Genomic DNA, 144179 nt, shown 5'->3' on the forward strand with positions numbered 1-144179 from the left:
TGGTGTGTATTGTTGGGAAGAATAAGGAGGCCACTCACTACTTGGACAAGGGGGTGAAATTGGGTTGCTTTGTGCCTCCCGCGATATTCAGCGGGAGGTTAGTGGCGGTGGTAGCCGCTAGCGCCCCGCGGAACTGCACCGCCGGCAATGACCTCATCACCACGCGCAGCACCCCGGCAACCGCTGACCTATCGCTGGCCGATATGTCCGACAGGGTCAGGGGTCGTTTCTACAGCTGCGGCGACGCCACTTAAAGTGCTGGTGTCGGGTGGCAACTTTTTATTTTGGCTGACTGCCAGCACCTGCCCCCTTCCCCTTTCTTCTTCGGGGTGTCGGCCGCGATCGCACAGCCCGGCGCTCTTCTTGATCTGACACCTCGCTCCCTGGTGGTCCAGCAGGGCCCCAGTGTGCACAGTGCTAGGCTCCTCCCCGTTAATCAGGGAGGGAGGTCTGCTATGACGCGGTGCTATGTGCCGACGGGCGTGGCGCTGTTACACGAAGTGTCGTGAAATTCACTGGTAGCGCCTCAAGAGGGAGGGGAGCGCTTCCAGTAGCCTCCGGTGCTACCACTGAATTTAATGCACAGGGGCGCTAACATTTTCGGGGGGCTAAAATTAGCCCCGGTGACGTTAGTGACCCAAAGGGGGTGCCACCGAATTTCCCCCGAAGAGTCTAAATGGGCTGGAGGAGCAGAGGGATCCAGGGATACAGATACACAAATCACTAAAAGTAGCGACACATGTTAATAAGGCCATTAAAAAAAGCACTGGGGTACATTCCTAAAGGAGCCTTCTGTTCCGTGCCTAGGAGCTCTGAACCATGGCAGAGAGTGGCTGGGACACATTTCTCACACACCTCGAGATTAACCCTCATGGGGACTTTGCTGTCAGTGAAGAAAGAGAAGAAAGACCAAAGCGCCGTTTGCCCCTCTCAGTGTGGCCCTGAAGGACTGTGTCCAGGCTGGAGTTCTGTTCCCGTCATATGATCCTCCCCCAGATTGTACTTTGAGCTCCAGCCAGGTGATGCTAAACACTCAGGTGGGAAAGACAAAAATCTACAACAATGTGTTTAAAAGAAAGTTGATTTATTGAACATAATATCCAGAATATTAAACTCCAGCCCAGTTCCCAGAGTTATTATCAGCAGAAACAATCCCCAATGTCAGAATGAACATGGTTCAGTCCTGGATGTAATTAACAGCAGCAACAGCAGAATCCACCCCCTGCAGTCACTTGTGAACTCGCTGGTGTTTCAGCAGGTTGGATGACTGAGTGAATGCCTTCCCACACACGGAGCAGGTGAATGGCCTCTCCCCAGTGTGAGTGCGCTGGTGTACAAGGAGGTCAGATGATCGCCTGAACCCAGTCCCACAGTGAGAGCACCTGAAAGGTCTCTCGTCAGTGTGAACTCGCTGGTGTCTCAGCAGGTGGGATGACTCAGTGAATCCCTTCCCACACTCAGAGCAGGTGAATGGCCTCTCCCCAGTGTGAACGCGCTGGTGTCTCAGCAGGTTGGATGACTGAGTGAATCCCTTCCCACACACGGAGCAGGTGAACGGCCTCTCCCCAGTGTGAGTGCGCTGGTGTATAGTGAGCTCAGATGACTGCCTGAACCCAGTCCCGCAGTGAGAGCACCTGAGCGGTCTCTCGTCAGTGTGAACACGTTGATGGCATGTCAGTTCCCAGGAACTTTTATAGCACTTCCCACAGTCCGAGCATTTAAAAGGTCTCTCGTCAGTGTGAACCCGTTGGTGTGTCAGCAGGTTGGATGACTGAGTGAATCCCTTCCCACACACGGAGCAGGTGAATGGCCTCTCCCCAGTGTGAACTCGCTGGTGTCTCAGTAGGGTGGCTGACTGAGTGAATCCCTTCCCACACACAGGGCAGGTGAACGGTCTCTCCCCAGTGTGAGTGTGCTGGTGTGTCTGAAGGTCAGATGACCGAGTGAATTCCTTCCCACACTCAGAGCAGGTGAACGGTCTCTTGCCAGTGTGAACTCGCTGGTGTCTCAGTAGGGTGGCTGACTGAGTGAATCCCTTCCCACACACAGCGCAGGTGAACGGCCTCTCCCCGGTGTGAACTCGCTGGTGTCCCAGTAGGGTGCCTGACTGAGTGAATCCCTTCCCACACTCAGCAGGTGAATGGCCTCTCCCCGGTGTGAATGCGCTTGTGTCTCGATAGGCCAGAGGGTTGGCTGAAGCCTCGTCCACACACAGAACACGTGTACGGTTTCTCCCCGCTGTGAACGGTGCTTTTTGCTTCCATGTTCAGAGGCCGTTGATATTCAGATCTGATGAGTCGAGTGACTCTGTCATATCTTGAAGTGATGTTTGGTTTGAGTTTCCAGTCTGCAAATCGTCCCCTTCCAGTGCCCTGTAAAATTAATTTAAAACAGGGAGCGTGAGAGACAACCCACAAGAAAACAAAGGCAGGTTGTGAAATTGAGCTCAATGAATCTGGTCAATTGTGAGGCTGGCACTAAAAAAAAGTGACCATGAAAGCTGCCGGATTGTCATAAAAACCCAACTGGTTCACTAATGTCCTTCAGGGAAGGGAATCTGCCACCTGGTCTGGGCCTACACACAACTCTGGCCTCTATGGGAGGAGAGAGAGAGAGAGAAGTGGGAGGGGGCGAAGGAAAGGCGCTTTATACATCTGCAATTCGACCAGAACTTTGACAGAACCTCCCAAACCCGCAACCTCCACCACCTAGAAGGACAAGGGCAGAAGGTGCATGGGAGCACCATCACCTCCAAGTTCCCCTCCAAGTCACACATCATCCTGACTTAGACATATTCATCATTACTGGGTCAAAATCCTGGAACTCCTTACCAAACAACATTGTGGGAGTACCTTCACCACACGGACTGCAGCGGTTCAAGGCGGCGACTCACCACCCCCTTCTCAATCGGCAACTGGGGATGGCAATATTTGCTGCTCTTGCGAGCGACACCCACATTGCAAGAATGAATTAAAACAAATCTGTATATGTAAAATGGATTAAAAGCCTGTACAGAAATACTTCTTCCTAAAACAATACTCTTTTACATTGTGCGGACAGTGTCTGTGTAACAACCTAATCTCCCCCAAAATCCAGCTCCCTTGACAGTCTCACATTGGAAATTGTTGGGTCCTCCTGGGCTCAGAAGTACTGGGGGTTAAACCCAGCAGCTTCTCCACAATCACCACTCCAGCTCAAACTGAAGCAACAAAAAGACCTACACAGGCGGCCAGGGACCTACCTTCCATCAGCCTGCAATAAATCTCTTCCCGACAGCTGCTGACTAATGGTGGCCGCAGCACCCACAATTCCCTGCGCCCCAGAAACCACTCTATCCAACGCACTGATTTACCCGCTGAGAGTGCGCATGCTCCCCGGGGCCGCGGGCCATTCTGGGAGCCTGGCTCCTGTTCTTTTTCCTGAGTCGGACTCAGTGGAACCGGCTGAAGAAACCGGGAAGCGGCGGCTCGGATGGGGGAGGCGCTGCACCCTGGGTTTCCTGGTGCCGGGGCCCTGGCTGCACGTCCGCCAGGCCCGGCTGCTCTGATTCTGATTGAGTTTTTTGATGAGGTAACAGAGAGGGTTGATTGATGAGGGGAATGCGGTTGACCTGGTGTACATGGATTTCCAAAAGGCGTTCGACAAGTGCCACATAATAGGCTTGCCAGCAAAGTTGAAGGCCATGGAATAAAAGGGACAGTGGCAGCATGGATACGAAATTGGCAAAGTGACAGAAAACAGAGAGTAGTGGTGAACGGTTGTTTTTCAGACTGGAGGAAGGTATACAGTGGTGTTCCCCAGGGGTCGGTACTAGGACCACTGCTTTTCTTGATATATATTAGTGATTTAGACTTGGGTGTACAGGGCAGTTTCAAAATATGCAGATGACACAAAACTTGGAAGTATAGTGAACAGTGAGGAGGATAGTGATAGACTTCAAGAGGACATAGACAGGCTGGTGGAATGGGCGGACACATGGGAGATGAAATTTAACACAGAAAAGTGCGAAGTGATACATTTTGGTAGGAAGAATGAGGAGAGGCAATATAAACTAAAGGGTATAAGTCTAAAGTGGGTGCATGAGCAGAGAGACCTGGGGGTATGTGTGCACAAATCATTGAAGGTGGCAGGGCAGGTTGAGCAAGTGGTTAAAAAAGCATACGGGATCCTGAGCTTAATAAATAGAGGCATAGAGTCCAAAAGCAAGGAGGTTATGATGAACCTTTATAAAACACTGGTTCGGCCTCAACTGGAGTTTTGTTTCCAATTCTGGGCCCCGCACTTTATGAAGGATGTGAAGGCCTCAGAGAGGGTGCAGAAAAGATTTACAAGAATGGTTCCAGGGATGAGGGACTTCAGTTACGTGGATAGACTGGAGCAGCTGAGGTTGTTCTCCTTAGAGCAGAGAAGGTAGAGAGGAGATTTGATAGAGGTGTTCAAAATCACGAGGGGTCAGGAGAGAGTAGATAGAGAGAAACTGTTTGGTGGAAGGGTCGAGAACCGGAGGACACAGATTTAAGGTGATTGGCAGAAGAACCAAAGGCGACACGAGGAAAAACTTTTTTACGCAGCGAGTGGTTAGGATCTGGAATGCACTGCCTGAGAGGGAGGTGGAGGCAGATTCAATCACCGCTTTCAAAAGGGAATTGGATAAGTGCCCGAAGTAAAGAAATTTGCAGGGTTACGGGGAAAGGGCGGGGAGTGGGACTAGCTGAAGTGATCTTGCAGAGAGCCGGCACGGGCTCGACGGGCCGAATGGCCTCCTTCTGTGCTGTAACCATTCTATGATTCTATAAAATATTAGAAAGTTTGTTCCACAGAAGCACGAGGTTTATCTGCTTTTATTGATGAATCTAAAAAGTCTCCATTAAAACCTGAGCCAGTGTGTTGTGGGCCAAAGAGCCTTGTGTCCAATGAGGGGAATAAAGGCCCACAGCCTCCCCTGGCCCCGGGCCCTGAACAAGGGACTGGAGAAACTCGCTGCCCTGCGGATCAGACAATCAGCTGGCGCTAGTCCCGCCCCTCGGGCTCCTCGATTGGTTGGAGGACCCGCCCCGCTCGCTCCCTATTGGTCGGAAGCTCCCGTCAATCAGGCCCTGGGCTGGGTCACGTGTCCCCGATATCACGTGCTCCGTCCAACTGACGCCGCTCAGTCCGGGACCTCGCGGACTCTCAGGTTTTCCATTTCTCTTTATTCTCTCCCGATCCACCCCTCCCCCCCCACCCCGCGCGATTCTCCACCCAATCGGAGCGGAGAAAGCTCACTTTGCGTCACCGATCGCGACTCTGGACCCGACACCAAGGCCTTTCCCCGGAATGGCCCACGCCGACTCCATCCGGCAGGATCTGAGTGCGCAGACGCAGCTCCAAGTGTGGGAGGGTGTTTGGTGTCCTCTGGGCATGCGCGGTTGTTGCCCTTGGTGACCGGGAGGGGTCGCTGTGCCCGACTCTGTCCAAACCGTCGCTCCCTGTGCGCATGCGCGGACCATCGTCTGTCAATCAACCATCAGCCAGAAGAGGTCGCTGGAGAGACCAGTGAAGAAAGACTTGCATTTCTATAGCGCCTTTCACCACCACCGAACATCCCAAAGTGCTTTACAGCCAATGAAGTACTTTTGAAGTGTAGTCACTGTTGTAATGTAGGAAATGCGGCAGTCAAATAGCGCACAGCAAGCTCCCACAAACAGCAATGTGATAATGACCAGGTAACCTATCTTTTTGTTAACTCTGTTTCTCTCTCTACGGATGCTGCCTGGCCTGCTGAGTGTTTCCGGCATTTCCTGTTGTTATTTCAGATTTCCAGCATCCGCAGTATTTTGCTATTATCCTTTTGTTACATTGATTGAGGGATAAACATTGGCTAGGACACCGGGGATATTTCCCCTGCTCTTTCCCACATTACAACAGTGACTACACCTCAAAAGTACTTCATTGGCTGTAAAGCACTTCAAGACGTCTGCTGGTCATGAAAGCACTATATAAATGCAAGTCTTTCTTTCTCAAAATAGTGTCATGGGATCTTTTACATCCACCTGAGAGAGCAGACAGGGCCTCAGTTTAATGTCTCATCCGAAAGACGCCACCTCTGACAGTGCCTCAGTACTGCACTGGAGTGTCAGACTGAATTTTTGTGCTCAAGTCTCTGGAGTGGGACTTGAACCCACAACCTTATGCCTCAGAGGCAAGAGTGCTACCATAGAGTCATAGATTTATACAGCACAGAAAGGGGCCCTTCGGCCCATCGTGTCCGCGCCGGCCATCAAGCCCTGTCTATTCTAATCCCATTTTCCAGCACTTGGTCCGTAGCCTTGTATGCTATGGCGTTTCAAGTGCTCATCTAAATGCTTCTTGAATGTTGTGAGGATTTAATGCCTCTACCACCCTTTCAGGCAGTGAGTTCCAGATTCCAACCACCCTCTGGGTGAAAAAGCTTTTCCTCAAATCCCCTCTAAACCTCCTGCCCCTTACCTTGAAACTATGCCCCCTGGTTATTGACCCCTCTACTAAGGGGAGAAGTTCCTTTCTATCTACCCTATCTATGCCCCTCATAATTTGTACACCTCAATCAGGTCCCCCCTCAGCCTTTTCTGCTCTAAGGAAAACAACCCCAGCCTGTCCAGTCTCTCTTCATAGCTGAAGCGCTCCAGCCCAGGTAACACCCTGGTGAATCTCCTCTGCACCCTCTCCAATGCAATCACATCCTTCCTATAGTGTGGCAACCAGAACTGCACACAGTATTCCAGCTGTGGCCTAACTAGCGTTTTGTACAGCTCCATCATAACCTTCCTGCTCTTGCCTTCATTAGCCAAGGCATAGAATATAAGTATCCCATATGCCTTCTTAACCACCTTATCCAGCTGTCCTGCTGCCCTCAGGGATCTATGTACATGCACACCAAGGTCCCTCTGATCCTCTGTCCTTCCTAGGGTTCTACCATTCATTGTGTATTCCCTTGTTAGTCCTCCCAAAATGCATCACCTCACACTTTTCAGGGATAAATTCCATTTGCCACTGTGCTGCCCATCTAACCAACCCGTCTATATTCTCCTGTAGCCTGAGGCTTCCCTCCTCGCTATTTACCACTCCACCAATTTTCGTGTCATCTGCGAACTTACTGATCATACCTCCTACATTCATATCTAAATCATTAATGTACACTACAAACAGCAAAGGACCCAGACCCTGTGGTACACCACTGGACACAGGCTTCCAGTCACAAAAACAACCTTCGACCATCACCCTCTGCCTCCTGCCACGAAGCCAATTTAGGATCCAATGTGCCAAATTGCCCTGGATCCCATGGGCTCTTACCTGCTTGACCAGTCTCCCATGTGGGACTTTGTCAAAAGCCTTACTGAAGTCCATGAAGACAACATCAACTGGACTGCCCTCATCCACACACCTAGTCACCCCCATCGAAAAATTCAATCAAATTGGTTAGACATGATCTCCCCCTGACAAAGCCATGCTGACTATCCTTGATTAATCCTTGCCTCTCCAAGTGGAGACTAATTCTGTACCTCAGAATTTTTTCCAATAATTTCCCTACCACTGATGTTTGGCTCACTGGCCTGTAATTCCCTGGTTGATCCCTACTACTACCCTTCTTGAATAATGGTGCTACATTAGCTATTCTCCAGTCCTCTGGTACCTCCCCTGTGGCCAGAGAGGTTCTGAAAATTTGTGTCAGAGCCCCTGCAATCTCCTCCCTTGCCTCACACAGCAGGCTGGGATACATCTCGTCTGGGCCTGGGAGTTTATCCACTTTTAAGCCCGCTAAAACCACTAGTACCTCCTCCCTCTCAATACTAATTTGTTCAAGTATATCACAATCCCCCTGCCTGATTTATATGCCTGCATCGTCCTTCTCCATAGTGAACACAGTTGCAAAATATTAATTTAAAACCTCACCTACATCTTCTGGCTCTACACACAGATTGCCACTTTGGTCCCTAATGGGCTCTACTCTTTCCCTGGTTATCCTCTTGCCCTTAATATACAAATAAAACACCTTGGGATTTTCCTTTATTTTGCCCGCCAGTGTTTTTTCATGACCCTTCTTCGTTCTCCTAATTTCTTTTTTAAGAACCCCCCTGCACTTTCTATACTCCTCTAGGGCTTCCACTATTTTTAGTCCTTTGTATCTGCCAAAAGCCTTCCTTTTTTTCCTAATCCATTTTTGTATGTCCCTTGACATCCAGGGTTCCCTGGGCTTGTTTGTCCCACCCTTGACCTTTACGGGAACATGTTGGCATTGTACTCTCTCTATTTCCTTTCTGAAAGACTCCGACTGCTCTGATGTGGATTTTCCTACAAGTAGCTGATCCCAGTCCACTTTGGCCAGATCCTGCCTTATCATATTAAAATCGGCCTTACCCAATTTAGAACCTTTATTTCTGGTCCATCTTTGTCCTTTTCCATAACTACCTTAAATCTCACCGAATTATGGTCACTGTCACCAAAATGCTCTCCTACTAACGCTTCTACCACTTGCCCTGCTACATTCCCTCGAATTAGGTCCAGTACCGCCCCCTCTCTTGTAGGACTTTCCACATGTTGGCTGAAAAAGCTCTCCTGGATGCACTTTAAGAATTCCACACCCTCTAAGCCTTTCACACTCTGACTATCCCAGTTAATATTGGGGAAGTTGAAATCCCCAACAATTATTACCCTATTATTTCTACACTTCTGAGATTTGCCTACATATCTGTTCCTCTATCTCCCCGTTACTGTTTGGGGGCTTATAGTACAATCCCAGCAAAGTGCTTGCCCCCTTTTTGGTTTTAAGTTCTACCCATATGGCCTCATTAGAGGAACCTGCTAAGGTATCATCCCTCCTTACAGCAATAATTGACTCTTTGATTAATATTACTAACATGATTTTTGGTCAACTCTTGGAGTATTCCCATTTAATAATTCTCCGGGAGAAGGAGTCGCTTCACTTGCACTGGTTCCTGTGGCCTGATCACCTTCCCCAGGAGCAGGGCCTTGACCCTGACTTTGTTCGCTTGAACCGGTTCCTGCGGCCTGAGCACCTTCCCCAAGAGCAGGGCCTTGATTCTGGGGGTGTTTTAATGCAACGCTTGGTTTACTTGAGAAGAGCCCCATCAGGGCGAGCGTGGGAGGGTCGGGGGGCGAGCACGGGAGGGTCGGGGGGGAGCGCGGGAGGGTCGGGGGGAGAGCGCGGGAGGGTCGGGGGGCGAGCGCGGGAGGGTCGGGGGGCGAGCGCGGGAGGGTCGGGGGGCGAGCGCGGGAGGGTCGGGGGGCGAGCGCGGGAGGGTCGGGGGGCGAGCGCGGGAGGGTCGGGGGGCGAGCGCGGGAGGGTCGGGGGGCGAGCGCGGGAGGGTCGGGGGGGAGCGCGGGAGGGTCGGGGGGCGAGCGCGGGAGGGTCGGGGGGGGAGCGAGAGAGGGTCGGGGGGCGAGCGCGGGAGGGTCGGGGGGAGAGCGCGGGAGGGTCGGGGGGAGAGCGCGGGAGGGTCGGGGGGCGAGCGCGGGAGGGTCGGGGGGCGAGCGCGGGAGGGTCGGGGGGAGCGCGGGAGGGTCGGGGGGCGAGCGCGGGAGGGTCGGGGGAGAGCGCGGGAGGGTCGGGGGGCGAGCGCGGGAGGGTCGGGGGGCGAGCGCGGGAGGGTCGGGGGGCGAGCGCGGGAGGGTCGGGGGGCGAGCGCGGGAGGGTCGGGGGGCGAGCGCGGGAGGGTCGGGGGGCGAGCGCGGGAGGGTCGGGGGGCGAGCGCGGGAGGGTCGGGGGGCGAGCGCGGGAGGGTCGGGGGGCGAGCGCGGGAGGGTCGGGGGGCGAGCGCGGGAGGGTCGGGGGGCGAGCGCGGGAGGGTCGGGGGGCGAGCGCGGGAGGGTCGGGGGGCGAGCGCGGGAGGGTCGGGGGGCGAGCGCGGGAGGGTCGGGGGGCGAGCGCGGGAGGGTCGGGGGGCGAGCGCGGGAGGGTCGGGGGGCGAGCGCGGGAGGGTCGGGGGGCGAGCGCGGGAGGGTCGGGGGGCGAGCGCGGGAGGGTCGGGGGGCGAGCGCGGGAGGGCCGGGGGAGAGCGCGGGAGGGTCAGGGGGAGAGCGCGGGAGGGTCAGGGGGAGAGCGCGGGAGGGTCAGGGGGAGAGCGCGGGAGGGTCGGGGGCGAGCGCGGGAGGGTCGGGGGGGCGAGCGCGGGAGGGTCGGGGGGCGAGCGCGGGAGCGTCCATCTCCAGGACCAGTGTCTATCTGAATCAATGAGACTCTCTCAGAACATTTTCCCCAGTCCATCTCCAGGACCAGTGTGTATCTGAGTCAATGGGAATCTCTGACCTTTCTCCCCAGTCCATCTCCAGGACCAGTGTGTATCGGAGTCAATGGGGCTCTCTCTGACCTTTCTCCCCAGTGCATCTCCATGACCAGTGTGTATCTGAGTCAATGGGACTCTCTCTGACCTTTCTCCCCAGTCCATCTCCAGGACCAGTGTCTATCTGGGTCAATGGGACTCTCTCTGACCTTTCTCCCCAGTCCATCTCCAGGACCAGTGTGTATCTGAGTCAATGGAACTTTCTGTTACCTTGCTCCTCAGTCGATCTCTGGAAGCTCTTTGAATCGGAAGGGTTCTCTCGGGTTGGTGCTCACAATCCTGTGCTGGTTCACCTGCTGTCGTTCCTCAGTCTACAATCCCTGTTTACTTCGAGCTGAGCACCTTCCTCAATCACACCATCATTCACCGGGAGATCTAATTGTGGCAAAGCAGAAAATAAGAACAATATTGAGAGCCTGAAATAATGTAATGTAGATTTTAATCTGCTTACTAATAATTCAATTTCAAGGCCGAGTATTTGTTTGATTTTGTCCCTTTCCTCAGATCCCCAGTTCGAGGGCTGTGTGCTTAGTTTGGAGATTTTCCTCACTGTAAATTTCCGGCCTCCTGAGACTCCCCCATTTTCACTGCTCTGGGCGAAAATGCGCCATTTTCTGTGCGGAGTTACTTACCGGAGCGGTGACCCTGTGACCCTCCCTCGCTGAGATCTAAACTCGGGGCTGAGCAGCCGCTGGTGGGCCGGGTGCTGAATGGAGCCGAGTTCTCTCAGTCAGAGAGCGGGCCCTGTAACCCGGGCAACCAGCCCGTTTTTGACCCTCACTCACCGATCAACCCGCGCCGCCCGGCACTGCAGCGGAGCGGCACTGCGCCTGCGCGTGAGAGAGAGAGAGAGAGAGAAAGGGAGCAGCACTGCGCCTGCGCGGGAGAGAAAAGGGAGCTGCACGGCGCCTGCGCAGTAGAGGGAGCGCACGGGAGCGGCACTGCGCCTGCGCGGAACTGAGTAAGGGAGCCACACTGCGCCTGCGCGGGAGTGCAAGGAGCGGCATTGCGCCTGCGCGGGAGACAAAGGGAGCGGCTTTGCGCCTGCGCGGGAGAGAGCAAGGAAGCGGCACTGCGCCTGCGCGGAAGAGCGACGTCGCAGAAATGCATCAGTATCGCTCCCAGTGGTGGGAGGACTACATCGGATATTAATATGTTCCGATGCAGTCCTCCCAGCACTGGGAGCGATACTGATGCGTTCCTGCGACATCGCTCTTCCGCGCAGGCGCAGTGCCGCTTCCTTTCTCTATCCCGCGCAGGCGCCGTGCCGCACCACTTCGCTCCCGCGCAGGCGCAGTGTCGCTCCTTACTCTCCCGCGCAGGCGCAGTGCCGCTCCGCTCCCTTGTACCGCGCAAGCGCAGTGCCGGGCGGCGCGGGTTGATCGGAGTGAGGGTCAGAAACAGGCTGGTTGCCCGGGTTACAGGGCCCGCTCTGTGCCTGTGGGAACTCGGATCCATTCAGCACCCGGCCCGACAGCGGCTGCTCAGCCCCGAGTTTTGATCACAGCGAGGGAGGGTCACAGGGTCACCGCTCCGGTTAGTAAATCCGCACAGAAAATGGCGCATTTCCGCCCAGATCAGTGGAAATGGGGGAGTCTCAGAAGGCCGGAAATTTACAGTGAGGAAAATCTCCGAACTAAGCACACAGCCCTCGAACTGGGGATCTGCGGAAAGGGACAAAATCAAACAAATACTCGGCCTTGAAATTGAATTGTTAGTAAGCAGATTAAAAGTCTACATTACATTATTTCACGCTTTCAATATTGTTCTTATTTTCTGCTCTGTCACAATTAGATGTCCCGGTGAATGATGGTGTGATTGAGGAAGGTGCTCAGCTCGAAGTAAACAGGGATTGTAGACTGAGGAACAACAGCAGGTGAACCAGCACAGGATTGTGAGCACCAACCGGAGAGAACCCTTCCGATTCAAAGAGCTTCCAGAGATCGACTGGGGAAAAAGGTAAGAGAGAGTCCCATTGACTTAGATACACACCAGTCCTGGAGATAGACTGGGGAGAAAGGCCAGAGAAAGTCCCGTTGACTCAGATAAACATTGGTCCTGGAGATGGACTGGGGAGAAAGGTCAGAGAGAGTCCCATTGACTCAGATACACACTGGTCCTGGAGATAGACTGGGGAGAAAGGTCAGAGAGGGTCCCATTGACTCAGATACACACTGGTCCTGGAGATGGACTGGGGAGAAAGATCAGAGAGGGTCCCATTGACTCAGATACACACTGGTCATGGAGATGGACTGGGGAGAAAGGTCAGAGATGGTCCCATTGACTCAGATACACACTGGTCCTGGAGATGGACTGGGGAGAAAGGTCAGAGAGAGTCCCATTGACTCAGATACACACTGGTCCTAGAGATGGACTGGGGAGAAAGATCAGAGAGAGTCCCATTGACTCAGATACACACTGGTCCTGGAGATGGACTGGGGAGAAAGGTCAGAGAGAGTCCCATTGACACAGATACACACTGGTCCTGGAGATGGACTGGGGAGAAAGGTCTGAGTCCCATTGACTCAGCTACACACTGGTCCTGGAGATAGACTGGTGAGAAAGGTCAGAGAGAGTCCCATTGACTCAGATACACACTGGTCCTGGTGATGGACTGGGGAGAAAGGTCAGAGAGAATCCCATTGACTCAGATACACACTGGTCCTGGAGATGGACTGGGGAGAAAGGTTAGAGAGAGTCCCATTGACTCAGATACACACTGGTCCTGGAGATGGACTGGGGAGAAAGGTCAGTGAGAGTCCCATTGACTCATATACACAATGGTCCTAGAGATGGACCCTCCCGCACTCGCCCCGTGACCCTCCCGCACTCGCCCCCTGACCCTCCCGCACTCGCCCTGATGGGGCCCTTCTCAAGTAAACCAAGCGGTGCAATAAAACTCCCCCAGAATCAAGGCCCTGCTCCTGGCGAAGGTGATCAGGCCCCAAGAAGCAGTACAAGTGAGCAAAGTCAGGGTCAAGGCCCTGCTCCTGGGGAAGGTGATCAGGCCCCAGGAATCAGTACAAGTGAAGCGACTCCTTCTCCCGGAGATTTATTAAACGTGAATACTCAAGAGTTGACTGAAAATCAGGTCAGTAATATTAATCAAGGAGTCAATTTCTGCTGTAAGGAGGGATGATTCCTTAGCAGGTTCCTCTAATGAGGCCATATGGGTAGAACTTAAAGACAAAAATGGGGAAAGCACTTTACTGGGAGTGTACTATAGGCACCCAAACAGTAAGGGGGAGATAGAGGAACAGATATGTAGGCAAATCTCAGAGAAGTGTAGAAATAATAGGGTGATAATTGTTGGGGATTTCAACTTCCCCAATATTAACTGGGATAGTCAGAGTGTGAAAGGCTTAGAGGGTGTGGAATTCTTAAAGTGCATCCAGGAGAGCTTTTTCAGCCAACATGTAGAAAGTCCTACAAGAGAGGGGGCGGCACTGGACCTAATTCGAGGGAATGTAGCAGGGCAAGTGATAGAAGGGTTAGTAGGAGAGCATTTTGGTGACAGTGACCATAATTCGGTGAGATTTAAAGTAGTTATGGAAAAGGACAAAGATGGACCGGAAATAAAGGTTCTAAATTGGGGGAAGGTCGATTTTAATATGAAAAGGCAGGATCTGGCCAAAGTGGACTGGGATCAGTTACTTGTAGGAAAATCCACATCAGAGCAGTGGGAGTCTTTCAGAAAGGAAATAGAGAGAGTACAACGCCAACATGTTCCTGTAAAGGTCAAGGGTGGGACCAACAAGCCCAGGGAACCCTGGATGTCAAGGGACATACAAGAATGGTTTAGGAAAAAAAGCGAGGCTTTTGGCCGATACAAAGGACTAAAAACAGTGGAAGCCCTAGAGGAGTATAGAAAGTGCAGCGGGGTACTTAAAAAAAAAAAAAAAAAGAAAGAAATTAGGAGAACGAAGAGGGGTGATGAAAAAACACTGGCAGGCAAAATAAAGGAAAACCCCAAGGTGTTTTATTAGTATATTAAGGGCAAGAGGATAACCAGGGAAAGAGTAGAGCCCATTAGGGACCAAAGTGGCATTCTGTGTGTAGAGCCAGAAGATGTAGGTGAGGTTTTAAATTAATATTTTGCATCTGTGTTCACTATGGAGAAGGACGATGCAGGCATATAAATCAGGCAGGGGGATTGTGATATACTTGAACAAATTAGTATTGAGAGGGAGGAGGTACTAGTGGTTTTAGCGGGCTTAAAAGTGGATAAACTCCCAGGCCCAGACGAGATGTACCCCAGCCTGCTGTGTGAGGCAAGGGAGGAGATTGCAGGGGCTCTGACACAAATTTTCAGAACCTTTCTGGCCACAGGGGAGGTGCCAGAGGACTGGAGAACAGCTAACGTAGTACCATTATTCAAGAAGGGTAGTAGTAGGGATAAACCAGGGAATTACAGGCCAGTGAGACGAACATCAGTGGTAGGGAAATTATTGGAAAAAATTCTGAGGGACAGAATTAGTCTCCACTTGGAGAGGCAAGGATTAATCAAGGATAGTCAGCATGGCTTTGTCAGGGGGAGATCATCTCTAACCAATTTGATTGAATTTTTCGATGGGGGTGACTAGGTGTGTGGATGAGGGCAGTCCAGTTGATGTAGTCTACATGGACTTCAGTAAGGCTTTTGACAAAGTCCCACATGGGAGACTGGTCAAGAAGGTAAGAGCCCATGGAATCCAGGGCAATTTGGCACATTGGATCCAAAATTGGCTTAGTGGCAGGAGGCAGAGGGTGATGGTCAAAGGTTGTTTTTGTGACTGGAAGCCTGTGTCCAGTGGTGTACCACAGGGTCTGGGTCCTTTGCTGTTTGTAGTGTACATTAATGATTTAGATATGAATGTAGGAGGTATGATCAGTAAGTTCGCAGATGACATGAAAATTGGTGGAGTGGTAAATAGCGAGGAGGGAAGCCTCAGGCTACAGGAGAATATAGACGGGTTGGTTAGATGGGCAGCACAGTGGCAAATGTAATTTAACCCTGAAAAGTGTGAGGTGATGCATTTTGGGAGGACTAACAAGGGAATACACAATAAATGGTAGAACCCGAGGAAGGACAGAGGATCAGAGGGACCTTGGTGTGCATGTACATAGATCCCTGAGGGCAGCAGGACAGCTAGATAAGGTGGTTAAGAAGGCACATGGGATACTTGCCTTCATTAGCCAAGGCATAGAATGTAAGAGCAGGGAGGTTATGATGGAGCTGTACAAAACGCTAGTTAGGCCACAGCTGGAATACTGTGTGCAGTTCTGGTTGCCACACTATAGGAAGGATGTGATTGCTCTGGAGAGGGTGCAGAGGAGATTCACCAGGATGTTACCTGGGCTGGATCGCTTCAGCTATGAAGAGAGACTGGACAGGCTGGAGTTGTTTTCCTTAGAGCAGAGAAGGCTGAGGGGGGACCTGATTGAGGCGTACAAAATTATGAGGGGCATAGATAGTGTAGGAATCGACCGATCCCCTACTAAAGCACTGAGGTCGAGTCAGTTCGATAAATAAACTAAGTTTAATTAAAACTTGAGAACAAAACAAAGGCATGCAGGAGCAACAGTAAACAGGTCTTTTTACTTGCTGGTTTCACGAGGTCTGAAGTGGGAACCTCCCCCTCTCTGACGTCATGACGTCATCACGTTTCCCGCCGTTCAGGGCATCACGTGACCAATGTGATGACGTCATCGCGTTGATTCTGGGACTTCTCCAGACAAGCTATTTACATGCAGGCAACAACATAGGTGCTATAGCACTCTGTTAAAGACAGTTATACGTTTGTACAGGAGCCCCTTGGTGGCTTTGCCACAATAGGGTAGATAGAAAAGAACTTTTCCCCTTAGTAGAGGGGTCAGTAACCAGGGGGCATAGTTTCAAGGTAAGGGGCAGGAGGTTTAGAGGGGATTTGAGGAAAAGCTTTTTCACCCAGAGGGTGGTTGGAATCTGGAACTCACTGCCTGAAAGGGTGGTAGAGGCATTAAATCCTCACAACATTCAAGAAGCATTTAGATGAGCACTTGAAACGCCATAGCATACAAGGCTACGGACCAAGTGCTGGAAAATGGGATTAGAATAGACAGGGCTTGATGGCCGGCGCGGACACGATGGGCCGAAGGGCCACTTTCTATGCGTCTTTCGGATGAGACATTAAACTGAGACCCTGTCTGCTCTCTCAGGTGGATGTAAAAGATCCCATGACCCTATTTTGAGAAAGAAAGACTTGCATTTATATAGTGCTTTCATGACCAGCAGACGTCTTGAAGTGCTTTACAGCCAATGAAGTACTTTTGAGGTGTAGTCACTGTTGTAATGTGGGAAAGAGCAGGGGAAATATCCCTGGTGTCCTAGCCAATGTTTATCCCTCAATCAATGTAACAAAAGGATAATAGCAAAATACTGTGGATGCTGGAAATCTGAAATAACAACAGGAAATGCTGGAAACACTCAGCAGGCCAGGCAACATCCGTAGAGAGAGAAACAGAGTTAACAAAAAGATAGATTATCTGGTCATTATCACATTGCTGTTTGTGGGAGCTTGCTGTGCGCTATTTGACTGCCGCATTTCCTACATGACAACAGTGGCTACACTGCAAAGGTACTTCATTGGCTGTAAAGCACTTTGGGACGTCCGGTGGTGGTGAAAGGCGCTATAAAAATGCAAGTCTTTTTTCACTGGTCTCACCAGCGACCTCTTCTGGCTGATGGTTGATTGAGAGCCGAGAGTCCGCGCATGCGCACACGGAGCGGTGGTTTGGGCCGAGTCCGGCACAGCGACCCCTCCCGGTCACCAAGGGTAATAACTGCGCATGCCCAGAGGACACCAACCCCCTCCCCCACTCGGAGCTGCACCTGCGCACTCGGATCCTGCCGGACGGAGTCGGCGCGGGGCATTCCGGGGAAAGGCCTTGCTGTCGGTTCCAGAGTCGCGATCGGTGACGCAAAGTGAGTTTTATCCGCTCTGATTGGGTGGAGAATCACGTGGGGTGGGGGTGAGGAGTGGATCGGGAGAGAATAAAGAGAAATAGAAAAACCTGAGAGTCTGCGAGGCCCCGGACCGAGCGGCGGCAGTTGGACGGAGCACGTGATCTCCTCGGGGACACGTGACCCGGGCCCAGGTCTTGATTGACGGGAGCTTCCAACCATAAGAACATAAGAAATAGGAGCAGGAGTAGGCCAATCGGCCCCTCGAGCCTGCTCCGCCATTCAATAAGATCATGGCTGATCTGATCCTAACCGCCAATCCACTATCACAGAACCATCTCCTGAATCTAACAGAATTAGACACACGAATTAGGAGCAAGATCAGGCTACACGGCCCCTGGGCCCGCTCCGCTACCCACAGGGCCATGACCGATCTGGACCTAGACTCATGTCCAAATTCCTGCCTGCTCCCCGTAACCCTTAATTCCCTTTACTTCTAGGAAACTGTCTATTTCTGTTTTAAATTTATGTAATGATGTAGCTTCTACAGCTTTTTGGGGCAGCATATTCCATGGACCTACCACCCTCTGAGTGAAGTAGTTCCTCCTCATCTCAGTTTTGAAAGAGCAGCCCCTTATTCTAAGACTATGCCCCCTAGTTCTAGTTTCACCCATCATCGGGAACATCCTCCCCGCATCCACCCGATCCAACCCCTTCACAATCTTATATGTTTCAATAAGATCACCTCTCATTCTTCTGAACTCCAATGAGTCGAGTCCCAATCTACTCAACCTCTCCTCATATGTCCATCCCCTCATCCCCGGGATTAACCGAGTGAACCTTCTTTGTACTGACTCGAGAGCAAGTATGTCCTTTCTTAAGTATGGACACCAAAACTGTACGCAGTATTCCAGGTGCGGTCTCACCAATACCTTGTACAACTGAAGCAATACCTCCCTATTTTTATATTCTATCCCCCTAGCAATGAAAGCCAACATTCCATTGGCCTTCTTAATCACTTGCTGCACCTGCATACTAACCTTTTGAGTTTCGTGCACCAGGACCCCCAGATCCCTTTGTACTTCAGTACTTTCCAGTTTCTTGCCATTAAGATAATAACTTGCTCTACGATTTTTCCTGCCTCACACTTTCCAGTATTGTATTCCATCTGCCAAATCTCTGCCCACTTACTTAGCTTGTCTATGTCCCCTTGCAATAGGGAGCGAGCTGGCGGCGGGTCCTCCAACCAATCGGGGAGCCCGAGGGGCGGGACTAGCGCCGGCTGATTGTCTGATCCGCAGGGCAGCGAGTTTCTCCAGTCCCTTGTTCAGGGCCCGGGGCCAGGGGAGGCTGTGGGCCTTTATTCCCCTCATTGGACACAAGGCTCTTTGGCTCACAACACTCTGGCTCAGGTTTTAATAGAGACTTTTTAAATTCATCAATAAAAGCAGATAAATCCTGTGCTTCTGTGGAACAAACTTTCTAATATTTTATCGAATCAGAGAATGGTTACAGCACAGAAGGAGGCCATTCGGCCCGTCGAGCCCGTGCTGGCTCTCTGCAAGACCACTTCAGCTAGTCCCACTCCCCGCCCTTTCCCCGTAACCCTGCAAATTTCTTTACTTCAGATACTTATCCAATTCCCAATTGAAAGCGGTGATTGAATCTGCCTCCACCACCCTTTCAGGCAGTGCATTCCAGATCCTAACCACTCGCTGCGTAAAAAAGTTTTTCCTCATGTTGCCTTTTGTTCTTCTGCCAATCACCTTCAATCTGTGTCCTCTGGTACCCGACCCTTCCGCCAATTGGAACAGCTTCTCTCTATCTGCTATGTCCAGACCCCTCATGATTTTGAACTCCTCTGTCAAATCTCCTCCCAACCTTCTCTGCTCTAAGGAGAACAACCTCAGCTTCTCCAGTCTATCCACGTAACTGAAGTCCCTCATCCCTGGAACCATTCTTGTAAATCTTTTCGACACCCTCTCTGAGGCCTTCACATCCTTCCTAAAGTGCGGTGCCCAGAATTGGACACAATACTCCAGTTGAGGCCGAACCAGTGTTTTATAAAGGTTCATCATAACCTCCTTGCTTTTGGACTCTATGCCTCTATTTACTAAGCCGAGGATCCCGTATGCTTTTTTAACCATTTTCTCAACCTGCCCTGCCACCTTCAATGATTTGTGCACACATACCCCCAGGTCTCTCTGTTCATGCACACATTTTAGACTTATACCCTTTAGTTTATATTGCCTCTCCTCATTCTTCCTACCAAAATATATCAGTTTGCACTTTTCTGCGTTAAATTTCATCTCCCATGTGTCCGCCCATTCCACCAGCCTGTCTATGTCCTCTTGAAGTCTATCACTATCCTCCTCACTGTTCACTATACTTCCAAGTTTTGTGTCATCTGCATATTTTGAAACTGTGCCCTGTACACCCAAGTCCAAGTCATTAATATCTATATATATAAAACAGTATGTCTCTGTCTCTCTGTCTCTCCGTCTCTCCGTCTCTCTTTCTGTCTGTCCGGCTATACAATCAAAAGTTATAGAGCGTACCTACACATATGTTATATCAAAAGAAAGCTCATCATTAGGGGCCTCTCATGGGTGTATTTACATTTTGGTTGGACAAAAATTGTGCCGACGGTATCCAAAAAACATTCAAAATTCCGCTCATTATCCGCTCATTAGCATCGAGTGACGTGAAGGTTGACCAATCGTACAGTCGAGCGACCCGACGATCGACCAATCGCTGCGTCACGGGGGTGGGTTCATTGCGTGTGCGGGCGGGCCATCCTAGAGTCGAGTGACGTGACCATTGACCAATCCTACAGTTCAGTGACCTGATGGTTGACCAATCGGTGTGTGTGTGGGCGGGACTAATCATTCTGAGTTCAGGTGAGTGGCCGCCATCTTGATTCCAAACTCTTCATTTCTTTTTCCCGCTTTCTGCGTCTTTATTTTCAAATGTACATTTCCAGCAAAAAAATAATTGCTTTTATTAAATAGTTTTAAAAAAAAGATAATTCATTTGCAAATATTTTCTCTAACCTGATTCTTTTTCCTACCTTTGCCCGTTTTTGTAGGCCTCGAAGCCTGGGCCTCTCCTGCCCAGCCACGCCCGAGCTAGGTAATTGTCCCACGGCTTGTGGCAAGCTCCTCCCCCCCCTCACCCCCCCCAGTCTCCCCCGTCACGTTACCCGGGGCAACGGCGTCGGCTGCGAGGGACACGGGACAGGCACAGGGTGCACGCGCAGCAGGCGACACACACAAGCCCGAGGCACAGAGCGCAGGAAGCCAGCAGGTGAGATGCGGCATCTCTCTCTCTCTTCCCCGCTCGGCAGTCTTGAAGCCGGCTCGGGCGGGGGGGGGAGGGGCTCGGGAGGGGGGGAAGGGTTACCCCAGCAACCGGGCCGGGCCCTCACAGCCTCAAGCCGGCTCACGCCCGTTCCCGGGGCTTGGCTCCAGCCGCAATCGGCGGCCTTGAAGCCGGCTCGGGTGGGGGGGGGGGGAAGGGGCTCGGAAAGGGGGGGAAGGGTTACCCCGGCAACCGGGCCGGGCCCTCACAGCCTCAAGCTGTTCACGCCCATTCCCGGGGCTTGGCTCCAGCCGCAATCGGCGGTCTTGAAATGGGCTCGGGAGGGCGGGGCTCGGGAGGGCGGAGGGTGGGGCTCGGAAGGGGGGGAAGGGTTACCCCGGCAACTGGGCCCGGCCGTCTCTCACAGCCTCCAGCTGGCTCACGCCCGTTCCCGGGGCTTGGCTCTGTGGTAAACCACTGTTATACCTGTCTGTATGTGTATGTGTATTCCACTAGGTACAGGTCTGGACATGCCTCGGCTGACTCCTCCCACTATTCCAGGTATATAAGTGACTACCTCCCAGTCCCTTAGTATTCTGGACGGGTCGACCACTCGAGACAAGACCTTCATTCTTTAGTTAATAAAAGCCTGATTGTTACTCGCTCAACCTCAGTCTTTTGAGTAATTGATGGCGCATCAATTTTATTAACTAAATTTTTATAATGGAGAAGATCCTCACACCAGCATGCCTGGACCTGGACAGTCGGGAAGCGGACGCTTCCACCAAGTTTGCTCACTGGCTCATGTGCTTCGAGACATTCCTGACTGCCTCCACTGCGGTCACAACGGATGCGGACAAACTGTCTGTCCTGATCTCCAAGGTGAACCACTGAGTGTACTCAGTCATCCAGGACGCGACCTCGTACACAGATGCCCTCCAGCTCCTCAAGACCCAGTACGCGCGCCCTGTGAACGAAGTGTACGCCAGGCACCTCCTGGGGAGTCGACTGAGGAATACCTCCAAGCACTGTCCGTGCTTGGCCGGGCCTGTGGGTGTAAGGCGGTAACGCCCGCTAAGTACACGGAGGAACTGATCCGGGATGCCTTCGTAGCGGGCCACAGGTCCAACTACACCCGACAGCGTCTGCTGGAGCAGAGCGACCTCAACCTCAACAAAGCCTCCGAAATCGCACTAACGCTGGACGCAGCCTACCGGGGCATGGATGCCTACTCCTCTGCACCGTGGACGCCGCGGGGAACGACAACCTGGGACACGGTAGGACAGCCCCATAGCACTGTGCCACCCCAGCCACAGCCCAACAACGGCCCAACTACCGCAGCAGTGTCCCAAAGCCAGACAACAGTATCCCAAGGCCAGAAATGCTACTTCTGTGGCCAGGCCAAACACCCCAGAGCGCGCTGCCCGGCGAAGAATGCGACCTGCTCGGGCTGCGGGAAAAAGGGACACTACGCCAGCGTCTGCAAGGCCAAAGCCACCCCGAACGCCAGCAGCGCCGCGTGTGGGCCGGGCGAGCCGCCATCTTGGGCCCCCAACAGCGCCGCGTGTGGGCCGTGCGGGCCGCCATCTTGGGCCTCCCCAGCCATGTGCGAACCACTGCAGCAGCAGCCATCTTGGACGACTCCAGCCACATGGGAATCATGGACGCCGCCACCTTGGACACCAACCGGGACGCAGCAGACCGCCAACCCCCCCCCCCAATCTGATACCCACAGCGACACACCGACCCCTACGCTGGCCTCTGTTACGCTGGACCAAACGAGACCGCACCAACTAGCTCGGTCCAAAATGGACGTTAAGGTAAACGGCTGTGCAATAAACTGCCTTTTTGACTCTGGGAGCACAGAGAGCTTCATCCACCCCGACACGGTGCGGCGTTGCTCTCTCCCAGTCCTGCCTGCGCACCAGCGGATTTCTATGGTCTCTGAGTCCCAGTCAGCGGACATTGGCGGCTACTGCGTGGTGACACTAGTAGTAGACGGGACTGTATTCAATAATTTTAAACTCCTGGTCCTGCCCGACCTCTGCGCTGCCGTCCTACTGGGGTTGGATTTCCAGTGCCACCTCAAAAGCGTTACGATGGCGTACGGTGGCCCCCTCCCCCCACTCACAGTCCGCAGCCAGCAGCCTCCAAATTGCCCGCCGCGCACCAGATGCAACCTCTCCACACTCAGAGTCCCACCCCCCCCCCCCACTGTTTGCTAACCTCACCCCCGACTGTAAGCCCATCGCCACAAAGAGCAGGCGATACAGTGCCGGGGACAGGGTTTTCATCAAAACCGAAGTGGAGCGACTCCTGAAGGAGGGGATTATTGAGGGCAGCTCCAGGTTGTGGTCGTTAAGACCGGCGAGAAACAACGCCTGGTCATCGACTACAGCCAAACAATAAACCGCTACACCCTGCTGGACGCCTACCCACTCCCCCGCATAGCTGACATGGTCAACCAGATCGCGCAGTACCGCGTCTTTTTGACCATTGACCTGAAATCAGCGTACCACCAGCTCCCCATCCGCCCTGAAGACCGCCAGTATACTGCTTTTGAGGCAAACGGCCGCCTCTATCACTTCCTTAGGGTTCCCTTCGGCGTTACCAACGGGGTCTCCGTCTTCCAAAGGGAGATGGACCGGATGGTCGATCAAAACGCGCTGCAGGCCACTTTCCCTTACCTAGACAATGTGACCATCTGCGGCCAGGACTTGCAGGACCATGACGCAAACCTCGAGAAATTCCTCCGCACCGCCCAACTCCTAAACCTGACATATAACAAGGAGAAGTGCATATTCCGCACAGACCGCCTCGCCATCCTTGGCTGTGTTGTGGAACACGGGGTCATCGGTCCCGACCCGGACCGGATGCGTCCCCTTATGGAACTCCCACTGCCTAAAAGCCCTGAAGAGGTGCCTAGGGTTTTTTTCCTACTACGCTCAGTGAGTCCCCTACTATGCAGACAAAGCCCGTCCGCTGATCAAATCCACCTCTTTTCCCCTGATGGCAGAGGCCCGCTCGGCCTTCCACCGCATCAAGGAGGACATTGCCAAAGCCACCATGCACGCAGTGGACGAATCCATCCCCTTCCAGGTGGAAAGCGATACGTCCGACTTCGCTCTGGCTGCCACCCTTAATCAGGCGGGGAGACCTGTGGCATTCTTCTCACGAACCCTCCAGGGCCCGGAGACCAGACACTCCGCGGTCGAGAAGGAGGCCCAGGCCATTGTGGAGGCTGTGCGTCATTGGAGGCACTACCTGGCCGGAAAACGATTTACCCTGCTCACTGACCAGCGTTCAGTTGCTTTTATGTTCAACAACAAGCAGAGGGGCAAAATCAAAAATGACAAGATCTTGAGGTGGAGAATCGAACTTTCCACCTACAACTACGAGATCTTGTACCGGCCTCGGAAGCTCAATGAACCCCCAGATGCCCTATCGCGTGGCACCTGCGCCAGCGTGCAGATCGATAGGCTGAGGGCCCTCCACAATGACCTCTGCCACCCGGGGGTCACCAGGTTCTTCCACTTCATCAAGGCCCGCAACCTGCCTTACTCCATCGAGGAGGTCAGGACCATGACCAAGAACTGCCAAGTCTGCGCTGAGTGCAAACCGCACTTTTATAGACCAGACAGAGCCCACCTGATAAAAGCCACTCGCCCTTTCGAACGCCTGAGCGTCGATTTTAAAGGGCCTCTCCCCTCCTCCGACCGCAATGTGTACTTCCTCAACATCATTGACGAGTACTCCCGTTTCCCGTTCGCTATCCCCTGCTCGGACATGACCAGTGCCACGGTCATTAAATCTCTGAACAGCCTCTTCACCCTGTTCAGTTTCCCCAGCTATATCCATAGCGACCGGGGCTCATCGTTTATGAGTGACGAACTCCGCCAGTACCTGCTCGCTAGGGGTATAGCCACAAGCAGGACCACCAGTTACAACCCCCGGGGGAACGGACAGGTGGAAAGAGAGAATGCGACAGTTTGGAAGGCCGCCCTACTAGCCTTAAAGTCTAGGGGCCTTCCGACCTCCCGCTGGCAGGAGGTGCTCCCCGATGCGCCCCACTCGATTCGGTCACTGCTCTGCACTGCCACCAATGCCACCCCTCACGAGAAAATGTTTGTCTTCCCAAGGAAGTCCACATCGGGGACATCGTTACCGCCATGGCTGACGTCCCCAGGGCCGGTACTACTGAGAAGACACGTGAGGGCCAATAAAATGGACCCCCTGGTCGAGAGGGTCGACCTCCTCCACGCCAACCCCCAGTATGCTTACATTGCGTACCCGGACGGGCGGGAGGACACAGTCTCCATACGAGACCCCGCACCCTCGGGGACCGCTGTAGGGCAGGAGGACACAGTCTCCATATGGGACCTCGCACCCTCGGGGACCGCTGTAACCCACTACCCATTACCACCCACCCCACGACCCGATATGCAACCCCAGCAGCCGGCTCGCCTTGGACCGTCACCCACGAGGGCTACACTCCAGGGCCCCAGCCTACACGGGACGCGACGCCGGAAGCTCCACCACCCCTGCCGTCGCCACGTCGATCACAGCGGCAGACAGGACCTCCGGATAGACTCCAATACACGAACTTTTAAATACACTTCACCCCGCCGGACTCATTTTTAAACAAGGGGTGAATGTGGTAAACCACTGTTATACCTGTCTGTATGTGTATGTGTATTCCACTAGGTACAGGTCTGGACATGCCTCGGCTGACTCCTCCCACTAGTCCAGGTATAAAAGTGACTACCTCCCAGTCCCTTAGTATTCTGGACGGGTCGACCACTCGAGACAAGACCTTCATTCTTTAGTTAATAAAAGCCTGATTGTTACTCGCTCAACCTCAGTCTTTTGAGTAATTGATGGTGCATCAGGCTCCATTTGCGGCCGCGGGCCACTCGCCCTCCTTTCCTCTGTCTCTCTCTCCTCCCCCACTTCCCTCTCCCAACCCCCTCCCCCTCTCCCCCTTCCCTCTCCCGCTCCCTCCCCCTCCCTCTCGCTCCCTCCCCCCTCCTCTCCCCCCTCTCGCCTCTCCCCTCCCCCTCTCTCTCTTCCCCTCTCTCTCTCCCCCCTGCCTCCCTCTCTCTCTCCCCTGCCTCACCCTCTCTCTCTCCCACTCTCTCTCTGCCCCCTCCCTCCCCTCTCTCTCTCCGCCCTCCCTCCCCCTCTCCTCCCCCTCTCTCCCTCCCCCTCTCTCCCTCCCCCTCTCTCTCCCCCCTCCCTCCCCCTCTCCCCCCCTCCCACCGCCTCTCCCCCCTCCTTCCCCCTCTCTTTCCCCTCCCTCCCCCTCTTTCTCTGCCCCCTCCTTCCCCCTCTTTCTCTGCCCCCTCCCTCCCCCTCTTTCTCTGCCCCCTCCCTCCCCCTCTTTCTCTGCCCCCTCCCTCCCCCTATTTCTCTGCCACTTCCCTACCCTTCTTTCTCTGCCCCCTCCCTCCCCTTCTTTCTCTGCCCCCTCCCTCCCCCTCTTTCTCTGCCCCCTCCCTCTCTTTCTCTGCCCCCTCCCTCTTTCTTGGCCCCCTCCCTCCCCCTCTCTCCCCCTCTCTGTCTGCCCCCTCCCTCCCCCTCTCTCTGCCCCCTCCCTCTCTCTCTCTCTCTGCCCCCTCCCTCCCCCTCTCTCTCTCTGCCCCCTCCCTCACCCTCTCTCCCCAGTCTCTCTCTATCCCCCCCAGTCTCTCTCTATCCCCCCCAGCCTCTCTCTATCCCCCCCAGTCTCTCTCAATCCCCCCCAGTCTCTCTCAATCCCCCCCAGTCTCTCTCAATCCCCCCCAGTCTCTCTCAATCCCCCCCAGTCTCTCTCAATCCCCCCCAGTCTCTCTCAATCCCCCCCAGTCTCTCTCAATCCCCCCCAGTCTCTCTCAATCCCCCCCAGTCTCTCTCAATCCCCCCCAGTCTCTCTCAATCCCCCCCAGTCTCTCTCAATCCCCCCAGTCTCTCTCAATCCCCCCCAGTCTCTCTCTATCCCCCCCAGTCTCTCTCTATCCCCCCCAGTCTCTCTCTATCCCCCCCAGTCTCTCTCTATCCCCCCCAGTCTCTCTCTATCCCCCCCAGTCTCTCTCTATCCCCCCCAGTCTCTCTCTATCCCCCCCAGTCTCTCTCTATCCCCCCCAGTCTCTCTCTATCCCCCCCAGTCTCTCTCTATCCCCCCCAGTCTCTATCCCCCCCAGTCTCTCTCTATCCCCCCCAGTCTCTCTCTATCCCCCCCAGTCTCTCTCTATCCCCCCCAGTCTCTCTCTATCCCCCCCAGTCTCTCTCTATCCCCCCCAGTCTCTCTCTATCCCCCCCAGTCTCTCTCTATCCCCCCAGTCTCTCTCTATCCCCCCCAGTCTCTCTCTATCCCCCCCAGTCTCTCTCTATCCCCCCCAGTCTCTCTCTATCCCCCCCAGTCTCTCTCTATCCCCCCCAGTCTCTCTCTATCCCCCCCAGTCTCTATCCCCCCCAGTCTCTCTCTATCCCCCCCAGTCTCTCTCTATCCCCCCCAGTCTCTCTCTATCCCCCCCAGTCTCTCTCTATCCCCCCCAGTCTCTCTCTATCCCCCCCAGTCTCTCTCTATCCCCCCCAGTCTCTCTCTATCCCCCCAGTCTCTCTCTATCCCCCCCAGTCTCTCTCTATCCCCCCCAGTCTCTCTCTATCCCCCCCAGTCTCTCTCTATCCCCCCCAGTCTCTCTCTATCCCCCCCAGTCTCTCTCTATCCCCCCAGTCGCTCTCTCTCTTCCCCCCCCAGTCGCTCTCTCTCTTCCCCCCCAGTCGCGCTCTCTTCCCCCCCGGTCGCGCTCTCTCTTCCCCCCCGGTCGCGCTTTCTCTTCCCCCCCGGTCGCGCTCTCTCTTCCCCCCCGGTCGCGCTCTCTCTTCCCCCCCGGTCGCGCTCTCTCTTCCCCCCGGTCGCGCTCTCGCTTCCCCCCCGGTCGCGCTCTCTCTTCCCCCCCCGGTCGCGCTCTCTCTTCCCCCCCGGTCGCGCTCTCTCTTCCCCCCCGGTCGCGCTCTCTCTTCCCCCCCGGTCGCGCTCTCTCTTCCCCCCCGGTCGCGCTCTCTCTTCCCCCCCCCCGGTCGCGCTCTCTCTTCCCCCCCGGTCGCGCTCTCTCTTCCCCCCCGGCCGCGCTCTCTCTTCCCCCCCGGTCGCGCTCTCTCTTCCCCCCCGGTCGCGCTCTCTCTTCCACCCCCAGTCGCTCTCTCTCCCTCTTCCAACAACAACATGCCCTCAAAAGACCTTCGGCACCGCCAGGCACTTCAAGTATATATCAAGAAAAGCAGTGGTCCTAGTACCGACCCCTGGGGAACACCACTGTATACCTTCCTCCAGTCTGAAAAACAGCCGTTCACCACTACTCTCTCTTTTCTGTCACTTAGCCAATTTCATATCCATGCTGCGACTGTCCCTTTTATTCCATGGCCTTCTACTTTGCTGGCAAGCCTATTATGTGGCTTTTTGTTGAACGCCTTTTGGAAATCCATGTACACCACGTTAACCGAATTGCCCTCATCAACCCTCTCCGTTACCTCATCAAAAAACTCAATCAGAATCAGAGCAGCCGGGCCCGGTGGACGTGCGGCCAGGGCCCTGGCACCAGGAAACCCAGGGTGCAGCGCCTCCCCCATCCGAGCTGCCGCTTCCTGGTTTCTTCAGCTGGTTCCACCGAGTCCGATTCGGGACAAAGGACAAAGGCCAGGCTCCCAGAATGGCCCGCGGCCCCGGGGAGCATGCGCACTCTCAGCGGGGAAATCAACGTGTTGGATAGTGTGGATTCTGGGGCGCGGTGAACTGTGGGTGCTGCGGCCGCCATTAGTCAGCAGCTGTCGGGAAGTGTTTTATTGCAGGCTGACGGAAGGTAGGTCCCTGGCCGTCTGTGTAGGTGATTTTGTTGCTTCAGTTTGAGCTGGAGTGGAGATGGAGGAGAAGCTGCTGGGTTTAAACCCCAGTACTTCTGAGCCCAGGAGGATCCAACAATTTCCAATGTGAGACTGTCAAGGGAGGTGGATTCTGGGGGAGATTAGGTTGTTAAACAGCCACTGTCCCTACTATGTAAAAGAGTATTGTTTTAGGAATAAGCATTTCTGTAGAGGCTTTTAATCCAGTTTACGTCTGCAGATTTGTTTTAATTCATTCTTGGGATGTGGGCGTTGTAATAATAATAAATAACTTCTGGAGGAAGTTATGTGCACATCACTTCCTGTGACCTGTGAACTCTGTGCATACATCACTTCCTGTGCATACGTTACTTCCTGTGTTTTGACTAGTATAAATACTGAACTGCTCAGTATAGTAAAAGGGCTTCTCCTAGAGGCATGGTGAAGACCGCTCTTGTACATAGTATAATTATAAGTTGTTTAAAGCTTACTTTAAAGTTCCTTGATGTGTGAGACTTTTTATTACATCAATTTAAACAACTTAGTATTTACACTCACAAATACTAGACCTTCGGACAAACTCGGAGTTAAGGATCCAGGGAACCACCCATCATAGAAAACATCCTTAAACCTACTCATCTGGACTTGGACCCAAACGCACCAGCAGCTGGCAGGGTATGGAAGCATTGGTACCGTACTTTTGAGAATTTTCTTGATGAATGTAAAGCGAATGCTTCTACTAAACTGAGGATACTTATCAACTATGTGACCCCAACAGTGTTTGAATATGTTGATGAATGGGATAATTACGATGAGGTGATCCGGGCACTTAAAAAACTATATGCCAAGACCGCAAATGAGGTCTATGCTAGACATCTACTGGCCACAGCCCGACAAGGGCCAGGGGAATCGATTAACGAATTCCTTCAAGAACTTCGCAGGCTCAGCGTAGATTGTAACTTTCAGGCACCCTCGGCTGAGCTGTACCGCGAAGAAATGATTCGTGATGCTTTCATCTGCGGGATTGCCTCTCCATTTATGCGCCAGCGTCTGCTAGAAAGTAAAACACTTGAGCTACAAAAGGCTTTTGACCTGGCTTGTTCTCTGGATTTGGCAAAGAAAAATGCAGACCTCTATCAGCTGCCCAGATCTCGATCTGCTGCTGTAACTGCAACCAGACGATTCAAGTGGTCTCAGGTGAACCCTATCATGGAGGAATCTAATCCTGATGATAATTCTGATGAAGAAGAGGAGGATGATCCCACTTTAGCAGCCTCTTGGCAATCTAGGAAGGAATGCTTCTTTTGTGGAGATTCTTTTCACCCTAGGAAATTCTGCCCTGCTCGCAATGCGATCTGCAGTCATTGCGATAAAAAGGGACACTTTGCAAAAGTTTGCCAATCAAGAGCCTCTGCGAGGGCCTATCCAGCTAAGGCCTACCGAACTGCCCCAATTAGGGCCTATCAAGATGCTCCGGCTAGGACCTATCAAGCTTCCTCTCGAGCTCTCTCCCGAAGAAGCAGACCTAGAGTTTCAGCCACTCTCTGTGCAACCACACCAATTACAGCTGCTTGCCCACAGAACCTGTTTCATGCAGCTACAAAAGTTTCAGTTAATGGGCATACCTTAGATGCCTTAATTGACTCAGGAAGTACTGATAGTTTCATTAGAGAACAGATTGTTGCGAAATTGAAACTACATATCTTCCCATCGGACCAGGCAATTGCGATGGCTCAGTCATCACTTAATACCAGAATCTCCGGCTTTTGTATTATTGATATGACACTTAATGGTCGCATGTATCCCTCCACCCGACTTTCGGTGCTCAAGGACTTATGTAGTGATCTCATCTTAGGGCTGGATTTTCAAAAACAGCATAAGAAACTCACCATTGAGTTCGGCGGATCCAAACCTGGACTTACTATTTCTAATATACTGTCTAAATTACCATTTTGTGCATTATCAGCAGCTTCACTTGATGAACCCTCATTATTTGCCAGTATTCCTCCTCGATGCAAACCAATAATAACGAAATCGCGGCGCTTTAGTCAGGAAGACCAATCTTTTATTGAGGCTGAAATCTCTCGACTTTTAGCAGAGGATATCATCGAATAATGTTCGTCGCCCTATCGGGCTCAAATCGTCATCGTCAAGAACCCTCTAAAACCTCACAAACAACGACTATGCATTGATTATTCGCAAACCATCAATCAATATACTGACTTGGATGCCTACCCATTGCCACGCATTGATGATATGGTTAATAAACTGGCCGAATACAAAGTGTTCTCAACTTACGATTTGAAAAGTGCCTATCATCAGGTACCCTTGAAGGTCTCAGATAAGCAGTACACAGCCTTTGAGGCTAATGGACGGCTGTACCAATTTCGTCGCCTCCCATTCGGGGTTACTAATGGAGTGGCTGTCTTCCAACAGGCAATGGATGGCCTGGTTAAGCAGGAAAATTTAAGGGACACTTTTCCCTATCTTGATAACATTGCTATTGCAGGTCACGATCAACAGGAACACGACGCCAACCTCCAAAAATTTCGGGATGCTCTCCCTCACCGTAACTTAACTTTGAATGAATCTAAATCTGTTGAGTCTCAACCGACCATCAACATCCTTGGCTACTGCGTAGGCAATGGTATCATTAAGCCAGACCCAGAAAGACTTCGCCCGCTCCAAGAGCTCCCGTCACCTAAGAATCCGGCTTCTTTACGTCGGGCTCTCGGTCTGTTTGCATACTACGCTAAATGGATTCCTCATTTTTCAGACAAAATCCAACCCTTGCTGCATGCTAGATCATTTCCATTGGAAAGAGCGGCTGTTGCAGCCTTTAACCTTCTCAAAAAACAGTTGGAGAAAGCGGCTTTTCACTCCATCGATGAGAATCTCCCTTTCATAGTCGAATGTGATGCCTCGGAGGTGGCGATCTCGGCTACTCTAAATCAGGAAGGTCGTCCTGTAGCATTTATGTCCAGGACCTTACAAGGTGCCGAGCTACATTATCCTCTGGTTGAGAAGGAAGCCACAGCCATCATAGAGGCGGTACGGAAGTGGAACCATTTCCTAGCTCGCCAGCACTTTACATTAATCACGGACCAGCGATCAGTCGCCTTCATGCTCGATAATCGAAAACGAACCAAAATTAAGAATAATAAAATACAGCTTTGGAGGATGGAACTGGCCTCTTTTGGTTACACCATTCACTATCGACCTGGCAAGGAGAATGTGGCCCCGGATACCCTCACACGAGCATTCTGCTCCACTATGTCGTCCTCTACTCTCATAGATGTCCATAATGGATTGTGTCATCCTGGCGTTACGTGCATGCTACATTTCGTACGATCATGGAATCTCCCTTTTTCTACTGGAGATGTAAAGAAAATGTGCTCAGAATGCCGGCTTTGTGCAGAATTAAAACCTCAGTTCTTCCGCCCCTCAGATGGTATGCTCATACACGCAACCCAACCGATGCAACGACTTAGCATCGATTTTAAGGGCCCAGTGCCCTCTTCAACTCGGAACACATACTTACTCACCATGATTGATGAATATTCACATTTTCCATTTGCTTTCCCCTGCTCCAATATGCTGGCGTCCACAGTAATCTGCTGCCTTGAGCAAGTATTTTCTCTCTGTGGCATGGCGGCTTACATTCACTCGGATCGGGGTCCATCCTTTATGTCAAGGGAACTCAAGGACTACCTCTCAGAACGGGGAATTGCTACAAGCAAAACGACGCCATATCATCCCATCGGAAATGGGCAGGTAGAGAGGTATAATGGTATCATCTGGAATTCCGTACATCTTGCTTTAAGATCTCGGGGCCTACCAAACCAGCAATGGGAAGCAGTGCTTCCGGATGCATTGCACTCTATACAGTCCCTTCTTTCTACAGCCACAAATACTACACCTCATGAGCGGTTCTTTGGATTCCAGCGTCGCTCATCTTATGGGACATCCCTCCCGTCATGGCTAACTACTCCTGGACCTGTACTACTCCGAAGATACGTTCGGACGTCTAAAAATGACCCTCTCGTAGACGAGGTCGAACTAACCGATGCCAACCCCACCTATGCATACATACGATATCCCGACGGCCGAGAATCTACCGTATCATTACGGGATCTGGCTCCCTGCCCACCAGGACCTAGTGGGACATCAAGTGATGGTATTTTACCAGGAGCCTCTTGGAACCTACCGGGTACCCCTCTCCAGGATCCTGATCTGACACCAACTAGCTTGGTGCCGGTAGAACCCCATACTCAAAGTTGCGACCCTCCCAGTACCGCGCACCAAAGTACTGATCTGCCACGGACCAGCTCTGCACCTCCCTCTGAACAGAGACAGACCGACTCTGCACCTATTGGGGCTCGTACACGAAGCCATGATCTCCCCGACCCTTCACAGGGTAATCCAGGCCACACAGACTCTGACCAATGGCCAACAGCATGTAAGCGGACCAGTGACCCTCTACGATGGGAACCCAAACGGGTGCGACTTTTCCTCATTCGGCGGCTGCGGAATAAAAGGAAGACCACAGCCTTCTAATCTCGCAGGAGGGAAGAATGCAATAATAATAAATAACTGCCGGAGGAAGTTATGTGCACGTCACTTCCTGTGAACTCTGTGCATACATCACTTCCTGTGCATACGTCACTTCCTGTGTTTGGACTAGTATAAATACTGAACTGCTCAGTATAGTAAAAGGGCTTCTCCTAGAGGCACGGTGAAGACCGCTCTTGTACATAGTATAATTATAAGTTGTTTAAAGCTTACTTTAAAGTTCCTTGACGTGTGAGACTTTTTATTGCATCAGGCGTCGCTCGCAAGTCCAGAATATGTTGCCAATCCCATCTTCCCGTTGAGAAGGTGATGGTGAGCCGCCTTCTTGAACCACTGCAGTCCGTGTGGTGAAGGTACTCCCACAATGCTGTTGTGTAAGGAGTTCCAGGATTTTCACCCAGTGATGATGTAGCAATGGCGATGTATGTCCAAGTCAGGATGGTGTGTGACTGGGAGAACTTGGAGGTGATGGTGCTCCCATGCACCTTCTGCCTTTGTCCTTCTAGGTGCTGGAGGTTGTGGGTTTTGGAGGTTCTGTCAAAGTTCTGGTCGAGTTGCAGATGTATAAAGTCCATCTTCTTCGCCCCCTCCCACTCCCACCTCTCTCTCCTCCCATAGAGGCCAGAGGCCCAGACCAGGTGGCAGATTCCCTTCACTGAGGGACATTAGTGAACCAGTGGGATTTTATGACAATCCGGCAGCTTTCATAGTCACTTTTTTCTAGTGCCGGCCCCACAAATGACCAGATTCATTGAGCTCAATTTCACAACCTGCCTCTTTAGTGGGTTCTCTCTCACGCTCCCTGTTTTAAATTTATTTTACAGGGTGTTTGAAGGGGAGGATTTGCAGACGGGAAACTCAAACCACACATCACGTCAAGATCTGACAGTCACTTGATTCATCAGGAACTGAATATCATCGGCCTTTGAATATGGAAGCAAAAAGCACTGTTCACAGCGGGGAGAAACCATATATGTGTTCTGTGTGTGGACGCGGCTTCAGTCAACCCTCTGGCCTATCGAAACACAAGCGCTTTCACACCGGGGCGAGGCCATTCACCTGCTCTGAGTGTGGGAAGGGATTCACTCAGTCATCTGATCTTAAGACACATCAGCGAGTTCACACTGGGGAGAGGCCGTTCACCTGCTCTGAGTGTGGGAAGGGATTCACTAATTCATCCCACCTGCGTACACACCAGCGAGTTCACACTGGGGAGCGGCCGTTCACCTGCCCTGAGTGTGGGAAGGGATTCACTAATTCATCCCACCTGCTGACACACAAGCGAGTTCACACTGGGGAGAGGCCGTTCACCTGCTCTGAGTGTGGGAAGGGATTCACCAATTCATCCCACCTGCTGACACACCAGCGAGTTCACACTGATGAGAGACCTTTTAAATGCTCGGACTGTGGGAAGTGCTATAAAGGTTCCGGGGAACTGATACGCCATCAACGTGTTCACACTGGGGAGAGACCGTTCAGGTGCTCGCACTGCGGGACTGGGTTTAGGCAGTCATCTGACCTCACAGTACACCAGCGAGTTCACACTGGGGAGAGGCCGTTCACCTGCCCTGAGTGTGGAGAGGGATTCACTCAGTCATCCCACCTGCTGAGACACCAGCGAGTTCACACTGACGAGAGACCGTTCAGGTGCACTCACTGCGGGACTGGGTTTAGGCAGTCATCTGACCTCACTGTACACCAGCGCACTCACACTGGGGAGAGGCTGTTCACCTGCCCTGAGTGTGGGAAGGGATTCACTCAGTCATCCCACCTGCTGAGACACCAGCGAGTTCACAAGTGACAGCAGGGTTTGGATTCTGTTGTTGCTGCTGTTAATCACATCCAGGACTGAACCATGTTCATTCTGACAGGTGGGGGTTGTTTCTGCTGATGTTACTAACTCCGGGAACTGGGCTGGAGTTTCATATTCTGGATATATGTCAAATAAATCAACTTTGTTTTAAACACATTGTTGTAGATTTTAGTCTTTCCCACCTGCGTGTTTAGCATCACCTGGCTGGAGCTCAGAAAGGACAATCTGGGAGAGGATCTAACGGTGGGAACAGAACTCCATCCTGGACACAGTCCTTCAGGGCCACACTGAGAGGGGCAAACGGCACTTTGGTCTTTCTTGTCTCTCTTCACTGACAGCAAAGTTGCCGTGCGCGTTAATCTCGAGGTGTGTGAGAAATGTGTCCCAGCCGCTCTCTGCCATGTTTCAGAGCTCCAAGGCACGGAACAGAAGGCTCCTTTAGGAATGTACCCCAGTGCTTTTTTTTTAATGGCCTTATTAACCTGTGTTGCTACTTTTAGTGATTTGTGTATCTGGATCCCTCTGCTCCTCCAACCCATTTAGACTCTTAGGGGGAAATTCAGTGGCGCCCCCTTTGGGTCACTAACGTCACCGGGGCTAACTTTAGCGCCCTGAAAAAGTTAGCGCCCCTGTGCATTAAATTCATTGGTTGCGCCCCAGGCAGGAGGCAGGGTGCTACTGGAAGCGCTCCCCTCCCTCTTGAGGCGCTACCAGTGAATTTCACGGCGCTTCATGTAACAGCGCCATGCCCGTCAGCACATAGCACCATGCCATAGCAGACCTCCCTCCCTGATTAAAGTGGAGGGGCGCAGCACTGCGCACACCTGGGCCCTGCAGGACCACCGGGGAGTGGGGTGTCGGATCAAGAGGAGCGCAGGGCTGTGCGATTGCGGCCGACACCCCGAAGAAGAAAGGGGTAGGGGGCAGGTGCTGGCAGTCGGCCAAAATAAAAAGTTGCCGCCCGACACCTGCCCTTTAAGTGGCATCGCCGCGGCTGCAGAAACGACCCCTGACCCTGTCGGACATATCGTCCGCTGATAGGTCAGGGGTCGTAACCCAAGGTTGCAGCCGGGGTGCTGCGCTTGGCGATGATGTCATTGCCGGCAGTGCAGTGCCGTGGGGAGCAACCGACTACCTACGCCACTAACATCCTGCTGAATATCGCGGGAGGCACAAAGCAACCCAATTTCACCCCCTTGTCCAAATAGTGAGTGGCCTCCTTATTCTTCCCACCAAAACACACCACCTCACACTGACCTATAGTGAAATTCATTAACACACCACCTCACACTGATCTATAGTGATATTCATTAACACACCACCTCACACTGATCTATAGTGAAATTTATTAACACACCACCTCACACTGATCTATAGTGAAATTCATTAACACACCGCCTCACACTGATCCATAGTGAAATTCATTAACACCACCTCACACTGATCTATAGTGCATTCATTAACACACCACCTCACACTGATCTACAGTGACATTCATTAACACACCACCTCACACTGATCTATCATGACATTCATTAACACACCACCTTACACTGATCTACAGTGAAATTCATTAACACACCACCTCACACTGATATATCATGAAATTCATTAACACACCACCTCACACTGATCTATAGTGAAATTCATTAACACAGCACCTCACACTGATCTACAGTGAAATTCATTTGCCAATTACATGCCCATTCTGAAATTTATTAATGTCTTCTTGCATTTTGTCTTCCTCAGTATTAACTCTACCTCCCAATTTGGTGTTATCGACAAACTTTGAAATTGTTCTTCTGATTCACGCGTCCAAATCGTTTATGTAAATAGTGAACAGTAGTGATCCCAGCGCCGATCCCTGTGGAACACCACTTCCCACCTTTTGCCAGTCTGAGTAGCTATTCTTAACCCCTACTCTCTCTTTTCTGTTTTGTGACCAGCTTGCTATCCATAATAGTATGTAAGGTCGACAAGATGACCAAGGTCAGGCTGTGTGGAGTGAAGGGCCAGGCAGCAGAATGGATGGAAAGCTGGCTACAAAACAGAAATCAGAGGGTTGGAGTTAAGGGAAGTTTGTAGCGATCTTTCCATCCATTCTGCTGCCTGGCCCTTGACTCCACATGGCCTGACCGTGGTCATCTTGTAGACCATACATACTGCAGACACAGTGCACCAGTGGTGGAGGGGGTGGATATTGAGTCCTGTGGCAGGGGCGCTGATGAAGTGGATTTCTCTGTCCGTGAGTTTTGAGGCATCACTAGTTGCGTTTTTCACCTCTTTCCACCTTTAAAAAAAACCTTGCTGCCAGTTTATTAAAGCCATTAACAGCCGCTCGGGTGGGACACACCAATAAATGAGGCCTTGTTTCCCTCAGAATGACAGGCCTGAACCCGAGTTAGAAAACATTTAGTAATTAAACCAGACTGGGCGGGGCCTGAGGTGCGAGCTAGTAACAGAAAATTGGTGGCCAGGGCTGAGGATCTGGGGACTCGGGTTTCTGTGTCATTTATTGATTAATTTTGTTTATTGCCCAATCTCAATCAGACTGGCAGGTCATCTTGCTGTCTGATGGAGGCGAGTGTCCCCAATGGAGGGCTCTCTATGCGGGAGTCCTTCCCAGCACCATTGGGGATCTGGGGTGGAGACTGTTGCAGGGAGCTGTCGTGTGCAACAGTTTCTAAGATCCTTTCCAGACTCTAAGGCCAGATGTGTTTTCTGTGGCCTAGAGGAGTACACGGGCCGTGTATATATTCAGTGTGAGAGTTTGCAGCTCATGTGTAGTTACCTGAAGGGGCTGCTCCTCAACTCTTGGTTACACTTTAGCCCCACGCTCCTAATCTTTGCCTGCCCGCCCGGTGCAGAGGGGGGGTGGGTAAGTCAGAGGATCTTCTGCTGGACCTGCTCTTGGGCCTGGTGAAAACAGCAATTTGTAGGTCCAGGATGGGCGGGGCCCATGGGGTGAAGTCACTCTGGCTGCCTCCCTCTCTCCCATGGTCTTGTCCGTGCCTGGGTGGCCCTGGAGAGGGAGCAGGTGGTGTTTTGACTGGTACGCTTGATGCCTTCCGTGACCGGTGGGCGCCTCAGATTACAGAGGGTATGATTAAGAAGATTGCAGATGATACTAAAATCAGCTGTGTGGTTGATACTGAAGAAGGAAGCTGTAGACTGCAGGAAGATATTAATACATTGGTCAGGTGGGCAGAACAGTGGCAAATGGAATTCAATCCGGGGAAGCGTGAGGTTGTGGCGTTGCCACATTGGGGAAACACTGTGTATATGTAGATAAACCTGTATAATCCCCTTTTAACTGCTGTATTCCCCTCCCCCCGCAAGACAGTTGCAAGCTGAGAGGAATAAGGCATGTTCAGACTTGCCTGCTGCTGAGAGAAGGAAAACCAATCAGGTTCCAGCAGGTGACCAATCCGTGAGTCATCACAGGCTCGCGGGCTTTACGAATTCAGTACTGTATTGTGAGAGTTGGAGTAAAGACCTATTTCTTGTAGCTCGCTGTGTTGCCTATTTCTTTACGCGGGAGACTGTAGTCTCCCACATTGGTGACCCCGAATGTCGGCGGCCGAAGCCCCCGACTCACGTAGCCCTACAGAGGCCAGCAACAACCCGACGGCAACCAGCAGCAGCCCGATGTCGGCCGGTGCCGCGTCCTTGAAGCTCCCCACCTTCTGGGAACACCAAGCACCAGCTTGATTCGTGCACACGGAGGCCCAATTCACCCTTCGCAGAGTTCAAGATGATGAAGAAAGGTACCTCCACGTAGTCTCAGCACTAGCAAGCTCCACCGCCGCCGAAGTTCTCGACCTTCTGGGGAACCCACCACAGACCGGCAAGTACTCAACCATTAAGGGCCGCTTGCTGCAGGCTTACGGCCTGTCCGGGGAGGAGAGGGCCCGTAGGCTTCTTTCACTACCAGGCCTCGGCGACTCTACCCCAACCCAGTTGATGAGCTGGATGCTTGCGCTCCTGGGCTCTGAACCGCAGTGCTTCTTGTTTCGGGCCCTTTTCCTCAGCCTGCTTCCTCAGCAGGTACAGACTGCCCTCGCGGGGTCCCCGATCACGGACTGCGTACAACTGGCAGCCGCCATGGACAAAGTCTTCGCCGTCGCCCAACTCGGCTCTGCAGCCGCGAGGCTCCCCGACACCACCGAGTGCGCGCCGCCACGCCAGGCCGCACAACTATGCTACTACCACGCACGTTTCGGTCACAAGGCCCAACGCTGCAGAGCACCCTGCTCTTTCAATCAAACCAAGATGGCCGCCCGGCCCAACGCGCTAGCCCCGCACCGCCGTCTAGGCCCGCTCGACCGCACCCCCGCCGCCACGATGGCCATCGGCACCGCAGGTAAACTGCTGTACATATCCGACTCCCTTTCAGGGTGCAGATTCCTTTGGGACACCGGAGCCCAATGCAGCATAATTCCTGCCTCCCAGCTCGACATCCAGGCAGGCTGCAGCAGCCCACCCCTTGTGGCGGCAAATGGCGCAGCCATCACTACTTTTGGAAAGCGACGGGCCGAGGTTTGTTTCAACGGCCAGCGATTTACGTGGGATTTCGTGACGGCCTTGGTGGCACATCCCTTGCTGGGCGCCGATTTTCTTTGCGCCCTCGGACTCCTGGTTGACGTCCGCGACAGGCGCCTGATCGACGCAGCAACTTTCACTTCACTGACCTGCCAGCAGAGCAACAGCCCGGCCCTCGTCGGGTCCTGCTCTGTCCCGGCGGATGATGACTACACCCGCCTACTCGCAGATTTCCCGAGGCTCACACAACTGACATTCTCAGCCGCGGCAGCCAAGCATGGTGTCGAGCACCACATTGCCACTACGGGACCACCAGTGTTCGCCTGAGCCAGACGCCTGGACCCAGCCAAGATGGCGGTGGCCAAGGAAGAATTCACCACGATGGAGAAACTGGGCATCATCCGCCGCTCGAACAGCCCCTGGTCATCCCCCCTCCACATTGTGCCCAAGCCGGGCAGTGGCTGGTGCCCCTGTGGCGACTACAGATGGCTCAACGACGCCACCACGCCCGATAGATACCCCATTCCGCACATCCAAGACTTCTCGGCACACCTAGCAGGAAAGTCCGTCTTTTCCAAGGTCGACCTGATTTGCGGTTACCATCAGGTCCCCGTCCACCACGCAGATGTCCAGAAGACAGCGGTCATCACCCCCTTCGGACTGTTCGAGTTCTTGCGCATGCCCTTCGGGCTCAAGAACGCCGCACAGGCCTTCCAACGGCTCATGGATTTCGTCCTACGGGACCTGAGCTTCCTGTTTGTCTATCTGGACGATATCCTCGTGGCCAGCACCAGCAAGGCCGAGCACATTGCGCATTTGCGCTCTCTTTTCCAGCGCCTCAGCCAACATGGGCTAATCATTAACCCGGCCAAATGCCAGTTCGGAGCAGCCCAAATTGACTTTCTCGGCCACAGAATCTCGCCAAGGGGAGCCATTCCCCTACCTTCCAAGGTGTAGGCGGTGGCGGACTTTCCCCAGCCCACCTCGGTCAAGGCGCTGCAGGAATTTTTGGGGATGGTCAATTTCTATCACCGTTTCGTGCCCAAGGCCACCTCACTCATGCACCCCCTCTACGAAGCCACCAGGGGCAAAACGGGCAAAGAGCAACTCACCTGGTCCAGCGAGATGGCGACAGCCTTCCACCAGACCAAAAGCGCCTTGGCCAATGCCACACTACTGGCCCACCCCATCCCGGGCGCCATGACCGCCCTCACCATGGATGCCTCGGATTACGCCGTCGGCGCTGTCCAGCAACAGTGGGTCGAAGGCGCGTGGCAGCCACTGGCATTTTTCAGCCGACAGCTGCGCAAGAATGAGCAGGCCTACAGCACGTTCGACAGAGAGCTCCTGGCCCTGTTCCTGGCAATCCGGCACTTCCGTTTCCTCCTGGAAGGCCAGCCGTTCACCGCATTCGTGGACCACAAGCTGCTCACTTTCACCATGGCCAAAGTAACCGAACCATGGTCCACGCGCCAACAACGCCAACTCAACTTCATCTTGGAGTTCACCACGGACATCCGCCACGTCGCCGGCAAGGACAATTTGGTGGCCGACTGCCTCTCAAGACCCTCGCTCCATGCAATGCACCTGGGCATCAACTACGCCAGCATGGCGAGAGACCAGGCCGCCGACACGGAGATCCAGGCCCTCAGGACGTCAACCACCAGCCTCACTCTGGCCGACATCCACTTCCACGCAGCCGGCACAACCCTCCTGTGCGACGTCTCAGTCCCCTCGCCTAGGCCGGTCGTCCCATCCGCCTGGCACAAGCGAGTTTTCGACATCATCCACGGCCTCTCACATCCAGGGATGCGTGCGTCTCAGAAACTCATGTCCACCAAGTTCGTCTGGCCTGGACTCCACAAGGATGTGAGAGACTGGGCCAACACATGCGTGGCGTGTCAGCGCGCTAAGGTCCAACAGCACACCAAGGTGCCATTGGAGTGTTTCCCGGTGCCCGAGAGGCGTTTCGACCACGTCCACGTCAATCTGGTAGGCCCCTTGCCGCCGTCGCACGGTTTCACACACCTGCTCACGATCGTCGACCGCACCACCAGATGGCCCGAGGCATTTCCCCTCGCCTCCACGACCACGATCGACGTCGTGCGAGCATTCGTCTTGACATGGGTGGCCCGGTTCGGCGTGCCTACCGACATACCCTCGGACAGAGGCCCCCAGTTCACCTCCCACTTGTGGAATGCCATCACCGCCGGCCTCGGCACCAAGTTGCACAGGACAACAGCCTACCACCCGCAGGCCAACGGGCTTTGCGAGCGCTTTCATCGTTCCTTGAAAGCCTCCCTCCGCGACAGCCTGGCCGACACCAGCTGGATCGACAAACTACCCTGGGTCCTCCTGGGATTGCACACCGTGCCCAAAGAGGACCTCCGCACCTCTGCGGCCGAGATGGTCTACGGCCAACCGCTCAGAGTACCAGGTGACTTCCTCCCCCTGACAACGGAGCCATGGTCGGCCGCCAGACAGCTTTCCCTGCACCAGGACGTGGCCCAGCAATTCCGTCCAGTGCCCACTTTGCAACACGGCCCGCAGCCGTCCCACGTGCCTCGGGACTTACGACATGTGGACTTCATCTTCGTGCGCCAGGACGCGCACAGAGGCCCGCTGCAGGCACCATACACCGGCCCCTTCTCAGTATTGGAGACGGGGGACAAAGCTTTTCTTATCGACGTCGGTGGGAAGCCGGACCTTGTTTCAGTAGACCGCCTCAAACCGGCGCACCTGGACCTCAGCTTCCCGTTTCGTCCGGCTCTTCCCCCATGGTGGGGCAGACCTCCCGCGTTGGCGGCGGCCCCACAAGAGGACCAAGACACGCCAGAACCTTACTTCCCGGCCGCCGCCCCACCTTCGCCGGCAGCCCGTCCAGCCAGCCCACCGGCAGACCAGCCGCCAGACCAGCCGACGAACCAACCAGCCGACCTCCCAGACAGCCCTCCTCACATGCCAGATGGCTACTACAGCCGCTACGGCCGTTTGGTCAAACCTCCGCAGAGACTGACTTTTACAGTTAACGAGGATTCTGGGGGGGCGTATGTGGCGTTGCCACATTGGGGAAACACTGTGTGTATGTAGATAAACCTGTATAATCCCCTTTTAACTGCTGTATTCCCCTCCCCCCGCAAGACAGTTGCAAGCTGAGAGGAATAAGGCATGTTCAGACTTGCCTGCTGCTGAGAGAAGGAAAACCAATCAGGTTCCAGCAGGTGACCAATCCGTGAGTCATCACAGGCTCACGGGCTTTACGAATTCAGTACTGTATTGTGAGAATTGGAGTAAAGACCTATTTCTTGTAGCTTGCTGTGTTGCCTATTTCTTTACGCGGGAGACTGTAGTCTCCCACAAGGTAATGCATTTGGGGAGGACTAACAAGGAAAGGGAATAAACATTAAATGTTAGGACATTGAGTAGTGTAGAGGAACAAAGGGACCTTGGAGTGCATGTCCACAGATCCCTGAAGGCAGCAGGCCAGGTAGATAAGGTGGTTAAGAAGGTGTACGGAATGCTTGCCTTTATTAGCCGTGGCATAGAATACAAGAGCAGGGGGGTTATGCTATAACTGTATGAAACACGAGTTAGGCCTCAGCTAGAATACTGCGTGCAGTTCTGGTCACCACATTACAGGAAAGATGTGATTGCACTAGAGAGGGTACAGAGGAGATTTACAAGGATGTTGCCGGGAGTAGAGAATCTTAGCTCTGAGGAAAGACTGGATAGGCTGGGTCTGTTTTCCTTGGAACAGTGGAGGCTGAGGGGAGACCTTATTGAGGCGTATAAAATTATGAGGGACATAGATAAAGTGGATAGAAAGGATCTATTTCCCTTAGCAGAGGGGTCAAAAACCAGGGGGCACAGATTTAAAGTAATTGGGGGAAGGTTTAGAGAGGATTTGAGGGGAAATTTCTTCACCCAGAGGGTGGTGGGGGTCTGGAACTCACTGCCTGAAAGGGTGGTAGACGCAGGAACCCTAACCACATTTAAAAAGTACTTGGATGTGCACTTGGGATGCTTTACCCTGCAGGGCTACGGACCAAGAGCTGGGAAGTGAGATTAGGCTGGATCGCTCTTTGTTGGCTGGCGCGGACACGATGAGTTGAAATGGCCTCCTTCCGTGCTGTAACTTTCTATGATTCTAAGTGGCAATAATCGATCCTCACAATCACATTATGATTGAATTATTATTTGTGAGTGTCGCTGTATTGTACAGTTATTATTCATAGAATAGATTCATAGAGAGTTACAGCACAGAAGGAGGCCATTCGGCCCATCGTGCCTGTGCCGGCTCTTTGAAAGAGTCGTCGTGTTTAGTCCCACATCCTCACTTTTTGTCCGTAACCCTGTCAGTTGCTCAAGTTCCCGTCCAACTCTGCTTTACAATTATTAACGGAATCAGCTTCCACCATCTTTTCAGGTCGAGTGTTCCAGATCCCCACAACTCTGAGTGGAAACATTTCTCCTCATCTCTCCTCTAGATCTTTTGCCAATATTTTTGAATCTTTGACCTCTCGTTATTGACCCACTCACCAGAGCGAATGTTTCTTTCCCAATTTATCCTATCAAAATCGCTCACCATCTTGAAAACCTCTATTAAATCACCTCTGAACCTTCTCTGTTCCAAGGAGGACAGTCCGAACTTAGAACATAAGAAGTAGGAGCAGGAGTCGGCCATACGGCCCCTCGGGCCTGCTCTGCCATTCAACAGGATCATGGCTGATCCGAACCTAGACTCACGTCCACTTCCCTGCCCGCTCCCCGTAACCCCTAATTCCCTTATCAGCTAGGAAACTGTCTATCTCCGTTTTAAATTTATTTAATGTCGCAGCTTCCACAGCTCTCTGAGGTAGTAAATTCCATAGATTTACTACCCTCTGAGTGAAGAAGTTTCTCCTCATCTCAGTTTTGAAAGGGCAGCCCCTTATTCTAAGATTATGCCCCCTAGTTCTAGTCTCACCCATCAGTGGAAACATCCTCCCCGCATCCACCCGATCAAGCCCCCTCACAATCTAATATGTTTCGATAAGATCGCCTCTCATTCTTCTGAATTCCAATGAGTAGAGGCCCAACCTACTCAACCTTTCCTCATAAGTCAACCCCCTCATCTTCAGAATCAACCAAGTGAACCTTCTCTGAACTGCCTCGAGAGCAAGTATATCTTTTCTTAAATATGGAAACCAAAACTGTACGCAGTATTCCAGGTGTGGCCTCACCAGTCTGCCAATATGCTTCTATTATGATCTCTTGATCTGTGGCCATAAAAACCTTTAGTCTCAGCCCTTATTATAGAATAATAGATGGAGTATATTCTTTGTGGCTTACACAATACTACCTGAGCAATTTGGACTTCTGCTTAAAGCCCAAATCATAAGGCAGTAGAATGTACCAGGACAACCCTACCGGATTATTAATTTCAATTAATTTTATTACTTTTCCAACCTCTCCTCATAACTGAAGCCCCTCATCCCGGGTAACAGCCTGGTAAACCTCCTCTGGGCCCTTTCGAAGACCTTTACACCTTTCCTCAAGTGTGGGGCCCAGACTTGTCCACAACACTCCAGCTGAGGCCTAACCTGTGATTTATGAAGTTCCAGCATCATCTCTTTGCTTATATATTCTATTCCTCTGTTTATAAACCCAAGTAACCGGTTATTGGTTGTTTAATATCTGTGGGGCACTGGGGCACTTGCCTTCATGGGTTTTGCTCCCATCTGGTGTCACTGGGGCAACTCAGAGTCACCCCTACAGGTGGTGAAAAATGGTCCAATCTCAATCGGATGACAAAGATGAGGAGAAATGTTTTATCTCAGAGAGTTGTTGGGATCTGGAACGCTCAGGGAGTGGGTTAATGAACCCCGGGATCCCTGATAGCCAGCCAGGATCTTGTGCTGCTGCTGTGCCAGAAGAGAGGAGAGGAGAGGAGAGGTCTCTCTCTCTCTCTGTGTGTCCAGGAGGGGAGACCACATCTGTTGCTGCTGCAGCTACTATTGGGGTGCCAGAGGAGAGGAGAGACCAGGAGACCAGACCAGAGCTAACAACAAAGGGAAGCCATCCCATCACTGCTTCCCCAACTGGTCTCCATTACAGGAGAGGGAGAGAGGGGAGAGAAACGAACATCCTACATCTGTTCAGAAGGAGGGAGAGCCGTTGGAAAACTTCTACAGGTGGTTGTCTCATGGTGCACTCTCATAAAGACTTTGTATTTAAGTGGGGGGAGGAAAGAAGAAGGAGAAGAAAACATCTAGGGGTGTGTGTGAGTGTGTGTGGCTCTTGTAAAAACAGGGCAACACACACCACTAGCAAACACCCCTCCCTATTGCTTGACCTGGGACAGCTGGAGCTGCCCAGGCAAAGTCATCATTTAATTATCACATCGTTAAGACCTGGTGGTGGACTGAGCCTGGGCATCTCCAGCTTTATTTTCCCAGGTGAAGACATCTTCTCCCCCCACAAGACCATCAATAGAGATTATTTTTCAGAGAGTGCACCCCTGCGAGCACCCACTCACCATCTTGAGTGGAGACCCAGCCCCTGCGGCCTCTCTCCTTCCCACCCCCCCCTTTCTCTCTCTCTTTGCCTCTCTCTTTGTCTCTCTCTAAAGAGACACCTCATATCCATTAATTACCCGTTGAGCAGAGGAGAGAAGGCCCCTCTCCCAATTTAATCAACAAGGGGAGAGGTGTGCCTTCACTTTTAAAGCTCCCTCTGCTCAGGGAAAACAACCATTGAGGCCATTAACATCACCAAGCCTGTGACTTGGGGTGGGTGTAGCCCTTTATAATAAGCACCCCACGATGTTGACCACATCATCGCCGGTGACGGGGCCAGCAAGGTCATACGCAAGTGTGGCAGCCACAGCCAAGGCTGCTCCCGCTGCTTCTGCTGCCCCGTCACCTTTCCGCCTTCTCACTAAAAAACACGGGGTGAAGAGCTACACTCACCCCAACATGACTATCGAAGCATGCATGAAGGCCATGGCTGAGGTTGTCGGCCCTCAGCCATCATCGTCGCCTCGAAAATGTACGGCAAGGCTGTGTTCTTCCTGGCATCGGAGCGGGCGGTGTCCCTGGACGTAACCAAGGGGCTCACCATGGGCGGGACCTTCCTGCTGGTGGATCCTCTCAAGGCCACCGTGCAGAGGATCCTTTTATCAAACGTCCCACCCTTTGTTTCGGCTGAGCTCCTCCTCCCCCACCTATGTCAACTGGGGGAGGTGAGGTCGGGGATCACACCAATCCCACTCGGATGCAGGGAGGCCAGCCTCCGGCACGTCTTCTCCTTCCGGCGCCATCTTTTTGTTCAGCTGGTGCAGGAGGACACCGAGGGCACTTTTATTGTATGCCACGAGGGGGCTGCCTACCGCGTCTTTTGGACGTCGGACGGTGTGCGGTGCCACGCCTGTAAGGAGGTGGGGTATGTACGAAAGAACTGCGCTGCCTCCAAGGCTGCCAGAACATCTGAGGTGGCCAAGGCTGACGCCGCCACCGCTCGCCCCCCCAATTCTGTCCGCGCGTCCTCAACACCTGATGCGCGGTCGACGTCGGAGGCCAACGCCATCACAGCCTTCAGCGGGGGGGAGGGAGAGTGTCTGAGCGAAGGGAAGGTGCGGAAGAAGATGAAGCACCTTAGGGCGGGTCCCCTCGGTGAGCACGTGGATACGGACGATCTGCTGGAACTTACGCCGCATACCTTGCGCTGGTGGCGGCGGAGTCTCGGAGTTTGGGGGGCCTTGTGCCCGGGCCCGTGATCGCAACCGCTGAGGCGGAAGAAGTAAGACCTGTGACCGGGCTCGGGCTCGAGGGACCCGAGCAACCCGCGCGATGGGAGGGAGCGGAGGAGGAGGCTCCGGTAGGTATGGAGGTCTCCCAGCCTTCGTGTCCCTCCATAACAAAAAGGAGGCGCGAGTCCCTAGGAGAGGAGGAGGACCATGAGAGACAATGACCCTCCTCGTGGAGGGAATCGTCGCCCGCCATGGGTGCTGTGCACCACCCCCCCCACCGTTACTGACATCTGTATTCGGCAGGAGTTGCCTGTCCTTCGGGAGGGTACGACAGATGAGTCTGTCCCGCCTGCGCCTCCCGGGGACGGGGAAGAGACCCTGCGTGTTGGGGGAGACCGCGAATCTACCCACGGAGGAAATAACAAAAGAACCATTACATCTTGCCATGTCGGGCACCCTGGAGACTGGGGTGGGCGAGGCCAGTGAGGCTGGGATCGCCCAGGACAGTCCAGACCATTCCCAGGCGCTGCTCGACGTGGCCGAGGAATGTATTCAAGCTCCCCAGTCCGCTGGGTCGGTGGCTGATGGCAGTGAGGGGGAAGAACCCCTGACTCTGCCTCTGATGCTGTCGCCGGGGGTGTTGGGGGAAATGGGGATAGTGTTCTCCCCAGTTTCCCCATGCACCCCGGTGCCTGGGGCGGAGGGGGGCCATGAACCGCTGCCGCCTCCTGACCCGGCACCTCCGGAGGAGGAGCCCAGGGAGGAATCCTCTGCCACCGATCCTGGGGGTGGGATCGAGACAGAGGCGGGGCTGGCTGATAACGACCTCCCGGAGGAGGAAGGGGACCCGGCGGAGAGCACCAAGGATGAGTCAGACTCCGTCACCAGTGAGGCGGTGAATACCCTCATGTCCCCACCTCCGAGTCCCCCCTCATCCCCGTTGTGGAACTCCAGGACTTTCTGGCTGCGTGCTGGGGTCACCCTGGCAAAATCCGGCTGGCCCTAGACAGATGGTCAGATCTGGTGCTGCGCGTTGGCTCCGTCCGTGCCGCTGTCAAATCCATGGGCGTGGACGGGGGTGCGGGGCTGCGCGAGCAGCGTCAGATCAACAAGTTCCTTGCTGGGCTGCTGAGGGAGTGGCGGTCGACAAGCAGCCGCTCTCCCTCCTCCCATTAGGTTAAGTAGAGGTTGCGCTATGCTCCTGTCATGAAGATAACCATAGCCAGCCTCAACATCAATGGCAGCAGAGATGCACGCCGTAGATTTAATAACTTCTCAGTCCTCCGGGACGGGAGGTATGTGGTGTGCTTCCTGCAAGAAACCCACACCGTTCTGGAGGATGAGGCCACGTGGCTCCTGGAGTGGCAAGGAGGGGTCAGCATGAGTCATCTCTCCAACTATTCCAGCGGGGTGGCTATCTTGCTGGCCCCGTATTTTCAGCCGGAGATCTTGGGGGTCAAGGAGCACGTGCCGGGCCGCTTGCTCCAGGTCACTGTTCACCTGGGGGGCATGCCACTCCATCTAGTGAATGTGTACGCCCCCGCGGCCAGTGCGCAGCAAGTGCACTTCTTTGAAGAAGTGTCCGCTCTTCTGGGCTCCATCGACGTCGGCGAGTGCGTCATCCTCGGGGGGGATTTTAATTGCACCCTCGAGGCGAGGGACCGTTCAGGTCCCCCGTACGGCCTGGCAGCGATGGAGAAGTTGAGGGACCTGGTCGGGTCCTTCGACTTGGTGGACGTCTGGTGAAATCTCCATCCTGACTCCAGCGCCTTCACTTACGTGAGGTCTGGAGGAGGATGGTCCAGAATCGACCACCTTTACATTTCCCAGGCGTACGTCTCCTGCATTCCGGCGGCTTCCATGCGGCTGGTGCCATGCACGGACCACCACCTGGTGTGGCGGAGCTCGTTCCGTTACGCGCACGGGGGTGCCCGCGTACTGGCATTTTAGCAACCTGCTGCTGCAGGATGAGTGGTTCCAGGATTTGTTTCGTCGGTTCTGGGCCGACTGGAGAAGGAAGCGGAGGGGCTTCCCCTCCTTGAGGCTATGGTGGGACGTGGGCAAGGCTCACGTCCATCTCTTCTGTCAGGAGTACGCGAAGGGGTCGACCAAGAGGCGGGAGGCCCAGGTCGGGCGGTTGGAGAGGGAGGTGCTTGACCTGGAGTCCCGTCTCGGTCAAGTCGTCAATGACCTGGCCCTGCGGAAGGTGTACGAAGAGAAGAAGGGCATGCTGAAGGGCCTACAGCTCATTGGGTCCCGAGGTACGTATGTGAGGTCGCGGATCCAGATCTCCGGGACCTGGACCGCGGCTCCCCCTTCTTCTACTCGTTGGAAAAAAGACGGGGGTCTGTAAGCAGCTCTTGGGGCTGATGGCCGACGACGGATCTCTGGTCTCGGATCCGGAGGGGATCAGCGTGGAGACCCGGGCCTATTACGGGGCTCTGTTCTCTCTGGATCTGTCCAGCGACGATGTGCACAGAGTTTTGTGGGAGGTCCTGTTGATGGTCGGTCCGGAGGGCGCCGAAAAATAGGACGCTCCGCTAAGCTTGGCGGAGCTGACTGGTGCCCTCAGCCAGCTCTCGAGGGGAAAGTCCCCGGGGCTGGACGGGCTGACCGTGGAGTTCCAGAGGGCATTCTGGGACGTCCTGGTGTTGACGACACGCGGGTCCTGCGGGAAAGTCTGGCGACTGGGGAGATGCCCCTCTTGTGGCGCAGGGCGGTCATTGTCCTGCTGCCTAAGAGGGGCTATCTCTGCCTTTTAAAAAATTGATGCCCGGTCTCCCTCCTTACCACGGATTATAACATTTTTGCCAAGGCCATGTCTGCCCGTCATGGCACCGTGCTGGCCCACATAATCCACCCCGATCAGTCCTACACGGTCCCGGGCCAGACTATCCACGATAACATCCATCTGGTCCGGGACCTGGTCCACCATTCCCAGAGGGCTGGTCTGTCGGTCACCTTCCTTTCCCTGGATCAGGAGAAGGTGTTCGACAGGGTGGATCATGAGTATCTCTTCAGGACTCTGCACGCATTCGGGTTCAGGACGCATTTCGTCACCCAGATCCGACTTCTGTATGCCGCCGCGGAGTGTCTGATAAAAGTTAACGGGTCTTTGATGGCGCCCCTTTGCTTCGGGAGGGTGGTGCGTCAGGGATGCCCCATGTCCGGTCAGTTATATGCCGTCTGCGTGGAGCCTTTCCTGCGCCTCTTGCAAAAGAGGTTGACGGGACTGGCTCTGCAAGGGCAGGCGTGCAAGTTGTCCTCTTGGCTTACGCCGATGACGTGCTCCTCATGGTCACGGATCCCGCTGACTTGCGGAGGATGTGAGAATGCCAGCAGATTTACTCGGACGCATCCTCCGCCAGGATCAACTGGGAGAAATGTTCTGGACTCCTGGTGGGCCAGTGGCGGGTGGATTCGCTGCTGGAGGAGTTCAGACCCTTCACCACGCACCTGCTTTACTTGGGAGTCTACCTCAGCCCCACCGAGGATGCCTGGCCGGCGAACTGGCAAGAGCTGGAGCCCAAAGTCACCACTCGCCTAGGACGCTGGACAGGACTGCTCCGAGTGTTGTCCTACAGGGGTTGAGCGCTGGTCATAAACCAGCTGGTGGCCGCCATGTTGTGGTACCGGTTGGTCACTTTGATCCCGCCCCCTGCGTTTGTCGCCAAGATGCAGAAGAAGCTCATTGACTTCTTCTGGGACAAAGGGAAGCACTGGGTCTCTGCCGCGGTTCTGAGTCTCCCACTTAGGGAGGGCGGTCAGGCGCTGGTGTGCCTTCGCACCCGGGCGGCGACTTTCCATCTTCGGACCCTGCAGAGATGCCTGTACGTCGAGAATCCTCCTCGATGGTGTGTGCTGGCGACGTATTTCTTCCGCCAGCTGCATGGCCTCAACTATGATACGCAGCTCCTGTTTGTGGAATTGGGCCGTATGCGTGCCTACCTGCGGGAGTTGTCTGTCTTCTACCAGGAACTGCTATGGGTCTGGAACAGCATCGCCTCCAAGCAGAGTTCTCCCCCATCAGGAGTGGCGGCTCTCCTTCAGGAGCCGCTGCTCAGGAATCCGCACCTCCGTGACCGCTGGATCGGGCGGCTGGCGGAGGGCAGGGCTGTGCCTGGTAAGGTGACCAGGTTCGGGGACCTGCTCGATGGCGGAGGAGTGGGCTGGATGGTGCCGGAGGAGCTGGCACAGCGCCTGTCCTGGGCCAATGTCCGGATCGCGGCCAAAGCCATCGAGACGCTGAAAGCGGCACTGGGCCCCGACTCCAATAGGTATATCGAGGAGGCTCAGGCACGCGGGGCGATCCCATTTGAACTGACCCCTGTTCGGACGGAATTCCTCATCGGCGCGTGGCCCTGAAACCCCTCTCGGGAACCGGTGCCTCACAACTTGAGCCGTCTCGGGGAAATGCCCTCCGTGCCGTTTAGTTCTGCGCGGAGGGGTTTCCTGTATGGGCTGCTCCTGCACACTCTCCACTTTGTCATCTTCGCCTGCTGTCCGGATACGCCTTGGCGTGCCATCTTGCCATCCGGTGGAGGTGGACGTCCCCAATGGGGGGCGCTCTATGCGGGAGTCCTCCCTTTATCTATTGGGGACTTGGCCTGGAGGGTGTTGCATGGAGCAGTCCCGTGCAATAAGATTTTAGATAAGTTCACGGACTCCCAGGCCTCTTGCTATATTTGCGGCCTAGAGGAGTCCGTGTTCCATGTTTATGTGGAATGTGAGAGGTTGCAGCCCCTGTTCAATTTTGTGAAGGGGCTGCTCCTCGATTTTTGGCTGCACTTCAGTCCCACGCCCTGGATCTATGGCCACCCGGTTCGGAGGAGAGAGGGCGGGTCGGGGGACCTCCTTGTTGGACTGTTCCTGGGCCTGGCAAAGATGGCCATAAACAGATCCAGGTAGCGGTTGGTTGAGGGGGTTGTTCGGCCCAGTTGCCTGCCTCTCTTCCGCGGCTATGTTCATGCCCGGGTGGCCCTGGAGATGGAGCACGCGATGTCTGCCGGCATGCTTGAGGCCTTCCAAGACTGGTGGGTGCCACGGGGACTGGAGGGCATCATCACCCTGGCCAATGTGATTGTAATTTAATTTGATAAGTTTTTAAAAATAATCCAGTGTTTTTAAGCTTCTTTACAGTCCACTTGTTCGGTCGGGAGAGTGAGAGACTCCGCTCAGCGATGCAGAGAGCCCTGCAGATGGAGAAGAATGTCGACCAGTGTCTGCTGGATCTGCACAAACTCTCCACTGGGAGCACTGACCCTCAACTATGTGAATTCCTGGAGACCCACTATCTGGATGATCAAGTGAAGATGATCAAGAAGCTTGGAGATCACATCATTAACTTGAAGAGACGGGGACCCCTGCCTTGTAGGCATGAGGCCTTGTGACTTTGTATGTACAAAGAGCCGAGACTTGAGCTCTGTGAATGTCATTAAAAATAATAATTATATAAATAATTAAATAAACTGAGGGTAGGCTGCGCCGCAGGGTTTATTAAGTTGGAGAACGGTCTCAAGCCCGAATGAGATCCAGCGGCCGAATGTGTTCCACCGGATGGCAGCGGTGAGGCTTTTTCTCGGTGACAGGCCCGGGTTACACTCCGCCATCTTGGTGCAGGAAAGACAGACCGGTTCTACCTGCAGCAGGGCGCATGTGTGGCCATCTTGGTACAGGAACAAAGAGTGGGCAGGGCTTCAGGGTCCCAGTGACCAAGAGGGACAATCATTGACTCATTAAGTTTATTCTCACTCTGCACACAGCGTGTGGAGACCTGAAGGTTTCAGGGTCCCAGTGACCAGGACAGACAATCATTGACTCATTGATTTTATTCTCACTCTGTACACAACGGGTGTAGAACTGAACCCAACCAGAGTAGAGGGAGGGGGAAAACTGGGAGTGGAGGAAAGAAATGTTGGAGATGGTGCGATGGGTTTGGATTTCAGCACAGGGAGGAGGGAGAGTGTGTGGGACGGGGATTTACAGCTTTGGGGTTGAAATGTGTTATTTTGGTCATATTTCTAGATTTGCCATTTTCTGCCCACAGGGCAATCACAGTGCACTGACCAACACCTCAGCTTGTCAGAATAGGGCAGGTGGAACGGAGCCAGATGCAGCTCTGGGACTTCATCTTCTGAGCGTTGGGTTGGGAAAGAAGAATTCCATTGTTTATTGGGCCCTGGCGAGCACTGCCCTCCCTCCCACAATTTTAATATTTTGATGCATCTGTCTATTTATATACTAGGAATGTTTTAATTACTTTCAGAGCAAAATGCATTTATTATTAAACCTTCACAGAAACAACTGTGGTAACAATTGAATAAAACTCAGAGAGTTGTCGGGATCTGGAACGCTCGACCTGAAAAGGTCATGAGCTGATTCCATCAATGATTTTAAAAGGGAGTGGGGCGGGTACTTGAGGATGAGGATCTTACAGGGTTACGGACAACAAGCAGGGATGTGGGACTAAGCACGAGTGCTCTTTCTAAGAGACAGCACAGGCACGATGGGCTGAATGGCCTCCTTCGTGCTGTACTTTTCAATAATTCTGTGGAAACTAACAGAACCAAACAAAGAAATGATCTTCCTTGGTTATTGATCATTTCACTAAATTTCAACAGAGTTCTCTATACACCAACAACAACTTACCTTTATATAGAGCTTTTAAAACATCTCAAGGCACTTTACAGTAGGGTAATAAGACAACAATCGACACACATACTTTGTTTGTGGTCCAGTGCACTGACACAAAGTTCCTTCACAACTGTAACAATTTTATTGCAGTTGCTGTGAAGGCTGCGCTCACTCTACTCGTACACCTGGTCTCCAAAGGAGGCAAAACAGGACTAATGCTGCCGAGCTCAGCTCTTTTTGATCAGAAAATATCAACTGTTACGCCTCGCCAGGAACTGCACAAAAGAGGCAGCAGTGCTGATTGGCTGCCCAGGAAAGTTCTATTTAGATTAAACGCCTTCACCCAGAGGGTGCTGAGAATGTGGAACTTGCTGCCACAGGGAGCAGTTGAGGCAAAGAGCATGGATGTATTTAAGGGGAAGCTGGATAAACACATGGGAGAAAGGAATAGAAGGAGATGCTGATAGGGTGAGATGAAGAGAGATGGGAGGAGGCTCGTGTGGAGCATAAACACCACATGGACCACTTGGGCCGATTGGCCTGTTTCTGTGCTGTACAATCTGTGTAATTCTATGTAATAAGAGAGGAGAGAATGTTCCATAGAAACTAGAATTATCTGTTCCGAATTTTAATCCTGAACTTACAGTGATGTCTTTTGTAAACTGCTTTTACAGGGAAATATCATTGGCCTTTGCATGTGGAAGGAGAAATGTTTGCCTGTTCTGTCTGTGGGAAAAGATTTCAAAGATCGGTGTGAGTGGAAAAGCAACGAGACACAAACACCCGAGTGAGAGTGTTCCAGTGCACTGACTGTGGAAAGAGCTTTAACCAGTTACACAGTCTGAAAAAACATCGCACCGTTCACAGCGGGGAGAAACCGTACACGTGTTGTGTGTGTGGATGAGGCTTCAACCGATTGTCCTACCTGGAGAGACACAAGGACACCCGCACCACGGAGAAACTGTGGGAATGTGGGGACTGTGGGAAGGGATTTAGCTCCCCGTCCCGGCTGGAAACTCATCGATGCTGTCACACCGGGGAGAGACTGTTCACCTGCTCCAAGTGTGGGAAGGGATTTAGTCAGTCATCCCACCTTCTGACACACCAGCGACTTCACACTGAGGAGAGACCATTCAGTTGCTCTCACTGTGGGAAGAGATTCAGGCAGTCATCTCACCTCATTGATACACCAGTGCATTCACACTGGGGAGAGACCGTTCCCCTGCCCTGTGTGTGAGAAAGGATTCACTAATTCATCCACCCTGCTGATACACCAGCACATTCACACTGCAGAGAGGCCATTCACCTGCCCCGTGTGTGAGAAGGGATTCACTAATTCCTCTGACCTTCTGAGACACCAGCGCATTCACACTGGGGAGAGGCCATTCACCTGCTCCGTGTGTGGGAAGGGATTCAATCAGTCATACAACCTGCTGACACACCAGCGAGCTCACACTGGGGTGAGGCCGTTCACCTGCTCCGTGTGTGGGAAGAGAATCACTCAGTCATCCAACCTGCTGACACACCAGCGAGTTCACACCGGGGAGAGGCCGTTCACCTGCTCAGTGTGTGAGAAGGGATTCAATCAGTCAGCCAACCTGCTGAGACACCAGCAAGTTCACAAGTGACTGCAGAGGTTCGATTCTGCTGTTATTGCTGCTGTTAATCACATCCAGGACTGAACCATGTTCATTCTGACAGTTGGGGTTTGTTTCTGCTGATGTTAATAACCCCTATAACTGGGCTGGATTTTAATATTCTGGATATATAGCTGATTGAGTTGTCGGGGCTGCAGTGTCCCTTTAAGTACTGCTGTCTGATCTTTCCCCTTAATTTCTGATGAGTGTTCCTGAAATATTTTACAATAAAATTATGAACTTTTACTTCAATCATATATTAATCTTTGCTATAAAATCTACAATTCATTGTCTGAAACATTCCATTAATCCTCGCTGACAACTCTTACTGACTTGCACATTACACACAGTGGCACCTCCATTATCCACCAGAAAGAAGGGGAATGGAAATCGGTGGAGAATCGAGAGTCCCAAACTGTTGCCTCTCCCGTCTGGTACAGCAATCCCCTCAGCACGGGAATGGAGACAAGTCCAGTTATTATGACGGGATGAGTTAAAGGTATTTACTCAGACGGGCGGAAGGTGGGAAGTGGTGTTCCACGGGGATTGGTGCTGGGACCACGGTTGTTCACCATTTACATAAATGATTTGGACTTGGGAATCAGAAGTACAATTTCAAAATTTGCTGATGACACTAAATTGGGGGGTGTAGTTAATACTGAGGAAGACTGCGGTAGCATCCTTGTAGAATTATTCAGTTGTGTTCAGTAAATAACACCATTTTTTAATTTGCTTTGACTGATCACATCACTATATAGTTATGTGAAAAACAGAAATCATTAAAAGCTCCCAATTTCAGAATTGTTAGATTCAAACTCAACTTCTTCCAAGTACAATCTAACATTTCAAACATTGTAATGGATGTAGGCGAGATATTAGGACTGTTGTCTAACACAATCCAAACACAGTGACACACAGACAGATGGGCAGGTGTAGCTTCACAGCGAATCCTTTCAAGCCTCACTAAAAAGTGACAGACTGGCAATCCACTGTTCACTAATGGAGTTGTGATCTTTGTAAATTAAGAAATGGAAATGTGTCAAAGAGTTGATTAACAGAGTGAGGCATCATCTTCCTTTGATTTCTATTTCTGACACCAGGCAACAGAAAAAGGTCATTACAACACGACAGAAACAGACTCTTCAGGTGTGAGACATCAGACTTCAGAACAACACGTCTGCCAGCTCTGGCCACAAACCCCAGTACAGTCAACCTTTCAGCAGCTGCAGCCCTGATTAAATAACTAGTAGTTTAACATGTCTAGTAGAGCTTTTGTATCAAAATAGAAGAAATGTATTTGTGACACACACACAATTAATAATTAAATCACAATGTGATTGTGAGGATCGATTATCGCCTCTTCATACCTTCCGTGTCCACCGGTCGAGGAAGGTATCAAGTGAACCGGTGGACACCGCCTGCCCCCTCTCCAGGGCCACCCAGGCAGGGGCAAGACCATGGGAGAGAGGCAGGCAGCCAGAGTGACCCCCCATGGGACCCGCCCATCCTGAGTCTACAAATTGCTGTTTTCGCCAGGCCCAAGAGCAGGTCCAGGAGATTTTCCTCCCACTTACCCACCCCCCTCCGCACCGGGCGGCCAAAGATTAGGAGCGTGGGGCTAAAGTGTAACCAAGAGTTGAGGAGCAGCCCCTTCAGGGAACTACACAGGGGCTGTAACCTCTCACACTGAATATATACACGGCCCATGGGCTCCTCTAGGCCGCAAAAAACACATCTGGCCTTGGAGTCTGGAAAGGAGTTTAAACTGTTGCACACGACAGCTCCCTGCAACAGTCTCCACCCCAGATCCCCAATGGTGCTGGGAAGGACTCCCGCATAGAGAGTCCTCCATTGGGGACCCTCGCCTCCGTCAGACAGCAAGATGACCCGCCAGTCTGATTGAGATTGGGCAATAAACAAAATTAATCAATAAATGACACAGAAACCCCAGTCCCCGGATCCTCAGCCCTGGTGTGAAGTACGCTGGCCACCAATTTTCGGTTACTACCTCGCACCTCAGGCCCCGCCCAGTCTGGTTTAATTACTAAATGTTTTCTAACTCGGGTTCAGGCCTGTCATTCTGAGGGAAACAAGGCCTCATTTATTGGTGTGTCCCACCTGAGCGGCTGTTAATGGCTTTAATAAACTGGCAGCAAGGTTTTTTTTAAAGGTGGAAAGAGGTGAAAAACGTCACTAGTGATGCCTCAAAACTCACGGACTGAGAAATTCACTTCATCGGCGCCCCTGCCACAGGGCTCAATATTCATCCCCTCCACCACTGGTGCACTGTGTCTGCAGTATGTACGGTCTACAAGAGGACCACGGTCAGGCCGTGTGGAGTCAAGGGCCAGGCAGCAGAATGGATGGAAAGATCGCTACAAACATCCCTTAACTCCAACCCTCTGATTTCTGCTTCGTAGCCAGCTTTCCATCCATTCTGCTGCCTGGCCCTTCCCTCCACACAGCCTGACCTTGGTCATCTTGTCGATATTACATACTGTTATGGAGCAAGCTGGTCACAAAACAGAAAAGAGAAAGTAGGGGTTAAGAATAGCTACTCAGACTGGCAAAAGGTGGGAAGTGGTGTTCCACAGGGATCGGCGCTGGGATCACTATTGTTCACCATTTACATAAACGATTTGGATGTGTGAATCAGAAGAACAATTTCAAAGTTTGTCGATAACACCAAATTGGGAGGTAGAGTTAATACTGAGGAAGGCAAAATGCAAGAAGACATTAATAAATTTCAGAATGGGTGTGTAATTGGCAAATGAATTTCACTGTAGATCAGTGTGAGGGGCTGTGTTAATGAATTTCACTATAGATCAGTGTGAGGTGGTGTGTTAATGAATTTCACTATAGATCAGTGTGAGGTGGTGTGTTAATGAATGTCACAATAGATCAGTGTGAGGTGGTGTGTTAATGAATGTCACTGTAGATCAGTGTGAGGTGGTGTTAATGAATTTCACTATAGGTCAGTGTGAGGTTGTGTGTTTTGGTGGGAAGAATAAGGAGGCCACTCACTACTTGGACAAGGGGGTGAAATTGGGTTGCTTTGTGCCTCCCGCGATATTCAGCAGGAGGTTAGCGGCGTAGGTAGTCGGTAGCTCCCCGCGGCACTGCACCGCCGGCAATGACATAATCGCCAAGCGCAGCACCCCGGCTGCAACCTTGGGCTACGACCCCTGACCTATCACCGGGCGATATGTCCGACAGGGTCAGGGGTCGTTTCTGCAGCCGCGGCGATGCCACTTAAAGGGCAGGTGTCGTGCGGCAACTTTTTATTTTGGCTGAATGCCAGCACCTGCCCCCTTCCCCTTTCTTCTTCGGGGTGTCGGCCACAATCGCACAGCCCGGCGCTCCTCTTGATCTGACACCCCACTCCCCGGTGGTCCAGCAGGGCCCAGGTGTGCGCAGTGCTGCGCCCCTCCCCTTTAATCAGGGAGGGAGGTCTGCTATGGCATGGTGCTATGTGCTGACGGGCATGGCGCTGTGACATGAAGCGCCGTGAAATTCACTGTTAGCGCCTCAAGAGGGAGGGGAGCGCTTCCAGTAGCACCTTGCCTCCTGCCTGGGGCGCTGCCACTGAATTTAATGCACAGGGGCGCTAACCTTTTCAGGGCGCTAAAATTAGCCCGTGACGTTAGCGACCCAAAGAGGGCATCACCGAATTTCCCCCTAAGAGTCTAAATGGGCTGGAGGAACAGATGGATCCAGGGATACAGATACACAAATCACTAAAAGTAGCAACACAGGTTAATAAGGCCATTAAAATAAAAGCACTGGGGTACATTCCTAAAGGAGCATTCTGTTCCATGCCTAGGAGCTCTGAACCATGGCTGAGAGTAGCTGGGACACGTTTCTCACACGCCTCGAGATTAACCCGCACGGCAACTTTGTTGTCAGTGAAGAGAGACAAGAAAAACCAAAATGCCGTTTGCCCCTCTCAGTGTGGCCCTGAAGGACTGTGTCCAGGCTGGAGTTCTGTTCCCGCCGTACCATCCTCCCCCAGATTGTCCTTTCTGAGCTCCAGCCAGGTGATGCTAAACACTCAGGTGGGAAAGAAGAAAATCTACAATAATGTGTTTCAAACAAAACTGGTTTATTTGACATCTATCCAGAATATTAAACTCCAGCCCAGTTATAGGGGTTAATAACATCAGCAGAAACAAACCCCAACTGTCAGAATGAACATGGTTCAGTCCTGGATGTGATTAACAGCAGCAATAACAGCAGAATCCAACCCCTGCAGTCACTTGTGAACTCGCTGGTGTGTCAGCAGGTTGGATGACTGAGTGAATCCATTCCCACACTCAAAGCAGGTGAACGGCCTCTCCCCGGTGTGAACTCGCTGGTGTTTCAGTCGGTGGGATGACTGAGTGAATCCCTTCCCACACTCGGAGCAGGTGAACGGCCTCTCTCCAGTGTGAACTCGTTGGTGATTCAGCAGGCTGGATGAATTAGTGAATCCCTTCCCACACTCAAAGCAGGTGAACGGTCTCTCCCGTGTGTGAACACGCTGGTGTGTCAGAAGGTCAGATGACTGAGTGAATCCCTTCCCACACTCAGAGCAGGTGAATGGCCTCTCCCCAGTGTGAACTCGCTGGTGTGTCAGCAGGCTGGATGACTGAGTGAATCCCTTCCCACACTCAGAGCAGGTGAATGGCCTCTCCCCAGTGTGAACTCGCTGGTGTCTCAGCAGGCTGAATGACTGAGTGAATCCCTTCCCACACTCAGAGCAGGTGAATGGCCTCTCCCCAGTGTGAATACGCTTGTGTCTCGCTAGGCCAAAGGGTTGGCTGAAGCCTTGTCCACACACAGAACACGTGTACGGTTTCTCCCCGCTGTGAATGGTGCTTTTTGCTTCCATGTTCAGAGGCCGGTGAGATTCAGATCCGGCGAGTCGAGTGACTGTCAGATCTTGAAGTGATGTTTGGTTTGAGCTTACCGTCTGTAAATCCTCCCCTTCCATTGCCCTGTAAAATTAACATAAAACAGGGAGCGTGCGAGACAACCCACAGGAAAACAAAGGCAGGTTGTGAAATTCAGCTGAATGAATCTGGTCAATTGTGGGGCCGGCACTAGAAAAAAGTGACCATGAAAGCTGCCGGATTGTCATAAAAACCCAACTGGTTCACTGATGTCCTTCGGGAAGGGAATCCGCCACCTGGTCTGGGCCTACACACAACTCTGGCCTCTATGGGAGGAGAGAGAGAGAGAGAGAGAGAGAGAGGGAGAGGGAGAGGTGGGAGTGGGAAGGGGAGAGGGTGAAGGAAAGGAACTTTATACATCTGCAACTCGACCAGAACTTTGATAGAACCTCCAAAACCCGCAACCTCCACCACCTAGAATCATAGAATCATAGAGATAGGAACAGGAGTAGGCCATTCGGCAGCTGTTGTATGGGAGCACCATCACATCCAAGTTCCCCTCCAAGTCACACATCATCCTGACTCACATATATTCATCATTGCTGGGTCATAATCCTGGAACTCCTTACCGAACAACATTGTGGGAATACCTTCACCACACGGACTGCAGTAGTTCAAGAAGGCGACTCACCACCCCCTTCTCAACGGGAAACTGGGGATTGGCAATATTTGCTGCTCTTGCAAATGACGCCCACATCCAAAGAATGAATTAAAACAAATCTATAGATGTAAACTGGATTAAAAGCCTGTACAGAAATACTTGTTCCTAAAAGAATACTCTTTTACATTGTACGGACAGTGTCTGTGTAACAACCTAATCTCCCCTATAATCCACCTCCCTTGACAGTCTCACATTGGAATTTGTTGGGTCCTCCTGGGCTCAGAAGTACTGGGGGTTAAACCCAGCAGCTTCTCCTCCATCTCCACTCCAGCTCAAACTGAAACATAGAAACATTTAAACATAGAAACACAGAAGATAGGAGCAGGAGTAGGCTATTCGGCCCCTCGAGCCTGCTCCGCCATTCAATGAGATCATGGCTGATCATCCAAATTCAGTACCCGGTCCCTGCTTTCTCCCCATATCCCTTGATCCCTTTAGATTTAAGAAATATATCCAATTCCTTCTTGAATATATATTTAATGTATTGGCCTCTACTGCCTTCTGTGGTAGAGAATTCCACAAGTTCACCACTCTCTGGGTGAAGAAATTCCTCCTAATTTCTGTCCTAAATGGCTTACCCCGTATCCTTAGACTGCGACCCCTGGTTCTGGACTCCCCGACCATCAGGAACATCCTTCCTGCATCTAGTCTGTCCAGTCCTGTCAGAATTTTATCAGTTTCAATGAGATCCCCTCTCATTCTTGTAAACTCCAGTGAGTACAAGCCCAATCGTCCCAATCTCTCCTCATACGTCATTCCTGCCATCCCAGGTATCAGCCTGGTGAATCTTCGTTGAACTCTTTCCACGGCAAGAACATCCTTCCTCAGATAAGGCGACCAAAACTGCACACAATACTCAAGATGTGGTCTCACCAAGGCCCTGTACAACTGCAGCAAGCCATCCTTGTTCCTGTACTCAAACCCTCTCGCTACGAAGGCCAACATACCATTTGCCTTCTTAACCGCCTGCTGCACCTGCATGCTTACCTTCAGCGACTGGTGCACAAGGACACCCAGGTCTCATTGCACTTCCCCTTCTCCCAATCTATTGCCATTCAGATAATAATCTGCGTTCCTGTGTTTGCCACCAACGTGGATAACCTCACATTTATCCACGTTATACTGCATCTGCCATGCTTCTGCCCAATCACCCAACCTGTCCAAATCATCCTGTAGTTTCTCGGCATCCTCCTCACAGCACACACGCCCACCCAGCTTTGTGTCGTCTGCAAATCTGTAGATATTACATCTAGTTCCCTTGTCTAGATCATTAATACAGGTAGACTATCCTTTATCCGAACTTCCGAAAACCGAAAACCTCTAAAAACCAAAAGTTTTTTCGTTCAGCGTAAGTCGTGCGCACGACCCCGACCCCCACCACCGACCCCCACCCCCGACCCCCACCCCCCACCCCCGACCCCCGCTGACCACCCCGCCGACCCCCACCCCCCACCCCCCCGCCGACCCCCGACCCCCGCCCCGACAAATTTCCCAGTCTTATAAAATACCTTCTGAAATCCAAAATTTTCCGAAAACCGAAACACGGCTGGTCCCGAGGTTTTCGGATAAAGGATAGTCTACCTGTATATATTGTGAATAGCTGGGGTCCAAGGACCAATCCCTGTGGTACCCCACTAGTCACTGCCTGCCACTCGGAAAAAGACCCATTTATTCCAACTCTTTGCTTTCTGTCTGCCAACCAGTTCTCTATCCAAGTCAATACCTTGCCCCCAATCCCAGGTGCCTTAACTTTACACACTAATCTCTTATGCGGGACCTTATCGAAAGCCTTCTGAAAGTCCAAATACACAACATCCACTGGTTCTCCCTTATCTATTTTATATACTAGTTACATCCTCAACAATGAAGCAACAAAAAGACCTACACAGGCAGCCAGGGACCTACCTTCCGTCAGCCTGTAATAAAACTCTTCCCCACAGCCGCTGACTAATGGCGGCCGCAGCACCCACAATTCCCCGCGCCCCAGAAACCGCTCTATGCAACACGCCGATTTCCCCGCTGAGAGTGCGCATGCTCCCCAGGGCCGCGGGCCATTCTGGGAGCCTGGCTCCTGTCCTTTGTCCAGAGTTGGACTCGGTGGAAACAGCTGAAGAAACCGGGAAGCGGCGGCTCGGATGGGAGAGGCGCTGCACCCTGGGTTTCCTGGTGCCGGGGCCCTGGCCGCACGTCCACCAGGCCCAGCCGCCCTGATTCTGATTGAGTTTTTGATGAGGTAACAGAGAGGGTTGATGAGGGCAATGTGGTTAACGTGGTGTACATGGATTTCCAAAAGGCGTTCGACAAGTGCCACATTATAGACTTGCCAGCAAAGTTGAAGCCCATGGAATAAAAGGGACAGTGGCAGCATGGATACGAAATTGGCAAAGTGACAGAAAACAGAGAGCAGTGGTGAACGGTTGTTTTTCGGACTGGAACAAGGTATACAGTGGTATTCCCCAGGGGTCGGTACTAGGACCACTGCTTTACTTGATATATATTAATGACTTAGACTTGGATGTACAGCGCACAATTTCAAAATTTGCAGATGACACAAAACTTGGAAGTAAAGTGACCAGTGAGGAGGATAGTGATAGATTTCAAGAAGACATGGACAGGCTGGTGGAATGGGCGGACACGTGGCAGATGAAATTTAACGCAGAAAAGTGCGAAGTGACACATTTTGGTAGGAAGAACCAAGTGAGGCAATATAAACTAAAGGGTACAATTCTAAAATGTGTGCATGAACAGAGAGACCTGGGGGTATGTGTGCACAAATCGTTGAAGGTGGCAGGGCAGGTTGAGAAAGTGGCAAAAAAAGCATATGGGATCCTGGGCTTAATAAATAGAGGCATAGAGTCCAAAAGCAAGGAGGTTATGATGAACCTTTATAAAACACTGGTTCGGCCTCAACTGGAGTATTGTGTCGAATTCTGGGCCCCACACTTTATGAAGGTTGTGAAGGCCTCAGAGAGGGTGCAGAAAAGATTTACAAGAATGGTTCCAGGGATGAGGGACTTCAGTTACGTGGATAGACTGGAGAAGCTGGGGTTGTTCTCCTTAGAGCAGAGAGGTTGAGAGGAGGTTTGATAGAGGTGTTCAAAATCACGAGGGGTCAGGACAGAGTAGAGAGAGAGAAACTGTTCCCATTGGCGGAAGGGTCGAGAACCAGAGGACACAGATTTAAGGTGATTGGCAGAAGAACCAAAGGCGACATGAGGAAAAACTTTACTCATTGAGTGGTTAGGATCTGGAATGCACTGCCTGAGAGGGTGGTGGAGGCAGATTCAATCACAGCTTTCAAAAGGGAATTGGATAAGTACCTGAAGTAAAGAAATTTGCAGGGTTACGGGGAAAGGGCGGGGAGTGGGACTAGCTGAAGTGGTCTTGCAGAGAGCTGGCATGGGCTCAACGGGCTGAATGGCCTCCTTCTGTGCTGTAACCATTCTCTGATTCTATAAAATATTAGAAAGTTTGTTCCACAGAAGCACGAGGTTCATTTGCTTTCATTGATGAATTTAAAAAGTCTCTATTAAAACCTGAGCCAGTGTGTTGTGAGCCAAAGAGCCTTGTGTCCAATGAGGGGAATAAAGGCCCAGCGCCTCCCCTGGCCCCGGGCCCTGAACAAGGGACTGGAGAAACTCGCTGCCCTGTGGATCAATCAGCCGGCGCTAGTCCCGCCCCTCGGGCTCCCCGATTGGTTGGAGGATCTGCCCCGCTCGCTCCCTATTGGTCGGAAGCTCCCGTCAATCAGGCCCTGGGCCCAGGTCACGTGTCCCCGAGGAGCGCACGTGCTCCGTCCAACTGACGCCGCTTGGTCCGAGGCCTCGCGGACTCTCAGGTTTTTCTGTTTCTCTTTATTCTCTCCCGATCCACCCCTCCCCCACCACCCCGCGCGATTCTCCACCCAATCGGAGCGGAGAAAACTCACTTTGCGCCACCGATCGCGACTCTGGACCCGACACCAAGGCCTTTCCCCGGAATGGCCCGCGCCGACTCTGGCCGGCAGGATCTGAGTGCGCAGGCGCAGCTCTGAGTGGGGGAGGGGGGTTGGTCTTCTCTGGGCATGCGCGGTTGTTGCCCTTGGTGATCGGGAGAGGTCGCTGTGCCGGACTCGGTCCAAACCGCCGCTCCCTCTGCGCATGCGCGGACTATCGTCTGTCAATCAACCATCAGCCAGAAGAGGTCGCTGGTGAGACCAGTGAAGAAAGAAAGACTTGCATTTCTATAGCGCCTTTCACCACCACCGGACGTCACAAAGCGCTTTACAGCCAATGAAGTACTTTTGAAGTGTAGTCACTGTTGTCATGTAGGAAATGTGGCAGTCAAACAGCGCACAGCAAGCTCCCACAAACAGCAATGTGATGATGACCAGATAATCTATCTTTTTGTTAACTCTGTTTCTCCCTCTATGGATGTTGCCTGGCCTGCTGAGTGTTTCCAGCATTTCCTGTTGTTATTTCAGATTTCCAGCTTCCGCAGTATTGTGCTATTATCCTTTTGTTACATTGATTGAGGGATAAACATTGGCTAGGACACCTGGGATATTTCCCCTGCTCTTTCCCACATTACAACAGTGACTACACCTCAAAAGTACTTCATTGGCTGTAAAGCACTTCAAGATGTCTGCTGGTCATGAAAGCACTATATAAATGCAAGTCTTTCTTTCTCAAAATAGTGTCATGGGATCTTTTACATCCACCTGAGAGAGCAGACAGGGCCTCAGTTTAATGTCTCATCCGAAAGACGCCACCTCTGACAGTGCCTCAGTACTGCACTGGAGTGTCAGCCTGAATTTTTGTGCTCAAGTCTCTGGAGTGGGACTTGAACCCAGAACCTTATGCCTCAGAGGCAAGAGTGCTACCATAGAGTCATAGATTTATACAGCACAGAAAGCGGCCCTTCGGCCCATCGTGTCTGCGCCAGCCATCAAGCCCTGTCTATTCTAATCCCATTTTCCAGCACTTGGTCCGTAGCCTTGTATGCTAGGGCATTTCAAGTGCTCATCTAAATGCTTCCTGAATGTTGGGAGGGTTCCTGCCTCTACCACCCTTTCAGGCAGTGAGTTCCAGATTCCAACCACCCTCTGGGTGAAAAAGCTTTTCCTCAAATCCCCTCTAAACCTCCTGCCCCTTACCTTGAAACTATGCCCCCTGGTTATTAACCCCTCTACTAAAGGGAAAAGTTCCTTTCTATCTATCCTATCTATGCCCCTCATAATTTTGTACACCTCAATCAGGTCCCCCTTCAGCCTTCTCTGCTCTAAGGAAAACAACCCCAGCCTGTCCAGTCTCTCTTCATAGCTGAAGCGCTCCAGCCCAGGTAACACCCTGGTGAATCTCCTCTGCACCCTCTCCAATGCAATCACATCCTTCCTATAGTGTGGCAACCAGAACTGCACACAGTATTCCAGCTGTGGCCTAACTAGCGTTTTGTACAGCTCCATCATAACCTCCCTGCTCTTATATTCTATGCCTCGGCTAATGAAGGCAAGTATCCCATATGCCTTCTTAACCACCTTATCTAGCTGTCCTGCTGCCCTTAGTGATCTATGTACATGCACACCAAAGTCCCTCTGATCCTCTGTCCTTCCTAGGGTTCTACCATTCATTGTGTATTCCCTTGTTAGTCCTCCCAAAATGCATCACCTCACACTTTTCAGGGTTAAATTCCATTTGCCACTGTGCTGCCCATCTAACCAACCCGTCTATATTCTCCTGCAGCCTGAGGCTTCCCTCCTCGCCACTCCACCAATTTTCGTGTCATCTGCGAACTTACTGATCATACCTCCTACATTCATATCTAAATCATTGATGTACACTACAAACAGCAAAGGACCCAGACCCTGTGGTACACCACTGGACACAGGCTTCCAGTCACAAAAACAACCTTTGACCATCACCCTCTACCTCCTGCCACTAAGCCAATTTTGGATCCAATGTGCCAAATTGCCCTGGATCCCATGGGCTCTTACCTTCTTGACCAGTCTCCCATGTGGGGCTTTGTCAAAAGCCTTACTGAAGTCCATGTAGACTGCATCAACTGGACTGCCCTCATCCACACACCTAGTCATCCCCATTGAAAAATTCAATCAAATTGGTTAGACATTGCGGTGTATGTAACCTGTTCCCCCTTAAGAGAACTTAAGCCTGTTCCACCTTAAGAGATGTACTACTTTCTCTGGCTGCTGTATACGTAGTACCGGTGGTGACCACCGGTATATAAGCACTGTGTAGTAAGATTGTATTTCAGATAGTCCTGACCTCCAACCAGTAAAGGCCTGTTGAACTTTAATCTTGTACCCTGTGTGTTATTAATTACAACTAGAACACACAGACTTTACAGTGGCGACGAGTCAGATTCTTACCCTGCGGCAGTTATATCCACGGCGGCTTCATCCACAGAACGGACGTCGAAGAGAGGTTTCCACCCTCATCACCCTGCTGGAAGACACGTCGCGCGGCAGACATCGAGAAACCAGAGTGCAGAAGACATCCTGAACTCGAAGCCTCCATCAGCGGCTGTCAGCTATCTTCTTTCTACCTCGGTAGTGGGTAAGCCGGGCAGCGACGCGACCAGAAAATTGGCCGCGTTGGCTGTACAGATGGGGAGGGAAGACGGAGGAATAAGGGCGGTGAGATCGATCGCGACCGGAGATAAGGGCCGGGCCGCATTCGGGCCGAAAGGCGCAGCGCGGGGGCATCGATCGTGGCTGGTGATAAGGGCCGGGCCGCATTCGGGCTAAAAAGGCGCAGCGTCTGGGGGCAACTGAAGGTGCGAGAGCCGCGGTGAAGCGGAGACAGCGTCGGGGGAAGGGTGAAGACTGCCAAGCACGGGAAAACCACCATTTTGTAGGTGGAGGACGAAGACAAGAGCGCGGATTGAAAGGAAGGATATTAACTCAGTTAATACAGAATCTATATGGGTGGAGCTAAGAAATAGCGAGGGGCGAAAAACATTAATAGGAGTGGTATATAGGCCTCCAAATAGTAAAATAGAGGTTAGGGAGGGCATCACGAGGGAAATTAGAGAAGCGTGCAATAAGAGCACAGCTGTCATCATAGGTGACTTTAACTTACATATAGATTGGACTAGCCTAATCAGTAAAAATAATGAGGAGGAGGAATTCCTTGAGTGTTTAAGGGATGGTTATCTGGATCAATATGTCGAGGAACCAACTCGGGAACAGGCTATATTGGACTGGGTACTGTGCAATGAGAAGGGACTAATCAGTAATCTTGTTGTACGGGGACCCTTGGGTCAGAGCGATCATAACATGATCGATTTCTCACTCGAAATGGAGAGCGAAGAAATTGACTCAGAGACTAAGGTCCTGAATTTAAACAAGGGGAATTATGATGCCATGAGACGGGAACTGAGTAGGTCTGATTGGACAACGTTCCTGGGAGGACTGGAGGTAGATAAACAATGGCAAACATTTAAAGATAGAATGACAAAATTGCAAAAATTGTTTATACCAATCTGGCATAAAAGGAAATCTAAAAAGGTGACTCAACCGTGGATAACAGGGGAAATTAGAGACAGCATAAAATCCAAAGATAGGGCGTATAAAATAGCCAAAAAAAGCGCCAGAGCGGAAGATTGGGAACAGTTTAAGATAGAGCAAAGGAGGGCAAAGGGCATAATCAAGAGGGGCAAAATAGCTTACGAAAACAAGCTGGCGGAAAATATAAAAACTAACTCCAAAAGCTTTTATAAGTATATCAAAAGGAAAAGACTGGTGAAAACCAAAGTTGGTCCATTGCAGTCAGATACGGGGGAATATATAATGGGAAATAAGGAAATGGCAGATCAACTAAATGCATACTTTGGGTCAGTCTTTACGAAGGAAGACACAAAAAACCTCCCTGGGATATCGGGAAAAATAGGGACATTGGCAAAGGAGGAACTGACGCAAATCAATATCTCTAAGGATATGGTGTTAAGGAAGCTAAAGGGATTGAAGGTGGACAAATCCCCAGGGCCTGATAACATGCATCCTAGGGTACTGAAGGAGGTGGCCCTAGAGATAGCGGATGCACTAAGGATGATTTTTCAGAATTCATTAGACTCGGGAACAGTGCCCATGGATTGGAGGGTAGCTAACGTTACCCCACTATTCAAAAAGGGGGGTAGGGAAAAAGCAGGTAATTACAGACCTGTAAGCCTTACATCAGTTGTGGGCAAAATGCTGGAGTCCATCATTAAGGATGAAATAGCGGAGCACTTAGCAAATGGGGACAGGATAGGACAGAGTCAACATGGATTTACAAAGGGTAAATCGTGCTTGACTAATCTATTGGAATTTTTTGAGGGAGTAACTGGTAGAATAGATGGGGGAGAGCCAGTAGATGTGGTGTACCTGGACTTCCAAAAGGCCTTCGATAAGGTCCCACATAAAAGATTAGCATGGAAAATTGAGGCTCATGGGATAAAGGGGAAAGTATTGGCGTGGATAGGGAACTGGCTGTCAGATAGAAAACAGAGAGTTGGAATAAACGGCTCATTTTCTGAATGGCAGGCAGTAACAAGTGGGGTACCACAGGGATCTGTCCTGGGCCCCCAGCTGTTCACAATTTACATTAATGACCTGGATCAGGGAGTCGGATGCAGCATTTCCAAATTTGCAGACGACACTAAACTAGGAGGGGGGGTGGGCTCAGAGGAAGAGACCAGGAAGCTCCAGAGCGATTTGGACAGACTGGGCGATTGGGCGGATAAATGGCAGATGCACTATAATGTGGACAAGTGCGAAGTTATCCACCTTGGGTGCAGGAACGGGAGGGCAAATTATTATTTAAATGGCAATAGATTGGGAGAGGGGGAAGTACAGAGAGACCTGGGTGTTCTTGTACACCAGTCACTGAAGGCGAGCATGCAGGTGCAACAGGCGGTCAAGAAGGCAAACGGTATGCTGGCCTTCATAGCAAAAGGGTTAGAATACAGGAACAGGGATACCTTGCTGCAGCTGTACAGGGCACTGGTGAGACCACACCTCGAGTACTGTGTACAGTTTTGGTCGCCTCATCTGAGGAAGGATGTTCTTGCCATGGAGGGGGTGCAGCGGCGATTCACCAGGCTGATACCAGGAATGGCGGGAATGACCTATGAGGAGAGACTATGTAGTTTAGGGATGTACACACTGGAGTTTAGAAGATTGAGAGGGGACCTCATAGAAGTGTATAAAATTCTGACAGGTCTAGACAGACTGGATGCAGAAGGAATGTTTCCCTTGGCGGGTGAGAACAGAACTAGAGGACATAATTTAAGGATAAGGGCTAAACCATTTAGGACAGAGATGAGGGGGAATTTCTTCACTCAGAGAGTGGTGAACCTGTGGAACTCATTGCCACAGAGGGCAGTGTACGCCAGCTCATTAAATATATTTAAGAGGGAATTAGATATATTTCTACGGGCAAAAGGGGTTAAGGGTTACGGAGAGAAGGCGGGGACGGGATACTGAATTAAAGGATCAGCCATGATCTCATTGAATGGCGGAGCAGGCACGAAGGGCCGAATGGCCTACTCCTGCTCCTATCTTCTATGTATCTATGTATCTATGTATCTTGGATAAAAATAAAAATAAATTAAATTGCAATGATGCCTAAACATGGGAACATTAACACCTTTCATAGCGACATCGAAGATTGGGCTATGTATGTAGAACGCATACAAAATTATTGTAAAGCAAATAAAATCCCAGATGCAGAGAAAGCACTAACATTATTAAACTTAATGGGTGCGAAGACATGCGGGCAATTGAAACACCTTGTTCACCAGATGAACCGGCGGATAAGACGTTCGAGGAGATTGTTACTGTCCTGAAAAATCACCTAAACCCCACGCCGCTGATGCTAGCGGAACGATTTAAATTTTACAGCAGAAGGCAGCTGAAGGATGAAAGCAATGCTGAATATTTAATGGAATTGCGTAAGCTAGCAAAGTACTGTCAATTCGGAATGAGATTGACAGAGGCGCTATGAGATAAATTTGTGTGTGGTTTATTAAAAGAAGATACACAAAAGCGATTGCTCGAGGAGAATGAGCTGACGCTTGAGAAAGCGGTCACTATGGCAGCAGCACACGAAGCCGCAGCGAGAGGCACGGCAGTAATGCAGCTATGGTCACCGGAACTCAGTACAAATAAATTGGGTTTGAGTACTGTAAAATGTTATCGTTGCGGAAAGACAACGCATGATCAGAACCAGTGTTGGTTTAAAAACCAAGAATGCAGAACATGTGGCAGGCTTGGCCACATAGCTAAAGTATGCCGGTCAGGAAAGAAGACCAGCAACAAAAAGTCATCGCAAGGAAAATACATAAAGGTACACAAGGTGACAAAGAACAGTTCGACCGAACAGAAGTCAGATTCAGACGCTAGCAGTAATGAACTGGGTAGCTTAAGAGTACACAACGTTGGTAAGGATGCAGCTCTCCAGACAATTTGGGTCACCCTTCAGATAGCAGGAGTCCAAGTAAAGATGGAATTGGACACTGGATCGGCATTGACGGTCATGAATAAGAAAGATTACAAAAGGTTATTCCAACATATTCCCCTACGGGATACGGAGATTATATTGAAAACATACACGGGGCAAAGAGTGTACCCCGTCGGAAAGATAGAGGTAAAAGTGGTCCACAAGGGCGAAGAAAGCCAAGTAATGGACTTATATGTGCTACCTGAAGGAGGTCCACCACTACTGGGACGGGAGTGGATTAGGAAAATGTATATGGACTGGCACTCCTTGAAGGCACTAACGGTAGATTCCGGGGAAACAGATGTCAAACCTAAAAGATTGTCCAGAATATTGGATGATGCTAAAGAGGTGTTCCAGCAGGGACTGGGAACACTGAGAGGAATTACGGCAAACATCAAGATTGATGAACATGCACAACCAAAATGTTTTAAATCCAGACCGGTACCCTATGCAATACGACCTACTGTAGAAGCGGAACTGGAAGCGCTAGAACATTCAGGTGTACTGTCTAAGGTAGATTGGAGTGAGTGGGCTATGCTCATTGTTCCCGTTATGAAACGTCCTTCGAGCAACAAGCCAGGAGAACCAGGGAAGGTTCGCATCTGTGGAGATTTCAAAATCACCATTAATCCGGTGCTTCACACGGAGCAGTATCCGCTTCCGCGGATTGAGGATATTTTTGCTTCGTTGTCTGGCGGGAAACACTTCACCAAGATAGACCTGGTGCAGGCGTACTTGCAGATGGAGGTTGAAGAAGAGTCACGCCAATACCTCACGATCAACACGCATTGAGGTTTGTACCGGTACAATAGACTGGTTTTTGGAGTGGCATCGGCTCCAGCAATTTGGCAGAGGGCCATGGAGCAGGTATTACAGGGAATTCCAGGCACACAATGTTACCTGGACGATACTCTGATTACAGGTGATTGTGATGAAGAACACCTCGCAAACTTGGAACTGGTGCTCAACAGGCTGAAAGAGTATGGACTTAGAGTTAATCGGCAGAAATGTGAGTTCTTCCAGAAGCGGATCTCGTACTGTGGTCATGTCATTGACCGGGAGGGGCTTCATAAGTCTCCTGACAAGATAGAGGCAGTTGTAAAGGCTCCCGCTCCGGATAATGTCTCTCAGTTGAGGTCGTTTCTAGGATTGATTAACTATTACCATAAATTTCTACCAAATCTATCCACGGTACTGCACCCGCTAAACGCTCTTTTACAGAAGGGGGTACCATGGGAATGGAGCGAAAACTGTAAGAAGGCATTTCGCAAAAGCAAAGAATTGATCACCTCAGAGGAAGTGTTGGCTCACTTCAACTCGACACTGCCTATTCGGTTGGCTTGTGATGCTTCTCCATATGGTATTGGGGCAGTACTCTCACACAAGTTGCCAAATGGCACGGAAAGGCCAGTCGCGTTTGCATCCAGATCATTGACCTCCGCTGAGCGCAACTATGTGCAGATCGATAGGGAGGCTCTCAGCCTTGTATGGGGAGTGAAGAAGTTTAATCATTACCTGCAGGGCCAAAAATTCACACTTCTGACAGACCATCAGCCGTTGGTATCCATTTTTAACCCTAAGAAGGGTGTTTCAGTGATGACAGCACAGCGTCTCCAGAGATGGTCCCTTTTCCTAGGGGCACATCAATACCAAATAGAATTCAAAGGTACGAAGCAGCATGGCAATGCTGATGGGCTGTCGTGCCTGCCACTACCTGAAGAAGAAGAAACGACGAAAGTTGACCCTGTTGAGTTATTTCATTCGACCATCATCGAGTGTTTACCAGTCACCAATGCAAGTATTGAAAGAGAAACCAGGAATGACCCGACACTGTCCAGAGTCTACGAGGTGACAGTGAAAGGATGGCCAACACGTGGTGATCCTCTGTTACCGGCATTCTCGGCAAGGCGAGACCAGCTGTCCGTCTGCCATGGTACTTTGATGTATGGGACAAGAGTGATTATTCTTCCCAAGATAAGGGAAAGAGTTCTAAAAGAACTGCATGAAGGTCATCTGGGGGGAGTTAAGATGAAAAGTCTTGCTAGGGCTTATGTATGGTGGCCGGGTATTGACCAACAGATAGAGGAGTTGACGAAAAGCTGCGCTGGGTGTCAAAAAGTGCAAAATGCACCTCCGATCGCACCACTACACCCATGGGAATGGCCTTCAGCCCCATGACAACGCGTACATATTGACTTTGCTGGTCCATTCATGGACTCCATGTTCCTAATTGCGGTGGACGCACATTCCAAATGGCCAGAAGTGATCAAGATGAATACCACTACTTCAGAAAAGACAATTGCGGTGTTAAGAACAATATTCGCAAGGAGCGGATTGCCAGAACAGATCTGTTTGGACAACGGACCACAGTTCGTGTCGGAAGAATTCCAAAAATTCTTAAAGAAGAATGGGGTGAAACATTATACCTCTGCCCCATATCATCCGGCGACAAACGGGTTGGCCGAGAGATTTGTCCAAACATTCAAAAAGGCAATAAAGGCCATGAACGATGACCAGATTCCGCTACAGCACAAGGTGGACAATTTCCTAATGGCGTATCGAAACGCCGCTCATGCAGTGACTAACCAAAGTCCTGCCATGATGTTTTATAACAGGAGGTTGCGGTCCAGGTTGGACTTGTTAAAACCAAATGTGCGGAGGGAAGTGGAAAACAAACAGTTCCGGTATATTAATAACAAGTCCACTCGAAGTTTCGAAGTAGGACAACCAGTGTTGGCAAGGGGCTATGGAAACGAAAAATGGCAGCCCGGAACAATTCGGGCCAGACAAGGACCTCTGATGTACACAGTAGATATTGGTAACAATGTGATAAGGCGTCATGCGGATCAACTGGTAGAATCAAGAGCAAGGGTCGAACCCATGGTTGCGACAGAGACAACTGTGGAAGATGTTAATGAACCTGAAGCATCTACCTCGGCAAGGACTGTACCTGATGATGACGTCCAATACATAGGAAACCAACAAGCAGAGTCACCTCAGCAACAAGAATCAGAGACCACTGAAAGGCGTTATCTAGACCGAATCTGAAGGCCTCCTGAGAGACTGAACCTTTGAACTGTTTATACCTGAAGTTATATATATGTATATATGTTATGATGTTATGTTAAATGGGGATATGACTATTAAGCTACAAAGGGAGGATTGTGGTGTATGTAACCTGTTCCCCCTTAAGAGATGTACTACTTTCTCTGGCTGCTGTATACGTAGTACCGGTGGTGACCACCGGTATATAAGCACTGTGTAGTAAGATTGTATTTCAGATAGTCCTGAACTCCAACCAGTAAAGACCGGTTCAACTTTAATCTTGTACCCTGTGTGTTATTAATTACAACTAGAACACACAGACTTTACAGACATGATCTCCCCGCTGACAAAGCCATGCTGACTATCCTTGATTAATCCTTGCCTCTCCAAGTGGAGACTAATTCTGTCCCTCAGAATTTTTTCCAATAATTTCCCTACCACTGATGTTCGGCTCACTGGCCTGTAATTCCCTGGTTTATCCCTACTACTACACTTCTTGAATAATGGTACTACGTTAGCTGTTCTCCAGTCCTCTGCCACCTCCCCTGTGGCCAGAGAGGTTCTGAAAATTTGTGTCAGAGCCCCTGCAATCTCCTCCCTTGCCTCACAGAGCAGGCTGGGATACATCTCGTCTGGGCCTGGGGGTTTATCCACTTTTAAGCCCGCTAAAACCACTAGTACCTCCTCCCTCTCAATGCTAATTTGTTCAAGTATATCACAATCCCCCTGCCTGATTTCTATGCCTGCATCGTCCTTCTCCATAGTGAACACAGATGCAAAATATTAATTTAAAACCTCACCTACATCTTCTGGCTCTACACACAGATTGCCACTTTGGTCCCTAATGGGCTCTACTCTTTCCCTGGTTATCCTCTTGCCCTTAATATACTAATAAAACACCTTGGGATTTTCCTTTATTTTGCCTGCCAGTGTTTTTTCATGACCCCTCTTCGTTCTCCTAATTACTTTTGTAAGTACACCCCTGCACTTTCTATGCTCCTCTAGGGCTTCCACTGTTTTTAGTCCTTTGTATCTGCCAAAAGCCTCCCTTTTTTTCCTAAACCATTCTTGTATGTCCCTTGACATCCAGGGTTCCCTGGGCTTGTTGGTCCCACCCTTTACCTTTACGGGAACATGTTGGCATTGTACTCTCTCTATTTCCTTTCTGAAAGACTCTCACTGCTCTGATTTGGATTTTCCTACAAGTAGCTGATCCCAGTCCACTTTGGCCAGATCCTGCCTTATATTATAATCGGCCTTCCCCCAATTTAGAACCTTTATTTCCAGTCCATCTTTGTCCTTTTCCATAACTACTTTAAATCTCACTGAATTATGGTCACTGTCACCAAAATGCTCTCCTACTAACCCTTCAACCACTTGCCCTGCTACATTCCCTCGAATTAGGTCCAGAACCGCCCCCTCTCTTGTAGGACTTTCTACAAGTTGGCTGAAAAAGCTCTCCTGGATGCACTTTAAGAATTCCACACCCTCTAAGCCTTTCACACTCTGACTATCCCAGTTAATATTGGGGAAGTTGAAATCCCCAACAATTATTACCCTCTTATTTCTACACTTCTCTGAGATTTGCCTACATATCTGTTCCTCTATCTCCCCCTTACTGTTTGGGGGCCTATAGTACACTCCCAGCAAAGTGCTTTCCCCATTTTTGTCTTTAAGTTCTACCCATATGGCCTCATTAGAGGAACCTGCTAAGGAATCATCTCTCCTTACAGCAGAAATTGATTCCTTGATTAATATTACTAACCTGATTTTTGGTCAACACTTGAGTATTCACGTTTGCTAAATCTCCGGGAGAAGGAGTCGCTTCACTTGTACTGGTTCCTGGGGCCTGATCACCTTCCCCAGGAGCACGGCCTTGACCCTGACTTTGCTCACTTGTACTGGTTCCTGGGGCCTGAACACCTTCGTCAGGAGCAGGGCCTTGATTCTGGGGGTGTTTTATTGCACCGTTTGGTTTACTTGAGAAGAGCCCCATCAGGGCGAGTGCGGGAGGGTCAGGGGGCTAGTGCGGGAGGGTCAGGGGGTGAGTGCGGGAGGGTCAGGGGTGAGTGCGGGAGGGTCAGGGGGCGAGTGTGGGAGGTTCAATCTCCAGGATCAGTGTGTATCTGAGTCAATGGGACTCTCTGACCTTTCTCCCCAGTCCATCTCCAGGACCAGTGTGTATCTGAGTCAATGGGACTCTCTCTGACCTTTCTCCCCAGTCCATCTCCAGGACCGGTGTGTATCTGAGTCAATGGGACTCCCTCTGACCTTTCTCCCCAGTCCATCTCCAGGTGCAGTGTGTATCCGAGTCAATTGGACTCTCTGAGCTTTCTCCCCGGTCCATCTCCAGGACCAGTGTGTATCTGAGTCAATGGGACTCTCTCTGCCCTTTCTCCCCAGTCCATCTCCTGGACCAGTGTGTATCTGAGTCAATGGGACTCTCTCTGACCTTTCTCCCCGGTCCATCTCCAGGACCAGTGTGTATCTGAGTCAATGGGACTTTCTCTTACCTTTTTCCCCAGTCGATCTCTGGAAGCTCTTTGAATCGGAAGGGTTCTCTCCGGTTGGTGCTCACAATCCTGTGCTGGTTCACCTGCTGTTGTTCCTCAGTCTGCAATCCCTGTTTACTTCGAGCTGAGCACCTTCCTCAATCACACCATCATTCACCGGGAGATCTATTTGTGGCAGATCAGAAAATAAGAACAATATTGAAAGCGTGAAATAATGTAATGTAGACTTTTAATCTGCTTACTAATAATTGAATTTCAAGGCCGAGTATTTGTTTGATTTTGTCCCTTTCCTCAGATCCCCAGTTCGATGGCTGTCTGCTTAGTTTGGAGATTTTCCTCACTGTAAATTTCCGGCCTCCTGAGACTCCCCCATTTTCACTGCTCTGGGCGGAAATGCGCCATTTTCTGTGCGGATTTACTAACCGGAGCGGTGACCCTGTGACCCTCCCTCGCTGTGATCTAAACTCGGGGCTGAGCAGCCGCTGTCGGGCCGGGTGCTCAATGGAGCCTAGTTCCCTCAGTCACAGAGCGGGCCCTGTAACCCGGGCAACCAGCCCGTTTCTGACCCTCACTCACCGATCAACCCGCGCCGCCCGGCACTGCGCGGGACGGCAGCGGAGCGGCACTGCGCCTGCGTGGGAGAGAGAACGGGAGTAGCACTGCGCCTGCGCGGGAGAGAAAACTGGAGCTGCACTGCGCCTGCGCAGCAGAGGGAGAAAGGGAGCGGCACTGCGCCTGCGCGGGAGGGAGTAAGTGAGCGGTAGTGCGCCTGCGCGGAAGTGCAAGGAGCGGCACTGCGCCTGCGCGGGAGAGGGAGCCAAAGGATGCGGCACCACGCCTGCGCGGTAGAGAAAGGGAGCGGCACTGCGCCTGCGCGGAAGAGCAATGTCGCAGGAAGGCATCAATATCGCTCCCAGTGCTGGGAGGACTACATAGGAACATATTAACACTGATATGTTCCGATGTAGTTCTCCCACCAGTGGGAGCGATAGTGATGCGTTCGTGCGACATCGCTGTTCCGCGCAGGCGCAGTGCCGCTCTCTTTCTTTCTCCCGCGCAGGCGCAGTGCCGCTCCCTTTTTCGCACTCCCGCGCAGCCGCAGTGCTGCTCCCTTTCTCTCTCGCTCTCTCTCTTTCTCTCTCTCTCTCTCCCTCTCTCTCTCTCTCTCTCTCTCTCTCCCCCGCGCAGGCGCAGTGACGCGCCGCTGCCGTGCCGCGCAGGCGCAGTGCCGCTCCCTTGTTCCGCGCAGGCGCAGTGCCGGGTGGCGCGGGTTGATCGGTGAGTGAGGGTCAGAAACAGGCTGGTTGCCCGGGTTACAGGGCCCGCTCTCTGACTGAGGGAACTTGGCTCCATTCAGCACCCGGCCCTACAGCGGCTGCTCAGCCCCGAGTTTAGATCACAGCGAGGGAGGGTCACAGGGTCACTGCTCCGGTTAGTAACTCCGTACAGAAAATGGCGCATTTCCGCCCAGAGCAGTGAAAATGGGGGAGTCTCAGCAGGCCGGAAATTTACAGTGAGGAAAATCTCCAAACTAAGCACACAGCCCTCGAACTGGGGATCTGAGGAAAGGGACAAAATCAAACTAATACTCGGCCTTGAAATTCAATTATTAGTAAGCAGATTAAAAGTCTACATTACATTATTTCACGCTTTCAATATTGTTCTTATTTTCTGATCTGCCACAAATAGATCTCCCGGTGAATGATGCTGTGATTGAGGAAGGTGCTCAGCTCGAAGTAAACAGGGATTGTAGACTGAGGAACACCAGTAGGTGAACCACCACCGGATTGTGAGCACCAACCGGAGAGAACCCTTCCGATTCAAAGAGCTTCCAGAGATCGACTGGGGAGCAAGGTAAGAGAAAGTCCCATTGACTCAGATACACACTGGTCCTGGAGATGGACTGGGGAGAAAGGTCAGAGAGAGTCCAATTGACTCAGATACACACTGGTCCTGGAGATGGACTGGGGAGAAAGGTCAGAGAGAGTCCCATTGACTCAGATACACACTGGTCCTGGAGATGGACTGGGGAGAAAGGTCAGAGAGAGTCCCATTGACTCAGATACACACTGGTCCTGGAGATGGACTGCGGAGAATGGTCAGAGAGAGTCTCATTGACTCCGATACACACTGGTCCTGGACATGGACTGGGGAGAAAGGTCAGAGAGAGTCCCATTGATTAATACAATTGTAATGAAGGATATTAGCTCTGATGATGTGGAATCTGTATGGGTAGAATTGAGAAATACTAAGGGGAAAAAAACATTAGTGGGAGTGGTTTATAGACCTCCAAACAGTAAGGTGGAGGTTGGGGGTGGCATTAAAAGGGAAATTAGAGAAGCGTGCAATAAGGGCACAGCAGTCATCATGGGTGACTTTAATCTACATATAAATTGGGCCAACCAAATTAGTAACAATACTGTGGAGGAGGAATTCCTGGAGTGTTTACGGGATGGTTTCCTGGAACAATATGTCGAGGAACCAACCAGAGATCGGGCAATCTTAGACTGGGTATTATGTAACGAGAAGGGATTAATTAGCAATCTTGTTGTACGAGGCCCCTTGGGTCAGAGCGATCATAATATGATCGAATTCTTCATTAGGATGGAGAATGAAGTAGTTGACTCAGAGACTAGGGTCCTCAATTTAAATAAAGGAAACTACGATGGCCTGAGGAGTGAGTTGGGTAGGATTGATTGGGGGATGGCACTCAGAGGGTTGACGGTGGATAGGCAATGGTAAACATTCAAAGACCGAATGGATGAGATACAGAATTTGTTCATCCCAGTTTGGCATAAAAATAAAACAAAAAAGGTGACTCAACCATGGCTAACAAGGGAAATTAGGGATAGCATAAGATCCAAGGAGAGGACATATAAATTGGCCAGAAAAAGCAACAATCCTGAGGATTGGGAGCAGTTTAGGATTCAACAAAGGAGGACAAAGAGATTAATTAAGAAAGGGAAAATAGAATATGCGAGTAAGCTAGCACGGAACATAAAAACTGACTGTAAAAGCTTTTATAGATATGTGAAGAGAAAAAGATTGGTGAAGTCAAGCGTAGGTCCCTTGCAGTCAGAATCAGGGGAATTTATAATGGGAAACAAAGAAATGGCAGACCAACTAAATACATACTTTGGTTCTGTCTTCACAAAGGAGGACACAAATAACCTCCCAGAGCTGCCGGGGAACATAGGGTCTGATGAAAGGGAGGAACTGAAAGAGATCAGTATTTGTAGGGAAATTGTAGTGTATGTAACCTGTACCACCTTAAGAGGATACCTTAAGGTGATGGACTACTTTTTGATGGCTCCTGTACATTGTAGTACCAGTGGTCACCACACCGGTATATAAATCCTGCGGAGCAAAGTGTATCCCAATTCAGCCCTGACCCTCAATCACTAAAGACCTGTTTAATTATTTCTGTAGTCTGTGTCCTGTTATTCAGCAGAACTACATTTGAAAACACAGACTCAACAGAAATGGTGTTAGGAAAATTGATGGGACTGAAGGTCGATAAATCCCCAGGGCCTGATAATCTACATCTTAAGGAAGTGGCCCTAGAAATAGTCGATGCATTGCTGGTCATCTTCCAGAACTCGATAGACTCTGGAACAGTACCCATGGATTGGAGGGTAGCTGATGTTACCCCACTATTCAAAAAAGGTGGTAGAGAAAAAGCGGGAAATTATAGACCGGTAAGCCTGACATCGGCAGTGGGGAAAATGCTAGAGTCTATTATAAAAGATGTAATAGATGCACTTGAAAAGCAGTGACAGGATCGGACAAAGTCAACATGGATTTACTAAAGGTAAATCATGCTTGACTAATCTACTGGAATTTTTTCAGGATGTAACTGGTAAAATAGGTAAGGGAGAACCAGTGGATGTGGTGTATTTGGACTTTCAAAAGGCTTTCGATAAGGTCCCACATAAGAGATTAGCGTGCAAAATTAAGGCACATGGGATTGGGGGCAAGGTATTGACTTGGATAGAGAACTGGTTGGCGGACAGAAGGCGAAGAGTTGGAATAAACGGGTCGTTTTCCGAGTGGCAGGCAGTGACTAGTGGGGTACCGCAAGGATCGGTCCTAGGACCCCAGCTGTTCACAATATATATTAATGATCTGGATGAGGGAATTGGATGTAATATCTCCAAATTTGCAGACGACACAAAGCTGGGTGGGAGGGTAAGCTGTGAGGAGGATGTCGTGAAACTCCAGTACGATTTGGACAGGTTGGCTGATTGGGCAGAAACATGGCAAATGCACTATAATGTGGACAAATGTGAGGTTATCCACTTTGGTGGCAAAAACAGGAAGGCAGATTATTATTTGAATGGCAATAGATTGGGAGAAGGGGAAGTGCAAAGAGACCTGGGTGTTCTTGTGCACCACTCGCTGAAGGTAAGCATGCAGGTGCAGCAGGCGGTTAAGAAGGCAAATGGTATGTTGGCCTTCGTAGCAAGAGGGTTCGAGTACAGGAACAAGGATGTCTTGCTACAGTTGTACAGGGCCTTGGTGAGACCGCACCTTGAGTATTGTGTGCAGTTTTGGTCGCCTTACCTGAGGAAGGACGTTATTGCCATGGAAGGAGTGCAGCGAAGATTCACCAGGCTGATACCTGGGATGGCAGGAATGACGTATGAGGAGAGATTGTGTCGATTGGGCTTATACTCACTGGAGTTTAGAAGATTGAGAGGGGATCTCATTGAAACCTATAAAATTCTGTCAGGCCTGGACAGACTAGATGCAGGAAGGATGTTTCTGATGGCCGGGGAGTCCAGAACCAGGGGTCATAGTCTAAGGATAAGGGGTAAGCCATTTAGGACTGAAATGAGGAGGAATTTCTTCACCCAGAGAGTGGTGAACCTGTGGAATTCTCTGCCGCAGTGGGCGGTGGAGGCCAGTTCATTAAATATATTCAAGAAATAGTTGGATATATTTCTTATGGCTAAACGGATCAAGGGATATGGGGAGAAGGCAGGGACAGGGTACTGAATTTGGATGATCAGCCATGATCTCATTGAATGGCGGAGCAGGCTCGAAGGGCGGAATGGCCCACTCCTGCTCCTATCTTCTATGTTTCTATGACTCAGATGCACACTGGTCCTGGAGATGGACTAGGGAGAAAGGTCAGAGAGAGTCCCATTGACTCAGATACACACTGGTCCTGAAGATGGACTGGGGAGAAAGGTCAGAGAGAGTCCCATTGACTCAGATACACACTGGTCCTGGAGATGGACCGGGGAGAAAGGTCAGAGAGAGTCCCATTGACTCAGATACACACTGGTCCTGGAGATGGACTGGGGAGAAAGGTCAGAGAGAGTCCCATTGACTCAGATACACACTGGTCCTGGAGATGGACGCACCCGCGCTCGCCCCCTGACCCTCCCGCGCTCGCCCCCTGGCCCTCCCGCGCTCACCCCCTGACCCTCCCGCACTCGCCCCCTGACCCTCCCGCACTCGCCCCCTGACCCTCCCGCACTCGCCCCCTGACCCTCCCGCACTCGCCCCCTGACCCTCCCGCACTCGCCCCCTGACCCTCCCGCACTCGCCCTGATGGGGCTCTTCTCAAGTAAACCAAGCGGTGCAATAAAGCACCCCCAGAATCAAGGCCCTGCTCCTGGGGAAGGTGATCATGCCCCAGGAACCAGTGCAAGTGAACAATGTCAGGGTCAAGACCCTGCTCCTGGGGAAGGTGATCAGGCCCCTGGAACCAGTACTAGTGAACAAAGTCAGGGTCAAGGCCCTGCTCCTGGGGAAGGTGATCAGGCCCCAGGAACAAGTACAAGTGAAGCGACTCCTTCTCCCAGAGATTTATTAAATGTGAATACTCCAAGAGTTGACCAAAAATCAGGTTAGTAATATTAATCAAGGAGTCAATTTCTGCTGTAAGGAGGGATGATACCTTAGCAGGTTCCGCTAATGAGGTCATATGCGTAGAACTTAAAAACAAAAAGGGGGCAAGCACTTTGCTGGGAGTGTACTATAGGCCCCCAAACAGTAAGGGGGCGATAGAGGAACAGATATGTAGGCAAATCTCAGGGAAGTGTAGAAATGAGAGGGTAATAATTGTTGGGGATTTCAACTTCCCCAATATTAATTGGGATAGTCAGAGTGTGAAAGGCTTAGAGGGTGTGGAATTCTTAAAGTGCATCCAGGAGAGCTTTTTCAGCCAACATGTAGAAAGTCCTACAAGAGAGGGGGCGGTACTGGACCTAATTCGAGGGAATGTAGCAGGGCAAGTGATAGAAGGGTTAGTAGGAGAACATTTTGGTGACAGTGACCATAATTCGGTGAGATTTAAAGTAGTTATGGAAAAGGACAAAGATGGACCGGAAATAAAGGGTCTAAATTGGGGGAAGGCCGATTTTAATATGATAAGGCAGGATCTGGCCAAAGTGGACTGGGATCAGCTACTTGTAGGAAAATCCACATCAGAGCAGTGGGAATCTTTCAGAAAGGAAATAGAGAGAGTACAAAGCTAACGTGTTCCCGTAAAGGTCAAGGGTGGGACCAACAAGCCCAGGGAACCCTGGATGCCAAGGGACATACAAGAATGGTTTAGGAAAAAAAGGGAGGTTTTTGGCAGATACAAAGGACTAAAAACAGTGGAAGCCCTAGAGGAGCATAGAAAGTGCAGGGGGGTTCTTAAAAAAAGAAATTAGGAGAACGAAGAGGGGTCATGAAAAAACACTGGCAGGCAAAATAAAGGAAAATCCCAAGGTGTTTTATTAGTATATTAAGGGCAAGAGGATAACCAGGGAAAGAGTAGAGCCCATTAGGGACGAAAGTGGCAATCTGTGTGTAGAGCCAGAAGATGTAGGTGAGGTTTTAAATTAATATTTTGCATCTGTGTTCACGAAGGAGAAGGACGATGCAGGCATAGAAATCAGGCAGGGGGATTCTGATATACTTGAACAAATTAGTATTGAGAGGGAGGAGGTACTAGTGGTTTTAGTGGGCTTAAAAGTGGATAAACTCCCAGGCCCAGACGAGATGTATCCCAGCCTGCTGTGTGAGGCAAGGGAGGAGATTGCAGGGGCTCGGACACAAATTTTCAGAACCTCTCTGGCCACAGGGGAGGTGCCAGAGGACTGGAGAACAGCTACCGTAGTACCATTATTCAAGAAGGGTAGCAGTAGGGATAAACCAGGGAATTACAGGCCAGTGAGCCGAACATCAGTAGTAGGGAAATTTTTGGAAAAAATTCTGAGGGACAGAATTAGTCTCCACTTGGAGAGGCAAGGATTAATGAAGGATAGTCAGCATGGCTTTGTCAGGGGGAGATCATGTCAAACCGATTTGATTGAATTTTTCGATGGGGGTGACTAGGTGTGTGGATGAGGGCAGTCCAGTTGATGTAGTCTACATGGACTTCAGTAAGGCTTTTGACAAAGTCCCACATGGGAGACTGGTCAAGAAGGTAAGAGCCCATGGGATCCAGGGCAATTTTGCACATTGGATCCAAAATTGGCTTAGTGGCAGGAGGCAAAGGGTGATGGGCGAAGGTTGTTTTTGTGACTGGAAGCATATGTCCATTGGTGTACCACAGGGTCTGGGTCCTTTGCTGTTTGTAGTGTACATTAATGATTTAGATATGAATGTAGGAGGTATGATCAGTAAGTTCGCAGATGACACGAAAATGGGTGGAGTGGTAAATAGCGAGGAGGGATGCCTCAGGCTACAGGAGAATATAGACGATTTGCTTAGATGGGCAGCACAGTGGCAAGTGGATTTTAACCCTGAAAAGTGTGAGGTGATGCATTTTGGGAGGACTAACAAGGGAATACACAATGAATGGTAGAACCCTAGGAAGGACAGAGGATCAGAGGGACCTTGGTGTGCATGTACATAGATCCCTGAGGGCAGCAGGACAGCTAGATAAGGTGGTTAAGAAGGCATATGGGATACTTATATTCTATGCCTCGGCTAATGAAGGCAAGAGCAGGGAGGTTATGATGGAGCTGTACCAAACGCTAGTTAGGCCACAGCTGGAATACTGTGTGCAGTTCTGGTTGCCCCACTATAGGAAAGATGTGATTGCATTGGAGAGGGTGCAGAGGAGATTCACCAGGGTGTTACCTGGGCTGGAGCGCTTCAGCTATGAAGAGAGACTGGACAGGCTGGGGTTGTTTTCCTTAGAGCAGAGAAGGCTGAGGGGGGACCTGATTGAGGTGTACAAAATTATGAGGGGCATAGATAGGGTAGATAGAAAGGAACTTTTCCCCTTAGTAGCGGGGTCAGTAAGCAGGGGGCATAGTTTCAAGGTAAGGGGCAGAAGGTTTAGAGGGGATTTGAGGAAAAGCTTTTTCACCCAGAGGGTGGGTGGAACCTGGAACTCACTGCCTGAAAGGGTGGTAGAGGCATTAAATCCTCACAACATTCAAGAAGCATTTAGATGAGCACTTGAAACGCCATAGCATACAAGGCTATGGACCAAGTGCTGGAAAATGGGATTAGAATAGACAGGGCTTGATGGCCAGCGCGGACACGATGGGCCGAAGGGCCCCTTTCTGTACTGTATAAATCTATGACTCTATGGTAGCACTCTTGCCTCAGGCATAAGGTTGTGGGTTCAAGTCCCACTCCAGAGACTTGAGCACAAAAATTCAGGCTGACACTCCAGTGCAGTACTGAGGCACTGTCAGAGGTGGCGTCTTTCGGATGAGACATTAAACTGAGGCCCTGTCTGCTCTCTCAGGTGGATGTAAAAGATCCCATGACACTATTTTGAGAAAGAAAGACTTGCATTTATATAGTGCTTTCATGACCAGCAGACGTCTTGAAGTGCTTTACAGCCAATGAAGTACTTTTGAGGTGTGGTCACTGTTGTAATGTGGGAAAGAGCAGTGGAAATATCCCCGGTGTCCTAGCCAATGTTTATCCCTCAATCAATGTAACAAAAGGATAATAGCAAAATACTGTGGATGCTGGAAATCTGAAATAACAACAGGAAATGCCGGAAACACTCAGCAGGCCAGGCAACATCGGTAGAGAGAGAAACAGAGTTAACAAAAAGATAGATTATCTGGTCATTATCACATTGCTGTTTGTGGGAGCTTGCTGTGCGTTATTTGACTGCCGCATTTCCTACATTACAAAAGTGACTACACTTCAAAAGTACTTCATTGGCTGTAAAGCACTTTGGGACGTCCAGTGGTGGTGAAAGGCGCTATAGAATTGCAAGTGTTTCTTTCTTCACTGGTCTCACCAGCGACCTCTTCTGGCTGATGGTTGATTGACAGACGATAGTCCGCGCATGCCACAGGGAGCGACGGTTTGGACCGAGTCCAGCACAGAGACCCCTCCCGGTCACCAAGGGGAATAACTGCGCATGCCCAGAGGACACCAACCCCCTCCCCCACTCGGAGCTGCGCCTGCGCACTCGGATCCTGCCGGACGGAGTCGGCGCGGGGCATTCCGGGGAAAGGCCTTGGTGTCGGTTCCAGAGTCGCGATCGGTGATGCAAAGTGAGTTTCCTCTGCTCCGATTAGGTGCAGAATCGCGCGGGGTGGCGGGGGGGAGGGGTGGATCGGGAGAGAATAAAGAGAAATAGAAAAACCTGAGAGTCCGCAAGGCCCCGGACTGAGCGGCGTCAATTTGATGGAGCACGTGATCTCCTTGGGGACACGTGACCTGGGACCACGGCGTGATTGACGGGAGCGTCCGACCAATAGGGAGCGAGTGGGGTGGGGCTGGAGGAGCGAGCCGGTGGCGGGTCCTCCAACCAATCGGGGAGCCCGAGGGGCGGGACTAGCGCCGGCTGATTGTCTGATCCGCAGGGCAGCGAGTTTCTCCAGTCCCTTGTTCAGGGCCCGGGGCCAGGGGAGGCTGTGGGCCTTTATTCCCCTCATTGGACACAAGGCTCTTTGGCTCACAACACACTGGCTCAGGTTTTAATAGAGACTTTTTAAATTCATCAATAAAAGCAGATAAACCCCGTGCTTCTGTAGAACAAACTTTGTAATATTTTATAGAATCATAGAATGGTTACAGCACAGAAGGAGGCCATTCAGCCCGTCGAGCCCGTGCCGGCTCCCTGCAAGACCACTTCAGCTAGTCCCACTCCACGCCCTTTCCCCGTAACCCTACAAATTTCTTTACTTCAGGCACTTAATCCAATTCCCATTGGAAAGCCGTGATTGAATCTGCCTCCACCTCCCTCTCAGGCAGTGCATTCCACATCCTAACCACTCGCTGCGTAAAAAAGTTTTTCCTCATGTCGCCTTTGGTTCTTCTGCCAATCACCTTAAATCTGTGTCCTCTGCTTGTTGACCCTTCCGCCAGTGGGAACAGTTTCTCGCTATCTACTCTCTCCAGACCCCTCATGATTTTGAACTCCTCTATCAAATCTCCTCCCAAACTTCTCTGCTCTAAGGAGAACCACCCCAGCTTCTCGAGTCTATCCACATAACTGAAGTCCCTCATCCCTTATCCCTGGAACCATTCTTGTAAATCTTTTCTGCATCATCTGTAAGGCCTTCACATCCTTCCTAAAGTGCGGTGCCCAGAATTGGACACAATACTCCAGTTGAGGCCGAACCAGTGTTTTATAAAGGTTCATCATAACCTCCTTGCTTTTGGACTCTGTGCCTCTATTTATTAAACCCAGGATCCCGTATGCTTTTTTTGCCACTTTCTCAACCTGCCCTGCCACCTTCAACGATTTGTGCACACATACCCCCAGGTCTCTCTGTTCATGCACACATTTAAAATTGTACCCTTTAGTTTATATTGCCTCACTTGGTTCTTCCTACCAAAATGTATCACTTCGCACTTTTCTGCGTTAAATTTCATCTGCCACATGTCCGCCCATTCCACCAGCCTGTCTATGTCTTCTTGAAATCTATCACTATCCTCCTCACTGTTAACTTTACTTCCAAGTTTTCTGTCACCTGCAAATTTTGAAATTGTGCCCTGTACACCCAAGTCTAAGTCATTAATATATATCAAGTAAAGCAGTGGTCCTAGTACCAATCCCTGGGGAACACCACTGTATAACTTCCTCCATTCCGAAAAACAACCGTTCACCACGACTCTCTGTTTCCTGTCACTTTGCCAATTTCGTATCCATGCTGCCACTGTCCCTTTTATTCCATGGACTTCAACTTTGCTGGCAAGCCTATTATGTGGCACTTGTCGAACGCCTTTTGGAAATAAATGTACACCACGTTAACCGCATTGCCCTCATCAACCCCCTCTGTTACCTCATCAAAAAACTCAATCAGAATCAGAGCATCTGGGCCCGGCGGACGTGCGGCCAGAGCCCCGGCACCAGGAAACCCAGGGTGCAGCGCCTCTCCCATCCGAGCCACCGCTTCCCGGTTTCTTCAGCCGGTTCCGCCGAGTCCGAATCAGGAAAAGGACAGGAGCCAGGCTCCCAGAATGGCCCGCGGCCCTGGGGAGCATGCGCACTCTCAGCGGGGAAATCAGCGTATTGGATAGAGCGGTTTCTGGGGCGCGGGGAATTGTGGGTGCTGGGGCCGCCATTAGTCAGCGGCTGTCGGGAAGAGTTTTATTGCAGGCTGACGGAAGGTAGGTCCCTGGCCGCCTGTGTAGGTCTTTTTGTTGCTTCATTGTTGAGGATGTAACTAGTAAAATAGATAAGGGAGAACCAGTGGATGTTGTGCATTTGGACTTTCAGAAGGCTTTCGATAAGGTCCCGCATAAGAGATTAGCGTGTAAAGTTAAGGCACATGGGATTGGGGGCAAGGTATTGACATGGATAGAGAACTGGTTGGCAGACAGAAAGCAAACAGTTGGAATAAACGGGTCTCATTCTGAGTGGCAGGCAGTGACCAGTGGGGTACCACAGGGATCGGTCCTTGGACCCCAGCTATTCACAATATATATTAATGATCTAGACAAGGGAACTAGATGTAATATCTCCAAATTTGCAGACGACACATAGCTGGGTGGGCGTGTGTGCTGTGAGGAGGATGCTGAGAAACTACAGGATGATTTGGACAGGTTGGGTGATTGGGCAGAAGCATAGCAGATGCAATATAACGTGGATAAATGTGAGGTTATCCACTTTGGTGGCCAAAACATGAAGGCAGATTATTATCTGAATGGTAATAGATTGGGAGAAGGAGAAGTGCAACGAGACCTGGGTGTCCTTGTGCACCAGTCGCTGAAGGTAAGCATGCAGGTGCAGCAGGCGGTTAAGAAGGCAAATGGTATGTTGGCCTTCGTAGCGAGAGGGTTCGAGTACAGGAACAAGGATGTCTTGCTGCAGTTGTACAGGGCCTTGGTGAGACCACATCGTGAGTATTGTGTGCAGTTTTGGTCGCCTTATCGGAGGAAGGATGTTCTTGCCGTGGAAGGAGTTCAGCGAAGATTCACTAGGCTGATACCTGGGCTGGCAGGAATGACGTATGAGAAGAGGTTGGGATGATTGGGCTTGTACTCGCTGGAGTTTAGAAGAATGAGAGGGGATCTCATTGAAACTGATAAAATTCTGACAGGACTGGACAGACTAGATGCAGGAAGGATGTTCCCGATGGTCAGGGAGTCCAGAACCAGGGGTCACAGTCTAAGGATAAGGGGTAGGCCATTTAGGACAGAAATGAGGAGGAATTTCTTCACCCAGAGAGTGGTGAACCTGTGGAATTCTCTACCACAGAAGGCAGTGGAGGCCAATACATTAAATATATTCAAGAAAGAGTTGGATATATTTCTTAAGGCTAAAGAGATCAAGGGGTATGGGGAGAAAGCAGGTACCGGGTACTGAACTTGGATGATCAGCCATGATCGCATTGAATGGCGGAGCAGGCTCTAGGGGCCGAATGGCCTACTCCTGCTCCTATCTTCTATGTTTCAGTTTGAGCTGGAGTGGAGATGGAGGAGAAGCTGCTGGGTTTAACCCCCAGTACTTCTGAGCCCAGGAGGACCCAACAATTTCCAATGTGAGACTGTCAAGGGAGGTGGATTCTAGGGGAGATTAGGTTGTTACACAGACACTGTCAGCACAATGTAAAATAGTATTGTTTTAGGAACAAGTATTTCTGTGCAGGCTTTTAATCCAGTTTACATATTCAGATTTGTTTGAATTCATTCTTTGGATGTGGGCGTAGCTCGCAAGAGCAGCAAATATTGCCAAACCCCAGTTTCCCGTTGAGAAGGGGGTGGTGAGTCGCCTTCTTGAACTACTGCAGTCCGTGTGGTGAAGGTATTCCCACAATGTTGTTCGGTAAGGAGTTCCAGGATTTTGACCCACCAACGATGAATATATCTGAGTCAGGATGATGTGTGACTTGGAGGGGAACTTGGAGATGATGGTGCTCCCATACAACAGCTGCCCTTGTCCTTCTAGGTGCTTGAGGTTGCGGGTTTTGGAGGTTGTATCAAAGTTCTGGTCGAGTTGCAGATGTATAAAGTTCCTTTCCTTCGCCCCCCTCCCCCTACCACACCCACCTCTCTCTCTCTCTCTCCTCCCATAGAGGCCAGAGTCTTGTGTAGGCCCAGACCAGGTGGCGGATTCCCTTCCCTGAAGGACATCAGTGAACCAGTGGGGTTTTTATGACAATCCGGCAGCTTTCATGGTCACTTTTTTTCTAGTGCCGGCCCCACAAATGACCAGATTGATTAAGCTCAGTTTCACAACCTGCCTTTGTTTTCTTGTGGGTTGTCTCTTACGCTCCCTGTTTTAAATTAATTTTACAGGGCACTGGAAGGGGAGGATTTGCAGACAGGAAACTCAAACCAAACACCACGTCAAGATCTGACAGAGTCACTCGACTCATCGGATCTGAATATCACCGGCCTCTGAACATGGAAGCAAAAAGCACCGTTCACAGCGGGGAGAAACCGTACACGTGTTATGTGTGTGGACGAGGCTTCAGCCAATCATCTAGCCTATCGAGACACAAGCGCATTCACACCGGGGAGAGGCCGTTCACCTGTTCCGAGTGTAGGAAGGGATTCACTGATTCATCCACCCTGCTGAGACACCAGCGATTTCACACTGGGGAGAGGCCGTTCACCTGCTCCGTGTGTGGGAAGGGATTCACTGAGTCATCCAACCTGCTGAATCACCAGCGAGTTCACACTGACGAGAGACCATTTAAATGCTCGGACTGTGGGAAGTGCTATAAAACTTCCTGGGTTCTGACGTACCATCAACGTGTTCACACTGGGGAGAGACCGTTCAGGTGCTCTCACTGCGGGACTGGGTTCATGCGATCATCTGAGCTCACTGTACACCAGCGCACTCACACTGGGGAGACGCCGTTCACCTGCTCCGTGTGTGGGAAGGGATTCACTCAGTCATCCGACCTGCTGAGACACCAGCATGTTCACACTGACAAGAGGCCGTTCAGGTGCTCGCACTGCGGGACTGGGTTCAGGCGATCATCTCAGCTCACTGTACACCAGTGCACTCACACTGGCGAGAGACCGTTCACCTGCCCTGAGTGTGGGAAGAGATTCACTGAATCATCCAAACTGCTGAGGCACCAGCGAGTTCACACTGGGGAGAGGCCGTTCACCTGCTCCGTGTGTGGGAAGGGATTCAATCAGTCATCCATCCTGCTGAGACACCAGCGAGTTCACAAGTGACTGCAGGGGTTGGATTCTGTTGTTGCTGCTGTTAATCACATCCAGGACTGAACCATGTTCATTCTGACAGTTGGGGTTTGTTTCTGCTGATGTAAATAACCCCAATAACTGGGCTGGAGTTTAATATTCTGGATAGCTGTCAAATAAACCAGCTTTGTTTTAAACACATTATTGTAGATTTTTGTCTTTCCCACCTGAGTGTTTAGCATCACCTGGCTGGAGCTCAGAAAGGACAAACTGGGGGAGGATCGTACGGCGGGAACAGAACTCCAGCCTGGACACAGTCCTTCAGGGCCACACTGAGAGGGGCAAACGGCACTTTGGTCCTTCTCATCTCTCTTCACTGACAGCAAAGTTGCCGTGCGGGTTAATCTCGAGGCGTGTGAGAAACGTCTCTGCCATGGTTCAGAGCTCCTAGGCACGGAACAGAAGGCTCCTTTAGGAATGTACCCCAGTGCTTTTTTTTAATGGCCTTATTAACCTGTGTCACTACTTTTAGTGATTTGTGTATCTGTAGCCCTGGATCCCTCTGCTCCATCAGCCCATTTAGACTTTTGGGGGAAAAATTCAGTGGCGCCCCCTTTGGGTCGCTAAATTCACCAGGGCTAATTTTAGCCCCCCGAAAAAGTTAGAGCCCCTGTGCATTAAATTCAGCAGTAGCGCCCCAAGCAGGAGGCGGGGTGCTCCTGGAAGCGCTCCCCTCCCTTGAGGTGCCACCAGTGAATTTCAGGGCGCTTCGTGCAACAGCGCCACGCCCGTTGGCACATAGCTTCGCGCCATAGCAGACCTCCCTCCCTGATTAAAGGGGAGGAGCCTAGCACTGCTCACATCGGGGCCCTGCTGGACCAACGGGGAGCGGGGTGTCGGATCAAGAGGAGCGCCGGGCTGAGCGATCGCGGCCGACACCCCGAAGAAGAAAGGGGAAGGGGGCGGGAGCTGGCAGTCGGCCAAAATAAAAAGTTGCCGCCCGACACCTGCCCTTTAAGTGGCGCCGCTGCGGCTGCAGGAACGACCCCTGCCTGACCTTGTCGAGCATGTCGTCCGCCAATAGGTATGGGGTCGCAACCCAAGGTTGCAGCCGGGGTGCTGCGCATGGCGATGGCGTCATTGCCGGGAGTGCAGTGCCGCGGGGCGCTACCGCCGCCGCTAACCTCCCGCTAAATATCGCGGAAGGCACAAAGCAACCCAATTTCACCCCCTTGTCCAAGTAGTGTGTGGCCTCCTTATTATTCCCACCAAAACACACCACCTCACACTGACCTACAGTGAAATTTATTAACACACCACCTCACACTGATCTACAGTGAAATTCATTAACACACCACCTCACACTGATCTACAGTGAAATTCATTAACACACCACCTCACACTGATCTACAGTGAAATTCATTAACACACCACCTCACACTTATCTATAGTGAAATTAATTAATACACCACCTCACACTGATCTATAGAGAATTTCATTAACACACCACCTCACGTTGATCTATAGTGAAATTCATTAACACAGCACCTCACACTGATCTACAGTGAAATTCATTAACACACCGCCTCACACTGAACTATAGTGAAATTCATTAACACACCGCCTCACTCTGATCTATAATGATATTCATTAACACACCACCTCACACTGATCTATAGTGAAATTCATTAACACACCACCTCACACTGATCTATAGTGAAATTCATTAACACACCACCTCACACTGATCGTGGAAGGACAGCCAGGGAGAAGCAGGCCCCGGGATGTCGATACCACGGCGGCTGAAGATTGTTGGGCAGGAGTGCGGGAAAAGCGGAGCGAGGCGAGAGCGGACTCTATTGTGATGGCGCCGATGAAGATGGCTGCCGTCCTTGCGGGCTACTTGCGTACCAGGCAGCTAAGTGTCATTTGCTGCTTGGTGCGCTCGGCTCATTAAGAGAAAAGCATTTCACTGACTGGATTTCACTTGTTGTATTTGGTTATGTGACAAATAAAAAATAAAATTGAAATTGAATCTATCGTGAAATTCATTAACACACCACCTCACACTGATCTGCAGTGAAATTCATTAACACACCACCTCACACTGATCTGCAGTGAAATTCATTAACACATGTAGAAGTGCCTTTTTTCTTAGCTCTGGGTAATGACTCAATACACTCTTGGATTCGTCAGACGGACAGGCCTTTTATTTTGCTTGCAAGGGGAATCAGCACCTCTACTCAAGGGGTGAGGCTACTATTCCAATGATACAGCGTAAGTGTTCCATATTTATACAGTGTAACAAACAAGTTTGATTGACATTCCTTTGTTCCTCTATCAGGATACATTTTAGATTAATCATCAGGTCTTATGACATATTGACAGAAGGATCCTGGACACATAAGTCAACCGTTAATCTATAACAGGGCATGAATCGTGTAACCGGAGGTCCTCTTTAATCTTAATCATGTATTGGGAGGCTAGGTTTGCTTACGGTCGCAAGTTATCAGGTCACTGGGTAAATCAAACAGAACCCATTGTTTCACTTCTACATTCTTATTAGGTGTGCTTGGCTGTAATCCAGGTTCATGCAATAGCTCTAGTTACACATCGACTCTTTACCTGTGTCAAGTCTGAAAACTTTTACCCAGCAAGCACTTGAAATTAACCCCTTATATCATGTAGATTTCCTCATTCCCCCCTTTTGTCCTTTCTAAGGACAATCTATTTTGCTAAGTTTAAGAAATTCCACATCAAAGGTTTCACCCTTAATATCCTCATATTCAGACATCACGGGTACTGGGGGAGTTGATGTTAATGAGGAAAGGACTTTTGTACACAATAATTTTAAACAACCAATCAATAAACTAATTAAAATTATAATCATCACAATTGCAATTAAGACTTCCAAAATTTGCTTTCCTAATGCTCCTCCCCATCCTGAAATCCAATCCCACATGGACCACTGTTCAGGTTGACGTAGTTTCTTTACGGCCTCCTTTTATGTGGTTTACCAGGTTGGTGATATTTTCTGAACTATCTGGAATATAGGTGCAACATTCGGTTTTTATGATTGCACATGTGCCCCCTTCTTTTGCCAACAAATAGTCCAGAGCCATGCGGTTTTGTAAAGCAACAATGCGCAAAGCCACCATTTCTGCGTTTACATCACTAAGAGCATCAGCAGTATCATTGGCTATTTGTTCCAACACTGCTGCCATGTTTATAGATTCTCTTGCTAGCTTCTCTGTTCCATACCAGGGAAATGCTATAGCAAAGAACCTTTCAGTTTCTGTAATGGCTCGTTTTGCTCGTGTCCCAGGGTGGCTATCCAAAGATGAAATATGATGTATATAGGGCACTACATATCCCAAGTAACATGACCCAGTCAAATTTTGTGGTAACCAAGGGTATGCTCTATGCCCACAGATGAAATAGGTGTTATTATAGGCTTCAAATTTGTTCCATATCTGGTGCATCATTCCTATTCCTTGTTCTCCTTTCCAGATTTTTTTACTAGTCAAATTTTGTACTGTGGACAGGTTCCACCATCCCCAATAGGGCCATTCGGCTGCACCCGGTGGTTTAGTAGTAGTTTTAGTCAAAGTGTAGTTACATTTGCACTCACTCCATCCAACCATCAATCCTTCTCCATTGTCGTTTACCAGACACACTTCTCCTTTTGTTTTATTTACAGTTCCCATTGATGTCACTAATAGACTCTCTGGATTCCTTCGATTATCATATTGGGGATGAAACCATCCTTCAAATTTCGTTAGGTTATATCCTGCTCCCTTCCACTCATCTTCTAGTTGTTCTGGATCTGTCTTATTAAGTTTTCTTTTCTGAGTGGCTAATGTTGAAATAAAGGGCTCTGTAACTGGATTGTTACAAAACATTGGCCTGGCCATCAGGGCCAGTCCTCCCTTTGGATTACCACTACAGATAACTCCTTCATTCGCAATTCTTTCACTTGGTGACACAGTATCGGGGCATATAACCCATAGCTTATCAAGCTTCTGTCCACTATCTTCTTCTACTATCTTATTCTGCCTAATCCTAAGACTCAGGGGTTGATATGGGGGTACCTGCATAGTGTGATCCTGAAGCTGAACCTTCATAGTCTCGTTATAGCATATAATATAAAAGAAATCACTGTTTAAAAGTACACATTCTTCTATGCATGGTTTGCCCTTCAGGGGATCTGGGTAAATCAATATGGCAGTTTCAATTATCGTTAACAAAGGGAACAGTCTTATTAGAGTCCAAATCCAGTTCATCTTGGCAGTGTATCATCTTCAACTGATGCCTTCTTACAATGGGACGCATGTATCCATGTTGGTCGCTCCTTTACTTTTACAGCGGTGTTTGTGGTCAGGAGTACTTGGAAGGGTCCCTCAAATCTGGGTTGAAGGCCATTCTTTCACTTGAAGATTTTTATGTAGATGCTATCTCCTGGCTCGAAAGTATGGCACTTTCCTTCAGCGGGATCGACCTGGGCTTCCTTCACCTGTTGATGGAAACTAGAAATGCATTTGGTTAGTGCAATGCAATAACTCAACATATCTTCTTCCATTTTATGACTGTCCATTTGTTTAGCTGTTAAAGGTGCCGAAAAGGGCAATCTTTGTGGTCTTCCCATGACGATCTCGTGTGGCGACAATCCTGTAGTTCTGTTGGTAGCAGACTGCATTGTCATTAAAGCTATGGGTAACAAATCAACCCATTTAAGTGCAGTTTCTTTACACAGTTTTGCAAGCTTGTTTTTCAGCATCCCGTTATTATCTTTCCACTAGTCCAGCCGACTGTGGATGATAACTGCAATGGAGGTGCTGGTTAACCTGTAAGGCTTTGCATAGTTCCTTAATCAATGTTCCCGTAAAATGGGACCCATTGTCACTTGACAGTTTTGCTGGTATCCCAAAGCGAGGTACAGTGTCCTTCAATAAACATTTAGCAACAGTAGTGGCGTCAGTCTTTCTACAAGGAAATGCTTCAATCCATCTTGAAAACATATCAACAATAACTAATACATATTTAAAGCTCATACACACAGGTAGTTCAATAAAATCCATTTGCAAGTGTACAAAAGGGCCCATGGGGTTTGGGTGGGATGCAGGCTGTACCTTCTTTATTTTCCCTGCATTCATGGTCTGGCAGATAGTACAATTTTCACATATTTGTTTTGCCAACTTTGAGATTCCTGGTGCATACCAGGTCTTGAGGATATAGTCCGCCATCCCCCCTTTGCCCGCATGGGTGAATTTATGAACACATCGGGCAATTGGTGATAGTAATGATTTGGGTGCCACCATGCGGCCGTCATGATGAACCCATAAGCCGTCAGTGTTTTTTTAAAACAATGATTAACAACCCATTCCTTTACTTCATCAGAACTGGCCCTATCTTGATGGGTCGGCACATCATCTAAGGATGGGGGCTGCGGTATCTCTGGCTTTTCCCTAACAGGGAAGGCTGAAACTTGTCGTTCAGTACTTGATATAGCTACTGACTTAGCAGCGCTATCTGCAGCAGCGTTTCCAAGCGCAACCTTGTCCAAATGCCCCGTGTGCGCTTGGCACTTAATAATTGCAATCTGTTTACGTCTCTGAATAGCTAGTAAAAGATTTTGCACTTCTTGTGCATTTTTAATCTGGGTTCCCGAGGAAGTCAGGTAACCGCAAATTTTCCAAATTTGTCATGCTCATGTCCAATAGTGGTCTGGTTATTTCTGAATAGTTCAATATCCATTGTCTACAATAGCCAGTCATTCCTAGAAAATGCTTCATTTCTCTTTTAGTTTTTGGCAATGATGTGTTGCAAACGACCTTTATTCTATCCGGCGTTAACTCCCTGTTTTAACAATGATTCCATCACTGGCTCAATTCCTTTTTCTGCTTTCTCTGACAATGGATACTGTGACCTTTTGGGTAATGGTGCAGCTGGATTAATTGTAACTTTATAGGGCTGTGCAGTCTAATAGTTAGGAGGTATTTTAAATTTAAAAACGGCTGCTAATCTTATCCTGTTATGTCATAGCAGGCCGTGCAGTGCAATTTTGAATGCCATTTCCCTAATTTCAGGGATTCCTGGTATTGTTTTATGGAGCTTGTAACGAATCCCCATGCTCCTAACAGACTGACAAGTTTGGGACTCAAACTTGGGTCGGCAATTTCCCATGTGTAAAGAACAGGGTGTTTTATTTCTGTTACTGGGTACGCATATGCCTTATCTACTTGGATTTCTACCGTTACTCCTGATGGGGAGCAAATGATTGTAGCATTCATTTTGCACAGCAAGTCTCTTCCACATAAATTCATAGAGACATCTCCTGATAACAGAAAGGAGTGTTCTTCCTCAAATTCTTCTACTTTTACTGTGAGGGGAGTCGATTGATTCAAGCGTTGTAGTATTCCAGCCAATCCAGCTATCGGGGTCTTTTTCCCATTAATAGGCATTCCTTCAGAATATCCTTTCCCTAACACCGAAAAGGTTGCTCCTGTATCTACTAAAATGACATAGGTCTCCCAGCTATTTGCATTTTAATTTCAGGTTCGCTGCGTGAATTTAAAGAAACAACGGGCATTTGGTGGTCTGTGGCGCCTGGGGCTGCTGGTGTCAGTCAGTAATTCTGATCTCTATTTCTCCTAAATCCCTGTCCGTTTGTAGGGTAACCTCCTGACTGGTCCGAAAAAGGGTTATGGACAGTGAAATTAGGACCTTTATTGTCTAACGGAGGTCCATTATTGGAGGTTTGGTTCTGACGATTTTTCGCAGGGCATTGGTTTGCCCAATGTCCGGGTTGTCCGCAATTGTAACAATTACCAGATCGTCCATACCCTCTTACTCTACTACGTCTTCCTCTATATTCCCCTCTATTCATCCTTCTATAGTTACCTTGTTATCATACCATAATAGAGGAGAAAGGTATTTCTTCGGGGTAATCTTTTTTTTTTCTGACTCAACAAACATAGAGGCAGTCTTTTTATCTGGCTGTTCTCTATTTCTCTCTTGTCCGTTAAACATTCCTCAAGGCAAGTAATTCTTTCTATGTTAAATGAATCATCTGAGGGAAAGGGTCTAGTCTTATTTACAGTCCATTTGCACCAATTTGGTAGGTGATCAATGGATGATTGACCACAGTTCTTTAACATAAAGGCTGCTGGCGTGCCTTTCCCGGGTGGCTTACTGGTGCTAGCACCCATTTTAGCAGCTTAAATGGTTCACTTAAAACAATCTAAACTCCCGTGACAATCCGTGATCTGCGTTGTACGCCCCTACAGATCAGATTAATAAACTATACATACGTATCAAAATTACAGTCACATCCAATCTTCTTGGTCTTTACTTCAAATCAGTGTCACAAAGTCCTTGACCATTTGTCACTCCGAGTGCCTTTAGAGTTTCGGCGCCTACTTTATGGTCCCGGCCTTCACGTGGGGCATTTGCCCTCTTAATAACCGGCCTGAGGCTAGGCGACTGAAACTCAGCACTTCCCGACTGAATTTAGTCAACTGACTGCAGCAAGGTTTTTTTAAAAAATATTTACAACACATTAAGACATATCCTTATGCTTTAAAACTCGAGTGTTCTCAACCCTCGTGGAAGGTATTTCTAACTGGGGAAAATACTGAATCCACAATAGCTTAGTGGATCATGTAAAAGACATCACTATTTTCTCAACAATACATTCTGCCGCGGGACTCACTTCCCCGGCTTGGGTCTTTTCCAACCCCTTCTGCAGTTTTTTTTTCAGCTTAAATATTTTAGTTAAAACATACAACAATTCCGTAACACTCTATGATCTGCGTGGGACGCCTCTACAGATCAGACATGACTAAACATTAATACATATGACAATAAACAATAAACAATACACTTGTTAAACAACAACCAAAGTGTTACTAAATCCCCAACCTATGCAGCCTTACTGGACAAAGTTGATTGATAATAACAAGTAGTTAAATACTCACTCTCATAAACATTAAACATTGACACTGTGTTTCAGACAATCGCCCACTCTTCTTCCCTCTACCTTACTCCCTTTAGCCAAATTTTTTAGCAAAAAGGGCCTTCAATTTGTCCCAACTAACTTCACCCACTCTCTCTCCTTCTACCCTACTCCCTTTATGGAACCTTGCTAGTTCAATTTCCAGTAAATCGCTAGCTCCTTAGTTAATCAAATTCCTGACTTAACCTTCTCTCTCTGGTACCTTTATACAGTCCTTTTCTGCATGATCCTGTTCGCGGGGCATCAGCGCCTCATGGCTGATCCTCTGTTCCATTTCTGAAAGGGAAGCAGTCACAACGGCAGTTTAACCTCCGAACCTTGTGAGTCAATTACCCGATGGCAGTACTGTCCAATGGAATAAACAGACTATGCGCAGCTATGCTTCTGGCAGGAAAAGTCCCAAAAATGTGGCAAAACACCACCTTCGGCCGATGGGATTTTTCCTAACCGAGCAACGTACTCGGCGTCTGTTAACTCACCAATTGGTACAGCAAGCCATCTCGGTGGAACCTCCAAATTGTAGAAGTGCCTTTTTTCTTAGCTCTGGGTAATGACTCAATACACTCTTGGATTCGTCAGACGGACAGGCCTTTTATTTCTCTTGCAAGGGGAATCAGCAGCTCTACTCAAGGGGTGAGGCTACTATTCCAATGATACAGCATAAGCGTTCCATATTTATACAGTGTAACAAACAAGTTTGATTGACATTCCTTTGTTCCTCTATCAGGATACATTTTAGATGAATCATCAGGTCTTATGACATATTGACAGAAGGATTCTGGACACATAAGTCAACCGTTAATCTATAACAGGGCATGAATCGTGTAACCGGAGGTCCTCTTTAATCTTAATCATGTATTGGGAGGCTAGGTTTGCTTACAGTCGCAAGTTATCAGGTCACTGGGTAAATCAAACGGAACCCATTGTTTCACTTCTACATTCTTATTAGGTGGGCAGACATCTGTTCTTGGCTGTAATCCAGGTTCATGCAATAGCTCTAGTTACACATCGACTCTTTACCTGTGTCAAGTCTGAAAACTTTTACCCAGCAAGCACTTGAAATTAACCCCTTATATCATGTAGATTTCCTCACACACCACCTCACACTGATCTGCAGTGAAATTCATTAACACACCACCTCACACTGATCTATAGTGAAATTCATTAAAACACCACCTCACACTGATCTACAATGAAATTCATTAAAACACCGCCTCACACTGATCTATAGTGAAATTCATTAACACACCACCTCACACTGATCTATAGTGAAATTCATTAACACACCACCTCACACTGATCTGCAGTGAAATTCATTAACACACCACCTCACACTGATCTATAGTGAAATTCATTAACACACCACCTCACACTGATCTATAGTGAAATTCATTAACACACCACCTCACACTGATCTGCAGTGAAATTCATTAACACACCACCTCACACTGATCTATAGTGAAATTCATTAACACACCACCTCACACTGATCTATCGTGAAATTCATTTGCCAATTACACCCCCATGCTGAAATTTATTAATGGCTTCTTGCATTTTGTCTTCCTCAGTATTAACTCTACCTTTTTTGGTGTTATCGACAATCTTTGAAATTGTTCTTCTGATTCCCGAGTCCAAATCGTTTATGAACAACAGCGATCCCAACACTGATCCCTGTGGAACACCACTTCCAACCTTTTGCCAGTCTGAGTAGCTACTCCCAACCCCTACTCTCTGTTTTCTGTTTTGTAACCAGCTTGCGATCCATAAACAGTTTGTAAGATCGACAAGATGACCAAGGTCAGGCTGTGTGGAGTGAAAGGTCAGGCAGCAGAATGGATGGAAAGCTGGCTAGAAAACAGAAATCAGAGGGTTGGAGTTAAAGGAAGTTTGTTGCGATCTTTCCGGAGGCTCTTGTTCGGGGCCTGAGGCCCACCCCGGGTGTGTGTGAAGCGGATAATGTTGAGTGTTTTAATAATGGGGCCTGAGGCCCACCCCGGGTGTGTGCAGCCCGTGTCCCCCCGGGGTTCATCTTTTCTTTAATCAAACATATTTATTTAAATATGGTGGTACTTGTTACAACTCATCAATTACATAATAAATCCATTGCATTCATTAGCCGCAATAAAACAAAGCCTTAAAAACAGCTTTAGGGTTAACAGTATAAATGCAGTGGTAAATTTTACAGATAAACCAATAATATTAACAGTACAGGTACCCATAGTGAAAAACAATTTTATGCCAGTCCTATTGGCAATCTAGTAACTCTTCGTTTTTGCTTGGTATTACCTGTTGTCCTTTTTTTTTACATTCAAGTACAACAGTACTTATATAACTCATCAATTACATAGTAAATCCGTTACATTCATTGACCACAATAAAAAGGATAAAGCCTCAAAAATCAGCTTGATGGTCAATAATATAAATACAATAATACATTTTTACAGGTACATCAATAATATTTACAGTACAAACTGCCACTATTTAATAAACCAAGAAAAGAAAGTCCTACTGGCATCGCTCAATCATTCGGTCATTCATTCCTCCGTTCGTTCGTTTGCTCAAGCGTAAATTCCATTGTGCAGGTCTGCGTGCATGCGTGTCATTTGTCTACCTGTGCGCAGGCGTGCATTCGTTCATCCATCCAGACAGGCCTCACGCTCACCCAATAGGATGCCCACTTTCATCCTGGGGAGCGAGGACCCCTCATTCGGTTGAACGTAAGTTCCATTGTGTGTGCGTACGTGCGTATTATTTGTGTCCGCATGCATGCGTTCACTTGAGCCTTCGTTTGTTCGATTAAGGAAGGCTTTAACACTAAATAACACCACGATATACAAAGTCCCATAACCATATCAGAAATCAATTAAAACTTCAAGTAAACTACTTTTAACCAGAACCCGAAACTTCTTCAACAAAACAAGTAAATATCAGTTCTACGCCAGTCCTATTGGCACTCTAATAACTCCTCGTTTTCACTTGATGTTATTTAACCATATAATATCATGATCCTTGTCCACAATCTTCAATTTTTCAACAGAAAAGAAGCCGACCACTTTCTCAAATCCCGTAAAAGAAGAAAACGACTACTCAAATTCCCTTCTTCTTGCTGTTATCACTCACAGGACCCAGCCATCAAGACATTCATTATTCCTTGCCGATATTACTTTGTTTTGCCTTTTATCTTCCTTTTATTTTCCTTTTTCACTTTTATTCCGTTCTCTTTTCCCATCTTATGGCCGCTCAAGCTCCATACTACAGATGGAAACAGTCTGTCTTTCCTCCACCAAAATGGTGACACAAACCCGATCCCATCACCGAAATAAAGCCTCACAGCTGCCACCAAACGGAGCACAGGCGGGGCCGCTGGAACTCATTCAGGCCGGAGACCGTTCTTCAACTTTGGAAACCGTGCAGCATGCTCACCCACAGCATCTCCCGACTCCGCTTCTGTCAACCAGCCGTTCTGCCCTTGGTCCCCCGCCTGGGGTCCTCCGGGCTGGGCCTCCTGACTGGGGTCCTCCGTGCTGGGCCTCCCGCCTAGGACACTCTCCTCTGGGTCTTCCACCCTGAGCCCCCCGCCTGGGGTCCTCCGTGCTGGGCCTCCCGCCTAGGACACTCTCCTCTGGGTCTTCCACCCTGAGCCCCCCGCCTGGGGTCCTCCGTGCTGGGCCTCCCGCCTAGGACACTCTCCTCTGGGTCTTCAACCCTGGGCTTTCTGCACTGAGCCCTCTGCACTGGCATTCTCCGCAAGCAGCCAGGGTTTGGAGCAGCCTGTTCACACAGCATGGAGCAGAGCTGAGCTGAGAATCTCGCAGCCTCCCCCGGGGTTCATTAACCCGCTCCCTGAGCTCAGGGTGTGGAGCAGCCCGTTCATACAGCACCGAGCAGAGCTGAGCTGAGAATCTCGCAGCCTCCCCCGGGGTTCATTAACCTGCTCCCTGAGCTCGGGGTGTGGAGCAGCCCATTCACACTGCACCGAGCAGAGCTGAGCTGAGAATCTCGCAGCCTCCCCCGGGGTTCATTAACCTGCTCCCTGAGCTCGGGGTGTGGAGCAGCCCGTTCACACAGCACCAAGCAGAGCTGAGCTGAGAATCTCGCAGCCTCCCCCGGGGTCCATTAACCCGCTCCCTGAGCTCGGGGTGTGGAGCAGCCCGTTCACACAGCACCGAGCAGAGCTGAGCTGAGAATCTCGCAGCCTACCCCGGGGTTCATTAACCCACTCCCTGAGCTCGGCGTGTGGAGCAGCCCGTTAACACAGCACCGAGCAGAGCTGAGCTGAGAATCTCGCAGCCTCCCCCGGGGCCCATTAACCCGCTCCCTGAGCTCGGGGTGTGGAGCAGCCCATTCACACAGCACCGAGCAGAGCTAAGCTGAGAATCTCGCAGCCTCCCCCGGGGTCCATTAACCCGCTCCCTGAGCTCGGGGTGTGGAGCAGCCCATTCACACAGCACCAAGCAGAGCTGAGCTGAGAATCTCGCAGCCTCCCCTGGGGTCCGTTAACCCGCTCCCTGAGCTCGGGGTGTGGAGCAGCCCATTCACACAGCACCGAGCAGAGCTGAGCTGCTGAGAATCTCGCAGCCTCCCCCGGGGTCCATTCACCCACTCCCTGAGCTCGGGGTGTGGAGCAGACCGTTCACACTGCACCGAGCTGAGCTGAGAATCTCGCAGCCTCCCCTGGGGTCCGTTAACCCGCTCCCTGAGCTCGGGGTGTGGAGCAGCCCATTCACACAGCACCGAGCAGAGCTGAGCTGCTGAGAATCTCGCAGCCTCCCCCGGGGTCCATTCACCCACTCCCTGAGCTCGGGGTGTGGAGCAGACCGTTCACACTGCACCGAGCTGAGCTGAGAATCTCGCAGCCTCCCCCAGGGTCCATTAACCCGCTCCCTGAGCTCTCTCACCTGATGTGTCAGCGGCTCAGCTCACACTGCCCGGGTGATTGACGGGAGCTCCGGACCAATAGGAAGAGAGGGGCGGGGCTGGAGGACCAAGTGGGCGGCAGGTCCTGCAACCAATTGGAGTGTGTGAGGGGCGGGGCTTGAGGCACCCAGTGGGCGGGGCTCAGCCCAGAGCTCCCTCATTGGCTGAAACTCTGCATCATTTTCAAAGCTGATTTCTCTCAAACTCCAGGAGAAAACTGGCCCTTTCTGTTGTGGCTTTAAACAGATGAAACCCTGTGGTGTGGAGCAAACATTGCAACATTTGGTAGTGAAACGGATTCATTCAGGACAGACAGCAGGGATTATTTCAGGAAATAACACAGTGTAGTGAGGGAGGAAATGCAGTGGATGTTGTGTTGATGGATTGTCAAAAGGTGTTTGATAAGGTGCCGGACAGGAGGCTTGTTGATCTAATTAAGGATTGCGGTATTAAAGGGAGGGGGCAGCGTGGATAGGAAGTTGACTCCATTCTTCATCTCCCAGCCTCACCGTACAACCTCGCCATTTCTCTGTCTTTCATTATTTTACATGGGCCCAGTAATTCCTGTCACAACGCGTGAGTACGGACAGGGTACTCACGCGTGTGCCAGGAGGAATTGCCGGTTTTCAGCATGCACAGCGCATGCGCTGAAAACCGGCATTTCCTGTCCTCTGACCCAAGGGGTTAAGAGGCTGAACGCATGCGCGGTATTGGGCAGCGCGTGCGACTTGGATTTCCTGTATTTTTACAGGTTTGCGCATGTGTAAAGGGCTCCGGTTTTTACGCATTGAAAAACCACACGTAATTACTTAGTTTTACAGGTAAGTGGTCTTTTAGTGCAATTTAGAATTTTTTTTCCACAGGTTTATTATTTTTAAAGAATCTACAGTAAGGTAAGTTTAGTTTTAGACCCTATTTTTAAAAAATTTATTTTTTTCAAAAATTTGATTAATTGTTTAAAATAGTTTTTTAAAGTTATTCATAGTTAATTTAATTATTGGGGCTGCAGTTAGAATATTGTGTCAGGTTCTGGGGCATCTTACTCGAAGAAGGATGTCAAGGCCGTGGAGAGGGTGCAGAGAGATTCACTGAGAGGATACCAGGGAAGAGAGGCTTTAGTTATCAGGAGAGATTCGAGAAACTGGGCTCCCAGAAGAGATCTTACACTCCCTATCGCTGTGATGCTATGAAAACAACTTACAACACACAGGGAGGGCCCTTGGTCTTGCCATCTCACTCCATCTTTGTCTCCTTCTAACCACCAATGATATGGATTCTCTACACTCACTCCTTCATTCTCACTCAAACTCCACTTGTCTCCCTCATTGCAGGAAAAGATCACTCACAATAAGAGGGAAAGAGTGAGGACAGGAGGAAGGCCACCCTCAGTAGCCCAGCTCACCCCCTCGGAGGAGCCGGCCCTGGAGATCGTGGGAGTGGAGGAGGATGCGCAAGTGGGGGACGGACAGACGGGTGTATCAGAGCAAGCTGGTGACAGAATAGTTTATCATCTCTCTCATTGACATTGCATGAGTCACTGATAATGATTCTGATGCTCTAACAGATTGACTTTTGATCATCTGCAATATTCAATGTGCATGTAACCTTGGCATCACATCCCTGACTCTTTCCTTTACTCCCCCACAGGACCATCGAAAGCCCCCGTCCCCACTATCCAGGAGGAACAGCCTGAGCCTCCAAACACCTCAGAGGAAGCTGCAACCTCTGAGGGTGCAGCGTCAGCAGAATTCAGCACACCCAGCACCAGCGCAGACACTCACACTTTGGTGGTACCTTCGTGAGATAGTGCAGTGTTGTCACCTGGCGTATCACAGCGCACAAGTGAGCATCAGCAGATGGTGGAGACAGGGACAGCTGTGGAGATTCCTAGTCAGAGGGCGCAGGACTCTGCCAGCTCGGCTCAGCAGCATGTCGACCCTCTGCCTCCGGGTCCATCCAGAAGAAGAGTGGTGCTGGAACTCCAGGAACAGGTGCAGGAGTCCCTGGCAGGTTTTGTCTCCAGGGTCACTGCGAGAGTGGAGTGAATGGAGGAGTCCTTCGCTAACATGAGCAGAGCCTTTGTGGAGGCGTTGGCGCATGAATGCATCACCACAGAAAGGATGGCAACCTCCGCGGAAAGGATGGCTACCTCCATGGTAAGGCTGGCTACGGTAGAGGAGAGGATGGCTACGTCCATGGAGGAGCTTAGTCGCCAGGGTATGGAAAACATGGTATTTGTTCAGAATAGACTGATACCTCTTGAGGAGCGATGGTCAGCTCTAAGGTGCTGTCAAGCTACTTGCTAGCTCTGAAGTGGGGCTGACCCATGAGAGGGATGTTGGTGGCATACAACAAGGAAGTGGGTGTTCCACTCCAAGGGCTCACACGACCATGCCACTGCAGAGACCTCGGTCAGAGCCCCACCAGAGTCCCCACCCAACTGAAATTGGCATCTCAACACCTGCACAGTCGCAGGAGCAGCAGACTGTTGCCGAGCCCTCACAGGTTCGCAACCCCAGAGGGTGCCCGTCAAAGGTGTCGAGACAGGAGCAGCAAAAAAGTGAGCAAGGGGCCTCAACATCCACTGAAGCCACAGGGGAAGCAACACGTAGGAGCACGCGTAAAAGGAAGATAATGCACAAGTAGTCACAAGGGTAGTCACTTAGGTGAAATATTGGCCCAGAAATTCGGGGCCCAGCGCGTGAGTACGCATGGAGTACTCACACGTGGACCCGATGGAAGTGCCGGTTTCTTGCATGCACAGCGCATGCGCGGGAAACCGGCACTTCTGATCCTCTGAACGAAGGGGTTCAGAGGTGGAACGCGTGCTCAGGTGAGGCTGCGCGTGCGCTTTGAACTTAGATTTTTTTTACAGGTTTTCATGCGAGGGTAAGCCTGTAGGATTTACACATTTAAAAAGCAGGCGTAAAGCCTGCTTTTTACAAGGTAAGTGGTCAATTAATTAAAATTAAAACATTTTTTCCACAGGTTTATTATTTTTAAATACTTTAAAGTAAGGTAAGTTTATTTTTAGCCATGTTTTTTTATAAAATTATTATTTTCAAAAATTTAAATTATTGTTTGAAATAGTTATTTAATGTAATTTGTAGTTTATTTAAAAAGTGTGATTTAAAAAAAAAAATTATTTGAAGGTTAAGTACTGTTTTGGGCCCTCAGCATTCATACGTTTTGACAGGTCTTTCTGTCAATCTTATGAATGGGCTTCTCCCTCCTCCGATTGGCTGCCCATGGCTCACGTGATCCCAGGGGACGCATCGCACTAACTGCGCCCCTGGAACACGCAAGCACAGCGCGCCGGCCTCTGGGCCAGGATTCGGAGAGGAAATCCACGCAGGCCCAGAGCTCAACTGCCGGCGCGCTAGGTAAGTGTAGGTCGGGGGCTTGCACCCGCGGGAAGCCCCCGACCCGAATTTCTGGGCCGTTATGTTTAATGTTAAAAAGCCATCAGTTGGTTATTGTCATTAAAATTTCTGATGTCAACTGTTGCAGTTGTGGCGTGTGTAATATCGCTAGTGGGACTTCCACATTGAGGGCTTAGGATGACTTGCAATTGTCAGTATGGTGGTCAGAGTGGTAGGAACTGCAGGTTCTTGGCCATTGTCGATGCTCTGGTAAGAAGCTGCGAGGCAAAAGTGCTTGATTGGCTAGGTTAAGCAAATCTGGCCAAGATGAGTGCGTGCCTTGCATCCCGGCCAGCAATGTGCTCGCATGCTGCTGCCGCTGGTTGATGCGCCTCTGCAAGCTGGTCGTTGTCACTCTCCACCTCCTCCTCATCTGAGGAGGCTATGTGATGAGCCACTTGTTCCTCAGGCATCTGCAAGCCACGATGCTGTGCCATGTTGTGAAGTGCACAGCAAACCACGACGAATCTGGAAACATAGAAACATAGAAGATAGGAGCAGGAGTAGGCCATTCGGCCCCTCGAGCCTGCTCTGCCATTCAATGCGATCATGGCTGATCATCCAAATTCAGTACCCGGTCCCTGCTTTCTCCCCATATCCCTTGATCCCTTTAGCCTTAAGAAATATATCCAACTCCTTCTTGAATATATTTAATGAATTGGTCTCAACTGTCTTCTGTGGTAGAGAATTCCATAGGTTCACCACTCTCTGGGTGAAGAAATTCCTCCTCATCTCAGTCCTAAATGGCTTACCCCTTATCTTCAGACTGTGACCCCTGGTCCTGGACTCCCCCGACCATCGGGAACATCCTTCCTGCATCTAGTGTCTAGTCCTGTTAGAATATTATAAGTTTCAATGAGATCCCCTCTCATTCTTCTAAACTCTAGTGAATATGAGCCTGATCGACCCAATCTCTCTTCATACGTCATTCCTGCCGTCCCAGGTATCAGTCTGGTGAATCTTCGCTGCACTCCCTCCATGGCAAGAACATCCTTCCTCAGATAAGGCGAACAAAACTGCACACAATACTCAAAGTGTGGTTTCACCAAGGCCCTGTACAACTGCAGCACGACATCATTGCTCCTGTACTCGAATCCTCTCGCTATGAAGGCCAACATACCATTTGCTTTCTTAACCGTCTGCTGCACCTGCATGCTTACCTTCAACGACTGGTGCACAAGGACACCCAGGTCTCGTTGCACTTCCCCTTTTCCCAATCTATTGCCATTCAGATAATAATCTGCCTTCCTGTTTTTGCCACCAAAGTGGATAACCTCGCATTTATCCACATTATACTGTATCTGCCATGCATCTGCCCAATCGCCCAACCTGTCCAAATCATCCTGGAGTTTCTCGGCATCCTCCTCACAGCACACACGCCCACCTAGCTTTGTGTGTGTGTGGGGGAGGAGGGGGGGCGGTGCGAGTCCATGGAGGAATTTGAAAACAAGGATGAGATTTTTAAAATCGAGGCGTTGCTTAACCGGGAGCCTCTGTAGGTCAGCGAGCACAAGGGGTAATGTTTGAACGGGACTTGGTGCACGTGCGGACACAGGCAGCAGAGATTTGGATGACCTCAAGTTTACGTAGGGTGGAATGTGGGAGGCTGGCCAGGAGTGCGTTGGAATAGTCAAGTCTAGAGGTAACAAAGGCATGGATGAGGGTTTCAGCAGCAGATGAGCTGAGGCAGAGGCGGGGTTGGGTGATGTACTGGCGGCGGAAATAGACGGTCTTAGTGCTGGCGTGGATATGTGGTCGGAAGCTCATCTGAGGGGGGTGGGGGTCCAAATATGACACCACGGTTGCGAACAGTCTGGCTCAGCCAGCTGCCCAGGGAGAGGGAGGGAGTCGGTGACGTGGGGACGCAGTTAGTGCCGGGGACCGGTCTTCCCAACATTCAGCAGGATCAATGTCGGGCAAGCAGTCTGCAATTTAACAGGGCAACTTATGGTACCAAAAATACATTTTTCAACAGAAAATGCTGGAAATACTCAGCTGGCCAGGCAGGATCCGTGGAGAGAGAAACAGAGTTAACATTTCAGGTCTGGGACCCTTCATCAAGTATTTCCAGCATTTTCTGTTGTTATTTCAGATTCCGCAGTATTTTCCTATTGTAATATATTTTTGAAGCTGCAGCCACGTGCCTGAAACCAGCTGCAACACCATGAGCGTTTCTGATTGGCCAGTTGGCACCCCTTGTTCCTAACTCACAATAGATACTTATGCGCTGGTTCACCAATAGGAATCCTTCACTTTCTGATTCCTCATTTGCATACGGCTAGCTATTAAATAGCGCATCCGGGAGACTTTCTCCATCACAAACCCTCACGTCCATTCACCAGGCCTGAAGCGGTGTCCAGGGGCATCGCCCCGAAAAAGGGGCCGAAGAAAGCAGCCACCAAGAAGTGGGCCAAAGGCGAGAAGAAGCGCAGGAAGACCAGGAAGCAGAGTTACAGCATCTACATCTACAAGGTGCTGAAGCAGGTCCACCCCGACCCGACACCGGCATCTCATTTACAAGCGAGTCGCTGAAAAGCTAAAGTGAACTTAAATCTGTCAATTCAGGAACCAGTAATTTTAAAGGATCAATTTGCCATAATTCACAATTTAATAATGAATTATTCAGTCTCACATGCCATTTTAATGATTATTCAGTCCCACAGACGCTATAATTTTAATTAAAATGATTATTCAATCCCACAGATGACAATCTTTAGCAGTAATGATTATTATTTAGTCTCACAAATGCCATAGTTTTAATTATGATTCAGTCCTAGATACCATAATTTTAACGATTATTATTCAATCCCACAGATGCAATGATTTTAATAACTGGTTAATATTCAGTCCCACAGAGGGCCATCACTTTAACAATAACGAGTCTGATTCAGAGACGAGCTCTTATTCTATAAGTCGCCTTCTTCGTTGGTGTCCGAGGTTGGAGCGGATTGAAAAACGCGCCAATCAGAGGCAGAGATTTGCCGGGTTTCAGCCAATCAGAAGGCGCGGCTGGGCGGGGCCTGCGGCTGCTATAAAAGCGGCTGCTATAAAAGCCGGAGCGGGGAGGAGCAGTTGGAGAACAGAGTTAGAGAGGAGTCCGCTCCCCCGGGGGAAGGACAGCCGCCGCCCGCCCGGGGAGAAGGGACAGCAGTCGGCCGGCACCTTGGGCAACAAGGGCTCGCCGGTGGGCGGGGCTATGACCTCACCCGCGCGCGGAGGTGGCGGCGGCCTTTTAACAGTGGGCGGGGCCCCGAGGCGTTGCGGGCTGCGATTGGTGAGCGCGGCTGTCAATCTACGAGTCGCAGCCAATAGAAGAGACGGACTCAGTGAGGGACTTTAAGCGCGGGCTGTGTGGCCGCAGTGCGCATGCTCGGTGCTGCTTGCAGTCCCCGGATGAGACTCCGGTTTGAGGGAGGAGATAAAATGGCGGCGGGACTGAGGAGCGGCGGATGGTGCGGTGAGTGTGGATCAGAGAATCTCCGGCATTTACAGCAGCGCCGGCTTCTCTCAGGCAATCTTTGGGAAGTAGTAGTAGTAGTAGTAGTAGTAGTGGTGGTGATTCCACGTTATCCACCCTGTTAGTAACATCATCAAAAAACTAAAAGTTGTCAAACATGATTTCCCTCTCCGGGTAGCTCACCTCCGGAAAGCACAAAGTTTCCTGTATATGAATTACGTTCAGTTCTTCACCCTCATTAGACCCTTGGTTCCCCACCATTTTTGGTCTGCTTTTTGTGTCTTCTACTGTGAACAGATACAAAATATTTGTTTAACGTTTCTGCCATTTCCTTATTCCCCATAATAATTTCTCCTGTCTCAGCCTCTAAGGGACCAATGTTTACTTTTGCTACTCTCTTCCTTCCTACATACTTGTAGAAAATCTTACAATCTGCTTTTAGATTTCTTGCTCGTTTTCTGTCATTGCATTTTTTCCCTTTTAGCAATTTTTGGTCAATCTTTGCTGGTTTCTGAAACTCTCAATCCTCAGGCTTACTATTATTCTTTGCAACATTATAAGCTTCTGTCAATCTAATGCTATCCTTACCTTCTTTAGTTAGCCATGGTTGGATCACTTCCCGTGGAGTTTGTTTCTCAATGGAATGTATTTTAGTTGAGAATTATGAAATATTTCTTTAAATGCTAGCCACTGCTTATCAACCGCCATACCTTTTAATCTATTTTTCCAATCTACCTCCGTCAACTCTCCCCTCATACCTAATGTAATTGGCTTTATTTAAGTTTAAGACACTAGTTTCGGACTTAGGCAAGTCATCCTCAAAATTAATGTGAAGTTCTAACATATTATGATCACTCTGCCCCAGTGGATCGTTTACTATGAGATTGCTAATTAACCCTGTCTTATTACACAATACAAGTTCTAACATTGTTGGTTCCATGACATTTTGTTCCAGGAAACTGTCCCGAATGGATTCCATGAACCCATCCCGCAGACTCTTGCTCCACAGCCCTGTAGGTTACGGCTCTTCAAGTGTACACCCAAGTACTTTTTAAATGTGCTGAGGGTCTCTGCCTCTACCGTCCTTTCAGACAGTGAGTTCCAGACCCCCACCACCCTCTGGGTGAAAAAAATTACATCTGCTCTGCACCCTCTAGTGGATGGACAGGGGAGAAAGGTCTTTACTAGCTGAGGCATAGAATATAAGAGCTGGGAGGTAATGCGTGAACTGTATAGCTAGGCCGCAGCTAGAATACTGCGTGCAGTTCTGGTCAACACATTACAGGAAGGCTGTGATTGCATTACAGAGGGTGCAGAGGAGACTTACGGGGATTTTGCCTGGGCTAGGGAATTTTTGCTATGTGGAAAGATTGGATAGGCTGGGGTTGTTTTCTTTGGAACAGAGAATGCCAAGGGGAGACTTGATTGAGGTGTATCCAATTATTAGGGGCCTAGATACAGTGGATAGGAAAGACCTATTTCCCTTAGCAGAAGGGTCAATAATCAGGGGGGCATAGATTTAAAGCAGATGGTCAAAGGATTAGAGGGGTTTTGAGGTGAGTTTTTTACACCCAGAGGGTGGTGGAGGTCTGGAACTCACTGCCTGAAAGGGTGGTGGAGGCAGAGAACCTCATCACGTTTAAAAACTGCTTGGATATGCACTTGAAGTGCCGTAAGCTACCAGGCTACGGACCAAGTGCTGGAAAGTGGGATTAGAGTGGACAGATCTTTGTCAGCCGGCTCAGACAAGATGGGCCGAATGGCGGCCTTCTGTGCAGTAAATTTCTATGATTGTGTAACCCGGGGAGGATGGGCCCAGTGTGATCAGACAGTCTGTAACCCGGGGAGGATGGGCCCAGTGTGATCAGACAGTGTGTAACCCGGGGAGGATGGGCCCAGTGAGATCAGACAGTGTGTAACCCGGGGAGGATGGGCCCAGTGAGATCAGACAGCGTGTAACCCGGGGAGGATGGGCCCAGTGAGATCAGACAGTGTGTAACCCGGGGAGGATGGGCCCAGTGAGATCAGACTATGTTACCTGGGAAAGATGGCCCCAGCTTCGGTTTGCCTAAAGCACAGGGAAATTGTACATTTCTATCCAGAACTTTGGTGATTTGCTGGAAGCCCAGGCAGGCATGGCGTGGATCTGAGAAAAGGGACAACATCAGACAAAAGCACTCGGACGCAAACTTATTTTTATTAAGCTGAAGAAAGTCTACATTACATTACTTCAAACTATTCATGTTGTTATTTTCAGTCCTGCCATAATTAGATCTCCCAGTGAAAGACTGAGTGATTGACAAAGGTCCACAGCTGAGAGTAAACAGGGATTGTAGACTGAGGAACGACAGCAGGTGAACCAACACAGGATTGTGAGAGAACCAACCGGAGAGAACTCTTCCGATTCAAAGAGCTTCCAGAGATCGACTGGGGGAGAAAGGTCAGAGAGAGTCCCATTGACTCAGATACACACTGGTCCTGGAGATGGACTGGGGAGAAAGGTCAGAGAGACTCCCATTGACTCAGATACACACTGGTTCCTCCCTCCCTTCCATTTCCTGATTTACAGCTATTTCTGGGATGTTACTTGTATCCTCTATGGTGAAGACCAATACAAAACACCTGTACAATTCAACTGCCATCTCCTTATTTTCCATTATTAATTCCCTGACTTTTTATCGAACCAACACTCACTTTGTTAAATCTTTTCTTTATTAAATATCTATAGAAACTTACTATCTGTTTTTATATTTCTAGCTAGCTTTCTCTCGGACTCTAATTTTTCTCCTTATTAATCTTTTAGTCACTCTTTGCTGTTTTTTATATTCTGTCCTATCTTCTGACCTGCCAGCCATCTTTGTGCAATTATATGCTTTTTCTTTAAGTTGGATACTATCGTTAATTTTTTTAGTTAACCATGGATGGTGGGTCCTCCCCTTGGAATTTTTCTTTCTCGTTGGAATGTATATATTCTGTGTATTCTGAAATATCCCCTTAAATGTCTGCCACTGCATCTCTATTGACCTATCCCTTAACCTAATTTGCCAGTTCACTTTAACTAGCTCTGCTTTCATGCCCTCGTAATTGCCCTTATTTAATTTTAAAATACTAGTCTTGGACCCACTCTTCTCTCCCTCAAACTGAAGGTAAAATTCAATCATATTATGATCGCTGCTACCTAGGGGCACCTTCACGATGAGGTCTTTAATTAATCCTATCTCATTGCACAATACCAGGTCTAGTATAGCCTGCTCTTTGGTTGGCTCCAGAATGTGCTGTTGTAAGAAACTATCCTGAAAACATTCTATGAACTCCTCATTTAGGCTACCTTTGCCGATCTGATTTTTCCGGTCTCTATGTAGATTAAATCCCCCATGATTATAGCCATACCTTTCTGACAAGCTCCTATTAGTTCTTCCTTCATACTCCATCCTACCGTGTGGTTACTGTTAGGGGGCCTGTACACCACTCTCACAAGTGACTTCTTGCCTTTATCATTTCTCATCTCTACCCAAACCGCTTCTACATCCTGGTTTCCTGAACTTAGGTCATCCCTCTCTATTGTGCTAATACCATCATTAATTAACAGAGCCACCCCTCCACCTTTTCCTAGCTTTCTGTCCTTCCTAAATGTCACGTACTCTTCAATATTCAGGTCTCAATCTATGTCATCCTGCAGCCATGTTTCTGTAATGGCTATCAGTGCAAATAGGAATAAATATGATCTATCAGTTCATCTGTTTTGTTTTGAATGCTACGTGCATTCAGATGCAGAGCCTTTAGTTTTGTCCTTATTATTTTTGTAACCTCTAGCATTAACTGTTGATTTACTCTTAGATTTGTACTCTCTATCCCTTCCTGTCACGGTCTGTTTATCATTTCCCATATTAATACCTTTCTCTATTGCCTTGTCTCTGCTCTTTGATTTACCACATCTTCCCAAATTTGATCCCTTGCCCCCACTATTTAGTTTAAAACCCTCTCTACCGGCCTAGTTATATGACTCGCCAGAACACTGGTCCCAGCACGGTTCAAGTGAAGACCGTCCCAACGATACAGATCCCACTTTCCCCAGTGTGGTGCCAGTGCCCCAGGAATCGAAACCCATTTCTCCCACACCAGTCTTTGAGCCACGCATTCATCTCTCTAATTTGATTTACCCTATGCCAATTTGCTCGTGGCTCAGGTAATAATGCAGACATTATTACCCTTGAGGTTCTGCTTTTTAATTTAGCCCCTAGCTGCTCACAGTCTCTCAGCAGAACCGCTTTCCTAGTTCTAACTGTCATTGGTACCTACATGGACCACGACCATTGGCTCCTCCCCCTCCCACTGCAAGTTCCTCTCCAGCCCAGAGCAGATATCCTGAGCCCTGGCACCGGGCAGGCAACACAGCCATCTGGACTCTAGCTCTTGGCCGCAGAGAACTGTATCTATCGCCCTGACTATGCTATCCCTTATTACCACTATATTCCTATTAACTCCCCCCGCTTGAATCGCTTCCTGTACCTCGGTGCCACGGTCAGTTTGCTCATCCACCCTGCAGCCACCGCTTTCATCCATACAGGCCGCAAGAACCTCAAACCTGTTGGACAATTGCAAAGGCTGAGGCTCCCATACCTGCCTCACTTTTACTTTAATTTGAATGAATTAAAGGGTAAGGCATGGCAGGAGAGCTCTGTGCCGTGGTATGCTCCTCCTGCACTATGTGGGAAATCAGGGACACTTCCTGTGTCCCTGACGACCATGTGTGCAGAAGGTGTATCCAGCTGCAGCTACTGACAGACCGCATTGTGGCGCTGGAGCTGCGAGTGGATACATACTGGAGCATTCGCGATGCTGAGGACGTCGTGGATAGCACGTTTAGGGAGTTGGTCACACCGCAGGTAAAGGCTGCACAGGCAGGGAGAGAATGGGTGACCACCAGCCAGAGTAGTAGGCGCAGGCAGGTAGTGCGGGGGTCCCCTGTGACCATCCCCCTCTCAAACAGATATACCACTTAGGATATTGTTGGGGAGGATGGCTTATCAGGGGAAGGCAGCAGCAGCCAACTTCCTGGCACCGTGGGTGGTTCTGCTGCACAGGACGGGAGGAAGAAGAGTGGGAGAGCTATAGTAATAAGGTATTCTATTGTAAGGGGAATAGATAGGCGTTTCTGCGGCCGCAAATGTGACTCCAGGATGGTATGTTGTCTTCCTGGTGCAAGGGTCAAGGATGTCTCGGAGCGGCTGCAGAACATTTTGGAAGGGGAGGGTGAACAGCCAATTGTCGTGGTGCATATAGGTACCAACGATATAGGTAAAAAAACGGGATGAGGTCCTAAAAGCTGAATATAGGGAGTTAGGTAAATTAATAAAATAGGACCTCCAAGGTAGTAATCTCAGGATTGCTACCAGTGCCACGTGCTAGTCAGAGTAGAAATAGAAGGATATTTCAGATGAATACGTGGCTACAGGAATGGTGCAAGGGGGAGGGATTCAAAATCCTGGGATATTGGAGCCGGTTCTGGGGGAGGTGGGACCAGTACGAACCGGGCGGTTTGCACCTGGGCAGGACTGGGACTGATGTCCTGGGGAGTGTTTGCTAGTGCTCTGGGGGAGGGTTTAAACTAAAATGGCAGGGGGTTGGGGACCTGAGCAGGGAGACAGAGGAAAGGGAAACCAGGGTAGAAGCAAAAGACAGGAAGGAGAAAAACAAAGGTGGCGGTCAGAGAAATCATGGGTTTAAATCAAACAGCCACAGTAAATAATAATTCTAAAAGGTGTAAAAGTGTTAAAAAAACAAGCCTGATGGCCTTGTGTCTTAATGCGAAGAGCATTCGTAATAAGGTGGATGAATTAGTTGCGCAAATAGAGGTGAACGTATGAGATGATTGGGATTACGGAACCATGGCTCCAGGGTGGCCAAGGCTGGGAACTCAACATCAATATTCAGGAAAGATAGGCAAAAAGGAAAAGGAGGTGGGGTAGCATTGCTTTTTAAAGAGATTAACAATTGAAAGAAAGGATATTAGCTCTGATGATGTGGAATCTGTATCGGTAGAGCTGAGAAATACCATGGGGCAGAAAACGTTAGTGGGAGTGTTATACAGACCTCCAAACAGTAATGTGGAGGTTGGGGATGGCATTAAATGGGAAATTAGACGCGTGCAATAAGGGCACAGCAGTTATCATGGGTGACTTTAATCTACATATAGATTGGGCTAACCAAATTAGTAACCATATTATGGAGGAGGAATTCCTGGAGTGTATACGGGATGGTTTCCTGGATCAATATGTCGAGGAACCAACAAGAGATCAGGCCATCTTAGACTGGGTATTATGTAATGAGAAAGGGTTAATTAGCAATCTTGTCGTACGAGGCCCCTTGGGTCAGAGCGATCATAATATGATAGAATTCTTCATTAAGGTGGGGAGTGAAGTAGTTGACTCGGAGACTAGGGTCCTGAATTTAAATAAAGGAAACTACGATGGTATGAGGCGCGAGTTGGGTAGGATTGATTGGGGAATGTTACTCAAAGGGTTGATGGTGAATAGGCAATGGCAAACATTCAAAGATGGCATGGATGAACTACAGAATTTGTTCATCCCTGTTTGGCATAATAATAAAACAAAAAAGGTGACTCAACTGTGGCTAACAAGGGAAATTAGGGATAGTATAAGATCCAACGAGAGGACATATAAATTGGCCAGTAAAAGTAATAAACCTGAGGATTGGGAGCAATTTAGGATTCAGCAAAGGAGGACAAAGGGATTAATTAAGAGGGGGGGAAAATAGAGTATGAGAGTAAGCTTTCAGGGAACATAAAAACTAACTGGAGATATGTGAAGATAAAAGGATTGGTGAAGTCAGCATAGGTCCCTTGCAGTCAGAATCAGGGGAATTTATAATGGGGAACAAAGAAAAGGCAGACCAATTAAATACATACTTTGGCTCTGTCTTCACAAAGGAGGACACAAATAACCTCCCAGAGATGTCGGGGAACATAGGGGCTAATGAGATGGAGGAACTGAAAGAAATCAGTATTTGTCGGGAAATGGTGTTAGGGGAAATTGATGGGATTGAAGGCCGATAAATCCCCAGGGCCTGATAATCTACATCCTGGGGTACTTAAGGAAGTGGCCCTAGAAATAGTAAATGCATTGCTGGTCATCTTCCAACATTTGATAGACTCTGGAACCATACCCATGGATTGGAGGGTAGCTCATGTTAGCCCACTATTCAAAAAAGGTGGTAGAGAGAAAATGGGGAATTACAGACCGGTAAGCCTGACATCGGTAGTGGGGAAAAATGCTAAGAGTCCATTACAAAAGATGTAATAGCAGAGCACTTGGAAAACAGTGACAGGATCGGACAAAGTCTACATGGATTTACAAAAGGTAAATCATGTTTAACTAATCTACTGGAATTTGTTGAGGATGTAACTGGTAGAATAGATAAGGGAGAACCAGTGGATGTGGTGTATTTGGACTTTCAGAAGGCTTTCGATGAGGTACTGTATAAGAGATTAGCGTGTAAAGTTAAGGCACATGGGATTGGGGGCAAGGTACTGACTTGGATAGAGAACTGGTTGGCAGACAGGAAGCAAAGAGTTGGAATAAACGGGTCTATTTCCGAGTGGCAGGCAGTGACTAGTGGGGTACCGCAGGGATCGGTCCTAGGACCCCAGCTATTCACAATATATATAAATGATCTAGACGAGGGAACTAGATGTAACATCTCCAAGTTTGCAGACGACACAAAGCAGGGTGGGCGTGTGTGAGGAGGATGCCGAAAAACTCCAGTATGATTTGGACAGGTTGGGTGATTAGGCAGAAGCATGGCAGATGCAGTATAATGTGGATAAATGCGAGGTTATCCACTTTGGTGGCAAAAACAGGGAGGCAGATTATTATCTGAACGGCAGTAGATTGGGGGAAGGGGAAGTGCAACGAGACCTGGGTGTCCTTGTGCACCAGTCGCTGAAGGTAAGCATGCAGGTGCAGCAGGCGGTTAAGAAGGCAAATGGTATGTTGGCCTTCATAGCGAGAGGGTTTGAGTACAGGAACAAGGATGTCTTGCTGCAGTTCTACAGGGCCTTGGTGAGATCACACCTTGAGTATTGTGTGCAGTTTTGGTCGCCTTATCTGAGGAAGGATGTTCTTGCCATGGAGGGAGTACAGCGAAGATTCACCAGACTGATACCTGGGATGGCAGGAATGACGTATGAGGAGAGATTGGGTCGATTGGGCTTCTACTCGCTGGAGTTTAGAAGAATGAGAGGGGATCTCGTTGAAACTTATAAAATTGCAACAGGACTAGATGCAGGAAGGATGTTCCCGATGGTCGGGGAGTCCAGAACCAGGGCTCAGTGTAAGGATAAGGGGTAAGCCATTTAGGCCAGAGATGAGGAGGAATTTCTTCACCCAGAGAGTGGTGAACCTGTGGAATTCCCTACCACAGAAAGCAGTGGAGGCCAATTCATTAAATATGTTGAAGAAGGAGTTAGTTATATTTCCTAAGGCTAAAGGGATCAAGGGATATGGTGAGAAGGCAGGGACAGGGTACTTTAATTTGGATGATCAGCCATGATCTCATTGAATGGCGGAGCAGGCTTGAGGGGCCGAATGGCCTACTCCTGCTCCTATCTTCTATGTTTCTATGTAATTCCCTTTTGAAAGCCGTGTTCTTGTAAATCTTATCTGCAATTTCTCTAAGGCCTTCACATCCTTCCTAAAGTGCGGGGCCCAGAATTGGACACAATAGTCCAGTTGAGGCCGAACCAGTGTTTTATAAAGGTTCATCATAATTTCCTTGCTTTTGGACTCTATGCCTCTATTTATTAAGCCCAGGATCCCGTATGCTTTTTTAACCGCTTTCATAACCTGCCCTGCCACCTTCAACGATTTGTGCACACATACCCCCAGGTTTCTCTCTTCATGCACACACTTTAGAATTGTACCCTTTAGTTTATATTGCCTCAATTGGTTCTTCCTACCAAAATGTATCACTTCGCACTTTTCTGTGTTAAATTTCATCTCCCACGTGTCCGCCCATTCCACCAGCCTGTCTATGTCTTCTTGAAGTCTATCACTATCCTCCTCACTGGTCACTTTACTTCCAAGTTTTGTGTCATCTGCAAATTTTGAAATTGTGCCCTGTACACCCAAGTCTAAGTCATTAATATATATCAAGTAAAGCAGTGGTCTTAGTACCGACCCCTGGGGAACACCACTGTGTACCTTCCTCCAGTCCGAAAAACAACCGTTCACCACTACTCTCTGTTTTCTGTCACTTTGCCAATTTCGTATCCATGCTGCCACTGTCCCTTTTATTCCATGGGCTTCAACTTTGCTGGCAAGCCTATTATGTGGCACTTGTCGAATGCCTTTTGGAAATCCATGTACACCACATTAACCGCATTGCCCTCATCAACCCTCTCTGTTACTTCATCAAAAACTCAATCAGAATCAGAGTGGCTGGGCCTGGCGGACGTGCGGCCAGGGCCCCGGCACCAGGAAACCCAGGGTGCAGCGCCTCTCCCATCCGAGCCGCCGCGTCCCGGTTTCTTCAGCTGGTTCCACTGAGTCCGACTCGGGACAAAGGACAGGAGCCAGGCTCCCAGAATGGCCCGCAGCCCCGGGGAGCATGCGCACTCTCAGCAGGGAAATCAGCGCGTTGCATAGAGCGGTTTCTGGGGCGCGGGGAATTGTGGGTGCTGCGGCCGCCATTAGTCAGCGGCTGTGGGGAAGAGTTTTATTGCAGGCTGATGGAAGGTTGGTCCCTGGCCGCCTGTGTAGGTCATTTTGTTGCTTCATTGTTGAGGATGTAACTAGTAAAATAGATAAGGGAGAACCAGTGGATGTTGTGTATTTGGACTTTCAGAAGGCTTTCGATAAGGTCCCGCATAAGAGATTAGTGTGTAAAGTTAAGGCACCTGGGATTGGGGGAAAGGTATTGGCTTGGATAGAGAACTGGTTGGCAGACAGAAAGCAAAGAGTTGGAATAAACGGGTCTTTTTCCGAGTGGCAGGCAGTGACTAGTGGGGTACCGCAGGGATCGGTCCTTGGAACCCAGCTATTCACAATATATATTAAATGATCTAGACAAGGGAACTAGATGTAATATCTCCAAATTTGCAGATGACACACAGCTGCGTGGGCGTGTGTGCTGTGAGGAGGATGCCGAGAAACTACAGGATGATTTGGACAGGTTGGGTGATTGGGCAGAAGCATGGCAGATGCAATATAACGTGGATATCCACTTTTGTGGCAAAAACAAGAAGGCAGATTATTATCTGAATGGCAATAGATTGGGAGAAGGGGAAGTGCAACGAGACCTGGGTGTCCTTGTGCACCAGTCGCTGAAGCTAAGCATGTAGGTGCAGCAGGCAGTTAAGAAGGCAAATGGTATGTTGGCCTTTGGAGCGAGAGGGTTTGAGTACAGGAACAAGGATGTCTTGCTGCAGTTGTACATGGCCTTGGTGAGACCACACCTTGAGTATTGTGTGCAGTTTATGTCACCTTATCTGAGGAAGGATGTTCTTGCCGTGGAAGGAGTTCAACGAAGATTCACCAGGCTGATGCATCATTCCTGCCATCCCAGGTATGAGGAGAGATTGGGACGATTGGGCTTGTATTCGCTGGAGTTTAGAAGAATGAGAGGGGATCTCATTGAAACTTATAAAATTCTGACAGGACTGGACAGACTAGATGGAGGAAGGATGTTCCCGATGGTCGGGGAATCCAGAACCAGGGGTAACAGTCTAAGGATAAGGGGTAAGCCATTTCGGACAGAAATTAGGAGGAATTTCTTCACCCAGAGAGTGGTGAACCTGTGGAATTCTCTACCACAGAAGGCAGTAGAGGCCAATACATGAAATATATTCAAGAAGGAGTTCGATATATTTCGTGAAGCTAAAGGGATCAAGGGGTATGGGGAGAAAGCAGGGACCGGGTACTGAATTTGGATGATCAGCCATGATCGCATTGAATGGCGGAGCAGGCTCGAGAAGCCGAATGGCCTACTCCTGCTCCTATCTTCTATGCTTGTATGTTTCAGGTGGAGATGGAGGAGAAGTTGCTTGGTTTAACCCCCAGTACTTCTGAGCCCAGGAGGACCCAACAATTTCCAATGTGAGACTGTCAAGGGAGGTGGATTCTAGGGGAGATTAGGTTGTTAAACAGACACTGTCCGTACAATGTAAAAGAGTATTGTTTTAGGAACAAGTATTTCTGTACAGGCTTTTAATCCAGTTTACATCTACAGATTTGTTTTAATTCATTCTTTGGATGTGGGCGTAGCTCGCAAGAGCAGCAAATATTGCCAATCCCCAGTTTCCTGTTGAGAAGTGGGTGGTGAGTCGCCTTCTTGAACTACTGCAGTCCGTGTGGTGAAGGTATTCCCACAATGTTGTTCGGTAAGGAGTTCCAGGATTATGACCCGGCAACGATGAATATATCTGAGTCAGGATGATGTGTGACTTGGAGGGGAACTTGGAGGTGATGGTGCTCCCATACAACAGCTGCCCTTGTCCTTCTAGATGGTGGAGGTTGCGGGTTTTGGAGGTTCTGTCAAAGTTCTGGTCGAGTTGCAGGTGTATAAAGTTGCTTTCCTTCGCCCCCTCCCACCTCTCTCTCTCTCTCTCTCTCTCTCCTCCAATAGAGGCCAGAGTCTTGTGTAGGCCCAGACGAGGTGGTGGATTCCCTTCCCTGAAGGACATCAGTGAACCAGTTGGGTTTTTATGACAATCCGGCAGCTTTCATGGTCACTTTTTTCCAGCGCCGGCCCCACAATTGACCAGATTCATTGAGCAAAATTTCACAACCTGCCTTTGTTTTCTTGTGGGTTCTCTCTCACGCTCCCTGTTTTATATTAATTTTACAGAGTATTAGAAGGGGAGGATTTACAGACAGGAAACTCAAACAAACATCACGTCAAGATCTGACAGTCACTCGACTCATCGGATCTGAATATCATCGGCCTCTGAACATGGAAGCAAAAAGCACCGTTCACAGCGGGGAAAAACCGTACACGTGTTCTGTGTGTGGACGAGGCTTCAGCCAACTCTTTGGCCTATCGAGACACAAGCGCATTCACACCGGGGAGAGGCCGTTCACCTGCTCTGAATGTGGGAAGGGATTCAGTCATTCAGCTAACCTTCAGACACACCAGCGCATTCATACCGGGGAGAGGCCGTTCACCTGCTCTGAGTGTGGGAAGGGATTCACTAATTCATCCAACCTGTTGATACACCAGCGAGTTCACACTGGGGAGAGACCGTTCACCTGCTCCGTGTGTGGGAAGGGATTCACTCGTTCATCCACCCTGCTGACACACCAGCACACTCACACTGGGGAGAGGCCGTTCACCTGCTCCGTCTGAGGGAAGGGATTCACTAATTCATCCCACCTGCTGACACACCAGCGAGTTCACACTGATGAGAGACCTTTTAAATGCTCGAACTGTGGGAAGTGCTTTAAAAGTTCTGGGGCACTGACGGCCCATCAAAGTGTTCACACTGACGAGAGACCGTTCAGGTGCTCTCACTGCGGGACTGGGTTCAGGCGATCATCTGAGCTCACTATACACCAGCGAATTCACACTGGGGAGAGGCCGTTCACCTGCTCTGAGTGTGGGAAGAGATTCACTCAGTCATCCAACTTGCTGAAACACCAGCGAGTTCACAAGTGACTGCAGGGGTTGGATTCTGTTGTTGCTGCTGTTAATCACATCCAGGACTGAACCATGTTCATTCTGACAGTTGGGGTTTGTTTCTGCTGATGTTAATAACCCCTATAACTGGGCTGCAGTTTAATATTCTGGCTAGATGTCAAATAAACCAGCTTTGTTTTAAATACATTGTTGTAGATTTTTGTCTTTCCCACCTGAGTGTTTAGCATCACCTGGCTGGAGCTCAAAGGACAATCGGGGGGAGGATCGTATGGTGGGAACAGAACTCCAGCCTGGACACAGTCCTTCAGGGCCACAGTGAGAGGGGCAAACGGCACTTTGGTCTTTCTTGTCTCTCTTCACTGACAGCAAAGTCCCCGTGCAGGTTAATCTCGAGGCGTGTGAAAAACGTGTCCCAGCCGCTCTCTGCCATGGTTCAGAGCTCCTAGGCATGGAACCGGAGGCTCCTTTAGGAATGTACCCCAGTGCTTTTTTTTAATGGCCTTATTAACCTGTGTCGCTACTTTTAGTGATTTGTGTATCTGTGTCCCTGGATCCCTCTGCTCCTCCAGCCCATTTAGACTCTTAGGGGGAAAATTCGGTGATGCCCCCTTTGGGTCGCTAACGTCATTGGGGCTAACTTTAGCGCCGAAAAAAGTTAGCGCCCCTGTGCATTAAATTCAGTGGTAGCGCCCCAGGCAGGAGGCGGGGTGCTACTGGAAGCGCTCCCCTCTTGAGGCGCTACCAGTGAATTTCGCGGTGCTTCGTGTAACAGCGCCACGCCCGTCGGCACATAGCACCGCGTCATAGCAGACCTCCGCCCCACCCCCTGATTAAAGGGGATTGGCCTAGCACTGCGCACACCGGGGCCCTGCTGGACCACCGGGGAGCGGGGTGTCGGATCAAGAGGAGCGCCGGACTGAGCGATCGCGGCCAACAGCCCGAAGAGGGAAGGGGGCAGGTGCTCGCAGTTGGCCAAAATAAAAAGTTACCACCCGACACCTGCCCTTTAAGTGGTGCTGCCACGGCTGCAGGAACGACCCCTGACCCTGTCTGACATATTGTCCGGCGATAGGTCAGGGTTCACAACCCAAGGTTGCAGCCGGGGCTCTGCGCATGGTGATGACGTCATTCCCGGCAGTGCAGTGCTGCGGGGCGCTACCAGCTACTGTCGCTGCTAACCTGCTGAATATCGCGGGAGGCGCAAAGCAACCCAATTTCACCCCCTTCAAATAGTGAGTGCCCTCCTTATTCTTCCCACCAAAACACACCACCTCACATGGATCTATAGTGAAATTCATTAACACACCACCTTATACTGATCTACAGTGAAATTCATTAACACACCACCTCACACTCATCTACAGTGGCATTCATTAACACACCACCTCACACTGATCTATAATGAAATTCATTTGCCAATTACATGCACATTCTGAAATGTATTATTATCTTCTTGCATTTTGTCTTCCTCAGTATTAACTCTACCTTCCAATTTAGTGTTATTGACAAACTTTGAAATTGTTCTTCTGATTCTCGAGTCCAGATCGTTTTTGAACGTGATCCCAGCACCGATTCCTGTGGAACACCGCTTCCCACCTTTTGCCAGTCTGAGTAGCTACTCCCAACCCCTACTCTGTTTTATGTTTTGTGACCAGCTTGCTATCCATAAACAGTATGTAAGATCTACAAGATGACCCAAGGTCAGGCTGTGTGGAGTGAAGGGCCAGGCAGCAGAATGGATGGAAAGATGGCTACAAAATGGAAATCAGAGGCTTGGAGTTAAGAGAAGATTGTTGTGATCTTTCCATCCATTCTGCCTGGCCCTTGACTCCACACGGCCTGACCGTGGTCATCTTGTAGACCGTACATACTGCAGACACATTGCACCAGTGGTGGAGGGGGTGGATATTGAGTCCTGTGGCAGGGGCGCTGATGAAGTGGATTTCTTTGTCCGTGAGTTTTGAGGCATCGCTAGTGGCGTTTTTCACCTCTTTCCACCTTTAAAAAAATAACCTTGCTGCCAGTTTATTAAAGCCATTAACAGCCGCTCGGGTGGGACACATCAATAAATGAGGCCTTGTAAGTTTCCCGTAGAATGACAGGCCTGAACCCGAGTTAGAAAACATTTAGCAATTAAACCAGACTGGGTGGGGCCTGAGGTGCGTGTTAGTAACGGAAAATTGGTGGCCAGCGTACTTCACACCAGGGCTGAGGACCCGGGGACTTGGGTTTCTGTATCATTTATTGATTAATTTAGTTTATTGCCCAATGTCAATCAGACTGGCAGGTAAGCTTGCTGTCTGGCGGAGGCAGGGGTCCCCAATGGAGAGCTCTCTGCGGGGGGGTCCTTCCCAGTACCATTGGGGATCTGGGGTGGAGACTGTTATGAAGAGCTGTCGTGTGCAACAGCTCCTTTCTGGACTCCAAGCCCAGATGCGGTTTCTGTGGCCTAGAGGAGTCCATGGGCCGTGTATATATTCAGTGTGAGAGGTTGCAGCCCCTGTGCAGTTACCTGAAGGGGCTGCTCCTCAATTCTTGGTTATGCTTTAGCCCCACACTCCCAATCTTTGGCCACCCGGTGCGGAGGGGGGTGGGTAAGTGGGAGGATCTTCTCCTGGACCTGCTCTTGGGCCTGGCGAAAACAGCAATTTGTAGGTCCAGGATGGTTGGGGCCCATGGGGGGGTCGCTCTGGTTGCCTGCCTCTTTCCCGTGGTCTTGTCCATGCCTGGGTGGCCCTGGAGAGGGAGCAGGCAGTATCCACCGGTTCACTTGATTCCTTCCTCGACCGGTGGGCACGGAAGGTATCAAGAGGCGATAATCGATCCTCACAATCACATTGTGATTGAATTATTAATTGTGTGTGTGTCAAATACATTTCTTCTATTTTGATACAAAAGCTCTACTAGACATGTTAAACTACTAGTTATTTAATCAGGGCTGCAGCTGCTGAAAGGTTGACTGTACTGAGGTTTGTGGCCAGAGCTGGCAGATGTGTTCTGAAGTCTGATGCCTCACACCTGAAGAGTCTGTTTATGTTGTGTTGTAATGACCTATGTTCTGTTGCCTGGTGTCAGAAATAGAAATCAAAGGGAGATGATGCCTCACTCTGTTAATCAACTCTTTGACACATTTCCATGCATTTCCTTTCTTAATTTACAAAGATCATAACTCCATTGGTGAACAATGGATTGCCAGTCTGCCACTTTTTAGTGAGGCTTGAAAGGATTCGCTGTGAAGCTACACCTGCCCATCTGTCTGTGTGTCACTGTGTTTGGATTGTGTTAGACAACAGTCCTAATATCTCGCCTACATCCATTACAATTTTTGAATGTTAGATTGTACTTGGAAGAAGTTGAGTGAATCTGACAATTCTGAAATTGGGAGCTTTTAATGATTTCTGTTTTTCACATAACTATATAGTGATGTGATCAGTCAAGGCAAATTAAAAGATGGTGCTATTTACTGAACACAACTGAATAATTCTACAAGGATGCTATCGCAGTCTTCCTCAGTATTAACTACATCCCCCAAATTAGTGTCATCTGCAAATTTTGAAATTGTACTTCTGATTCCCAAGTCCAAATCATTCATGTAAATGGTGAACAACAGTGGTCCCAGCACCGATCCCTGTGGAACACCACTTCCCACCTTCCACCCATCTGTAATTCTGAGGGAAACTTATGAGGCCTCGTTGTTTGCTTGTCCTGCTCGTGAGGCTGTAAAAGGATTTAATAATTCGGCAACTATTCTTATAAAGGTGGAAGGAGGTGAAAAACGACACCAGCATTGCCTAAAACACGACAGTGAAGTTCACTTCATCAGCGCCTTGGCACAGGACTCAATATCCACCCCCTCCACCATTGATGTACTGTGTCCACAGTAAGTACGATCTACAGGATGACCAAGGTCAGGCTGTGTGGATTCAAGGTCCAGGTAGCAGAATGGGTGGAAAGATGGCTCCAAAACAGAAATCAGAGGGTGGAAGTTAAGGGGAGTTTCTTGGACTGGCAGAAAGTGAGAACTGGTGTCCCACACGGATCCGTGCTGGGACCACTGGTGTTCACTATCATTTGGACTCAGAAACTGGAGGCATGTTGTTGGAATTTACAGATTACACCAAGTGTCTTCACACTGTGCAAACGATCCATTGTGCTAAGTGCGATAGAATTTGAACAGACCTAGCAGCTCAAAACTGGGTACCAATAAGGCGCTGTGGGCCATCAGCAGCATTCATCCATCCATAGGGGAGGGCCCCATAGGCACGAGCATTAATCCTCCTCTGGGGAGGGCCCATCGGCCCAAGCATTCTAGTCAAGAAAGGAGGGAGAGCAAAAACAGGGAACTGCAGTCCAGTTAGCCTGACATCAGTCGTGGGGAAAATGCTGGAATCCATTACTGAGGAAGTGGTAACAGGGCACTTAGGCAGAGTGAACATAGTTTTATGAAAGGGAAATCGTGTTTAACAAATGTATTAGATTTTTTAAGGATGCAACTGGCAGGGTAGATAAAGGCGAACCAGTGGATGTAGTATATTTGGATTTGCAAAAGGCATTCGATAAGGTGCCACATAAAAGGTTGCTAAGCAAGATAAGGGCTCGTGGGATTGAGGGTAATGTATTAGCTTGGAGAGAGGATTGGTTGACTGACAGATAACACAGAGTAGGAATAAACAGGTCAATTTCTGATTGGCAGGCTGTAACTCGTGGGGTGCCACAAGGATGCTTGGGCCTCAGCTATTTACAAACTATATCAATGATTAGATGAAGGGACCGAGTGCAATGTATTCAGGTTTGCTGACAATACAAAGCTTGGTGGGAAAGTAAGCTGAGAGGAGGACACAAGCAGCCTGCAAAGGGATGTAGACAGGTTAGGTGAGGGGGCAATAAGACAGCAGATGGAGTATAATGTGGAGAATTGTGAGGTTATTCACATTGATAGGAAAAATAGGAAAACAGAATTTTTTTAATATTGAGGAACTATTAAATGTTGGTGTTCAGAGAGATTTTGGTGTCCTCGTACAGGAAACACAGAATGTTAGCATGCAGGTACAGCAAACAATTAGGAAGGCAAATGGCATGTTGGCTTTTACTGCAAGGGGGATGGAGTACAAGAGTAAGGATGTCTTACTACAATTGTACAGGGCCTTGGTGAGACCACACCTGGAGTACTGTGCACAGTTTTGGTCTTATCTGAGGAAGGACATACTTGCCTTAGAGGCGGTGCAACCAAGACTCACTAGATTGATCCCTGGGATGAGAGATTGAGTAGATTGTGCCGATACTCTCTGGCATTTAGAAGAATGAGAGGTGATCTCATTGAAACATGTAAGATTCTGAGGGGGATTGACAGGGTAGATGCTGAGAGGTTGTTTCCCCTGGCTGGAGTGTTTAGAACTAGAGGGCATAGTCTCGGGATAAGGAATCGGCCATTTAAGGATGAGGAGAAATTTCTTCACTCAGAGGGTTCTGAATCTTTGGGATTCTCTACCCCAAATGGCCGTGGATGCTGAGTCTTTGAGTATATTCAAGGCTAAAATAGATAGATTATTGGACTCTAGAGGAATCACGGAATATAGGGATCAGGTGGGAAAGTGGAGTTGAGATCGAAGATCATCCATGATCTTATTGAATGGCAGAGCAGGCTCGAAGGGCCGAATGGCCCACTCCTGCTCCCAATTCTTATGTTCTTATGTATGCTCTTAATGCACCCCATGGGCAAGGGCCACATAGCTCTGAGCATTAATCCACCCCAGGGCCTCGAGGGCCCGAGCATTAATCCACCCCTGCTGTACGTACATAGAATTGACAGCCTAGTAACAGGCCATTTGGCCCAACTGGTCTGTGCCAGTGTTTATACTCTACACGAGCCTCCGCCCACTCTAATGACCTCTTCCTGCCCTGCCCTCATATTCCTTTATTCCCTTCTCTCATAGATACATCAACCCTGCTCTTAAATGTACCATTGCTATCTGCTTCAGCCACTCAGTGTGGCGGCGGGTTCCACATTCTCACCACACTGTGTGTGAAGAACTTCCTCCTAACTTCTTTATTTGATCTGTTAGTGACGATCTTATATTTCTGCCTCCTTGTCTGACTCATCCATAAGTGGAAACAGTTTCTCCACATCTACCCTATAAACCCCTTCATATCAATCAGGACTCCTCTTAGTCTCTCTTCCAGAGAAAAGAGCCCAAACCTGCTCAATCGTGCCCGAGAGTCGCATCCTCTCAATTCTGGTAACGTTCTTGTCAATCTTTTCAGCATTTTCTCCAGTGCTTCAATATCCTTTTGTAGAGTGGAGACCAGAACCGCTCACAGTGCTCCAACTGTGGTCTCACCAAGGTTCAATATAAATTGAACATTACCTCCCTGCTTTTGTATTCTATTCTAGAAATGGGCCCCAGTCCTTTCTTTGCACTCTTTATGGCCTGTTCAACTTGTGTTGCTACTTTTATGTGTCTGTAATCACAGATCTCTTTGCACCTTTATTCCATTGAATTCATTCCCTGCTAACAACAACAGCAACAACTTGTATTTATATAGCGCATTTAACGTAGTAAAATGTCCCAAGGCGCTGCACAGGAGTATTTTAAGACAATTAAATTGACAGCGAAGCACATAAGAATAAATTAGGGCAGGTGAGCAAAAGCTTGGTCAAAGAGGTGGGTTTTAAGGAGCATCTTAAAGGAGGAAAGGGAGGCAGCGAAGCGGAGAGGTTTAGGCAGGGAATTCCAGAGCTTAGGGCCTAGGCAACAGAAGGCACGGCCACCAAATGTTGAGCAATTATAATGAGGGATGCCCAAGAGGGCAGAAGGGTACCGCAGGGATCTGTGCTAGGACCCCAGCTATTCACAATATATATAAATGATGATCTAGACAAGGGAACTAGATGTAATATCCCCAAGTTTGCAGATGACAGAAAGCTGGGTGGGCGTGTGTGCTGTGAGGAGGATGCAGAGAAACTCCAGTATGATTTGGACAGGTTGGGTGATTGGGCAGATGCATAGCAAATGCAGTATAATGTGGGTAAATGTGAGGTTATCCACTTCAGTGGCAAAAACAGGCAGACAGATTATTATCTGAATGGCAATAGATTGGGGAAAGGGGAAGTGCAATGAGATCTGGGTGTCCTTGTGCACCAGTTGCTGAAGGTAAGGATGCAGGTGCAGCAGGCAGTTAAGAAGGCAAATGGTATGTTGGCCTTCATAGCACGATGATTCTAGTACAGGAGCAAGGATGTCTTGCTGCAGTTGTACAGGGTCTTGGTGAGACCACACCTTGAGTATTGTGTGCAGTTTTGGTCACCTTACCTGAGGAAGGATGTTCTTGCCATGGAGAGAGTGCAGCGAAGATTCACCAGACTGATACCTGGGATGACAGGAATGATGTATGAGGAGAGATTGAGTCGATTAGGCTTATATTCGCTAGAGTTTAGAAGAATGAGAGGGGATCTCATTGAAACTTATAAAATTCTAACAGGACTAGACAGACCAGATGCAGGAAGGATGTTGCTGATGGCCGGGGAGTCCAGAACCAGGGGTCACAGTCTAAGGATAAGGGGTAAGCCATTTAGGACTGCGATGAGGAGAAATTTCTTCACCCAGAGAGTGGTGAACCTGTGGAATTCTCTACCACACAAGGCAGTTGAGGCCAATTCATTAAATATATTCAAGAAGGAGTTAGATATATTAAGGCATCAAGGGATATGGGGAGAAAGCAGGGACAGTGTACTGAATTTGGATGATCAGCCATGATCTCATTGAATGGCGGAGCAGGCTTGAGGGGCCGAATGGCCTACTCCGGCTCCTATCTTCTATGTTTCTATACCACCCAATGTGGTGTCATCTGCAAACTCTGACACCATACTCGAAGTTCTGAGTCCAAACCATGGTAAACATTCAATATATGCCCACTGACTCCCATAGCTACCTGGACTACACTTCCTCCCATCCCGCTTCCTGTAAGGACTCTATTCCATTCTCAAGATTCAAGATAATTTTATTGCCATATGTAACAAGTACAATGGAATGCTTACTCCCCACTCACTCCCACAATACAAGCATATAATATAAAAGCAAAAAAATAAAAACAAGTATAAATAAAAACAATAAGCAAAAAGTATAGCAATAACAGTCCAAGTTGCAGGATATGATGAATGGTGCAAAAAAGCCTCAATTTCCACTGGAAATAATAGTAATGTAACATGATAAATATATGGTAATATAAGTGTAATATATATATTTACATAAACATATAACTGTAATATATGGGGCAGTGTGGTTAGCCGTTCAGTAGGCGCACTGCCTGTGGATAGAAACTGTTCTTAAACCTGCTGGTCCTGGTTCGGATGCTGCGGTACTGACGTCCGGACCGCAGGAGGGAGAACAGTTTGTGCCCAGGGTGATTGGGGTCCTGGATGATGGAGCGGGCCTTGTTCCGGCACCTGGTCTGGAAGATCTCCTCGATGGACGGAAGTGCACACCTGATGATCTTTTCTGCCGTATTCACAACTCTCTGGATGGCTTTCTTGTTCTGTGCAGTGGTGTTACCATACCACACATTGACACCACCCGTCAGGACACACTCTATGGTGCCGCGGTAAAAGTTCACAAGCCACTGTGTGCTTATGCCGCATTTCCTCAGGTGTGCCTTCTTCCACATGGCCTCAGTATTGTGGTTCCAGGCCAGGTCATTGGAGATCTGCAGTCCCAGTAATCGGAAGCAACTGATAACTTCCACTGGTGTCCCGTCTATGCTGATGGGGCGATGGTTCCCTTGGTGGCTTCTGAAGTCCACGATGAGCTCCTTAGTCTTGCCAATATTCAGGGCAAGGCTGTTGTCATTGCACCATCTCATCAGCTGGACTATCTCATCTCTGTACTCCGTCTCGTCATCGTTGCTTATCAGGCCAATTACTGTGATGTCGTCGGCAAACTTGATAATCCGGTTGTTGCTGTGTATGGCTGTACAGTCATGTGTAAACAGAGAGTACAGCCAAGGACTGAGGCAGCAGCCTTGTGGCGCTCTGGTGTTGAGAACCAGAGTGGATGGGGCGTTGTTCCCTATTTTCACCACTTGAGGCCTGCCAGTCAGGAAATCCAGAATCCAATTGCAGATGGGGGTGCCCAGGCCTAGGTCCCTCAGTTTCAGGACCAGCTTGGAGGGAATAATAGTATTAAATGCAGAACTGTAGTCAATGAACAACAGTCTGACGTAAGTGTCCCTCCTGTCTAGGTGTTCCAGGGCAGTGTGTAGTGTTAGGGAGATGGCATTGTCTACAGATCTGTTCGCCCTGTATGCGAACTGCAACGGGTCCGAGGAGTCGGGGATGATGCTGTTTATGTGTCATGACCAGCTTTTCCAGGCACTTCATGGCTCTAGGTGTTAGAGCCACGGGTCGATAGTCATTGAGGCCTGTTACCTTGGTCTTCTTAGGTAATGGCACAATGGTTGTCTCCTTGAAGCACACTGGTACAACAGACTGCTGCAGTGAGATGTTAAAAATGTCCGTGAACACAGGAGCCAGCTGTCCGGGTTCCTCAGAGCCACAGACAGTAGTTTCACTCCTGAATCTCCCAGTTTATTATTACCCAGGTTCAGATCCATTAGTGAGCGGTTTGTACTGAAAGCTGTAAGATCCGCAAAATTAATATTGTCAGATAAGGGTCTATGGCAGAAGAGGCCTTCACTTTTAAAAGACTGTTTTAAAAGAAGCCCAGAAAAAGGGACACATAAAATGGCAGCCAGACCCCGTGACTAGCTTTTTGAACACTTTAAAATGGTTCCTGCAGTCCCCAGACAGCCTGTGTGGATTCAGCTCACAGTAAGTTCTGGAAGGCCGTTTTGGAGAAAACGAAACCAAACAGAACCCCATACATATGGATTGGATGCAGATCCAGTCAGATCGGCCTGCGGATAAAGGCCATCTAAATGTTTACCCAGACAAAGGGAAACAGTTTCATATTCATAAGGCGAACATCAAGGACCCATTTAAGACATCAAGAAGACATTAAAACATTACCAGGTCATTCCAGACCAGGGATGGCCATCACCGGCCATCCCGAAAGTACTTTAAATATAATAACTCCCCGCTGTGATACAAGCCCGCCAAAATTTAAACAAAGACTCACCGAGATCTAGGCGGGAGATAAGGCCTCTTTTGAGAAGTATATTTGGGGACCCGGAGTAGCTATCGATGCAAAGACGAATGCAGGTGCAGCCAGAGCGACTGACAGCGACAGCCACGAGGAACACACATCCCCAAAATGAAGACATACAGGCAGACGAGGGGGTCGATCGCCAGCTAGGAAGGGTTGAAGGAAGAGCATCGCCAGCCATCAAGTCAGCATCTAGCCCCGGGGTAACTATCGGGAGATCATCAACCAACCCCGGGACGCTGACGAGAAGAGACCTATATGAAAATGGTCAAGCAGTTGGTCTTCCCTCACAGCGACGTCCAGTCCTGCTGATATCCAGCCTGTTCGAGTCCATCACCTCGAGGGAGAGAAGATATGTCGCAGCCCGCAGCTCGCTGCGCTCCACTGACCACGAGGAGACAGGACGCCTGAGAGGATCAAAACGCAAACCTTTTCAAAACCTTGCAATTTCTAACTGGATTGGTGAGCATGTTTCTGGCCCCTCATAATCTGATCTAGATAGGCTTAGGGGGTGGGCATTTCAGGGGTAATTAATTATAAGTTGTTGTCCCTCGATGTTCCGTGTGTTTCCCCATTTCGTAATGACTCTTGTAAAGTATAATATGCCTGTATATATTTTAGTTAGTACTGTATTGTTATGATTTGTTTTTCCCTCCCATGTAGCATTTTATTGACTTGTACTCAGTATTTTCCTTTATTACAATAAAATTTCATTTCGTTTTCATTAAACCTGGTCTATAAGAGTATTCTCTGCATTGTAGTTCCTGCCTCAAAGTCCAGGGTGTAGAACCTAAGGGGCGAGTGGGTCGAACCACTCAAGGTTTTACTGTGCAAGAGAGAGAGGCCTCTAGGGAGAGAAACCTCTGCGATCTAAAACCCCTTACAGAAAATGGCGACTGCGGCAGGGCGCTGGCAGCAGGATTGCAATGTATTAGATCCAGGTTTGAATGGACGAAATAAAATGGATGAGAGGATAGCGGATTATGTTTTTAGTAAGGTAAATCTCACTAAACAGTGGATTTCCGATCTCTTACTGGATGGGCGTCCGGTAGACGCAGCCATCAGGTGGACAGAGAGCAAAGAACATAAAAATTCGATAGAGAAGGCAGTGTGGCTGATGTGCTACAAAAGACAAGTCCAGATTTTGGACAGAGTCATTGCAGCGCAGGCAGTCAAGATCAAAACCCAGGAAGCAGAAATAGAGGAAAAGGTCATGGGTGGGGAAAAACTCATCGCAGCACTTCACACGCTGAATCAGGAATGCCAAGTGGTAGCCAGCCAACATCAGGCTAGAATAGTGTACCTGGAATGCCAGGTTACTGAAGCAAAGATTCATGAAGCGAGAATATGGGAGAAAAGTGCCCGCCTCACACAACAGCTAAGAGCACAGGAGGAGAGAGTAGTGGAAGTTAAGGCAGCTTACAAGCTGGCCACCGAACAAGGGTTTGAGAGTGCAGACCATGGCCCCTGCCAAAAGTCCATAGAGGACCTAAAAACGGCCCTGGTTAAGGCAAAAGGCATGGTGTGCCTCGTAAGCCCAAAGGCAAGTAACATCGACTTCCTGAAGGAATCCAAAAGACCGATTCCATGTGATGTAGTTGTGGCACCAGCCACTGAGCCCTCAGCACTGCCGAGCTATAGCGAGGCTTGGCCCGAACAGGGGGTGGTGGAAGGAAAGGAAGCAGAGGTGGTACAGGAGGAGGAACAACCCCTGGTAGTGAAGCCGGAGCCGGCACCAATGTGTCCTACTCGACACCAGAGGTTCGGTCCCAATGCCGCAGATGGCGCGGACGGACCCCTTGTGAACCATCTCGTGATGCCCCATGGTGCCCAACAACTGAGAGCAGTGATAAGCCACCTCCCAAAACTCACCCAGAAGGGAGATCCCTCAGTGCATTTCAGGGAGGTAGAGGAGACAGCCACCATCAATGATTGTGATGATCTTGAACAGGCAAAGATGCTTCTCTTCTCCCTGGATAGCACAATCCTTCAGTGCCTCTCAGCAGGGAGCAAGAGGGGACAGAAAGGGTATGGGGAACTCAGGGATGAGGTCCTGGAAGTTCTGGGAGTAGACAAAGGAAATCCATTCCTCAGCGTGGGAGGGACTGTGCAGCTAACTGGAGAACCCCCACGGGTTTTCGCAGAAAGGCTGTGGCCAGTGTATCGGCGCAGCTGTCCAGGCATGCCGGAATGGTTCACAATGGATGATGCCCAGCGGGTTCATTGGCTCCGTTGCCTGGTTGCTAACAGTTTGCCAGAGATATGGGCCCAAGCCAAATCTTGGTTTGATCCCCAAGGTCCCAGTACCACTGAGGAGACAGTGCTCCGACAGCTCGCCATTGTTTATAAGAATTGCCGAAGTCAGGAAGCACCTCCCTCTAAGGGATAAGTGCATGAGGCAAAACCCGCAGCCCCAAGTAAGAAGGAGTGGCGTCAGGAGGGGAATCGCCCTCCCCAAGCCAAGATCAATTGCTACGGGTGTGGGAAGGATGGACATTGGCGCAAGGACTGTAGAAATCTGTGGAAGGATAATAAGGGAAAATCTCCTGCAGCCCCTGCCCAAGCCCAGACCGCCGCCCCAGCACGAGTCCAAGTTCAAACCACAGCCCCTGCCCTAGAAAGAGGAACTGGTGCAGCTATGGATCCCACTGCGATAGAATCAAATTTAAAGACAATGCGGTCTCTTATGATCTCGCAGGGGAAGATAGCGGCCACCACCGGTCCTGCTCCTGCAGCCCCGATCGCTGAACCCCAATTACTAGAGCCAGCGCAGCCCGTCTACCTGTGCGCGCTGCAATATGATGTGTGGAGACGACCCCTTGTGGAGATGGAGGTAGAGCAGGAGAAGGGGACCTATTTGTTGGATACGGGGGCATCATGCACCGTAATCCATACAGATAACCGTAACACCTCACCTCTGTCCTCCGAGGTTCCATATATCCTGTCAGGCTTCACAGGCAAAGAACAGGCTGGCACATTTTCCATTCCCCTCTCCATTCATTTGGGACCACTCTGCACCAAGTGAAAGTGTATACTGATGAAGTGGGAGGTGGGAGGTGGAAAGGGGATCCTTGGATCCGATTTCTTGGTGGAACACGGGATTCTCATGGACCTAAGAAATCATTGTCTCTGGGGAGCGGGTACGGGTAAGAAGGGCGAGGTAGTCATCATCCCAGGGAAGGGAGGAAGAGGGACCCTGTGCACCGTGAAGCCAAAAGAAGGTTATGACCGCGAGCTCATGGTTGCCAGCGTCCCCCAAGATCTGCAGGCATTCGTGTCAGACCACCTGACCACGTTTGCCACTCACAAACACGATTGTGGGAGGGTCACTGGGTTTGAGGTCAGAGTAGACGGAGACCCCATGGCCCGACCCCAAAAACAGTACAACTTCCCCCGGGAAGCGGAGCCCGACATGGAGACAGCAATGTCTTCGTTGGTGCAGCAGGGCGTGTTGAGACCGATAGTCACCCATGTAAACTCTCCTTTGTGGCCGGTAAAGAAGCCGGACAATTCGTGGAGAGCCACGGTGGACTACCGAGTTCTCAATAGCAACATCCCAGCCTGCGCGCCGACGGTAGCAGCAGTTGCCGACCTGATAGGGAGTATTCCAGCATCCGCGACCACGTTCGCGGTGCTGGATATTTCCAATGGGTTCTGGTCCATCCCTTTAAGGAGGGAGGATCAGTACAAGTTTGCCTTTACCTTTAAAGGGCAACAGTACACCTGGAACTGCTTGCCTCAGGGTTTCCATAACAGCCCCAGCATTTTCCACCAATGCATGGCAGGGAGCTTAAAGGAGTTCAGCCAGCCCAATCAGCTAGTGCAGTATGTGGATGACCTGCTCCTGTTCACAGATTACAGAGAGGAGCATGGCCCACTATTGGCTGAGCTATTGGAGCTGTTAGGCAGAAAGGGTTTCAAAGTAAACCCAAAGAAGGCACGGATCGGTCAGCAGGAAGTAAAATTCCTGGGTCTGACCATCCGCGCTGGAGAAAGAGCCATAGACAAAGCCAGATGGGAATCGGTGCAAGATCTACCGATCCCCACCACCGTATCGGGTGTGAGGTCCTTTCTGGGACTGACCGGGTACTGCAAAGACTTCATTGAGGACTATGCAGCCACAGCCGCCCCGCTGCTCCGACTCCTACACAAGGGAGTGGAGTGGTCCTGGGATGAGGGTTGCCAGGTGGCATTTGAAAAACTCAAGAGGGACTTGCAGACCGCGCCAGCTCTGGGGGCCATAGATGGGGGGGAGGAGTTTTTCCTGGAGGTAGCAGATAGCGGGGATAGCTTGAGCGCTGTACTGCTCCAGGAGCGACACGGCATGCTAAGCCCAGTGGTTTACTCCTCCAGGGTGCTCACAGATGTGGAAAGGAGTTTTTCCAATTGCGAGCGGCATCTTTTGGCCACGCATTGGGCTGTGAAAAGGTCCTTGATCTTCACAGGCACCTCTCCCATCACTCTCCTCACCCATCACACACACACCCGAATGCTTCTAGATGGAAGGATTAAGGATGGGACAGTAAGCAGTGCACGCATTGCGCGCTGGACCCTCCTCCTTTCACAGATGGAGCTGAAGGTGAATGGTCTCTATGAGCCCAACCTCGCGGCCAACATGGTATATCCTGGAACAGCCCATCGGTGTTCCGTAGAAGGGGTATAGGAAGTGAACATAGCTTTACGGGCCGGGATACATCCCACGGGCCGCGAGATCTACATAGACGGTTCCAGCACGGTATCCGCTGGCGAACGGCTCACAGGGCGTGGAGTTTATGACCCCATGGCAGACATTGCCCTGGTGATTAAGCTCCTCAGCCGTATGAGCGCCCAGCAGGCTGAAATGTCCGCGGTGGTGTACGTGGTGACCCACCCCGAGATCTTCCCCACCCCATACACGATTTGCTCGGACAGCATGTTCACATGCAACTCGTGTACGGAGTACCTAGCCATCTGGTCCCACCGCGGATATACCTCTGCGGACGGGTGACCCTTGACCATAAAGCCCTTTTAGAAAAGATCCTGGCTGCAGTGGGGGAGGAAGGGGAAGTTTTTATCCACAAGGTAAAGACCCATTCCGCCACGGAACCCCGCAACCAGGGTAACCAGCAAGCGGATACGTTAGCCAGGGAGGGTGCCCGCACCGACATTTTCTGGGATCCCTATGGGTCCAAACCCATGGCAGTAATCCGAGGCAGGGATGGGACTCAGGGAACCACAGGGGTGACACTGCCCCCAGACCTCAAGACCGTCCAAACCCTAGATCCCGTCCTAAAAACAGTCCTCAATGCCGTCACTGAGGGTAAGGAAGTAGAGGGTCCGTACGGTACAGCAGCCCTCTCCATCAAGGAAGGCATGCTGTTCCGAGCAGAACAGTGGGTTGTGCCACAGCAGCACTGGAGGGAATTCCTTCAACTGGCCCATGAGGGTCTAGGAGCGGGACACCCCGGGCCTGAGGTCACCTGGCAATGGGTGGAACAGGCGGGATGGTGGCCAGGACTTCGGGACGATGTCCACGAGTTCTGTACCAATTGTCTCGTGTGCGCTGCAAACAACCCAGACCCCCAGAAAAGGAAGGTGCCCTTGGGACACATTAGGAGAGTAGAGGGACCATGACAGTCGATACAAGTCGATTACATCAGGCCCCTGCCTACCACCCAGGGAGGCTATAAGTACTGCCTTGTCCTGGTGGATGTGTTCACTAAATGGGTAGAAGCCTTCCCATGCCGAACAGCCACAGCACTTAGTACTGCCAGGATCTTGGTCCAGGAAGTGTTCTCGCAGTGGGGACTACCACGATTCGTGGAGTCTGACCAAGGGAGTCATTTCACCGGCCAAGTGATGCAGAACACCCTCATGCTCTTAGTCATTGAAGGGAAGTGGCACGTGGCCCACAATCCGCAGTCATTTGGGATTGTGGAACGCATGAACCGCACTCTCAAAGAAAAGTTGAGGAGACGATGGACTCACCCCAGAAATGGGCGGAGGTCCTGCCTTTAGTCCTCATGGGGATCCGGGCTAGCCAGTCTAAAAGTACGGGGTACTCCCCGCATGAATTAATGACTGGCCATGCGAAACCCCACCCATGTACTAGCCCCGGTGCTCACCGAGGGTCAGCTCCGAGAGGTAAATCAGGACAAGTTTGCCCGGACCCTTTTTGAGCGCCTGAAACAGGTTTATGGGCAAGTGGCTGGGAACGGGGTTCGAGCATCAGGGCAACCGACTGCTGCTAGAACCCCGTAAGACACAGGAGTGGGAAATTGGAGATCAGGTCATGGTGAGAAACTATGCCCAAGTGGGGAGTTTAGAACCACTGTACATGGGGCCCTACAGCATTGTGGACAAAGCCAGCCCCGTGGTTTACGCAGTGAAGTTGCCCCGGCGCACTAAATGGTTTCACATCAATCAGTGCAAACTATTTAAGCCGGGTGCAAAAGAGCCAACAACTGAGGCCAGGTCTGAGGGTAAAATTCCTCAGCCTGAGGCGTGCAATAAGTCACAGGCCACACAGGCTGGAACCGCAACCTGCTTGAGGGGAGGAGCCGCCCCGTTCACCTGGGAGTTTTCCCATTGGCCTGGGACTCAGATGAGGAGGAGCCCGAAGACCAAGGCCCTCCCACCGACCCGAACACGGTTAGGGAGGAGCCCGAACAGCTAGGCCCCGCCCCTGACATGATTCTGGAGGAGGTGGAGTCAGAGGACGAAGGTTCCGCCCTCGACTCCAGCGTAGGAGAGGTAGAACTTGGGGGTGGAGATTCTCCACCTGTAGGGACAGGTAGGGAGGAGCCGTCTGCCACAGGCCCAAATCCCAAAGGGGTGGAGCCTGAGGGAAGGGAGCCGAAGCTGGCACTCGTGGAGGAGCCATGGGCTGTGAGAGCTAAAGTCCCACCCAAAGGTCCACTCGCTAAGGGAGCCTCACCAAAGGTATCCCCTCGCAGGTCATCTCGGATGCCTCAGCCAAGGAAGCTCTGGCCCGATTCCCCTTACCTCAGCAGACACTGACTTGGGAAATCCCTAGAGAGACGCAGTCCCCAATTGACAGCAAAAGGTTGCTGGGAACTCAAGCGACAGGTCAGTGCGGCCCCTCCACAGGGAGCGGTGAGCTGCAACCCGCAAAGGGATTACGCAGGCCACCCGCGGACGGGCGGCGTTGTACATAGGTTAAGTTTAAAGTTAAGTTTAAATTGTGTAATTTTGATGTAGTGATAAGTTCATAAGACGTAGTTTGGAATCTGCCCAGCATGTGTGTTTTGTTTTGGGTCGAGGTCGAAAGACCCGATCATGCCTTCACTTAGGCCAGAATCTCTCGGTAGCCTGGCTGTATCATTTAATTTGTTACAGGAGCCAAGGATACTATGGAAAGAATTCTCGTCGTGTTCACGGTGATCGGGTGTAGCGTGGCCTATCGGGGCTACACTAAGGACACCACCATCTACGGATGCTCCGGAGACACCGCCCCCATCATGACCGATAGGACAGAAAGGCGGAACGTTGAAGAGACAGCCACCTACTTCCACGAAGGGAGGTGGCCAGGATGGCTGGGGTCGAACTCTACAGAATACTCCAGCCAGACCGGATTTGCATACAGAGAGACTTCTCTAATGTGTCCCAGGGTGAGGATCATCGTGCCCAGAGTCAGCGTTACCGTCGGGAAGAAGATTTGCTTGAACTGTGTGGGACATGTACCTTTGGACCGATGGTGGTGACTCAGGAAGCTGAGTAAAACCATGAAGAACTCTACAGTCGAGTGGGAGCGACTGGGTAACAATACCCATCGGACTATTACGGGGACTCAAGGGGGGTTGAGTGTCTGTTGAAACAAATGGTGGGAACCAGATGAAGGGATTTACATCTGCATGTGGGGTTCAGAATGCGCTTGCCCCACAGGCGTCTCCATCTTTTTCCAAAGGCAGTGGCAGGATGCTGGCAAAGGGATGAGGTGGGATGTCAGCACGCGGGTGTGCGGAGTCCCATACTCTCAGATCCCGGTAAACACCACTGAGCTCATCACCCGACCCCGCAAGCCCCTGCCCATGATTCCGGTAGTCAAAGCCCTCAAGGAAGGGTGCCCCACAACCACCAAAAGACCCGGGAATGGACTGGTATTGGTACCCACAGGTCAGGTGCTGTACCAAGGGGTGCACTATGTGGTAGCTTTGGTGATTTTAAACCTCACCGAGGTGCGATTGCCAGAGTGGTGCCCCAAGGAAATGGAGCAATTGTACCAGGTCCTATTAACTAACACGTTTAGACAATTTTACGAATTCGACTTTGCTGATGTAGACAGAGCCGGACTATACACCACACCACATGAGGTCTTGGACAGGATAGGGAGACAAAGAAGGGGTACAGTCAATTATATTTTTACCGCTTTTAACACAGGGACTTCCATCATCAACACTCTGGATGACGTGGAGCTGCAAACCCAGATCAATGGTTTGAAAACACAGTTAAGAAAGATACTGACGGACGAGAATAAGGTAGTGGGTTCTGAGTTACATGAGGACCAGGCCAGGACACTACACTTAAAAGAGATTATAGCTGAGCTGGAGAAACACGACAAAATGGTAAATGCTCTCATCAGGGAGGATCGGAATGCGTCAGATCACGCTGCGCAGAACGAAGCGTGCGTGCTGTACGGGGTGTGGTTACTGGGCGAGGGCCGCAGTAATCTGGAGGATTTAAAACAAGGTTTGGTCCCCTCCTGGATCAGCAACAAGCACCTCGCAGCCCTCCACCCTTTTGAGAACTCATTAAGTCCGTGCCAGCTCAGACTAGCTTCAGAGGCCTGCCCAGTCCCAGTGGACGGTCTAATCATATCATTATGGGGATAGTGGTAAGAATGCCGGTTATGGGAAAGATAGCTAAACCCACCCCGGCATACAGGGTGGAGAACATTGGAGTCATTCAGGGGGGTGCACACATTCGCTACACAGCGGTCCCACCTTACGTCATTCAATGGGAGCATGCAATGACAGGTACTGACCTCTCGGGGTGCCAGAGCCGTGGAGCACACATCATCCTGTGTCCCCAGCACTTGAATGCCTATTCGAGACCACAGTGTGGGTCCAGAGCTGCTGGTGTGGTTGGGGCCGGGGTTGGTGGAGGGTCGGGTGGGGTCAGGGTAGGTGGAGAATCGGGTGGGGTCAGTGGAGGGTCGGGTGGGGCCGGGATCGGTGGAGGGTTGGGTGGGGTCGGTGGAGGGACGGCTGGGGTTGGTGGAGGGACGGCTGGGGTTGGTGGAGGGTCGGCTGGGGTAAGGGTAGGTGGAGGGTTGGGTGGGGCCGGGTCGGGTGGTGCCGGTGGAGGGTTGGGTGGGGTCGGGTTAAGTGAAGGGTTGGGTGGGATCGGTGGAGGGTCGGGTGGGGTCAGGGTCGGTGGAGGGTTGGGTGGGGTCGGTGGAGGGATGGCTGGGGTCGGTGGAGAGTCGGCTGGGGTCAGGGTAGGTGGAGGGTTGGGTGGGGCCGGGTCTGGTGGTGCCGGTGGAGGGTTGGGTGGGGTCGGGTTAAGTGGAGGGTTGGGTGGGATCGGTGGAGGGTTGGGTGGGGTCAGGGTCAGTGGAGTTCGGGTCGGGTGGGGACGGGGTCGGGTGGGGTCGGGGTAGGTGGAGGCTCGGGTGGGGCCGGGGTTGGTGGAGTGTCGGCTGGGGCCGGGGTAGGTGGTGGGTCGGGTGGGGCCAGGGTAGGGTCGGGTCGGGACGGGGTCGGTGGAGGGTCGGGTGGGGCCAAGGTCAGTGGAGGGTCGGGTGGGGTCGGTGGAGGGTCGGGTGGGGTCGGGGTCGGTGGAGGGTCTGTGTGGCCGGGGTTGGTGCAGGGTCGGCCGGGGTCAGAGGGGGTTGAGTTGGGTCGGGGTTGGTGGAGGGTCGGGTGGGGCCGGAGTCAGTGGAGGGTCGGGTGGGGCCGAGGTCGGTGGAGGGTCGGGGTCGGTTGTCAGGTCGGGGTCGGTGGAGGGTCAGCCGGGGTCTGTGGGGAGACGAGCGGGGTCGGGGTCGGGGAACGGTCGGGTGGGGGCCGGAGTCGGTGCATGGTCGGGTGGGGTCGGGTCGGGAGGGGCCGGGGTCGGTGGAGTGTTGGGTGGGGCCGG

The 144179-nt window shown here is 50.2% G+C and overlaps 2 protein-coding genes and 1 pseudogene across 3 annotated transcripts; 2 read left to right on the forward strand and 1 right to left on the reverse strand.

The window, feature by feature from the left end:
• Window positions 1–1067: 1067 nt before the first annotated feature.
• Window positions 1068–70141, reverse strand: LOC147091880 (uncharacterized). Its single transcript, XM_085976911.1, has 4 exons — window positions 69872–70141; window positions 67281–67509; window positions 59589–60300; window positions 1068–2083 (listed from the first exon to the last, which is right to left on the reverse strand). The coding sequence occupies exons 3-4, from the start codon at window positions 60294–60296 to the stop codon at window positions 1229–1231; spliced, it is 1563 nt and encodes a 520-aa protein (XP_085833037.1). The 5' UTR covers window positions 60297–60300; window positions 67281–67509; window positions 69872–70141; the 3' UTR covers window positions 1068–1228.
• Window positions 33864–34949, forward strand: LOC147091881 (uncharacterized). The gene has a single exon (XM_085976907.1). The coding sequence runs from the start codon at window positions 33902–33904 to the stop codon at window positions 34769–34771; it is 870 nt and encodes a 289-aa protein (XP_085833033.1). The 5' UTR covers window positions 33864–33901; the 3' UTR covers window positions 34772–34949.
• An 8429-nt stretch (window positions 70142–78570) lies between the features above and the next one.
• LOC147091882 (uncharacterized) lies at window positions 78571–124120 on the forward strand (annotated as a pseudogene). Its single transcript, XR_015075241.1, has 3 exons — window positions 78571–78803; window positions 90618–91507; window positions 123285–124120. The product of XR_015075241.1 is annotated as an uncharacterized LOC147091882 (transcript).
• The last annotated feature ends 20059 nt before the right edge of the window (window positions 124121–144179 follow it).

The sequence above is a fragment of the Somniosus microcephalus genome, unplaced genomic scaffold, assembly GCF_052327205.1.
Source record: "Somniosus microcephalus isolate GS21.2 unplaced genomic scaffold, FLI_Smic_1.0 unresolved_chr3, whole genome shotgun sequence".
Taxonomy (NCBI): Eukaryota; Metazoa; Chordata; class Chondrichthyes; order Squaliformes; family Somniosidae; genus Somniosus; species Somniosus microcephalus.

Bases quoted from the DNA above. Each gene is read 5' to 3' on its own strand.
- LOC147091880 (XM_085976911.1), bottom strand. From the start codon at position 60,296: ATGGAAGGGGAGGATTTACAGACGGTAAGCTCAAACCAAACATCACTT. The intron at 2,084-59,588 runs GTTCACAAGTGA...CTGGGACACCAG, and splicing joins ACCTGCTGACACACCAGCGA to CGAGTTCACACCGGGGAGAG.
- LOC147091881 (XM_085976907.1), top strand. From the start codon at position 33,902: ATGGAAGCAAAAAGCACTGTTCACAGCGGGGAGAAACCATATATGTGT.